Raw genomic sequence first — 144,179 nt, forward strand, 5'->3', positions numbered from 1 at the left:
TCCATAGATAACAGGTCGACCATATGGATGAACCTTTCGATAGACTAACGATAGAAGGAGTTCCCCTTCTGCTGCCTTGTTAATGGCTGCTATTACATAACTCCAGCAGTCTCCTAGAGGGGCTTTGATGACTTCCCACTCGTCCGGTAACGCTGCCTCAAGGCTTTGAACGTATTCAGTGACCACTTCAGGAAGTTTAAGTAGCTCTAGACCATACCACGGCGGTTGACTGTAGCGGATGTTATTGACAATCGAAAATCTTTAGCGCATTTTGACCATCAAGAGATAGTGGTCAGAATTGACGTTTGCGCCACGATAGGTTCGGACGTCGATAATATCCGAGAAGTTCCGTCAATAAAAAAGTGATCGATTTGTGATTTGGTCTGGTGTGGTGATCTATAGCCTGCCAGCTGGTCTCGAGGTACGATGGTAGCCTATTAGAATCGTAGCGCTAGCCTCTGTACACTTAACAGTTGGCTGCGGAGTCTGTGTAAAAACAAAAGGTCGAGTACCGATCTGGAATGTAGCACCAAGGCTTTGCTTTGCTTTGGTGATCTATAGGTGTATCGATATGGGAGGGTATACTGGAAGTAGGTACAACGTATGGTCATGTTCTTGGAGGCGGCGAAGTCAATGAGTCGGAGGCTGTTTTCATTCGTAAGCCGGTGTTCGCTGAACTTCCCGGAAACTAGATTCCTCTTCCTGGCCGATCTGAGCGTTGAGATATTCGATGACAATTTTGGCGTCATGCTTTGGTCAGCTATAGTATGCACGCTCCAACTAGGCGTGAAAGGCGTGGTTATCGTCCTCGTTTCTTCCTAGGTGGGGGTTGTGCACGTTAATGATGTCTACCTTAAAGAGACGACGTTTAACTCGAGCTTGCACATTCTGTTGTCGATTAAGCACCAAAATCATGCGCTTCTCATTTTGCCCATCACAATGAGAGCTCTGCCCGGCTCGTGTGTATTGCCGCAGATCTGGTAGATGGTGTAACCATTCTTTATATGTATGTACAAGAGATGGTCGGGTACGGGTATTTTTACCCAAAACCCGTACCCGACCCGTACCCGACGGGTTCGGGTCGGGTTTCGGGTAACGCCAAAAAATATTCTACGGGTTCGGGTCGGGTACGGGTAATTAAAAAACCAAGGCTTCGGGTTCGGGTCGGGTACGGGTTTGAAAAATTCTCAATTGGTCGGGTACGGGTCGGGTACGGGTAATTCAATTTTCGTGCATTGTGAGAATTCAATTTTTATCATTTCAAGCCTGGGTGTTTTCTTAATGTCGATAATCAGTAAGATCGAAGAGAATATCGCCCATCATCACTCAACGAGAGATCGCCCAATACCTATTCTGACAGTTGTCGGCAGTCTATGCACCAAGGGAATGATATCATGCTATCGCTTTCTAATGTTAGATTGAATAGTTCTTCCTGCAACGGTTTTGATTTAAATGGAGTTTTTGTCGGGCTTTTTTCATAACTGTCAGGAAAACCGCGGAGCATTGCACAGTGGGGCGACTTAATACAAATGCTTGCCAAGTAAAAAAAAAGTGTCGATCAATACGACAAAAATATGGTATATACTTAATTTTGGGTTGCTGAACACGAATCTCCATTCCACTTTTCATTTGGAGACGTTCATAAAGCACGTGACTTAATTTTTCATGATTTTTTAGCACTTCTCCCCTAACTTTTTTATTAAACAGAATTATATGATCTTCAACCACAAGCAACGCCACAGGGCGTCCTCTTTACAAAAACAGCTTACGTAGTTTTTGCACAACTCCTCAAATCAACCAAATTTCGCAAAAAAAAATTGTTTTTATAAAAATTAAAACAATATTTTATATTATAATAGGTAATAAAAACTAACTACAAATCAACTTTTTCTTCGAGGCCAAAAAAAATCAAGCTATCATTGAAGCTGCAGAGCGTTTCAAAGTAATGATATATTTTTTTTTAAATATGTCAAAAAACGTCAGCATGCCGAGTTTTGAAAAGTTATAAAAAAATCAAATTTTATGATATTGCACCCATATTTTGGACTTAAGCACTTAAATATTTATTTATTTATTTATTTTTTTTTATTTATTTATTTAATATCTGTTTTTCACTGATTTTTAGAATTCATCAATGACACCGAATCTATACTCAAAATTACAGGTTTTTGGCAAATGCAGTGAATTATCAAATTTTTCTAAAGTTATAAACTATATTAATTTTGACCTTTTAAAATTCGTTTGACCCTTTAATGTGTTTATAAAACTCGTCGTTTATTTTGAACTTTACCAGACATGCACCTTTCATAGTGGACCGATTACTTATAGTGGACCACCCGCCTGAAACTCTGGGTTCATTATCATTCGTTCACACGCACACTCGGTTCTAGCCTGGCTCCGGCCATCATCTCGAGAAACCACATATGACAATCAGTGCATAAAATGTACGAGGTACCCAGGCATGTTGAACAAAAAAAAAAAGAATACCAGGACGGGTCGGGTACCGGCAATTTCGGCGTTTTTTACTATCGGGTACGGGTCGGGTACGGGTAGTTAGAATAGATATTTTTCGGGTTCGGGTCGGGTACGGGTATTTTAAGCAAACCAGACTTCGGGTTCGGGTCGGGCACGGGTTTGAAAATTTTCGATGAGTCGGGTACGGGTAACAAATTTCCCATACCCGACCATCTCTAGTATGTACCGATGCTCCCTTCCAGTATACCTCCTGCAGTGCTACAATGTTGAACTTGCGGACCTTTAATAAGTCGGAAAGAATGCGAGTACTTCCCAAAAAATAACCAAGGGATTTGTAGTTGAATGATCCGAGTTCTAAACCGTTCGCCCGTTTTCGTTGCCTGGTTCTATGCCGAAAGCTTGTAAGGCCTGCAACAACAAACGTGACAGCACTGTTAAGAATCCCACGCTGGAACCAGGACGTTGATTAGCCGCCCCTAACATGAGCCGTTGCGGAAAAGAGTGGTCTACGGACCATTTTTTTCGAAAATGAGTTTTTTGCATAAACCGCATCTATTCAAGAAGCTTAGTTTTTTTTCTTCATATGGAAGCTTAAGTTGGAAGATAAAGAAAATTTCGGAAAATCGAATTTTAAAGCTGATTATTCCGTGTTGAAAATTCGTACGAAACAGAATGGCCGTTTTGTTTCGGAACAGAGTGGTCTATGTACATAAATCGATGTAATAATATCATGTAACACGTAACATGTAGCATATAACATGTGATAAGGAACATGCCACTTGTTTTGTACATGTCACACGTGATATGTAACATGTTACACGTAGTGTAACACGAAAAATGTAACATGTGAAATATTATGTAATATTTATTATCTTGTGTTACATTTAATGTAACACGTGACATCTTACATGTGACATGCTATATCTATACCTATGAAAATGCAGTCCGGTCTGTCTGTCTGTCTAATCCATATAGGCTCGGAAACTACTGAACCGATCGACGTGAAAATTTGTATGTAGGGGTTTGAGGGGCCGAGAAAGGTTCCTATGATGGTTTGAGACCCCTCCCTCTTCTGGAAGGGAGGGGTGCCATACAAATGAAACACAAATTCCTCCACATCTCGAGAACTAACCAAGGAAATAAAACCAAATTTGGTACGTGGATGTTTTTAGGGGTAAAAAATATATCCATAATGGTTTGATACCCCTCCCTCTTCTACAAGGGAGGGGTCCCATACAAATGAATATCTCTTCGGTGAGGGAGGGGTTCCATACAAATGAAACACAAATTTCTGCTTATCTCGAGAACTAACTAACTAAATGGAACCAAATTTGGCAGGTAAATGTTTTTAGGGGTAACAAATATAACCATAATGGTTTGACACCAATCCCTCTTCTATAAGGGAGGGATCCCATACAAATGAAACTCAAATTTCGCACAGTTCGAGAACCAATCAAGCAAATATAACCAAATTTGGCAAGTGAATGTTTTTAGGTGTAACAAACATGTCCATAATGTTTTGACACCCTTCCTTCTTCTGGCATATCTCCAAATACCATTTCGAAATCTAAAATGGCGACTTCCGGTTTCTGAAAAACAGCGGCAAATGACCAAATGCCACCCAATATGGGTATTTCCGGAATTGTTATGATGCACTGAAGCCACAAATCGACCTCAGACAACATTTTTAATTGTAAGATGGCGACTTCCAGTGTCTGGAAAACAGCCGAAAATGAGCAAATAATACCCAATATGGGTGTTTCTTCAACCAGAATGACGAACGGAGGCCAAAAATTGTCTCCGAATGCCATTTTGAAATCCAAGATGGCGACTTCCGGTTTCCGAAAAACCGATTTGTTATGATGCACTGAAGCCACAAATCGACCTCAGACAACTTTTTGAATTGTAAGATGGCGACTTCCGGTGTCTGGAAAACAGCCGAAAATGACCAAATACCACCCAATATGAGTGTTTCTTCGACCAGATTGACGCTCAGAGGCCAAAAATTGTCTTCTAATGCCATTTCATTTTGAAATTCTAGATGGTGTCTTCCGGTTTCTGAAAAACAGCGGCAAATTACCCAATACCGCCTAATATGAGTATTTCTGGGATTGTTATGATGCACTGAAGCAACAAATCGACTTCAGACAACATTTTGAATTATAAGATGGAGCTTCCGGTATCTGGAAAACAGCCAAAAATGACAAAATACCACCCAATATGAGTGTTTCTTCAACCAGAATGACGCTCAGGGGTCAGAAATTGTCTACAAATGCCATTTTAAAATCCAAGATGGCGACTTACGGTTTCTGAAAAACAGCTTGAAGTGACCAAATGCCACCCAATATGTGTATCACCGGATCCAGAATGATGCAAGGAGCTAAAAATCGACCTCAGATACCAGTTTGAATTGTAAAATGGCAACTTCTGGGAAACAGCCGAAAATGACCGAATACTACTACATATGGATATTTCCGTAATCAAAATAATGTATAGAAGCCAAGCATTGACCCTGGACACCATCTTGAATTTGAAGATGACCACTTTCAGTTTCTAAAAAACAACGAAAATAACTGAAATGCATTCAATATATTTCCAGAAAAGAGGTGATGTACACACTTAAAAAATTTCGCCGAATCTCGGCATTGTTTGTGCCGAGATTTGGACAGCCGAGTGCTCGGCAACCATCTCGGCTGAATCTCTTTTGCCGAGAATCTCGGAAAACCAATATTTGACAGATGTCATTTTATGCCGAGAATCGCGGTACACAGTTGACTGTGCTCTCGGCAAATCCAGCCGAGAAGCGGCAAACCAGTCTAACGACCTTTCGGTTATATAAGCTGAATGTTCGGCACAGTAAAGAGCCGTTTTTTCAGTGGAATCCAATCGCAGAAAATAGTGTTGCTGTGAATCAGGTAGTTTTCTTTCAAAAGATAAATTATAAGCTCGATGAGTTTTAGTAAGTAAAGAAATTTATTCATACTAAATCTTGAATACTAATCTTTATCTTGCTCGCCAGTAGGGCATTGAGCTTAACATCTAATCTAAAATTACGTCTAATGCCTATCCCTAAAACAAATAAAATATTGTATTCACACGATTTGAAACTACACTTTTTAAGTTCCAGCCACTTCCCCCCAAACTGTACTACATTTTTTTCTGCTACCGGATTGTAAACACTTGTAATTTGCACAAATTTCAGCCAAACTTGTATCCGATTCCTGTTTGCTCACCCGTAACACGCATAAATTTGCACTAAGAAAAATGGCGGCAACTCGTTCATGAGAATGACAGCTGTATTGCCTAAACACGGCAACGAGTAAAATTTGTGCCGAGATACCTGTAATGTTTTTGCTGACCTCGGCATCAACAGTGTTTAACGATAAATTCGGCAAAAAATAGAGACGAGATTCGTCAAGCTTAGTTTTTTGGACGATGTCTCAGCAAAATGATCTGACAACTGTCGGCAACCGGCATTTTTTTGCTGAAATACCGGTTGAATCCAAAGTTGCCGAGTGAACTCGGATGTTTTTTTGCCGAGCTCGAGATCCAGTTTTAAGTGTGTACAAAAGCCAAAAGTCGAGGATGTTGTCATTCCGATAAAACCAATCATTTCAAATGATATAAACAAATCGCAAGGAATCAATAAATTTGAAATGTTTAAAATTATTAAATTGAACACTAAAATAGGCGAGACGAAGTTTGCCGGGTCAGCTAGTGTATCATATAACATGTGACACCAGCCATTTTATACGATTTACCGTCATTTTCTTTGTCATTTACCAGGTTTGTAAACGTAGACCACTCTGTTCCGAAACGATTCGAGGATTCCAGTGAATATATATATGAAGTCAGAATGGTCTATGTACATTGATGAGATAAAATTACCGATTTCGCAAAGAAACTGTTAATTTTATGTATCCCAATGTTGAACTACTTCATAACCTTTATATTAGAACATTTTGTTTGAAAGAATCCGTTGAACAGAATTTTATTCAGAGATTTTTCGAAAATTACTTCTCCTGAACATTTTGCTCGATGGCACATAGACCACTCTGGTTCGCAACGGCCCACATGCAGAATAGACGCTGTTTTGAGCCGCTCCATCGCTCGGGCTGCCGAAGCATTTCCTCTACTATCAAAATATGGTGACCACACCTATGATCGCGTAAATATTACCTTGGCTGCGTCAGTAAAATCACTATACATCTTCAATAAGTACTTATAAAATGTTTATAGAGATTCATAGTGATTTGACCGAAGCCCGTCCAAAGGCGGGTTTGGGCACTACAGGGTTAAGTTTAACTAAACAAACCAAACGTAGAAATGGTACATTGGACCGGAAACTACGAGCGAAGGTCATCAGTCCCTGGGGTCTCCCTCTGTGATTTGGTGAAAATGTTCAATGCAGCACGAATCAATGCAGCAATCGTCGAATCTGTATGCGTGAAGGATCGTATCATGCCAGCAAACAACCCAAGAGGACGCTGGAACAGAACCTGGTTGCCAAAACCCGAGCAAAAGCTATACGAGCAAGTCCTAACAGAGTACAACGTTTGTGTTTTGATGAACGATGGAACATACCTCAAAATTGACTTTAGACAAATCCCGGGTCGGAAATTTTACCTTGTTAACCGTAAATGGAATGCTCCAGGTAGGTTCAGATTTGTTTTTGCGGATAAATTCGCCCGTAAGTTGATGATTAGGCAAGCCATCTGTGGCTGTGGAAAGAAGATCACTTGAGCAACCATGACCAAGTTTTCAAGGAGAAGTGTCTCCATGAGATAGTTCTAATTAATCAATTCACCAAACTACCCACAGTTTGGTCCCATCGAAAGGTATTGGGCAATCGTCAAGTGTAAATTTAAGAAGTATGGAAAATCAATCAAAAAATCATTTAATAGGGCGAAGTGGTGAAAAAAAAAACCGATACGGTTGAAGTTGAAATGGATGGGAGGTATTCGACGAAAAGTTCGAGAATTCATCAGAACAACAGTCAAATAATTTGTCTTGTATTTTTTTCATGAAGTCTGAAAAAAAGCCTGCGAAACCATATTTTTACCAATTTTGTACGCTATCTCCTCATGGAGAAATCGAAAATTGTATGCGGCCGATTTCTAAATGATACATACTAAATAACAGTAAATAATACGTTCTTTGAATTCAAAGGGTTCTTGATGAACAATCTTGTGCAGCAAGCAACATGTATCCTGATATTGTTTCTATCGAGAGTACTTTATTTCTTCCATAGTACTATGTATTGACTTTTAGTTACAATTTTGCTTCACTGTATAACACTTTGTGAACACTCACTATCAGATTTTATTTTGTATAAAGAATTTGAATGTATAAGTATATTTTCCAAGTGGCAGTTAAAATGGGAATTGGAGCTTTCCGGAATCGCGCTAGACAACAAAAAGACCATGGTCATATAAATGATTGCTCAACTGATACGTAACAAAAATGGATTCTAATTATAACATGACGTGGGAATAAAAAATAACTTCAAGTTGAATCAATAGACGTGATTCCACATATCTAGACAGGGTAATTACAACAAACAGAGCAGCCGATTCAACCAATGGCCAGTTAGCTATGTATGTCCGGCTAGGAAGGTAAACCATTAGCAACGCTTGACGATCAAGTAGAAATTGTTCATGTATGTCTGCACCTAATGACTAATTATCAATTAGCTACACATGGGAACTATTTATAGCCTACGTGATGACATATAGCGATACGTGTGTGTGTGCATTGCGATTTTGTTGTTTTAAGTTCCGAGTTAATAAAATTGCTCCATATTGTGATTAAATGTCGTGTCTTGTATCTAGTCATGCTGCTTGTTATTTTGTAAACTGTCTGTGATAGCTGGTATTAAGGAAAACATACAAGAGAATAAACATTGAAATAAATATTTTTCAAAAGCAATTAACACAATTACCTCGGGAAATTTCAGCTGTCAATAACTGGTAGTCTGCAGTTCTAATAATTTCTATGCTTACCAACATTCTAACATTGTTGCACGTTGCAAGACTTCACCGCAAGGCACGCTACCTGATTGAAAGTTGTGTCAAGCAGCTTGATCGGTATGTAGAGGTTTAGGCTGAAACAAATACCTGGAAAGGAATAATTTTATCATCTGGTTTGGTTCATGCGTGTATATCTGTAACGGCTAACGAATAGACAGAATCATGTGCCATTAAACGAAATTAATAAATTTGCACGCCGAGAACTATCAAGATCGCTTGGGATTAGCAATCAGCATTCTTTGGACCCATACGCACCACAAGAACTCCACCGGGTCATTGAGTTCGCATAGAGAGTTTTTGCTTCATATGGTGCGTGTAAGTTAAACTTGTAATACCGCTGACTGCCCGCAAGCACTTACCTTTACGCTCAGTATCGTTCTATAGCATCATAGTACAAATCGACAATATAGAAGGGAACGTCAGTTGGTCCAACAGTCAGGTGCTATGTTGCGGTCGATTTCATTTGAAATGTTTGTGTCATGGAAATTACTACCTCTGGGCTTCTTTCGATACTGGCTCGGTACTCTTAAATGCCGACTGAGGCGTTTAATGCTCGGAAAAGAACGATCAAATAATGCCCCCTTCTATCACTTAGTAGCCGGTCGACTGACGACCGTTGTTGACTGACTGACGCAGGTATGAGGTATAACGCATTAACCCAACACTGTGCGTGTCGGCAAGGTTCAAAGGAAAACGAACCTTTTCGACCGCATTGATTGCAGTATGCAGTGAGGTTGTCAGGTCAGACAAAGCAATTGCATGAGTATGCGCATATTAGACAACAAATAATAAAGTGCAAAGTGGAGATGTTGGCATTATAGTGTGTTTTAGAGAATAATCTCCTAAACAAATAAAAAAGGAGTTTTGTTTGTCTGATTCTTATAGACTTGGAAATTGTCGAACCAGCGTGAAAATTTTTTTACAGGGGGTTTTGGGGCCGGGAAAGGTTTTTATTATGCTCCCATACGGATGAAACAGATCAATAGAAACAAAACATATATTTCATCCAATTTATTTTTAATTGGGGATACCATCTGGTGAAAGTTAGAAATCAGGAGACCCTTTTTCGGCACAAATTTGATTTAAGCTATTTTTATTTTTCAAGTTAAAAATTAGTATAACATGTCGTATGTTAGGTTTTTAGCATGTAGTTTTTTCGAGGATGCGAAAAATGAACAAGGACTGAGGGTGTGATTTAGACTTAGAAAAAATTTCACTCGTCCAGACAAGACGTCATAGGTATGTGATTTGCACTTAAAAAAAAAAACATCAAAATACTTATTTACTAATTTATTATTTATATTTATTTAGCAACTTTGAATTATCAGGCAGATACTTAAATAATTCAGCACATGTAAACGGTTTCAAATTGCACTTAACAATTTCCAGATGTTTAACGGTTACAACGCTTGGATGATTTCTCTCGTCACTTCACTAAGTTTCAACTAAAGAATAAATTCGTTCGCAGTGATCGTTGTGTTCTGGAATTGAAAAAAATTACTGATTTTCAAAAATTCTGCAAGTTTTTTGCTACACTGCCAAATTGAGAATTAGGAAAAATGTTCAAATGTGAAAAATAAATCAGGACACTCAAATAAGATCTCATAATCAGGACATCTCCTGCTAAATCAGGACGGATGGTACAGGTCGGACCTGATTATCCGAAGACTCGATTATCCGGAAACTCGATTATCCGGAATTTTAGACTCGATTACCCGGATTTTTTTTTTTGGTGTTCGTTTTCAGTTTTTATTCCGAAATTTTGCCTTTACCATCCTTTCTGGCATATTTGTTACCATTTAAGTCACTTCCGGCATGTTTGGGACATGTTCGAATTAAGTGAAAATAATCAATGTCCAATTTATTTTTTTTGCTTCTTAAGATTTTACCCCCTTTCGCCTCAGAAGTAACTTCTGGTTACGCCACTGCATCATGCAAGTAAAATAAAGAAAAGAAATATTTATTTTATGTTCGTTAATCGCAAAATTTCAGTATTTTTTGTGTGATTCGATTATCCGGAAAATTCGATTATCCGGAATGAATTTTTGATTAACACCCTTAAAGTCAGAAAACACATTCCTTACACAAACATATTTTTTTCTATTTTTCATTTTATGTTTTATCTGATTTTTTTCTTGCCAATATTGATTTCAACTCCATGATATAATAAAAAACTCGAAAATAAGTCAATCACTATTACCAAAGATGAAATATTCAATATATTAGGTCATATATTAACATTCAAATATTAAGTTACATCACGTCCTTGCAAGTATCCTTTCCTTACATACACGGGAAATAATACATTGTTAAATTCTATAGTATTAAGAGTTTCGAAAAATTCACTAATTATTAGAATTTATCTCCATGTATCGTAAGTTGCAATAGTGCTCAAAATTATTGCGACAGAATGATAGCTTTGTCCAGCTTCCGAGATGCTAGCTAGTGTTTCCATTCGGCCGTTTATCTATCTCTTTTCTATTGTACCATTTGATTACACCGCTCATAGTGACTCACTAAGAATGTGCGAAATTTCGTGAAAATCCAATGTTCCCGAAACTGAACTATTTATATTAAAATAACAGAAAGGTTGTATACAAAGCTACGACCGCAAGGTTGACGTAGGATTACATAGGGTTGTTTGTTACATTACTTGCATTGTTGCATTCGAGTGTTCAGTAACAATAACTTTTCTCCAAAACTAATAAAATAACTATCTGGATATAATGTAATGAACCTGAAAAAAATCGAAATGGTATCTGGGTCGATTAACGATCATTTATAAATTCAAGTTGTTGACTTCCGGTCCTGGAAAATAGCCAAAGATGTCCAAATACCAGCTTAAATTAGTGTTGCCTGAACCGGGATGACAATCATAGGCTGTAAACCGACCCCAGTTGCCATATTGAATATTTGCAGAGCCACCGCACTATTTACAGATAGGTATTAGCATATGTTTTGATAAAAGTTATTAACATTGATACAAGATGCAAGTGTTGAATCTCGCAAGGTATTACAATATTAGTTGCATGATGTAAACATCATTTTCTTATTATTATGTTTAATTAAGACTTATTTCAGAGGGTTTTAAACAAGAAACCGGCGGGTACGGGTTGGGTTCGGGTTTCGGGTTTGAACCCGAGCGTCTTTACTTGTTAGGGATTCTAAAATGCAGTGTAATGAATTTTTAAAATTATATGCTAATAAGGAATTGTTGTGCTACCGAATTTTAATTTGTACATACAGATATTGCATCATTGAACAGGAATAGAAATAAATTTATACAGTCAGAGTGCATACAGATTAAGATAACAATTATTTTTTAATTATAGAGCAAAAAAAGAAAACTTTAAATACACAATCATTTATTTGTTGTCCTTATAAGCACAGTTATTATTCAATTTAATACCGGATATGAGGTTGATCGTATCTCTGTTCTACCCCGACAGTAGGGATTAAGGCACTCTGACAACACAGCGAAAAACTGTTTTCACACTAAAAACTAGACACGGCCATCAGATAATGATTGCCTGGATCCAAAAAGTTTGTGTTGTTGCTCTCTCCGGCGCCACTACTGCCTACTTACCCGCTACTAAACTAAATATATTGGACGCTTGCACCACATGTATCTAACTAATGATAGCAGTAATCATAAGCTCCTACGCTTGCACCATCCACTAGTTAAATGATTTGTTTGATCATATAGCCCAAAGAGGGCATTCTCGGTTAACCAGGTATAATATTCTGTCGACCGTGTTGTGCAAAGCGAGCATTAAGGTCGAAATCTGCGTTTCAACCAGGCTTGATTATTTTCCATAGTACAATACTTCGAAAATAGGTCAAGAAATCAAATCAAAATTTTCTGCATTTGGGCGGTTGTATTATGATTTTCCAATTGATTGTTGAAAGGAGGAAAAAATCCAGCAAAAACTAATCAACTCATGAGCATTTGAAATTGGATATTTACCCCTTCCCGCTTCTCCCTTTTCCGTTTGGTTTGGTTTAGAGATCGTTTGAAGAAGGTGGCCAAACTCGATGATGGGAGATGTCGTTTCTGCAGATTTGAAAACGAATCCTCTGGAGGACACCTACTCTGCGAATGTCGAGTATTTATGCAATACAGATTGTATTCTCGGTAAAGAAATCTTAAGCCCTCCCAACGTATGGGACGAAAATCCCTCGCAGTTATTAACCCTGGAAAGATAATCTATGTCAATTTGACTCCTAGCTTTCAGTAATATTGCCCATGTTTTTGCTAACAGTGTGTTGGTTTTTTCGTTTTATCTTAATCAATAAAGAAATAATAAGACCTGAATACTTGTGCCTGCTGTGCACCTCTTCGTCTTGTCCCTGACGGATAGGTTTCTTTACCCGGCTGTCGTTCGACATCCTTACGACATGCTCAGCCCACCGCAACCTGCCAATCTTAGCGGTGTGGACGATAGATGGCTCCCCAAGCAGCTCCTGCAGTCCACCGAAGATGGTACGCAACACCTTCTGCTCGAAGACCGCAAGGGTGCGTTGGTCCTACACAAGCATTGTCCATGTAGAGGACTACCGGTCTGATCAATCAATGCGGCGACGAATTCTACTCGTTCGGAGCGTCCTGCGGAGACCAAAGCATGCACGATTTCATGCCATAATGCGTCGAATGATTTTTTTGCTGGTATCGTTGTCGGCAGTTTTCAGTGAGCCCAGGTACACGAGCTCATCGACCACCTCGATTTCATCACCACCAACTTGAACTCGAGATGGGAGGTTAGCGCTGTCTTCTCGTGAACCCCTTCCTTTCATGTACTTCGTCTTCCATGCATTGATGACCAGTCCAATTCCTTTGGCTTCAGCCTTTAGTACGATGTACGTATTCGCCATCTTCACAAAAGTCCGAGCCACAATGTCGATATCGTCGGCGAAGCCAAACAGTTGAATCGACTTTTGGAATATCGTCCCACTCGTGTTTATTCTCACTCTTCTAATGCCACCTTCCGGGGCAATGTTAAACAGTAGGCACGAGAGACCATCACCTTGCCTTAAACCTCTTCGGGCTTCGAAGGGGCTTGATAGTGTCCCCGATACTCGAACTACACACATAACTCGTTCCATCGTCGCTTTGATCAACCGCGTTAGTTTGTCCGGAAATCCGTAGTCGTGCATAATTTGCTATAGCTGATCTCGATCGTTTATGTCGTATGCCTATTTAAAATCGATGAATAAGTGGTGTGTAGGTACGTTGCGGCATTTCAGCATAACCTGCCGAACCGCGAATATTTGATCCGTGGTGGCGCGGGCACCCATGAATCCCGCCCGGTAGTGCCCCACGAACTGCTTCGTAAAGGGTGACAGTCGATGACAGAGTATTAAGGAGAGTACCTTGTAGGCGGCGTTCAGTAGAGTGATTGCCCGGTAATTGCAGCACTCCAGCTTGTCGCCCATTTTGTAGATGGGACACACAATACTTTCCATCCACTCTCCGGTACTCGTTCTTCCTCCCAAATCTTGACAACGACCCAGTGCACGGCTCTAGCCAGTGTTTTTCTACGGTATTTCTGCAGCTCGCTGGTAAGTTAGTCCACAACAGCAGCTTTATTCTTTTTCAGCCGGCCAATCTCCTCCTCACCTCCTGGTAAGTTAGTCCACAACAGCAGCTTTATTCTTTTTCAGCCGGCCAATCTCCTCCTCACCTCCTGGAGATCGGGGGCTGGAATCCTGTTGTCTTCTGCCCGTGCACCAAGATCAGTTGCCATACCATTCTCGCGCTCTACTGCATAGCCGTTCAGATGCTCATCGAAGTGCTGCTTCCACCTACGACCATCACAAAATCTCACATGCCTCTTGGTTTTACAGACGACATTGGTATCATTGGTCTTGAAGTACAGGGCCTTCTACGGACTACCTAACCAGCTAAGGTCCCGAAGTTTGCAAACTCGCGAAAAACTAGCGCTGTATAGGACGCTGATACTCCCGGTGGCCCTTTACGGACATGAAGCATTGACGCTGAACGAAGCTTATCGACGAATGCTCGGAGTTTTTGAGTGTAAAGTTCTGCGGTCGATACTTGGCGGTAAATTAGAAAATGAAGTGTGAATTTTAGGGCGACCAAAAGTAGGTACCTACATCAAATAGATATTTAGAAAGTTTCAGTCAGGTTACAGCATGATTTAAGCCCAACCCATTTCGAATGGTATCATCGGACAACTTAACTGTGATTTCCCTCTAATAAATGCATAATTTTAAACCAATAATACAGTGCAACAAAAATTGAGTTTTTTTTTCTGCCTTGGTTTCTAAATATATTTTTTTGTGTATTTCGATGCGAAACCAAATTTCTCCGATTTTGAACATATTTCAACTTAAGGGGCAACAATGGCGCCATTTTGAATTTTCGAGAAATCGTAAATTTTCGATGTTTTTTCGACGCCATTTTGTTTGAAGGCCAAATATCAAAATTCTAAGAGTTTGTCCACATATTAACATTTTCTTACCAATCTTTTAAAAAAACAGATCTTAAATCGGACAAAAACTGAGCTTACTCAAAGATACAATATAAATTTGTCTTTACATGATTCTCCCGCTTTTGCGGGGAGGGGTTGTATTTTTGACCAGGACCGGTCAGAACAAAAAAATCTCGCTTCAGCTATGAGACAGAATCATTGCGTCTTCGATAAAGTTAAATGCGACCCCCTCCCTGCAGAGAGGGGATGAGCATATGAGGACAAATTAATATTGTATCTTTGAGTAACGCTTACACTCTTGATATTACATTAAACAGATTTCAAATAGGTTGATTTAAAGTCGAAATAATCCTATTTTAGTATTGTAGGGGAATTGGGGCTGACATTTTACGTGGATCAGACACCTACTTATCGATTCCTGAGCTTTTTCTACCTAATATAAGACATAATTTGACTACCACTCTTAGATATTAGCGCATTACCATTAATGTTCAAACATACTCGTTATTATTTTGCTTTGTGAAATATACTAAAACCATGCCAAAACCGTTTTCGTAGAATCACCGTTTTAAGCTCAGTTTTTGTCCGATTAAGAATCTGTTTTTTTTTCAAAAGATGGGTAAGAAGATGCTAAAATGTGGACAAACTTTTAAAATTTTAATATTTGGTCTTAAAACAAAATGGCGTCGAAAAAACATCGAAAATTTCCGATTTCTCGAAAATTCAAAATGGCGCCATTGTTGCCCCTTAAGTTGAAATAAGTTCAAACTCGGGGAAATTTTAATTTTGCATCAAACTTCATCAAAAAATAATACATAGAAGACAAGGCAAAAAAATTGTAGCACTGTGTAATCATTAAGAATCTATTGCATTCGTTTATGATTTATTTTATAATAATTTTGACACCTTGCGCAGCTCCCTATATTTTGTCTCATTATTTATTCGGCAAAGCGAATTCAGCGAATTATTCAGCAAAGCGAAACAAAGCAAGCGGAGCTGCACAAGGTATACAACATTTAACAATTGTCTCTAATTTTGTTGTGATTGTAAACCGGAAATTCTCAAAACCTTGCATGCTTCGACATGATGATGGTCAATATTTGCATACCGAATCAGCGCGCCGTCGGTTTGCTTTCGTTTCTGCAGTCGGTATTGTTTTGATGTGTGATTGAATTTCAAGTTCAGACAATTCAGCCGAATAAGGTCAGTGCAGATCGATAAAGTCAGCGACCGGTTCAAACGATATAAGGCGGAACCTCATGACTGCCAGAGATTTGGACTGATCGAAGCGTGACGGTTTCAAGTTCGCGTGAGTCACTAGAAAGGTGCGCTATAGTGTGAGCCTTTTGACCTGCTGTCATAGTCTTACAATGTAGATTTATTAAATGCTTAGTTAAATTCTTTTTTACCGTCCAAGCCCGTGAAAATTTTTATGAATTTTATGACCATTCTGCTGTGCAGATGACGATGCTTCTAACGAAGTGGATTTATTCATTTGTTGTTGATTTGAACGCTCACTAGGTGATGTATTATTTCCTAGACTTCCGATTCGAAGGTCTGGGTTCTGAGCAGTGTCGTCTGAATTTTGAGCTGCTTCTTCTTGATTTTTAGGAACTTCCTCTGGGATTTGATCAGCTTCCTCTGAGCTATGAGCAACGTCTTCTAAACAATCAAAATAGTCATTCTCGTGCTCAACGGGAAATGAATACACCGGAGCCCGATAAGACTCACTGGGGGTAGCAATTACGGCTAAGCAGATTAGTACTATGATCTGAAATTTCAGAAATTTGTTGTACCATTTGTTGGAATAACAAAAAAAATATCAGTTAGCTTACGTTGATCATTGCGATGAGTTGAGAAATGCTTCCTCAGCGATGAATGGTTTCCAAACTCGAACTAGGGAAGTTTTGTTGAGTTTGTTTACATTTATAGCGTCTCAAAAATAAAAACAGAATTCCACAAGCCGACTCAGCATTATACGCCAATTTTGCTTCTCATAGTGCAGCAGCTATGTGCATGTGTTCAATTGTGTTGTTTTGGTCGACCTTGATCATCATCTGGTATTTTTCCGCGCATGTTTTGGGCAACTCGATATAAGCGAATTTTTTTTTATATTTTTCGCTTGTCCGTTATGGATCATTGATTGTCGTGTCATGTTTTCGGTGCGTAATACCATTTATCTGTTCGTTAAATGTTTAGATTGGTGGCGTTTGTAGCAACTCACAAAAACTGTGAGAAACAAGCGATTACTACCAATTTAAATATCATGGGATGATTAATCGATAGCTTCAAGCATATTCGTGTAAAAGGATTGAATGGTGAGATTTTTTTTTATTAATATAATGCATTTAGTTGCTGCAGTACATAAAACAATTCTACCAAACAGAACAAAGACGTTCTATGATACATCGTGAATCGTTCCGGTACGATCATTTTCGATTTAGATGCAAGTTTGTACAGCTGTTTGGTTTAGATAGAGATGATATTTTATAATATTACTTAGTTTCACGATTGCTTTCCCAAAAACGGATGTTAAAAATGGCCTCAATGTTTAAAATTTTATAACGATAACTTTATTTTAAAATGCTGCATTCTATTCCTAAATTTTTAACATATCTGTTGATTGTTATTCTAATAAATTTTATAAGAAAAAGTTACAGAAACATGTCATAAACTTGTCGTACACTATTCGAAACTGAATCTTATTTCAACATAATCCTCCTAGCCCTTATTTATATAAGTTGTTCCAAGATACTTTGGTCCTATCATATGGAATTACAGTCAAAACTCGATAACAAATCCACGAATCACGTGGCTGGAAGCGGTATACTCTAACACAGCGGTTCTCAACCTGGGGTACGCGTACCCCTGGGGGTACTCGAAAGCCTTCAGGGGGTACGCGAAAGAAAAATCAGTAATGGCGGACAAAGCAATTATTCTCTATAATACTTCATTTGTTGGTCAATCTAGCCCCTAAAATATGACTGTAGCAATCAAACAAGCTACAGTTAAATTTGGAACCTTAACTAGACTACCACAACATGAATTACCATTACTCTCTCCCACTCTGCAAGAACATTCCAAGCCAGGGGGCACAATTGATATGAAAAATATCGCCAAGGGGTACGCAGACAAAAAAGGTTGAGAACCGCTGCTCTAACACACTTTATCCTGGGTAAACCAATCACGTGCGGAGCCCTTTAACCGTGCAATATCGCCGGGGTTTTTAAAATCCACTAACCCTGACATTCCGCATGCAAACCGAATGAGTTCTACAGACATGTGTGTCGCCCCATATACCACCCGTAAACTCACGACTTTCCGCTGGGTTCGTAGAACCATCAATCAAAATTTACAACCCCAAGCATGCGATTGAATTGAATCTAAAGTCACCTGACTCGCCAGCGACTTGCTCTTATTACATTTTTTCCACGATATCTTTGCGAATATCAAACACAATGCTTTCAATTATGTTTGTTAATCGACAAGTTTGGCTGGGAAAATAAATCATTGGGCTCGAAATTCTGCGATCGGTTTGGTGTCACCCTTGGAAGTTCTAGGTGGGTGCTGGCTGGCAGGTCTTGGTCAGACTGGACACAATTTTTTCGTCCTAACATGTCATAGAGCACCGTCTAGCCGGCGTTTCGTACAATGTTATGTTATGCTCAATATACACGATCCTAACCGGATTAGTGCTGACTCGTTTGCTCCAAATATATGACAAAAAACTTGACCTTGCAGCCGGTCGGATTCAGTTCAAGAGACAACGGCATCGGTTTCTCTTGGCTGCGGTTGCTGCTTCATCGTACTGTCGCGATCAAATGAAACGATCTTCTAAAGGCAAATAACTTGAGGCTTTGTTTTTGTAATTTTAGAAGTAGTAGAACCAATATTTCATGTTCAAACTTGCCCCACATTAATGCTTTTGTCACCTCAAAAAAAAAAAAAAAAAAAAAGAACAACAACCCTCTTGTGTAGCGATTGATGAAGAGATTTCTTTACTAAGAAGTTGCTGCAAGCAGGAATTTTTACCAATAATCCATGGCTCAACTGCAATTTACTGGAAATTTGTGACATTCACCAAAAACACTCACCATCGCACACTGTTTCCAAAGCCGCAAAAACGTGATCGAAATTGTTTTGACCCATAAAACTTGATTTTAGAGCCATAGTACCTTCAGCAATGTTGATCCATTAATTATTATCCATTTCATAGAAGTTGTAATTTTGTGATTAATCCACTAAACAGTGAGAAGTTAATTTTACTTTTTCCATTTTTGCATATAAAAATTCAATTTGTTCCGCAAAGATGTAGCACATTTTATAAGAAACAACTTTTTGAAAGACACTATCCTTCGATCTGCCTATTTGAATAAACTTTTGTGGAGTTTTCTACGGATTGCCACTAAAATCATTTTACAATATAACTTTAAGTGATGATTTTCTAAAATTTTTCAATGTTCTACAATGTTGTTTGTAATAATAAAACAAAGAATTTTATCGAAGAAAGTTTATTTTTATCTCACATATTTATTTGGTCATGAACGATTTTTGTAAATACAATGCATTATTTACTAGCAGATATCTTCGCAATCTGCAAATATCTGCAGACTAAACCATTTTTCTATTAAAGTATAAGTAAAACATCATTTAACCCAGATATAGGCATTTGTCTCTCGCTGTCTCCTGTGTATGTATCTGTAAGTAAATCAGTACATTATTTAGATAAAAATCTTTCATAATTGTATAAGTATAAGAGATAGAAATAAACTTTCCTCAGTAAACTCGTGTAGTTTATTATGGTGAACAATATTGTAGAATATTGAAAAATTTTAGAAAATCACAATAAAAAGTTATATTAGAAAAATCTATTCACTTCTGTTCGAGCGTCTTGATAGAAAATTTTCACTACACTTTACACTTTTTATTCACTTTCACTATTTATTTCTATCACTTTTATAGAAGAGATGATAGAATTAAATAGTTAAAGTGAAAAAAGGGTAAAGTGTAGTAAGAAAATTATTCCAAGCGATATTCTAAAGGAAACTTCACAGCAGTTCATTTGAATGGGCAGATAGAAGTATGGTGTTTTTGACAAAGTTGTTTCTTATAAAATGTGCTACGACTTTGCCGAGCAAAGTGAATTTTTATATGCGAACATGAGGAAAATAAAACTCGTTCCTCACTTTCAGGTAGATTAACTCAAATTTTCATAAAATGAAGAATAATTAACAAAACGACTTTGCTGAAGACATTATGGCACCAAAATCATTTTTTTGAGTAAAAAGTAATAACTGTAAATTAGAAATATATGAGATAAAAATAAACTTTCTTCGCAGAAATTGTTTGTTTCGTTATAGCAAACAATAGTTTAGAACATTGAGAAATTGTAGAACATCACTATAAAAAGTTAAAATAAAAACAATTGAATTTTAGGTGTGATCCACAAAAAAACTACACAAAAGTTTATTTAAATAAGTAGATAGAAGTATGATGTCTTCAACAAAGTTGTTTGTTATAAAATGTTCTATAACTTTGCCGAACAAAATGGATTTTTATATTCCAAAATGAGAAAATTAAAATTCATTTCTCACTGTCAAGAGGATTAATCACAAAACTACAACTTCTATAATAAGGAAAATAACTAATGGAACAAATTTACTGAAAACACTGTGGCTCTAAAATCAATTGTTTTGGGTCAAAATAATTTTGATCACGCTTTTGCAGCTTTAGAAACTGCGTGCATCATATGTATGTGTTTCAGAAGGAAACATTGAAAATATCCTTTACTTGGATCTTGCTATAATGGTCTTCAAAATACCGACTTTTACCCCGAGGCTCAAGGCATTATTTCATATACCATCGACTTAGCCTGATGCGGTCGAAATATGTCTGTGTGATTATTTTTGTATGAGTGTATATGTAACGAAAATAATTATGTATCGTTCCACGGCAACTAATGGACCTTTCAAACAAACACAATGGCAAATGAAAAGTATGCCGGTCCCATTAAACACTAGTGGCTTTTTTGGAATCGGATGTCTGGTTCCGAAAAAATGGTTGCAACACTTTTCGGTAGGTACCTACGTATGAATTTGAATCTGAAATACATACATATTATATCCATCACATGACACCATAAAATACCGAGGCTCTTAGAAACTAGATCAGAAGAAATTGAATCCAGTGATCAGAACCATATTGACTTCTTCCAGATATGTTTCGGAAATCCTGAAATTTGATTTTAAACCAGACCTGTCATACCCGTGTACTAAGAATTCTAAACTTGAGGGTATACGGGTAAACAACATGTTAGGGTTTATCAAACGCTTCTGTTACAATTTTCAAGACCCGTACACTATCAAAGCTTTGTATATTGCCTATGTGAGGTCAATACTGGAATACTGTAGCATTGTGTGGTCTCCTCGTCCTGGCGTACATGAAGAAAGAATAGAATCAGTACAAAAGCAATTTCTACTATATGCTCTTCGTAAGCTAGGTTGGACCGCACATCGTCTTCCGTCATATGAAGCACGTTGCATGTTGATTGACATTCAAACATTGAAAGAACGGCGAGAGTACGCGATGGTTTCATTTGTAAACGATATCGTTTCGCAGAACGTTGACTCAGCAGTACTACTTTCTAAATTGAACTTTTATGCACCCATTCGACTACTTCGACACCGTAGTTTATTTGCTCTTAACCATCATTGTACGGAATACGCTAAAAATGGACCTATAAATAGTATGATGAATTCTTATAATCAACACTGCGAAGCCATTGACTTTACGATGTCCCGGTATAAACTGAAACAGTATTTCAAGTCCTTGAGGCTGAGGACGCAAAATTAATTTGTTTTATGTTCGTGTATAGTTTAGAAATTAATGTAACCAGTCTACATATATGATTGACGAAATAAATAAATAAATAAATATATAAACAATCACACACATTCAAATTGCTCTAAATTTTGATCTGTTTGGCGAAATTAACAAATAAAATAAACTCGATTGCAATTAATCAATTTGATGGTCTGAAGCGGTAAATATCAATAATAATTCACTTTCAACTCCCTCTAATGCTAAGATTACGATAGACTTTCTTGTATCAATGTTTTGATGTCAGTAGCTTTTTCTTACTTACTTTTTTGGTTCACCGATCTAGGGCCGAACGAATTGGAGATGTCCACCTCCTTCTGTCTTGGGCAGCCGTTCTCCAGTCTTCCGTACACCAGCAGATCGTGCATCTGCTTCCACCGCGCACATCCACCGCGTGCGAGCCCTACCACGGAGTCGACGGCCTCTTCCTGGTTCTCTACTGAAGATAGTTTTGGCGGCTCTCTCGTCAGGCATCCTGGCTACGTGTCCAGCCCACTGAAGCCTGCCCCGCTGTATTACCTTCACTATATCAGCATACCTATACCTGGTACAACTCGTGATTCATGCGTCTGCGCCACACTCCACATTAGTTTCATAGGGAAACCGTGTTCCAGCATTATCTGCCACAGCTCGTTTCTTTTCACTGAGTCAAACAGATGGTGAGTCGATAAGTTGTACTCCCGGAACTTATCGAGGATCTGTCGCAGGGTGAAAATTTGATCCGTCGTGGAACGCCCTTGTCGAAAACCAGCCTGGTTTTCGCCAACAAAGGATTCCGTTAACGGTCTCAATTTGAAGAACAGGATACGGGAGAGCACTTTATATGCGGAGTTGAGCAACGCTATCCCTCGATAGTTGCCACAATCCAATCGATGGCCCTTCTTATAGATAAGGCATATGAGGCCTTCCAACCAGTCGTTCGGCATTTGTTCGTCCGCCCAGATTCTTAGTATTATCTGGTGGATCGCATAGTACAGCCGCTCGCTTTCCGCTTTTAGAAGTTCGGCCGGGATACCGTCCTTCCTAGCGGCCTTGCCGTTTTTCAGCTCACTAATCGCCTTTTTCACCTCCTTCTGTGTTGGTGGCTCCACAGCTTGTTCGTCACTCATAATCGTCATCCTGTTCCTGCTCTGCTCATCCGGTTCCTCACCGTTCAATAGCGCCTTAAAATACTCCTTCCACCTGGCTGCAACCGTCGGTTTATCAGTAAGCAGGTTGCCGTCTTTGTCATTACACATGACCGGCACAGGGAAACTCCTGCTTCTGACTCTGTTGACAGTTCTATAGAATCTCCGCACGTCGTTTTCAGCATAGCTGTCCTCTGCGCTGGCGAGCACCTGCTCCTCGTACTCGCGCTTCTTCCGACGGTGGGTTCTATTTTCGGCAGCTCTTGCCACCCTGTACCTCTCTCTGTACTGACGCGTAGCCGCAGTGAGCATGCGGCTCCTGGCACGATTCTTCTCATCTGTCGCTCTCTCGCACTTGGCACCGAACCAGCCGTTAGGCTGTCTTCCACGCGTCGTACCCACCACCTCTCTCGCAGTCGTTTCGATGGCGCCGTGAATACTGCTCCACAGCAACCGTGCGCGGATCTTACAAACAAGATAATGGTCAATGTCAATGTTTGGTCCCCGAAAAGACCTAACATCAGTAACATCCGAAAAGTGCCGACCGTCAATCAGTACGTGATCGATCTGGGAGCAGCCCTCTCCATTTGGGTGCCTCCAGGTGTGTTTCCGAATATTCAAACGTGGGAAATAGGAGCTACATATGGCCATTCCTCTGGCCGCGGCAAAGTTTATCAGCCTCAGGCCGTTTTCATTGGTTGACGAGTGGAGGCTATGCCTTCCAATGACCGGACGGAAGAATTCCTCCCTCCCAACCTGTGCGTTTGCGTCTCCGATGACGACTTTTACGTCGTGTTTTGGGCACTCGTCATAGATTCGCTCAAGCTTGTCATAGAACTCATCTTTGACTTTATCGGATTTGTCGTTTGTCGGTGCGTAGGTGTTGATTAAACTGTAGTTGAAGAATTTGCCCTTAATCCTCAACACGCATATACGGTCATCTACGGGCCTCCACCGGATGACTCCTGTTTTCTGATTTCCCAGCACTACGAAACCGACGCCCCGTTCCGCTGCTTTGCCGCCACTGTAGTAGATGTGGTACTTGAAAGAAGTGCGTGCAATAGGGTCTACTGCACGGAATATTCTTTCTCCGGAATTCGGCCACCGAACCTCCTGAATTGCTGCGATTTCGACTCCCTGCCGCTGTAGTTCTCGAGCAAGCAAGTCAGCCCGCGCCGGTTCATTAAGAGATCGGACGTTCCAAGTACCCAATTTCCAATCGTTCACCTTAATCTTTTTCCGTGTTCGTAGCCTAGGTCTTTGCCGATTGATGCGTTCCGTATTTCTAAATTCGTTGATCGTGGTTGATGAAAGGTTTCGGTATGCTACCTTACCAGGGTCGCGATACCTACATCCTGCTGATGGGGCTGCCATCTTAGGTGCAGCTGGCGGGATACAGCATTCCATAATTCAGCCGCCCGCTCCGGGTCAGACGCTGTTGTACGCCGCCCCTATGGGGATACAGCCGCGTACGACCCCCTTCCCAGTCAGCATACGACCATAGTTTCCACCGGGGTTGGTCACCCGATCTCCGCTAAGGTTACTCGTATTCCGGTCGGCACCACGTGGAGGTTGGGATAGTAGTTGCTGGACAGAGGTGAATGGCCACATTAGGGTCTCAAGTTACACGTGTCCAGCCATTTGCCAACCCAGTAGCTTTTACCCAACACTAATAAAATAACACTCGGAATATGAATTGGTAGTCCTTAAGAGATTCAAATGGTAACTGTCATTTTGAGCTATTTCCAGAAACCGGAAGTCACCATTTTGGACTCAAAATGGTGATTTTCTGGATCCGGCATTATCAATGTCAAGGAGTATTTGACCATTTTCGGATGTTTTCCAAAGACCGGAAGTTACCATCTTGAATTTGAAAAAGGGTATCCGGAGTATATTTCCGGCCTGAGGACATTATCTCGAATCCGGAAATATGCATATCAGGTGGCATTCGGCCATTTTAGGCCGTTTTCCAGAAACTAAATGTCACTATTTAGAACGTCAAAATGCCATCTGGAGTTGATTTCCGGACTCCGGACTTTGATTTTAAAAATACCTATATAAGGTGTATTTGATCATGTTATGCTGTTTTCCAGCAACTGGAATTTGCAACCATAAATTTTAAAACTGTGTCTATAGTCGGTTTCAGGTCTCTGGGTGCCATATCGTTTCCATAAGTACTCACACTTACATACTTTATTCGTGAAATAGCATTGTTGTCCGGCATTCTTACAATATGTCCTGCCCATTGTACCCTTCTAGCTATAGCGACTTTCTGGATACTGAGCTCGCCGTAGAGTTGCGACAGCTCGTGGTTTGCCTCCATACGCTTTCCTCACATACTCCGCCGGAGATATTCCGTCGTTCGAAGACGACTAGAGCATGCAAGTCCTCCTTGAGCATTATCCAAGCCTCGTGCCCGTAAAGGACTACCGGTCTCACGAGCGTCTTGTATATGGCGCTTGGTACGGGGGCGAAGTTTGCTAGACTTTAACGTCTTGTGGAATCTGTAGTAGGCACGACTTTCAGCTACAATACGTCTGCGGATTTCTCTGTTGCAGTTGTTGTCTGACGTTACCAATAATCCGAGGTACACAAATTCGTCAACCACCTTTCGTGCTCGGCTCCCTCCGCTAGCAGATACTTGGTCTTTGACGTATTCATCTTAAAACCAACGTTTTCTGCTTCACGTTTCAGTTTGGTGTACTGTTCAGCAACCGCCTGGAACGTCCTTCCGACAGTGAAGCAGTCGTCAGCGAAGCAGATGAACTGGCTAAATTTATTGAAGATCGTGCCCTGCATGTTAAAGGCCGCACATGTAACATCTTCAAGCGCAATGTTGAACAGGAGGCAGAAAAGACCGTCGCCTTGGCGAAGTCCCTTGTATGTTTAAAACGGGCTTCATACCGCAGTCTTGTTAGTTTCGCAGGGAAACCATTTTTGTTCATAACTTTCCATAGCTTTTTTAGTGTTCGCGACACATTTGAAGGATCGACCGCAGCGTAAAGATTTGGTCCGTTGATGATCGCCCATCCACAAAACCGGCTCGATAATTTCCCTTCCCACAAACCTTCCAGCTAGTGGCGAGAGACGGCGAAAGATGATCTGGGAGAGCACTTTGTATCCCTCGTTGAGAATCGTTCTCACATTCCGACTTGAAGCCCTTCTTGTATATTGGTCATATTACTCCTTCCTTCTACTCTTTCGGTAGCTGTTCTGTATATCAGATCCTGACTATCAGCTGATGCAGACAGGGGGTGGTATGTCTCGCTCATTCGTTCGTGCTTCTTCCACCTGTCGATGGCCTCACGTTTATCCGTCAAGATTCCTCCATATTTATTCCGACACATTTATGTCTTCGTTTCTGTTTGTGTCGACTCACGTTTCGACGTGTCCTTCGCCGCAGCATCAATGCCTGTGCAGCATTCTTCTCGTCTAGAATCGTTTGACATTTCTCGTCGAACCAGCCGTTACGTCGATTCCTTTCGACGAATTCAATAGCAGCTTCCGCTGATTTCTTAATGGCTGTTTTCACAGTACTCCAGCAGTCCTCCAGAGAGACTTTGGTAAGCTCTCCCTCATCCGGCAGGCAGCGTTGCTTCGATGACTTCGGGGAGTTTAAGCCGTTCCAGATCATATTGTGGCGGGCGACGGTAGCGGATGTTGTTGATAACCGAATGTCTTAGGCGTATTTTGAACATCAGGTTCGGACGTCGATAATATCCGAGAAGTAGCTTCCGTCAAATAAAACGTGATCGATTTGTGTTTTAATTTGCTGTGGTTATCTCCAGGCTTACATATATAGGAGGCTATGCAGGAAGTAGGTATTACGTATGGCCATGTTTTTGGAGGCTGCGAATTCTGCTGAATTTTCCAATAACCGGTCTGAGCATCTCAACGATAACGATTTTGACGTCATGTTTATACACAAGACCCGAGCAAAATCAAGAAACACTTGTCTAAAAAAAGCATGTACTGAAACACCTTGCAGTAGTTAAGGCATTTAAAGAAATCAAAAAAGCATGGGAAAATATGCAGAAAATAGTAGATTCCGAAATCGTGCAAAACCTCATGGCCGGGGCTTGTGCCAAAGTGCGGGCAATTGGGTATAACTGATAAACTAATAAATCAATGACGGAAAAACTAGCTTCTTTTTTTCACACCCTATAAATTTGATGACAATCGAATAAAAACTGGAGTTTCGGGAGTTGTTTTTTTGTGTGTGCGAATTTGAACCTTTTAGCTCAAAAATTGGATTTAGTTTAAATGGTCATTTTTTAATTTTTTTTTTTCAGATCTCTCCACTTTTCGTTGACCAACTTAAGCTTAACAACCGCCAAAAGAAAAGTATTATGGTCCCGGTTCCGGCTGAATTGAATCTAGACTAGTTGGGTTTATTATGAGGGGGTGTTGTGTGATATTCTTCAGTAAAATAACAAATACATTTCCGTTAAAATAGTATAACTTTCCAAATGCACTGTACTTAAATTCTATCTACAAGGTACTGCAATACTACGTACGTAACAATTATTTGCATAGCAATCACATTAGTAGGCTCCAGCAGTAGGATAATAAATAACCGCTTGAAAACCACCCTATAGGAAGTACACTCGAGACGTGCGTCTGCACGCGCTGATTGAATCTACGCGATAAACTAACAGCTTTATAGGTAATATTGCACATGAAGTCCATCGATAAGCGGGGACTATTTACGAACTACGGAAATTTGTTCGCATAAATGGGAATCCGTCGGTTTTGCTGTTGATGGACCATCGCCGCAACCATGTTTTTCGAAGCAATCATCTGTTCGGTTGCAGGAAACAGGACCGGACCGGTTCGTCCCTGTCGTTTGGCCGATCCTGTAGGTGGTCCAAAGTATGTGGAATATTCTGGCTTGGGTGGACCTCCGCGTGCCTTGAATTGGTACACTTTAGGTGTGGTAAAATGTTTCACATTCAGTGCAGCGGCAGGTTTCAGAAGGTTCTTCTTTGGGCTGCTCGATTGGCGAATCCCACTGAGTTTTGCTTTCTGAAGAGTGATGGGATGGGACACTTTGTTATTATACTGGGCGTATGGTTGATAAATCGAGTCCTGTGTATAGTACGGACTGAGCTCAGCTTCTCCAAGCTGGGAGAAGTCTACCGAAGGTGATATGGGTTTTAACTTGGATAGATCAGGTGCTTTCACCTCTTCTATCCGAATGGTTGGCTTGAAACTGTCTTTAGAGAAATCAAATTCTTTTGAGAAGAACGGTTCTTTTCCACTATTGTAAGGTGGGCGATATCCCTTGTACTCGGAGTCAAAGTTAACGTGTGGTTTTAGCTCCAGTAAGGACGGTGTCGGCCGCTTTTTGTCGCTGAGCTCCGCAATATCTTCCTCGTGATGAGGTACGTCAGAACTAAGAATAATGTGGTCCTGGTTTTTACTAAAGTGGTTTATTTTAGATTGTGAATGATGATCATCGTAACGGAAGTGCTCGTGTTCTTCATGTATGGGATGAGCATTCGGTCCATGAGTTTTGACTACCTGTGGAAAATGAATTTTTGTTTAGCTATGGAACGAATGCAGATTATCAATGGTATTTCTGCATACCGCATTGAATCCTGTTTTAGAATCCGCTGTGTAGTCGACTTCGCGAATTGACCCATCCGGTTCCACGACACTGTAGTGTCCTTTAACTATTCCATCGTCTCGTGTTTCCCACTGCGATTTCACATCACCGCTGTGCAGGTCCTTAACACCGTAGCTGAACGAATAAGATGGATGAGCCTAAAATAGATTAAAAGTTGTACATTTCATTTATCATCATGATGGTAAACAGTATTTGAAGTTAGAATGTTGGACAATCAAGTGTCAAGTTTGAATATAAATTATCAGGCTGCAATAAAAGTTAAAACCATTTCTGTGTTTAGTAATCTAACTTGAAAACATTACAAGTTCAAAATACCGGACACAGATGAAGGATTAATTAGCTCCAGGGTCAAACCACCTGGTAATAAAATCGCTCAAGTACTATATTTTAAGGAAAAATAACCGAATCACCAGCTGCACTTGACACTGGCATTCACTAGAGAGCCTGATTCTGTGATTAATAAATGCCAAGACGAGATCAACGAAAAAAATAAATCCGGACAGAATCTGCATTCCCATACTGTGCAGTGCAATGTTGCAGTGTAAACGCCATCGAAACACTCCCCAAAAAACTCCCCGCAAAGCATTTTAGCGACACACCAAGCGAGATGATAGAGCGCAACAGCTAAGCTTATTGCAGAGTTAGTCTGAGTGACGCGACCTGTGGTGCACGCAGGTACCGGATCCAAGCTAGGTGAGATCTAGTCTAGAATAAAATAAACACTTTATAAAAGCAGCTCGATGATGGTCATAAGAGCCATAAATTGCTAGAATCGTGAATGGTTGCATGTGAGAATCGATTTAACGCCTGTTACTTATACGCCTACTTTAGATATGGCAGTAAAACGCAATGGACGCAGGGAATGTAGAACTGTATGACCCTTGGGTTTCCAACGGTAATGGCGTAATGTTCGAAATGAAATTTACCTTTCCAAACTGGTGGAATGTAACCTAATAATACCCAAAAATATTCACTTTAAACTCGATTTCTTGAGTACTAAATAATTTTTTTGGCTCTAATTTCAAATATACTCGAACTGCAATTTGAGCGATAATAAATTTTTTTTGTTGCATTCTCAATTCAATGCTGCCTTAAGCAGAAAGAACCCTGCACTAGATTAGTTGCACCTTTTTAATTATAGCCGGTGTCGCTGAGTGTCCACTTGTATCAAACGCAACCAGCTTGGGAATGCAGTCAGCTGCACACATCACAGTCAAATCCGGGTGATCATTGAACATTCACTCAGTGCCCCATACGGGCCTCAGGCGAGAGCATAGCTACACCTGCATGGGTGAGCCAGTATATTAAAGCATTTTTTTATGCGTACGTTTCGAAGAATTTAAAGTAAAGTATAAGGTCGGGTAAAATTAATCATTTTGAATTAGAGTATTTGAAATTATGGTTGGAAAAAGTTTTAAATAGTGGTATAAATTATCAAGACAGGGACGCGATAAATTCTGGGAGTTCAAATTGTGGGCTCACTGTAAAATTTGTTGGTAGATATTCGGTCCGCGCATAAAGAAGTTGCCTTATTATTTTATACCTAGAAAGGGTCGAGTCAGTTAGAATTCGAAATTATTGTTCATGTTACAGCAGCGCTCTTAGTGGTCGTAACTGGAATCTTTCGACAGTAGTTTAATTTGAGAAGGTTACTTTCTCAAGAGTAAAAGATTTAATTTGTACTGAAAAAGATGCATTACATGGAAGCCGAGAAAACTAAATTGATTTTGGACATATGCATTGGGCAGATACAAAAATTACGAAAACATAGAGAATGACTAAATCGACCTTGTATGATGTACTGATGTACTGTAAAGGTAATGAGAACAATTAGGACCAATCCCAGAATCTCAGACCATCAAAACCACACTTTTATTCAAACTACCATTCGGAGAATTATAAATTCGCTAAGAAATTCTTGATCCGGTAAGGAATCGGACAGATATTCCAAATTTTGGTTACAAACAACATAGTGGACTCGAAAATGTACATGGGAGAGTGCCTGAAACAAAACGTATTCTTCCACTTCTTTTTTTTCTGTGTGGACTCATCACTGCGACCAGAGACATTTGATCTATTGTGATATTGCCCAGGTGTTTTCTGTACTCTGCGCTTCATATTATTGGTAGTAACACTATTGAAGTAAATGACACGCTTTTTCATTTATATCCGTGCTTGTGTGCGTTTACTCTTTCGTTTCAAGCTTACTATACCGAGCATCTTTCTATCCTACCAATATCGCCAAATTACAATTCCCTGGATTGAGATTACACCTAACGTTCCTCTTTGGCTAGGTTAATTCTGAGAGGGACTTTTGTCAAGAAAAAAGAGTCTTATCGAAACCTCCTTCCCCATGCCAATATCGCCAATTACAATTCCCTGGAGAGGATAAATATTCCTGAGATCAGTTTTATTATGGGAAGGACTTATTTTGTCAAAAGAAAGAAGTCTTATTGAAACCTCGTTAACCAACGGTGTATCCAAAACTATGATTGAGGACATCCGAAGTAAAAACTGTAACGGGACTTTTTTTGTTTTTTTTTTTCAAAATTCACAATATGTAACCTATATAGTTTAAAACTATTCGTAAGCTAAACTTATTCTGGGTTTCAGCTGGCTCATACTTCATGCACGCAGAAACATCCTCTGGGTTGAATCAATAAAATGGTTTATTGTTAATCAATTCAACGATTTGGTTTGTTTCAATCAAAAGAACGATTTATTCCAATACAAACATTTTTCTAGGCAGGGGCCTAGCGTTGTTGGTAACGTCTCCGCCAACCACGCTCGACGCCTGGGTTCGAATCTCAACGCCGACATAGGTGTCGATGGTTGTGGGCTGGCGTGATCCACTCACAACCAACCCAACTGGTCTAGATTCAATCCTAGCCGACACCGGGAGATTTTCTGAGGCGAAAAATCTCTGGGCTCACGCCTTTTATCGCATGAGGAAGTAAAGCCGTTGGCGCCGGACCGTTAATCAACGGGTCGTAAGTTAGGGTCCCGGGTGGAGTTGCCTCCCGGGCGTCGGTGATTGGCACAACAACAGTGGCGGCACTAGACCGACGGAAAATAGGCGAGAATAAAAATACTACAAGGTATACAGCCCTAGGGTTGTATGAAATGGTGACGTGAGACTAAACACTGTAATTAGGGGATTTTTTGTTGCAAAATATACAGAGTCTGCAGACAGAGTCGATGTACGACTCTCGAAAAAACATACAAGAATATCGTTTATATTTGGCGATATTATGCCTGTAGTATTTTTTTGTGTGCAAACAACATGCATTTGACAAGGCACAAGCATATCGTGCTTGTTGAAAAAGCATCAAGAATTTCTCGAAATGCGTCAAAGTCAGTAATGAATGGTTTTGTCTTATTTAACTCTGATTAAATCAAATCTATAATATGGATCTTACTTTCAAAATAATATGGAAGCCCTTACAAAGGTTCATTAATTGGCAAACATAAGAAGATATGTTAAACAAAATTATTAACAAGTTCTAGCAAAAAATCGTAGCAATCAACAATTCCATTTTTGTTTTTTGATTGACAATTTTTTTTATTTGCCTACAACTACATTCGCTGTATTACGAAGACAGCTAATATACATTTATTATGGTAAAGCTTAGAACAATAATATATCATCTAACAATTTTGAAATGTAAAAAAAGATTCTGAATCAATCTTAGTAAATAAACCAAAAGATTACAAGCATTCGCAGGCTCTCACTCTTCTATGAATGTGTATATTTGGGAATTTACTCTTTCGATTCTATCCGGTCACGATTATTTAGTGAATATCGAAGATAAAATAAAATAAATATTTGTTGCAAAAATTTACAATTCTTGTTGAATAATTTATGCTAATCATATTCATGAGATAAACTTTCAATCACCATCAGCAGCAGCATTGCAGTTTTTCCTCGATTGCACACGAATAGAAATGTACGAACAAAAGTGTACCACTGCAATACGAATAGTACCGCTGCAGTACGAATAGAAGTGTACTGCTGAAATGTATGAATAGAAGAGTACCGCTGCAATCATAGACGACGAGAGACCTGCGGCTCTTTTCTTCACTGGTACTGTTGCTTTTACTGGCGTATTTTCTTTCAAGACATCAGTTTTTATTAGGTTCTGCAGGTCGGTTTAGAAATTGTTCAAGAATGGGGATTGTTTCAAACTTTTCGGAAAACTTTTACCTTCGAGACATCATATTAGTCTAAGCTCATGGAAGCAAAAACAAATTGACCTATTGGGACGGGGAGACTCTGTCAATTTCTATTGATATTGATACAGAGAATATCACAGGGAACGGATGGTGTCCAATCACATCGTCTGTGCTAGGAATGCTCGCATGTTATTGGTTCATTATTCGCGTAAATTTGTTATTGAAACTTTTTATCAATTTTACCTCTTAGCAATGAAATTAGAGTGATACACACTTAAAACTGGATCTCGAGCTCGGCAAAAAAACATCCGAGTTCACTCGGCAACTTTGGATTCAACCGGTATTTCAGCAAAAAAATGCCGGTTGCCGACAGTTGTCAGATCATTTTGCTGAGACATCGTCCAAAAAACTAAGCTTGACGAATCTCGTCTCTATTTTTTGCCGAATTTATCGTTAAACACTGTTGATGCCGAGGTCAGCAAAAACATTACAGGTATCTCGGCACAAATTTTACTCGTTGCCGTGTTTAGGCAATACAGCTGTCATTCTCATGAACGAGTTGCCGCCATTTTTCTTAGTGCAAATTTATGCGTGTTACGGGTGAGCAAACAGGAATCGGATACAAGTTTGGCTGAAATTTGTGCAAATTACAAGTGTTTACAATCCGGTAGCAGAAAAAAATGTAGTACAGTTTGGGGGGAAGTGGCTGGAACTTAAAAAGTGTAGTTTCAAATCGCGTGAATACAATATTTTATTTGTTTTAGGGATAGGCATTAGACGTAATTTTAGATAAGATGTTTAGCTCAATGCCCTACTGGCGAGCAAGATAAAGATAAGTATTCAAGATTTAGTATGAATAAATTTCTTTACTTACTAAAACTCATCGAGCTTATAATTTATCTTTTGAAAGAAAACTACCTGATTCACAGCAACACTATTTTCTGCGATTGGGTTCCACTGAAAAAACGGCTCTTTACTGTGCCGAACATTCAGCTTATATAACCGAAAGGTCGTTAGACTGGTTTGCCGCTTCTCGGCTGGATTTGCCGAGAGCACAGTCAACTGTGTACCGCGATTCTCGGCATAAAATGACATCTGTCAAATATTGGTTTTCCGAGATTCTCGGCAAAAGAGATTCAGCCGAGATGGTTGCCGAGCACTCGGCTGTCCAAATCTCGGCACAAACAATGCCGAGATTCGGCGAAATTTTTTAAGTGTGTAACTAGCATATTACAAAATTGTTAGGGCATCTTCAGCGGTGGTCTATTTTTGAAACAACTTTATACTAGATTTACAACAGCGAAACCTGAATGTAACTAGCTAATATAGACCAATTTTTCGTTCTACGCACCGGTGTTGTATATCTTGTTATTTTAAACCGCTGACATCTGTCACACTGTCAACAATTCAATACCATATGCTATCAGTTTATGAGACTTGTTATGATAAAAAGCACTAAATTTTTAACAAACGGAAATTCGATAATTTTTACGCACATTAAACGAATACTTTGGCAAGACACTTTATATCCACGAGACTTCATGGATTTGACGGTTTGACCCGAGCGTCAGTGACATTTCTCAGAATGGATCGGTATGATCGAAAAATTTCTGCTACAAGTAGGGCTTCGGAGGATAGCGAAAAATATTTGATCGCGTAGATGTTCATCTTTCGTTTTTGTCTCAACAATCTTTCAGAATTTTGCAGTTCTTCAAACTTGCTTTCGGTTTTGAGGATATTGAAACAAGCCTGCATTTTGAACGTTTTCAGTTCAGCGTCCTCGAGGAACATTTTTCTGCCCTCTCAAGGTCTTGTCTAGTCCCACTACAATTAAGGTGATTAACAAATAGCAAACATATTTGCCATCCTGGTGGCTGATGGTTGCAAACTAAGTAGTTGAACCTAGGGTTATGGTCTTCCAGAATTCGCTCTTTTGCTGGTCAGTTTCCTTGAAGCCAAAAACAACAAACCTGTTCATTTTATTCTTCAGAAAAGCCACAAAAATGAATTGTGAATTGTCATAAAAAATCTTTGTTTTATTTATTCCTCAACACTCGCAAAACGCTGATATGGAAATAGCTAAAAATGAGGTATTCAATTAAAATATGACATTTCACCCACCTATTGGTAGCGTACAAAGGATTTTAGAACGATCTATTTCTTGTTCCAAAAAGTGACAAAAATAGACCAAAACGTATACCAGTTTCAAATTTTTTCAATTTAGATCTGCTATAAAAAGAAATTTACACCACCGGTTCACCAGTGGATTTGAGTTTGTTCCGAAAAAATTGATTGAAACAACGATTTGGGCCACCGCTGTAGATGCCCTTATACATTTTATCTATCCAACAACATATTGGTTATTGTTATCCATCATGTGGTTATGCTTTTATTGACGTTTGGAATCTGACGCAACATTTGCCAGTTTCATTTCCAATTTTACAGAATGCATCCCAGTATAGTAAACAAAGACGTAGTCCCACGTCAAAACCATTTTTTTTAAATAAACCAACGACATACAGGGTGAGAGAAAATTATCCGTGTTCAATGTTTTAGTCATAACTTTATTCTTTCAATATTAAACAACAACATACAAATACATTAGCATGGTTTGTAATAGTTACATTACGGACTCGAAATGTCCATCCGTGGCTTCAACGCACGCCTTCAATCGTTTAGGGAAATTATCGACGATGGACGATAGTTCTTCCACAGATATGGCATCCCAGGCTTTGGTTAGACTAGCTTTCAAATGATCCAGTGATTTGTGTGGTTTAGAACAGGCTCTGGATTCAAGAATAGACCAAACGGAATAGTCCATTGGATTTAAATAAGGAGAGTTTGAAGGCCATTCATCTTTAGTTGAATATCTCGAAAAAAGTCTGCCACAGAGTTCCAGTGTTTCTTTCGCTCCATGCGATGGAGCCTAATCTTGTTGTAATGTCTATTATTAAAATAATATATTCTATATTACCGGAATGTACACGTGCCCAAGGTGCCACTGTGTCGGTGAAAAGCTTTAGTGAACAAATTGATTGATTTTTACACCCTTTTCAATGAATATTAGGAAGGATTCACCGGTAGACGTAATTTCCGCCCAAACCATCACCGAAACTGGATGATGTGATAGAGCTACGTTCATACGCTAAGAAGAGCCTGTAGGTCATCACTGACGGTCATTTTGGTGGTTATAAAATTGCTCCACAGTGAAAATTTTCTCATCGGTGAATGAATTTGTGCGATGGCGTCCATCGATAAATCCATTTAACAGAATCTTCGATTTTCGGTACCGATTTTCTTCCTTCCTGTCATTTAGGTAATGATTTTTTGAAAATTTGTAACAACGTAATCCTAAATCCTTGTAAAGAATAGTTCGTACAGATTTCGGGTCAACTTTAAATGTTTTTTTCTAGAATCACGGTTAATCCGGTGACGAATAGTTATCCGGTTCCCAGGGGTCCTAGCGGTTCTTTTTCTGCCTCTTCCTGAACGGTCCTCTAAATTTCCCAGCTCATTATATCGTTTTATAGCGTCTCTAATGGTTTGTATAGTCATTTTTAACATACTAGCGATACTTACTGGACGCTTTCCTTGTTTATACAACTCGATCACCGCACTGCGTAATGGACTTGACTTCATTATGACACTTAATGCACACTGTTTCAAAAGAGATTTCGTGGTTTTGTTTACACATAGCCAATGTTAAAAATTGCATAGGTAAGCTCATTTCAACATCTGTCAAACCTTAGTTATACACTGAAACAAAAAACACGGATAATTACTTCTCACCCTGTAGTTTGAAATAACTCCGAAACGCTACATTTGTTTTAATCAAAATGGTTTCGTTTGTTTCCATCGTGTTTTTTATCGAAACAATTACCAATTTTACTGTTTCTGTTAATCATTCTTAAGCGTGCACTATCTGAACAGTTCTGTCCTGTCAACCTCCATTGATCATCTCGAAGTGATTGCTGGAATTTCAGCATTACATTCTGGAATTTTTCCACGTTGCGCAGAATCATTACGGTTTAGTGTATCCGAGTTTGCAAACACTTAAATCGATGATTTCTCGCGAATATGAGATCAATTTCGAAAATCATTACAATAACCAGAAGGAAACTGAGCGTCTTTTTGGCTATTGTAATGACTTGTTTTTAGGTTGAGCTTAGGTTTTTGATCCTGAAATTCATTATCTTCTTGAAAACAATGAAAAAGATATTTGATTGAACGAAAGGTTTGGTTTGATCAAACAGACGTGCCTGTTCAATTTAACCCGTAAAGACCCGGGACGAAACTTGTTTTTTTGAAAATGCTCGTTCTCAGCACTGAAACGGCAGATTTGGGAAAACTTGGAGTTTTATTCAAGGGGAATAGTTGCTCTAAGTTTTGGTGAAGGTGCCACCCCTCTGGACCCCTCTCCTTTTTCGTGAGACGCAAATATGTCTGTGTTTTTTCCTAATTTTTCAAACAGATTGAGCAAACACTGGGAATTTTCATACGTATCTATTGCTCCATGTATCAAATCATGTCAGGTAGATGAAATATGGTATGTAAGTGTGAATTTTGAAGTTTTTTTTACTCTTAACTTAACTTCACCTGATATCAGTATTGTTCAAATCGGTTGTGTAGTTTCTGAAATAATGAAGTTTCGTGATTTTCACATTTTGATACATTACAGACGAAGTTACAGTCCGATTACAGTAAAATTCAATTAGGTGTTTTGAGGCAACTAGACCTTTCATTTGCAACTAATTTTGTGGAAATCGGTTCAGCCATCTCTGAGAGAAGAGAGTGAGTTTAAGTAGTCTTCGAAATATGTTTCTTTTAATAGCTGGATTTCACAATTTAAAACATAACAGGCAACGTAATAGTCCGATTGCAAAAAAAAAAAATCAATTGGGTCTTATCGGGCAACTAGACCTTCCATATGACACTGGTTTTATGAAAACCGGTCCAGCCATCTCTGAGAAACTTGAGTGAGATTAAACAGTCTCCAGAACACGTTTCTTCTCTTAACTCTCTTAACTGTCCAATATTTATAAAATTTGGAAGTTAAGAGTGTTTAGGTAGCCCGTTCATTTAAAAACAATTTTGTTACAATCGAGTGTGTAGTTTCTGAGATAATGAACCTTCGTGATTTTCACATTTTGGTAAATAACATACAAACTAAAAATCCTATTACAATATAAAATAAATTGAATAGGTTTTTTTGGGGCAACTAGATCTTTCATTTGATTAATTTTATAAAAATCGGTCCAGCCATCTCTGAGAAAATCGAGTGAAATTGAAAAGTTGCACATACACACACATACACACACGTACAGAAAATGCTCAGCTCGTCGAACCGAGTCGAATGATATATGCCATTCAGCCCTTTGGAGCACTTTGATACCTTCGATTTTGCCAGTGATTTCTATACCTTTCTAGGAGAAAGGCAAAAATATGATAAATGATTGCATAACGCATTTCACAGTTCATTATTATTGAAAACGTAATCAGCAGTTAGGTTTAGAAATAACAGTTTATCAAATGCTGCTCGTTCCAAACGATTTTGGGTACTTTTGTACAGTACACTTCTAAAAAGCACAACCAAAAATACAAAAATTAGGAACTAATTTTTGGTTTAATTTTTGCTTTATTTACATTTTAGCCGCAGATTTCGATAGACATGTATTTCTTGACAAAACATCTTATATATGTTGCTATCAGTATCAGAGCATGTTATGTCTAATTATTTTCGACTAATACATCCTTAATTTTCTCAGGTAATTGCTGCAAAGTGTACATATTTGTAAAATCAATATAGCGTTAGCTCGTAATATGGTAATCGATTGCATGGTACAACAATGTTGCCCTCGGCTCGTGCCGATGAATGCTGATAGCTGCGTTCGCTGTTGCAGTAACAGCTTGCTGACCGTGCTTTGATAGGAGATTTTCTTTTTTTCACAGTGTGACTAAGTGGATGGTTCTTGGTCGGTACGGTGGGGCGCTCTCAAATGAAGGCGCATGATTAATGTGTCTCAATCGCCAGTCATTATACTGTTGCCGACGACGTTCGACACGTTTCACGGAAAACGCTAGGGATAACTTGTTTTGCTTTCCGCGCCAAGGAAAGGCTATAATTTCGCACCAAAAGTGGGCTGTTTAATTGAGGCTTTAGATGTTGCGTTGCAAAAATTGAGCAAAGTTGTGTATGCGTGTTTTTGTCCTGTATCGGTTTTGCCCGTAATAGTTGGGTGGTATACGACTATTTTTTTTGGAAGAATTTGTTGAAATATTTTTTTATCCGGCACAGAATCCGAGATGGCATGTGCTGCTTTGGTTTTACTAATATTTCTTAATTGTATTTTATGGATGTTTGGCTCCCAAATGTATGCATGTCAATTTCTTTTAAAAACATTAAATAGTTCAAATTCTTGGTAAATCTTTACCAATTTGAATGTTCTATTGTGGTCATCCACAATGGTCGCATCTTGCTAATTACTGTGGCGTCTCTAGTGGCGGTTTGTTTACATAAAAAAATGTAACTAACAAAAGTTAAGTACAAAAAACTAACTTTTAGGTAACTTTTATATAAAATACTCTGTAACTCTGTACCCAATGAAGATAGAAATTTTGTTTGATTAGCAAAGTTCCATATTTTTGCATGTTCTAAAACTTTGCCAAATAAAACATTCCTCTATCTATTAACACAAAAAAGTTATATTTTTAACATATGAAAACCTGCTGTAACATATGCTCGCCGTAATCTAATACGGGTGGATTGGGACAAATGGAACCTACAAAAATATATAGTACTTCAGCTTAACTTCAAGGAAAAGTATTGGCATCATGATTCCACTTACCCTTTTTTATTCTATACGTTCTTGAAATTATCGAAAAAATAAGCTAAAATATAATATTACTTTGAATGGTTTTTGACAAAAATGTGTATTTTGTGCGCCCTAACAATTTCTTCGAACAACACATTCGTGTGAAATGCAATCAACAAAAGTTAAGTACAAAAAACTAAATTTTAAGTAAGTTTCATATAATAATTATCTGTTTTATTGGCTCTTATCGGTGAAAGTTAAATGAAACAGCTTAATTTTGCGTAACGCGTTTCGGTCTACTATTCTTCGACCATCATCAGACGCCTGAAAATATTTATTATTCTCTATTACAATTTTTCTTTTTTAAAACAATTACACATTTAACACTTACAAATGGCTGTGTGCAACCTATCGGTCTTGTCTGACTAAACTATACTAACATAAATTTTCCTGCTCAACTCCCTATGTCGCCCACTTCGTCATCGGTAGCAATCGTTCACGTTCGCGTTTTCGGCTCTCTCCTTAAGCGAGCCAATAGTCCGTTGTAGGTGGTGTTGAAATTTCCACACTCACGCTGTAGGTTACCCGTTCGCATTTCGCCTTCCTTTTTGATGTGGAATACCTCTGCATTCATCCTGGTTGCCGGGTCATCTATGCGTTCTAGAATTGTGGTGTTGTCGAAATGGAACACATGTCCTTCCTCTATTGTGTGTGTGGCTAGTACAGATTTCGGGTTTTTATTCCTACAGTCGTTCTTGTGTTCAGTTATCCTCACCTCCAGCATGCGTTTTGTCTGAACGATGTACGTTTTACCGTCGTTCGTTCCACATGGTATGGAGTACATCACATTCTTCTGTTTGCCTGGTGGTATTTGATCTTTCATTTTGCTAAAGATTTTATGTTTGATCTTGTTTTGCGGTCGTGAGGCTAGAGTCATATCATGACGTAGCAATATTTTCCTAATGTTCTCACTTAGACACGGTATGTAGGGGGCTGATATGTATTTTGGTGGCTGTGTTGTACTGTTTTGTGTTTCCAATGTGTTATAGTGTTTGTGTATTCTGTCCTTTTTTACTCTATCGGTAAACCATGATGGATAGTCACTTTTCCTCAAAATCTCACTTGCATGATTGAGAGCCTCCCTTCGTTTTCCCCCACAAGACAATTTTATAGCCCGATCAAAAAGTGCTATCGCCGTGTTATGTTTGTGTTGGAAGGGGCTCTTGGATGTATAATCTAGATACCGTCCAATTTGCTGTTTGGGTAGCCATGCTGTCATGATTCGATTGTTTTCGCGCTCTAGTGTCATGTCTAGGAATTTAATTTTACCCCCCACCTCCATTTCCACCGTGAACTGCAAACGATCGTGAAAACTGTTGAACGTGTCTACGATCATCTGAATGTGTTCAACACCTGCCACACACATGCAATCGTCTACGTACCGCTTGTACAATTTCATTTGTATTTGATTGGCCTCCAGTTTCCTTATGCACTCCTGTTCTAGTTTTTCCATGACTACGTTGGCAATCACTGGTGATAACGGCGAGCCCATGGGTACACCGTAGGTCTGTCCATACATGGTTCCCTGATACACGAAGAAGGTTGACTCAAGCACTATTTTCACTGCTTCGACGAAGCTCTCCTTGTCGATCTTCGTATGGTGTTCCACTTCTCCCTATCTTTCCTCCAAGCATCCAATCGTGGACACCACCGGCCGGAGGGGTCGGTTGTCCTTATGTATTTTCGGTAATTCGTAAATGCGTGGTGGATTGCAACTGGATTCCTTCATGCTATTTTGTGTCCGAAAGTCGGTGTAACCTTTGTTGTGCCATCCGTCGATGAAGCTGTTGATTTTTTTGATGATTTTGTTGGTTGGATTTTTTGTAAGTTTTCTATACGTGTTTTCGTCCGCGAGCAGGTTAACCATTTTTTCGTGGTACTCATCAGCCTCCATAATTACTGTTTTGCTACCTTTGTCAGCTTTCGTGATGACCAGGTTCGGGTTTGCCTTTATAAACTTCTTACTTTTGATAACCTCTTTTTCGATCCATTCTCCCGGAGGGTGGTGGGGTTGGTGGCGGTAATTGATGTGATTGATCATAGCGTTGGAAACTTCCGACCTGATCTCGTCTGCATTTTCTCCGCAATCTCCGTTTTCGTTGTGTTCTCTATCCATTCCGCTTCTGTGTTCATCTCCATGATACTTGTTGTCTTCAACCTGGCCAACTTTCTCACCTCTCTTTCACCTTGTTGTATACTACCAGTGCTTTCTCCTCCGCCATTTTCCGTACTCTCTGTGCATCACTTTGTTCGAACTTTTCCTCTAATTTTTGGTTCACGTTTTGTTTGACTTTTTTGAGGTTCGCAATCGTTCTTTTGGTGTCTGCTATCATTATGCTATACTTTATAACTATGTACAGAATGAAGATAGGGTTTTCATTTGTTCAACAAAGTTTTATATATTTTGAACCTCTACAACTTTTCTGAACAAACCATTCTTCTATTTCTTACCACAAAAATGTTAGTTTATTTTTATTTTTAGTACAGACTTTTCATAATTTTTGACAATTTGCGATTATGCGGGTCATTCATACCAATAATTGTTTCGAAGACACTATTAAGCTAGGATTAAGGCATCAAGAAGACTGGGAACTCTGCTCGAGATTGGGCGACAGTTTTGACAGCGCAGTCTCTCAAGTAAAGGTGGAACTGACGCATGCTAGTGTGTGTGCTGGCGATGTGAATGCAAACCGACCGCACAAGCTGGACTACCACATATGCACATTCTGTCTTCGCAGCGATGTAATTACCAGCACTTGCATAGCAAACTTCCACCTTTAATAGATGGAGTGTGCTGTTTGATTTGACGCTTGTCATTTGTATAGGATCGATCCAGAGATGCCAGTCTTCTTGATATGACGGTTTTAGTTAAGGTGAAAAGCGCTATGGAATTGAGTTCCACTTTTGGACCACTGTGCATTGGTTCGAAAATACTGACAAATTTCATGGCAAGAATCCTTTTTTTTGTAATAATCGATAAGATTATTTAAATCAAGTTTTTAGTGAAGGGCGACAGAACAGTTTATCCAAAACAAAAGATACTTTGGAACTAGGCCCTTTTCATTGTTATGAAGCAACAGACTTATTTGCGAAATATTTCATACACAGTGAAAGGATAGGGTGGATCAACATTGTTTTTGAAGCGCATTTAAAGAGGCGCAACTGAAGAAAAAATAAAAACAAGGCGAAAGAGAGGTGGGCGAGTCTCGTTGTCAGAATTCTTTAAGGCTAATTTCAAGAGGGTTAAAAGAAAAGCGCTAATTTTAGATATAAATGCACAAATTTGATGTAGTATGTTGGGAACCATAAAACAGATTTATTCTACGTCGATTTTTGGTATTAATGTTAATGTTATTCACTTTCATTGAAATTACGATTTAAAAATGTACTTGGAAATTTTCAAACTGATATTCCCCAATGTTTATCTTTTGCTAGTTGCGCTTTAATCACAAATCACTGCGGAATTCTTCCGAAGACAGCTAGAATGAAGGTGAAAGGCGCTATGGAGTTAAGGTCCACTTTTTGCCTTACTGGACCACTGTGCACTGTGCAGAAAATGATGAGCGGTATAAAACGAAAAGTGCGTGAATTCATCCGAAACTCAGACGAATATTTTTCCTGTATTTTTCCATTGAAGGTCAATGAATTGTTGCAAAATCAAAAATTGCATCGAAAATCGATATTTGGTTCTGTAACTGAGAACATCCCTGTTCCAGGGTATAGGGTGAGCGCTCCATTGTTCATCTCAACAGCTTGATGCACCTATATTCATCTCATTTATCTCATTTGTCCAATTTAGCGTCAAATTTCTACAAATTTTGAAAGTAAATCTATTTGCTTCTCGACCATGTCAAGTGGATGAAAGTTGAAAGGAAGCAAGTTTATTGAAAATATGTTAAATTTGACGATAAATTGATCAAAAAGGCGTGACGAGATGAATATAGGTACTAAGATGAATATAGGAGCGATTACCCTATGTATGATCGATTTGTGTCGTTATTTAGTAACAAGAAGTCGCCTTATTTAATTGAAAAATGACATTGAATATTATGTTGTGGCCTCTGAAAACCATTTTCCGGTCTGCAGACATGACCAAGGGCCTGAAGATACCCATACTGATCAATTTCTCCCAATAATTTTTCATAATGAACAAACATAAACTCCCTCATTGTTTAGGCCTCATTGAGTGTTTTTTTTTTTCATATCTTTGACCTCTCTGTATAAATAATACGTACGCCATGTTTTTTTCTGTATCTTTTATAACCGTTCGTAAAAGGAGATGTTCGTAGCCGCAAGGTTACAGAGTCCGCTTTGATTAGCGAGTGGTCGTGGGTTCGAATCTTAGTAGAATCAGGCCATTTGGTTGTCAAAGGACTTTAACATGGGTTGATTCTCACGCTCTCTACTACATACCCTCCCTTCAAGCTGAATTCTATAGTACCCTTGCTGACTTTCATCCTAACAAAAAAGTCCCTCTTATAATAAAACTGTTCTGAGTAACGTATAATAGTTCTCTTCAGGGAATTGTAATTATGACGCGGTCTTGGCTGGAAGAACGAGGTTTCGATAAGACTTCTTCCTCTTGACAAAAATATGAGTGCCTCTTCAGGGAATTGTGATTCTGACGCGGTGCTGGTAGGAGGAACGAGGTTCGATAATACTCCTTCCTCTTGACAAAATAAGTCCTTCTTATAATAAAACTGATTTCAGAAATATTTACCCTCTACAGGAAATTGTAATTGGCGGTATTGACACGAGGAACGAGGTTTCGATAAAACTCCTTCCTCTTGACATAATAAGTCCCTCTTAGAATAAACCTGGCCAGAGAGAAACCTTAGGTGTAGCCTCAGTTCAGGGAATTGTAATTTGGCGATATTGGTAGGATAGAAAAGAGGCTCGGCGGTATAGTGAGGCAGTAAGCTTGAAATGAAAGGGTAAACTCTTACACACAAGCACGGATATAAATAAAAAAAGCGTGTCATTCACTTCAATAATGATACTGCCAATAATATGGAGTGCGGAATACAGAAAACACCTGGGCAATATCACAGTAGATCAAGATGTCTCTGGTCGCAGTGATTAGTCCACACAGAGGAAAAAAACCGTTCGTAAAAACTATTGTTTCTCATAATGCACGAACGTAGACTCCCTCATCAAGTTACGACTCATTCCTTTTTAAAAAGTTGTTCCTCCTGTTTTTCTTTCATTTCTGTGACCTCTTTGTATAATCAACATGTACGCCAAATTCTTCTTATTCTGTATCTTGTTTGCAATAATGATATTTATATTATGACTATTACAATCATTTAAATTGCTGAAGCTACCTTTTATACTACTGTTACTATAAGCAATTAGGAACATTCAAAATCTTGTCATTGACAGTCGTATTTCTTTGTAGTTTTGATTTTACACACGCACCTGCACTGCTGTTCTACTATATTTGCCTCATGTTCAAAATTAACCGTGAGAAATGTTTTCAATTAATGCTTTATTTTTTATTAAACTTCCCTTTTGATAAAAAATGTACTTTTGATCTTGTTTGTAGGGCAGTGTAATCAGAAGCAACATAAGAAAAAAAATCTTTACCATTAGGTGGATCAAGATTGTTTTCTAGGTAACGTGTAATAAGCTACAATGAAAGTGGCACAGACTGCGGTTAGTTGCACTGGTTGAGCATCTGCGGTTATCGAAGGTGTAACATTTCTTGGCATAACTTGCATAACTTACTGAATAAACTGATTCCTTCGCCACCTAGAATCTCTGAATGCTGGAAAATTGATACTAAAGCTGTTTAAGAAGAATGTTTCACTTCTTAGAACTTCCATGAACAACATAAAATCTAAACTGAAAATTAAAAGAGATATCGCCACTTCCCATAGAAATTTTCACGTCTCGATCTAATTATTTAATAAACTTTTTGCTACCTTCTAAATAAACGCTTTGCTAGAAATTCGAATAGTAAAATCAGTGTAATTACTTGATATACATAGATATATAACCTTGACACTATAGTTCACCAATGTAATGTTTACTAATTTATTTGCTAGTTTTTTCACATGATAGCGAAAAATATAAATTTCAAATCATACTTTTTGTATCTGACATACGACTGTCATCAAGAGATGGTAGACCTTCAGAAACCCATAACATATTGCTCACGTGCAGCATAGGCGTCCACAGCCTGACCGGATAATTACGACGGCGATTTTATTACTTTATGCTCACGTGCAACTCGACTAAAAACTTGCTTAAATGCGACTTTTTTGTTCAATTGGCTTAGAAAAAAAAGTGGTGGCGAGGCAAGCCAAAATAGAATAAAAAAACAACATGTTATTGAAGCTTTTACAGTGCCATTTATCAATCACATTGTCAATGCCAAAATCCGGACCAGTGCAATGCTATGCCGGCTGGGGCTGGCAGGTCGTTAGTTAGGCGTATGCAAGTGTTAATATCAGCTAAGATTTAAAATTGCGTAACCAAGTGCGACTCTAGAAGGTAACTCTGAATCTCGATCTTGATTTTATTCGTCACCCGGGGGTGACTGGCGCCAGACATTGCCGTACCGAATCTAAATAAATCCCGCGTCGATCGCAATCGCTATCGCCAGCCAGATTTATCTGGCCCATTACAGTTGCAATGGTTGCAAATTAATCTACAAATACCTTCAATCGACGATTTACGATAATGCGCTTTTAAAAGGTTTGTACTAATCGATCGACTGTGTAATACATTTCAAGTGTAAAATTGGTTGTTACACCGTGTTTAGGAGAGCACATCTGGTTTAATTTAGCGGTGGAATTTTATTCATACTACTGTGTTGCCATGATGCTTATTTCTAACCAAAACGGTGTGATAACGCCATTTAAAAAGCATCAATTTCAAGGTGGCATGGATTACGTATCTAAACGTAAATGTTTTACTTTTCAAATTGTTATGTATTATTTTAATTAAAATCATATATAGTAGAATCAGAGCTAGTGTATAATTTGAAAAACTATCTTCAGAGTGACGATTTTTTTTTAAATTTTTAAAATTTTTTAAAGACAATCTTCTACCTGCTCTCGAGGTACGATGCTGGTCTAACCAGCCAGGCATCGTAGGTTCGAGTCTCGGCTCGGAAGAGACTGTTAGTGTCAGTTGGATCGTAGCGCTAGCCCCGTAAATGTCCTGTACACTTTAAGGTGAAACCTCATTGAATCCAAAAATGGCCGACTTCGAGTCACCACTTCGAATTTTCGAAAGCACAAGGCTCGGAAATAGTCAATGCGTTCGCTGTGAAAATGCTATTTTATGTTTGCTGTGGTGAAGCATACATAAAATAGAATTTTCATAGGGAACGCAATGAGTATTTCTGAGTCTTGTGCTTTTGAAAATTCGAGGTGATGACTCGAAGTCGGCCATTTTTGGATTCAATGAGGTTTCACCCTAAAAATTGGCTGCGAAGTCTGTGTATAAGAAACAGACGGTTGAGTTCCGAATCGGAATGTAGAACCATAGCATTGCTTTTTTCATAATACTAAGCGTGTTGTTTTTCATTGAAAAAATATTTCAGTTTTTTTTTAATTTTACTGAGTTTTCGACTGTTAGGATGTTGTGTACTCATGTAATACTTCCGGCTAAGCAGTCACAAAAATTAGAACAACTTATTTTATACTATCCGACGTTTCGTCACTGTTCAGTGACATCTTCAGGGGAAAAAATCATCTTGTGCTATAAAAAAACATACGAATATCCTTCGTTCAATTGTCAGACAATAATCTGCCCCTCTACTGCTCATCTTATAATTCTTATCATATTTTGCCTATTGCGATTCTCATTAAGTTTATCTTGAAAAGCTAGGAAAATTCTTTGACCAGCGATTCCGCAAGTCTCAACCGAATTTAATCCACCCTTTCTTAAGAGACCACAAATTTATTATTGTTTTTGAAACAGTAGAGGACATTTCGAAATCTTTCGTAGTTCCGGATTTGTTAAAGGGAACCGTGGGGTAAGTACCCTTCAAGGGACACAAGTTAGTTGAAAAATGGTACCGAGACCTTGCTTGCGACATATCAAACTTTAAGTTTTGTGAACTTAGGGGCGGTTCAAACAGCGATTGATCAGATCCGGACGACTGAACAATGCATATGAAATGCGGTGTCGTGCCAGCTACATCCAAGATGGCAGCTCCGTCACGAGACATCCTGCTATGAACAACTCAAAAATTAATCGAAACAATCGCTATCGACCGAAAAGGGAATCAGAGGTGTTCTCGAACCAGTCGCGAGGTAATCTAAAGAGAACTGCGCAAAGTGAAGATGGAAGTCGCAGCCATTCAGGAAGTAAGGTGGCCGAGAACGGGTTTCACGTGAATCTCGAGCGAAAAATCTTATCACGAGAACGGCTTTCAAATACCACATCTACTACAGTGGCGGTGACAGAGATCAAAGAGTTGTCGGTTTCGTAATACAACGAAAACAGGGGTGGCATTGTGCAGCTCGATTCGAACGATTTTCACTGTTTTCGAGTACTAGTAGTTTTGTTTTAAGCTCAAAAGGAACTATCGTTGTTATTTATCCTTCGGCTCATCTAACTCGCAAAGTCGAAAAAAAAAATACGAAAAACGATAACGCCCATCAGCGATCATTTAGTTGTGTTCGAAGAAATCGAAACGATTATTGTGCCGTGTCAAATAAATGTTGTGAAAAAAAAAAATCGAAACGAAAAGCGCAATGTCACCTCAGATCAAACATGTTACTAGGTGGAGGCCCATCAGTGATTGTTTGTGCGTGTCGAGAGTCAGAGGCAATGAATGCCTACGCATTGTAAAACGATAAACTTGATGATGTAAAGTAGGAGTTCTGTGAGCTCCTTGATAGATCATGGAGGATGCCCAAATTTTGATATAAAAATCGTTATCAGGGTGGTAAACGCACAGGTTGGACGGGAGCAGTTCTTCTGTCTTATTATTGGTTGACACAGCCTCCATGTTATCAGTAATGAAAATGGTCTGATGTCTGTGAACTTCGCCGCAGCCAGAGGTATGGCAAGTAGCACATACTTTGCACGAAAAGATATTCTAAACACACCTGGCATATTTTGGTTGACGGTCGGCATTTCTTAGACGTCATCCATGTGCGGTTCTTCCAAGGCCCAAGCATCAACTCAGATCAGTATCTCGTGGTAGAACATCCGTGATACGGTCAGCAATACAGCGCGAGAGGTGGTGGGCACGACCACAGGAACATCAAGTAACATGTCAAGAGGTGACGGAAGAGAAAATCCTAGCTCCTGCATGCATGATGTTGGCAGCAAATCATGTGACACACCAGATGAGGGACAGTTGTCGAGAGACTAGAGCATCTGAAAATAGACTCCACCAACGCAAGAAACGCGAACACTGCGCACGACGAGAAGTTTTCCTAAAGTGGTAAATGGAATGAGGAACCGGAATGTGGCAATCTCTGCCACATGCAAAGACAGGAATGGCAACCATATAACCGATTGGACACTGGTGGCCATGCGTTGGATATAATATTTCGAGGTGTAGTTGAACGGCGAAGAGGATAGAGCCCCTCGACCAAAACAGGAGATAACTTGAGGAGGATGGACGAACTGGGGATCCTCCAAGCTTCAACGAGGTCAAGGAAGCTAAAAACAAAAAATAGCGAGATGGCGAGGGGTAAAGTAAAGCAAAGAGTAAAGTAAAGTAAAGTAAAGTAAAGTAAAGTACAGTAAAGTAAAGTAAAGTAAAGTAAAGTAAAGTAAGGTAAAGTAAAGTAAAGTAAAGTAAAGTAAAGTAAAGTAAAGTAAAGTAAAGTAAAGTAAAGTAAAGTAAAGTAAAGTAAAGTAAAGTAAAGTAAAGTAAAGTAAAGTAAAGTGAAGTAAAGTAAAGTAAAGTAAAGTAAAGCAAAGTAAAATAAAGTAAAGTAAAGTAAAGTAAAATAAAGTAAAGTAAAGTAAAGTAAAGTAAAGTAAAGTGAAGTAAAGTAAAGTAAAGTAAAGTAAAGTAAAGTAAAGTAAAGTAAAGTAAAATAAAGTGAAGTAAAGTAAAGTAAAGTAAAGTAAAGTGAAGTAAAGTAAAGTAAAGTAAAGTAAAGTAAAGTAAAGTAAAGTAAAGTAAAGTAAAGTAAAGTAAAGTAAAGTAAAGTAAAGTAAAGTAAAGTAAAGTAAAGTAAAGTAAAGTAAAGTAAAGTAAAGTAAAGTAAAGTAAAGTAAAGTAAAGTAAAGTAAAGTAAAGTAAAGTAAAGTAAAGTAAAGTAAAGTAAAGTAAAGTAAAGTAAAGTATAGTAAAGTAAAGTAAAGTAAAGTAAAGTAAAGTAAAGTAAAGGTTGGTTGTACTAGCTGGAGCAGATGTTTCGGTATAATTATTTTGCTTGAACAATATTTTGCCGATCAGGAAGCAATGCCCAATCAAAACACGAAATTCACGGCTTTCCATGATGAACAAAACAACATTAGCAGCGTTTATTCGAGAACATTAACTAGAGAATGAGTTAGTAACTTGTCATAATTACAGTATTCTAGTTAAGGTTTGCATTTTTGATTTGCAGCACCATTACTGTGTTAGATCAAAGACTTTTCTGGCAGGTTAAAAGCTGCATGTTTGCATAAATATTGCTTTGTTTTTACTCACTCATGTCATATTATAACAGTATGTACTGCTTCGTTCGACCTGTGTAGCAATCGGTATAGATAATTTTCTGCGATGTTAAACTACGATCGTAACACCTGTATGCTGTGTGAAACTAAACTTGTGTATCAAGCAAAGAAATTACCGAAAATTACGGCACCGCACACCACCAAAAGTAGTGGTAAAATTACTGATTGTGTCATAATTCCGTGCTGGTAGAATTGCTATTCAAATTGCGAGGTGTTGATTGGAAAAACCAATTAATACCATTAAATGTAACAATGTGTGGAACAGATGGGTCCAAAATCACACAGGTGCGCGCGCTTTCGTGTTCGGCTTAAGAGCACTCGGCACTGATGCTAAATATAATCAATGACGTTGAACAATGAATCGGTTGGGCCAGCTGGCTCCAATCTCAACTGGGCCAGACAGCTTAATCTCAACATGATTTGATACTGATCACTATAAATTAATAATGACATTACAAGGTACTTAATTGAACGTTGACACCTTTGTTCTAAATATATTCACACGCAAACTTTCGGACCTAAGCCAGATTAGAGCGAATGAATATGCGTGGGTAAATTGTGATTCTGGAGACGCCCAGCAGTGTGACATGGAGCGATTTCGTGCTGTTGTTTGATGTTTTTTTTTGCGCTTGGGTAAAATATTAATAATATCAAATTATCTAGAAACCTTTTTATAGACGTGTAGTACGATCGCAAAACACGTCCGTAAAGTACCAGAATGTTCTTCAAGTGTCATTTTCTTAAGCTGAAGCTACTCCAAGTACGTGTAAAATAGATAAAAAGTAAAAGTCAATAAGGTTGAGAGATAAAGATTTCCTATAGGTAAAGTAAGTGTAGAGGAAAAGTATCGGAAAGGTAAAGTATAAAACAAGGAAAGCAAATGAATAAAGTAAGTAATGGATAAAGTAAGAGTACAATAATCGTACAATGAAGTAATGTAAGAAAAACAAATATGAATATAAAGTGTACTAAAGTGAAGGATAAAGTAAGAATAATGAATGAGTAAAGTAAGAAAAACAAAAGAGAATGAGAAAGGTAAGAAAAATGTATAAGTAACGGAATTAAAAGTAGTGAAAGTGATGTTTAGCAGAGCGAAGCTAACTTATATACGGAAAAGTAATACAATGCAACATAAAAACAAGTACGCAAAACGAACAAATAGTAATTGACAGCGCTGATAAAGATAAATGCCTAACACAGTATGTTTGATTTAAAAATAATAATATCTGTTTACTGCTTATCAGCAGTTATATGTCTAGGTAATATCAAACTCTAACTACTCAACGTTATGCAAGGTTTGAATACCAACGCCGACAGTCATTCGCTGGAAATCGCATAAGTGATTGCGCAATTCTTACTTACATATTCCGGTGCATAGGCGTATAATGCATCCTTAATGGCTAGCACTGCTGGCGGTCCGAGTGTTGACAGATATGCAAGAAATAGTGCCTACAAGTAGATGGAGAACAGTGGAAAAATTAATCAGATTTATCAGCAAATGTTAGTTAGGCTGCCGTAGAGACGGTTAACAATCTTAAACCGGATATATGAATCGAGCGATAAATATCGACTACAGACTGCACAAGTACGACTGTTTCAGATGACAATCAGGAGCAATTTTCCTAATGAAAATGTGCAATTATCTCACAGAGTCGATAATGTATGTGATTTTTCATAACGACTTGCTAATTACCGATTCAATCGCTCATTATGCTTTAGAACTGTTGCAATGGAGTATTTTGTACAGCGGCACAAGCCTTATAATTATTATCGAATGGTGGACCAAAATGACTTTCGGCGAAACGCTCAATCAGCTTATCTTACTATAATACGGTGCGTGTCCAAAAAAGTACCTTCCAGCTAATTAAGTTAGTTTTCTGAAGGTGCAGTTGATTTATAGCAACATGTTGGGATCGCTACAGCGGGGGGCAAAAATCGACAAGATTAGATTCTATGTGACTTGTTTTGGAATTAGCCCTGCAGGAATTCATTTGCTGATTTATAGGTGTCCACGGTGCAATTATTCAAATAAAAAGAATGCACGTTGTTGATTGAACAGCGGCACTCAGCTTGTGGTCTACGCCACGATCTGGCCAAGTTTATTGATTTACTACTGAAAAAGAGCATATGATTCGAAGGCTTTTTTATCGTTCTCTGCGCACAACTGGGCTTCTTGTGCGTTAATTGCTAATAATCTAGCAATTTATAATAAAAGTCTGATTAAGATCACCTGGTATGCTTAATCCACTGTAATCTAAGATCAAGGCATTTTACTTGATCCTCACTTGATTGGGGTGAAGGGAATAGTGAAGTATTATTGTTGTGAACATCGAAAAACATGACCTCATCGAAGCTGTATGGCACATCCGTTTGAAACACGGAGAGCACTGCCAGGCTACACTGCCAGGCTACGTATTGTAGTAAAGTCAATCCATCTTAATGCACTTTGGAATGCATGGCGCTCTAGTCAACACGCACACGATGCTCAAACTTACCTATCGGGAGACAATGATCGGGCTGAAATGGGTTCACATGTTTTGAGGCCAGATAAAATTTGTTGACTGATTCTGCAATGCACTCCCACTTTGGTCATGTAAATGAAAGTGCTGCATGAACTAGAGCCTGATGTAGTTTCTGCACCGGGCGGACTTGAACTATAAACTGAATGCAATAAATATGGATTGAAATGGCCGGGGAACTGGTCGTGTAATATGCATTTATGGCTGTCATAACCGTAATGCGCAACCAAATGGTTATAGATCTGCTGTGCGTGAGAGAAATGTACGCAGTACGATGGGATTTACGATAGTGTTTATCTCTATTTATTAACCTAGAGGTCCGAGTGTTTTGCGAAAGTTTTATGGCTAGAGATAATTGTAGCCACAGCTTTGAAACATGGTTAGGTGCAACTATTTAAATTTGCGAAACTTTAGTTTGTCGTTTTGTTCAGGGGCAGGGTTGTTAGCGGTTTATAATGGTTTTGATAATTAATTGCTTATATAGTAGATCTAGGAAGATTTAACATAAATATTAGAATATGTTTTTTTATGCTTAAGTTAAAAGATTTATTTTTCAAAATTTTGGTATTGAACTATATAGATTCATAAGCATTTATTAACCTCTTCCATAGACTGGACTTGGCAATCACTAATTAAATGGTTGAAAGCTATGAGCACAAATGAGCATATATTTGCTCCACTATGTTGTGCTGTGCGTGTATCAAAAACAGTCAAAAATATGTTCTAGGCTATATGAGATTTGTTTTCTGGCTGTAACGCAGCTCTTTACATGTATTATAATCAATATAATGATTGGAAATGACATGAGAGATTTTCTTTTGTTCTACTGCAGTCTTTCTACAGGGTCCGGCAATTGAAGTGCTACATCGGAACAAACAGATAAATTTATCAAAACAAAAATATTTTATTTTGAAATCATTTGGTTTCACTTGAAAATTTGTCACTATTTGAAGCAAATTCAACTTGTTTATCCGTGAGTTTGACCTCTCGCCGCAGGCGATCGAAGAACGTATCGCGTAAGGCCCATGAGTATTTTATTCCCGACTGCCGCCAGATTTCGCTTCAGGACTTCCGCACCTTGCCTCACTAAATTTTCTGTAACTTATTTCAACCGACTTGTTATTAAAAATTTGTCATAAGAAAGGATAAACTTTTTCACTCGGATTCCGGAACTTACGCGGTTTTTTTAGCCAGTACTTTTTTCTTACGCGGATTCCTTAATTTGTTCACTAGGATTCTGGAATTTACGCGGTGTTTTTACGCGGATTCCGGAATTTACGCGATTTTTTCCGGAATTCACACGGTTTTTTTACGCGGTTTCTTTTTACGCGGACGTATCCCCCGCGTAAAAAGCGACTATAGTGTGTGTTGAATACATCCTACGTAATTCAAGATTACGAAATTACTTTCGAATCGAAAGTGATTTATGTTCGTCATGTCTAAAGTGAAGAGAAAGTTGGCGGTCCGCATTCATTGCTTCGGCCATTTTGCAAATCGTCAACATAACAGATGAAGAAAACCTTCTAAATTGACTAATTGACTAAGCTGCGCGCTAAATTAGGAACAGTTGACTCCATGACCAGCCGAGCAGGAGAAAATATCATTACAATATCACAACCAGATATTACGTGGTTCATTAAAGGTAGTTTTACTCTAATCTGCATTAGAATCAAGAGAAACATTTTTGAATTCCAATTTATTTCAAGAGAATAAACAGTGTTTCGACAGGGTGGTCCCCTGCAAGAAGTGGTCCATCCAAGGTAGTTATACCCTACCAAAAGCTGCGCAGTTTATGCTTAAAGACGTTTTTTATTGAAGGTGAATGTACCTAAAATGTTTTTCCATAGGATCATAGTTTGAGTCCCCCAGCTTCAAAATATGATATCCCGGAAATATTTCATCGGTGAAAATTTATTTTATTTTTGGATTTTTTATACTACAAAATTATACCTTTTGATTTCTTAAAAAATATAGAAACAAGATATCCAAAATCTGAAAAAAGCATTTTTTCCCGCTTAAAATTACGGAAATTTTTGTATGAAAATATCTTTTGTACGTTGAACCAGTCTAGAATGACACTAAAAATACTGCATTCGATTATGTTTATTTCTCATCTTTTTCTGCATAATATTGGTACCTATTTGATAATTTTTTGATACGCGTAACCGTTATTTGGTGTGCGTAGCAGTTGTCATGGTTATAAAACGATTTAAAGATTTTTCATCATAAAAGTTAACGTGTATTTGTATTATTATATTTTAATATCTGAGACAGAAAAAGAGTCATAATATGTGACTACTGTTGTACGCTACAACAGCCGCACACATTTTGGATTTGTAGTTCAAATGATTTTCTAGCATTTTGTGATTTTGACAGATATTATCGAAGTCCTTGTGCAAAGCTTCGGTCGTTTGCTCGGAATATTTCGCAAGGCATTCATGTGATCGTTCGCAGATCTCCGGCACATGAAATTCCAGAATGTGAAATTTTGGTGTCGAAGGTAATTCTGCGATGATCCACCCATTACAAAAAGTCTCGATGGTTTCTGAATAATAGCTCAATAGAGCTACACCAAAGCATGAATCATCGACACGTTGTAGGCTGTCCAGTAACTGAAAATATTTATCTGCTGGTCCTCTTGCCAGAATATTTCTTTTATCAAGCAGATTCCGGCAGTGACGTCCAGCAAAACCGAATTGGGAATGGCGAGTTGCGTTGGCCGATGATGCCCAAGCTTCTGATTCCATCTGATAATCTTTCGCAACAGCAATGAAGATCCGTTTTATAATCCCTAGGAAAATGTGCAGCACTGGCGGGGGGCATTTGCTCAGTATTGTGTACTACTCTTCTCGAGCAGAGGGTCGTGTTCAAGTTTAATTTTTTTTTGCATTTTTCCTGATACCTCCATTTCGAGTCCAGAGGTCAGCGTTTCTCCTTATCGAACCAATTGTGCGTAACAGCCCCTTCTTTTCACCCTAGTCAGATTTGCTTGAGGTGTAATAAGCACACGGATATGTTAAGCTATTCGCCATAACCCCAGCCAAAATATTGATGATTTTAAGATCACCTGTAATAAAATTAGATAAATGCAATGGGTTTATCTAACATTACCGTGTTTTGCCACACCTGTTACAAAAGCTTCCAGAGTTTGTAGTTTCAGTAGGTTCCAAATTTTTGAAACATTAGAATAATTTTTAGAAACGTTGGGGGCGAGTGCAAGAACTAGTGATCGCCGGACACCCGAGTCTTTGACCACGTTGCGTTCATCTGAGCTTTCTTCTACGTTTGAACATATCTTCAATGATCCCTGCTCACCGTCTATGCCGATTTTAATTCGACAACTGTCTACATTTCGCCTGGCTTTCACGTGATCAACCAACCCGTTTACCGTTTTGCACACAACAATTGGAGACGACTTCGCTGATCCTGAGGCTAGATCGGCGTCCATTGTTACCCCCCAAAAAAAATCGTCCAATTAATGAACCATACTATGGAGCGCAGGCTGTAGTCCTGGCTGGATTGCTGAGCGTTTTCCCTTACGGATGCTCTTTGCTAATTGTATTGTCTAAAATGAATAAATTTAATTTTCTCATCCATTATAATAGATTAATATTAAGCATGCATACCTTGGTAATGTTCAGGTTTAAATTTGCTTTCATATGCAGCATATCTTGATGCGTGAATTGATCCTTCGTAGAAGATGGCTGATTTACCGTAAGACGCGTTCTTTTCCCATGAACGTTGGGTAACTTAATTTGATTATTAGAAGCAGAATATTTTTCGCGAATAGCTTGAGCAATAAATTTCTCTCGAACATCTCCCAAAACATTGAAAGGTTTTGAAATGTTACCTGCTTTGAACAGGTATGCCTGTTACCTGGAGCGGTTTGCGTTAGACATGATGAACAAATATTCAAAACTTTCTTCGTTTGTTCAAGCTTCTTATTTTGTGACTTGAAATTCTGAACGAGTTCAACGTCTCTCTGGCCACCTGACAGAGGGTACAGGTGTTATGGTTTGAATCGTTACGGGTTCTAACGACATGATTTGTTGAATAGTCGTGAACCGGAATTTGCTTGAAGAACAAACCTTTTTTTTTCCGTGTTGGGTATTTTCGTCACTGCGACCAATTTTTTGATATTCTGTGACATATTCCCCCTTTTTAATTTTGCTTGGTCAGGATAACGTATCACTATTGGAAGTGGTCGTTATAGTCTGGCCAATAGCATTAGTCCAGTCCGGTATTATACTTCGTATGAAGCGCACAACCGTACTGGGATTTGTTCTCCAGATTTCAGAGGGTTCCAGAAGACCTCTCTCGAAGAACTTATATATTTTGATAAAAATTGCCGGACATCGACATAACAGATGTTCCGAGTCTTCTTTTTCCATGCCACATACTCGACATGTATCATCTTGAAGTTTTTTCATAACCTTCAAATGATAACGGCTCGGACAATGCCCTGTTATTAAACCAGTATACGTGCTTAGATCTTTTTTTGAAAGATCCAGTATTTTACGAGTCATGGAAACGTTCGGAGTGATGAACCGTTTCGACTGCCTACCGATGAAGGTGTTTGTCCAGTTGGATTCCACTTTCAGAGTTTCCCATGCTTTTAGTTCCATTCTAAGGGAACAAGCGGATAGACCACACTGGTCCTATGAACTGATGTGCATGTCGCAGACTTTAAAGCCTTCAACGCTGCTTGGCTGTCGGACATCATGCAAATGTTTGAGTGTCTGTATTTCCTGCGTAGGCATATTTCAGAACATTCTAGTATTGCTTGGACTTCAGCTTGGAAGACAGTTGGCCATTGGCCCATTGGAACTGACAGGTCTATTTCTGGGCCAGTTACTCCTGCTCCCACTCGATTGTTCATTTTTGAACCATCTTTGTAGAAAATGATTGATCCTGGGCGGAGATCAGGACCACCGCGTTCCCAAACATCACGCTCAGGTTCAAACATTCGAAATCGTCTTTCAAAATTGTATCTTTTCTCCATCCGGTCTTCATTGTTTATCACTAGGGGATTGATACGAATAGTTTTTAGAATACCTAGATGACCCGTTAAATCACCCTCAAAGAGCCTTAATGATCTTTTGATCCGTTAGGCACTCTTTTCGGCTTCTATTTGTATGAATTGATGTAGTGGAAGCATAAACAGTAGAGCTTCCAATGCCTTGGTGGGTGTGCTTCTTATTGCACCCGGTATTGAGAGAGTGGCTAGCCGTTGAAGTTTTTCCAACTTATCTTGAGCACCTTTCTCCCTTGTTTTTATCCACCAGACTAGTGAAGCATAGGTAATTCTGGGTCTCACTATAGCCGAATATATCCAATGGATCATTTTCGGTTTGAGTCCCCATTGTTTACCAAAAGTTTTATTACATATCCATAGAGTATTTGTAGCTTTTTTTATTGCCTGCTCTAGATGTGTATTCCAGTTAAGTTTTTTGTCAAGAGTTACTCCAAGGTATTTGACGTTATCTGAGAGTTTAAGAAGCTCACCTTTTAGCATAATATCATTAAGCCTAGTCTTTTTTCTACGTGTAAAAGGGACGATAGTGGTTTTTGAAGGATTTACATTTAAGCCTTCCCTATCGCACCACGATGAAATAATGTTTAAGGCAGTTTGCATTCGATCTGTGATGATATCATCATACTTGCCACGAACAATAATGACAATATCATCAGCAAATCCTACTACTTCAAAGCCTTCTTCCATCAATTTTTTTAGAAGATCATCAACTATTAATGACCACAGCAGAGGAGACATCACCCCTCCTTGTGGGCACCCTTTTATAGCTGTTACACTTATATTAGAGCTAGCAAGGCTTGCTGCTATTTCTCTTTTTGATAACATCTCGCTTATCCAATGAATAATGCAATTGTCAAAACCACGTTTCTCCATTGCAGCAGCCATTGAGTCATGAGACGAGTTATCAAATGCCCCTTCAATATCAAGGAACGCCGTAAGGGAAATTTCTTTTGCAGCAAAAGATTTTTCTAGTTTTGTAACTATAGTATGGAGTGCAGTTACCGACGATTTCCCCTCCTGGTAAGCAAATTGATATTTACTAAGAGGAGTTTTAGAAAGATATGATGATTTGATGTGCTCACCGATTATTTTTTCCATTGTTTTGAGAACGACTGACGATAAGCTAATTGGCCTAGAACAAACCTTACAAAAAATATATTGAAAAAAAAAAAAAAATCAAGACTGTTATACACCATAACGTTACCTTTAGAACACCTGTACACTAGGGTGGGACAAAAAATGAATGTTAGCTCCCATTCACTTTTCGTGTTCCTTATAGGTCTTATAACAACTGTGTAACTTTTCAGATCGATCGGTGAAACGCTCGATTTGCGCCCGATTTTTCAAAGTTTCCATACGATTTTATATGTGAAAATCCACATTTTCAATACTTATTCTCTAGAGATGTCAAGTTGGCTCTTAAAAAAATATCAATACATGATATTTGTAGGAAATTTTCCTGCGAAAACTCTTCTGAAGACCGTAAGGCGCTACGATGCTTGTAGAAACAGATATTCACTCCAAACTGATTGAATGTCTGACGGACGGTTCACCATTGAAATTTTCCAGCAACACTGCTACAGCATGCTGCTATTGCAAACTTGCTTAAGTATGAGAAATAATTTCGCGTTGAATTAATTTTCAAAGTGTGATTTTTGCCCCTAGTATCTTCCTCCAAGATAAATTTAAGCGATATCATTTCTCATCACATGGTTGAATTTGCAACAGCAGCATGCTGCAGCGGTATTGCTAGTAAAATTCAATGGTGAGCGGTTCGTCAGATATTCAATCAGTCTGGGGTGAATATCTTTTTCCACAAGCAAGGTAGCGCCTTGCGGTCTTCAGAAGAGTTTTTGGCAGGGAAATTTCCTGCAAATATCATGTATTGATATATTTTTAGGAGCCAACTGGACATCTCTATAGAAAAAGTTTTGAAAAAGTGGTTTTTCTCTTATAAAATCGTATGGAAGCTTTAAAAATCGGGCGCGAATCGGGCGTTTCACCGATCGATCTGAAAAGTTACACAGTTGTTATAGGACCCATAAGGAACACGAAAAGTGCATGGGAGCGAAAAAATAACACCATCGCTTTTTTCCCATACAACCGTGACCCAGTCTACTGTACACCGCAATGTAGCAACTACCACAAAGCACTTTAGGGTATAAATCATTATTTTCGGTATAATTTGTTAAAAAATTTCTTACGATAACCTGCCTCTAGACTTTGATGAACACGTCTCGGATGTTTTGCCTTTTCAAAGCACAAGACAATTGCTATTCAACTGAGACAAAAGTCTACTATGATGACACGGATACTTATAATGAAGAATCTTGATCTTTTTATTACCATGACAATTGCTACGAACACCAAATAACGGGTACGGGTATCGAAAGACTTGGTATTCAACATTATGCAGAAAAAGATGAGGAATAAACATAATCGAATGCAGTATTTTTAGTCTCATTTTAGACTGGTTCAACGTACAAAAGATATTTTTATACGAAAATTTGCGTAATTTTAAGCGGGGAAAAATGCTGTGGATATCTTGTTTCTATATTTGAAAAAAAAAATCAAAAGGTATAATTTTGTAGTATAAAAAATCAAAAATCGAGGATAAAATAAATTTTCACCGATGAAATGTTTCCGGAATATCATATTTTGAAGCTGGGGGACTCAAACTATGATCCTACGGAGAAACATTTTAGGTACATTCACCTTCAATAAAAAATGTCTTTAAACATAGCGTGCTGCGTTATAACTCCAATTTAAAAAAAAAAATCTAAAAAAACTAATCTAAAAAAATTGAGTGCTAATTTTTAATTATTTTAGTGAAAAAATTGTTTTTGCGGTGTTGGGTAAATCAACCTGAGATGGACCCCTTTCTTTTCTGAATCTATACTGGACCGCCAGTCAGATTAACTCAATTTTTCTTCACATAAGTCGGAATTTATAAATGTTTTTGATGCAGACTGGCGGGACAAGATGTTTTCCAATGGAAGTTTGCTGAAAATACAACCAACGGTTTCCGAGCTACAGTTCTTCGAATTGATCCTGAGCCCACCCTTCTGGAAAAATACTTTTGAGTCTAAAATATTTCCCCATCTGTAAAAAAAAAACAAATCAGTTTGCTATTAGCATAGCAATAATAGGGTAAATTAACCTATAGTAGAACCCTTACCTATAGTGGACCCCTTCAAGGTTTTTTAGAGATAGTAAACCTCTCTCCTATACTGGACCACTCATCAGTTTACCTCAATTTTTGCGTCAATTTGAGGGATTTTCAAAAAGCTGCTATCGGAAACAACTAATTCAGTCAATATGCATCAGAATCACGAGAAACCTTTATAAATTCCAACTTTTGTTAAGAGAAATTGAATTAATCTGACGAGTGGTAAACTATAGAAAAGTTAACTATTGGTTAATTTACTCTAAATTGTTAGAGAAATTGTGTTAATATTGTGTAAATTAACTTGAATAATATTAGGGTAAATTAAACCAGAAGAGACCCTTTTTTTGTGGTGCATCACTCAAAAACTCGAGGGATTTTCAGAACACTTCCAACGAGAAACATCTTATCCAGCCAATCTGCATTAGAATAACGGAAAACTTTTATATCTCACGTTCAAAACTCGCTTTTATTGATGGACATGATAAAGCTGGCTTTCACAGAAACGATAGCACTTTTTTTTTAATTAAAAATTGCAGGGAACTTTCTATAATTGGAAAATAAAAAATTGACCAATTTTTCTGCTTTGACTTTATCGTTATTCCTTGACATTCCTTGACATCAGTAAGTTTTGTTTGTAAGATAGAAACAGGTTGGATACAATTGAGAACATCAACAATTCTCCAATCGCCCAGCTACAAAAAAGCAGATTCTGTGGTATTCTACTACCTGTCTATCCAAAATATCGCATCGATGAAGTCAAGTGCTCCTGCCATCGGTATTTTTCAGAACGATAAAATTATGTTGAGGCTTTCAAAACTTGTCCATTGGCAAAGCTTTCTGAGCTAACGTAAACATAAACAATTTCGCCAACTGGAACATAAACAAAAACAACGGTGGTTTTTCCATTATCGATGTTGTTTTGGTTTACTTTCAAACAATTCTATAGTTTCACTTTGCGTTATATTTTATAATTTTCGAAACCTAAAAACAATTTATTTCGCAGAACAACCCTAGAATACATAAAATAAACATCGAATGAAAAAACATGAACATTCTTAATGCATTCATAAGTCATGCTTTACTTCTGTGCTCACTCAGTTATCTTTCAATGATTTTAATTTCCTCCTTTATCCCTGTTAAGGAAATCGATTGCAGTGATAAAGGTTGCGCAAAAATTGGTTTGTTCAGCTATATTAGTTTTTTATGTCATCTGAAAAAGCTGGATTTTCTAAGCAAAACGTGATTTTCAAAAAATTTCTATCGTTGTCAATGTCATTCAGTTTTTAAATTACGAATTGAAACTACTCGAAATCGCTTCAATGACAGTTCGCCCATATACCAACTTTCATTGCAGCGATTTGAAGATTTTTTTTTTCATTTAAAAATCTGAGGACAATGATATAAAATTTTAAGAAAATCACGTTTTGCTCAGAAAATTACACTCTTTTACCTGATACATAAAAAGCAGAAATTCGTGAGTAACTAAACAACCCAATTAGCATCACTCACTTTAAAAAGGGCCTGACAGTTCTATTCGTTAAAAAACAAACGTTAGAGGAGCTCGCATTTGTTATACACTTGAACCTCTCGCCACAAAACCTTATGACTTTACACCACAAACTAACAGACCTAACACTCCGAATAAATTTTCAATAAAATCATTATTTGGATGATACCAGTACTTTTCGATAGTAACACTAGTACCATCTACTGCCGTGTTCGCACTGCATCATGAATTTCGACACCAGTGCTAGCGTACGTGCTTGTGTCACAACTACAAAATATGTATGAGATTGCGTTTCCGCGATTCCGCGTTTTTATTCCCAAGAAACATACTGGTAGGAAGCCAGGAGTGATTTTTATTTTTCATTTAAAAATCTAAGGACAGCGATATAAAATTAGAAAAAAAATCATGTTTTGCTCAGAAAATTACACTCTTACCTGATACCTTTATAAAAACAGAAATCCGTGAGTAACTAAACAACCCAACTAGCATGTTATTCGTTAAAACAATTATGTGTTATTCGTTAAAAAAAGAGCTAGCATTTGTTATACACTGGAACCTCTCGCCACAAAACCCTATGATTTTACATCGCAGACTAACAGACCTAACACACGGAAGAAATTTTCAATAAAATCATCGTTTGGATGATACCAGTACTTTACGATAGTAACACTCGCATAATCTGCTGCCGTGTTCGCGCTGCGTCTCTATTTCGACATCAGCGCTAGCGTACTTGTATGTGTTACATTGGCAACTACAAAATATGTATGAGATTGCATGACAGCGCATGACAGTGTTATCGCGCGATGACTGTTATTTGATTGGGAATTTGAAATGATGTTTTTTTTTTGTGGCAATGGAGCTAGGTTCCAGTGTTACGTCTGTTAGTCTGTGTTTACACCATATCGGCCAATAATCAATCGTTTCTCGAGACTAACCGCGAATCGCTGACTTATATTTTATCAAATTTAATATATTAGGGTGGAATAAACTGAGCAGGATTAAATAAAGAAAAACTTCAAAGAGATAGCCTAGTTGTAACCGTGACCGAATGTTTTCAATAAACTATCAGAAAATCAGAAGCTTGCGTACCAAAGTCGCCTAAGTTGCATTTGATGTTTTTTCTGGCAAATCATTACACTAACATAACTGTAGTACTGATAAAGGATACAGAATGCCAGGTAATAAATCATTTTTACAAGTTTGTAGTTCCAGCTTAGTATGCATGCATTTATTACAAAAAATGAAAGTGTTCCATCTAATGCATTCGCACGAATGCACTTTTTTCAATTGAACTGCAAGCCACGTCCAGCTCAATCGTCCACAGATAAAAATACGTGTTACTTCCCACCAGTTTCGTTAGTACAATTTTGTGCTGAAACCATATTGTCGCACTATTGGCTAACGCTTATGCAGGCACTTGTAAAAGTCTAACAGTCAATAGTTGAACCACTTCATAAACCTCGTTTCACCCTGGAACATCTCATTTCCGATTCAAACCAGTTGCTTTATTATACAATTTCTTGCAACCAGGCGGTGAATTGATGAGCGGCAGCAGGTTCTTTGCATAGGCAGATAAATGAACCGATGTGGGTGAATCATATGCAAACTGGCACACTTTTCGTGGCGATGCGAATCAGGAAGAGAGTTTACTTCACTAAGTAAGACGCTTGCATGGTATTACGTAGTATTGACGGCCGTATACGCACGAGGGAAGAGGGAAACCTATTGCAGTCTTCACAGGTGTTGCAAAGGCCAGTAAGATTTTTTTTACGGAAGGTGAAAGAGAAAACGTGAGAAAGACGCATGAGATGTGTTTAACATTACATACGGCGGCTCGAAAGAAAATTTGTTTTCAAAATACACGTAGTTCTCGAATGTTATAATTATTACATGTGATCAACTTGAAGTGCATGACGTCTCTTCGATAACTAATTGTTAACTACCTAGTAAACATTCAATTGTCTGCAATTATAATTGGTTCCCAGCCAAGACAGTTTTTTGGATAAAAAACCGTTCTCCGGAATATGAAAAACGTATGCACATACTTTCGTATTCGGCAATCGTGCGGGTCTATAATTTTATGCTAATACGATCGATTATCTAATATTTTCCAACTGACTTTTAATTTTATTTCATGCGGCTTTGTACACTATGGAAGTAGCCGTCAGCAGCGCTGGTAGTTATAGCAGAAAATGCCGGTGCTCAATATCTTGTCGGTTGGTAGCTACTTAAGGCGAAAAGCGGTGCAACACATGATATGACATGCACCTTTTCCTTGTTGTCCGAGCTTTTAATAGTACTAGTCGTTGTTTCAAATTATGATCAGAACCAAAAAGTTTGGAGTAAAAATAAATTCTAGAGCGAATATTCAAATATAAACTGTTTTTACACATTCCACAGGATAAAAATTTAGTTATGAAACTTTGGTTAGCTTTTAGTGTGTAGCAGAAATCAGTAAAAGAGCTCGAACTGGAACGCCGCCGCTACTGAACGAACTTATCAGAGCCTTCGATAGCCATGGTATCTGCGACATTCCATCGGACACCTCGTGGAGAGTGAGTCATCACAATTCATGGCGCGCTTGAAGACAGCTGGCAATAAAAGCGTCTACTTGCAACGTTGGGGCCTTTGAAGTCCCTTCCAAGAACATTACGCTCAGTCAGGTTCAGTAGGCTGTCACAAATAGTAATTAATTGATATGTTGAATAACGCGCCAAGTGCCACTGCTACTGGGTTTGCGGATCTTGCTCTAGTTCTACGACTAGAATTGTGAATTAAGAGCAGAAACCATACTGATACTAAAAACCTCGCATGTGTTGCAAATTGTTGCTTGCTACAGAATAATAAATAGTACAATTAAAATGTACCGCTAAGTTAATGCTAATCGATTACATCAATAGCATTGGATCTTATTCATTTCTGCTGCATTTCTAGAAACAGGTTTCAAAGCGTGAGAAAAGGTAGCCAACCAAAATGAATAAAAATAAAAGGACTGGTTTCAAACAAAAGCGGAAGCAATAATATCTGCGATAGTGGATATTATACATTCGAAAGACCTTGTTTATTGGCACCAGTTTTACTCACTTTATTATTTTGCCTCTATTAATATTTTTTACATCAACTTGCCTTTTAAAAGCTGACAACAAAGTATTCACTGAGTCTGTTTAAATTGATTCATATATAAAAATTACATAATATTTGAACGCGTTATTTAATCACTGTCTTTGAAATATTCGTAACGATCGATCTGAAAAAAGTTCAGCGAAATATTTAAGAGAGATAGTGTTTATGATGTACTTTGATATTGTACCTTTTAATACAACGGAGTGATTCTCTTTGGCGTGTGAAAATCGCCATTTCGTATGTACTGAATTAAACAGAGCTTGATAGCTTGGGTTTACCTCAGGTACCCAACCAGTGGAAATAGTCTCAGCGAGATTCAACGTATAAGGTGTTCCTAATCAGCTCACCATCAATTCGAAGTTGTTCTGAACACATTTTCACGCACCATCCGTTCTCCTGTCAGCATACATAACATATTTATGACAGTTGGTATAAATAACGTATCGAGTGTCGCTTGGTTGATCTTAAGCTTCTGTCTTCAATGTGGGTTTCACTTGACTGGACGGACTTGCGTCTGCTCATGTAAGTTTTATCTTGCTAGAAGCGTCTCGCCGCAGCGTTTGGTTGTTGCAATTCATGCGTAAGTTTGCGTAAAGACATGCGAAACGTTGAATCCGGCGCTGGCGCACACCTGCCTTGGGCGGAGCGCGGTGCTGGAAACTAATTGCAAATCTTGGTAAACCGTGGCTGCGTGATTGGGCGTGGCAAATGGAATGAACAATATTCGCTGTAGTGTTCATATTCATTATACTCTGGATCAAATGCAAAGGAGCAGTTCCACAAAAATGTCCCAGTTTTTATATTTTTTTTTAATTCGACATTTTTGATTTGGCTGAAAGTTTGCATAGACGTTTCTATAGGAAGATGATGCCATTTTGTGCTATTGGTTTAATCTTTTAGAACACGACTCATTTTTGAGAAGCTATTGAAAAATGCTATTTTGGGAATTGATGATTACAAATAATTACAGAGTCAAAATGGTTTGTTTGATCGGTGTTACAACAAGTTTATCTTCCCGAGAAAATATACACTAAAAAAACTATTTTTTGAAAAAAAAGTTAAAAGAAAAATAAAAAAATAATTATCTTAACGATTTTTGAAAAAAACTGATATTTTTCATAAAATCATGGAGAAATCAGAAAAAAAGTTATGATTTTTGAACATTTTTTCATAGAGTACATATTTTATGGAAGGACAAAGTTATTATCTACAACTTCGCCGAAGGGACTATGCCAATCAAACAAATCGATATTTTTAATTTCCCATAGAGGGTTCTATTGGAAATTACAAATATTTCTACAGCCAAAACGGTTTCAACGATTGGCATAGTGTCTTTGGGAAAGTAGTAGGTAGATAACAATTTTGTCTTTCAAAAAAATGTGCCCCTCGAAAAAAAAATTGAATTATTTTTAAATCATAACTTTGTTTTTATTTTTACATGATCGGACCTGAACAATGCATCAGGTAATTTTTTGTAGTTTCTATAAAAAATTAGATTTTGAAAAAAATTATATTTTTTAGATAATTATTTTTTAATTTTCCTTTTAATTTTTTTTTCAAACAAAAATATATTTTTAAGTGTATATTTTTTGAGAAAGACAAAAATATTATCATACAACTTTGCCGAAGAAATCACACTGATCGAACCGGTTTAGCCCTAAACATATTTGTAATTATCAATTCCTAAAATACAATTTTTCAATAGCTTCTCAAAAATGAGTCGTGTTCCAAAAAATTAAACCAATACCACAAAATGGCATCTTTTGCCTCTAGAAACGACTATGCAAAGTTTCAGCCAAATCAAAAATGGTCGATTATATTGGCTGCCCGTTTTTTGTGGCATGCTCAAAGGTTAAAAAGTTTTTTAATATCGTTTTTAGAAATCTAATATATGATCAATCGCGGCCTAAAACGAAAAACGTGATTGGAATGAGGTCGATATCTTGTACCGTTTATGAGTAATAGAGGAAAGCAACCCGCGTAAAAAAATCACACACTGCTAATAAACACACCATAAATTTGAAATGCTTCATGCTGCGATATCGCAACAAAACCTCCGTGGGAGGCGAATGTTGGTTTCTTTCGAACCTCTTCCTTCCATATACATACTTGGTTTTCGACGCATTTATTCCTAGTCCAACTCTTCTAGCTTCCACTTTTAGTCTGGCGGAGATTACCTCCGCCGTCGCTGAGTTTCTCGTAATAATGTCCAGGTCGTCTGAAGATCGTGCCTCTCGTTTCGATGCCCGCTCGTCGGATTACACCCTGAAGGGCAATGTTGAACAACGTGCAGTCCATCTCCTTGTCTCAACCCTTTGCGCTTCGAAGGGATTTGAGAGTGTCCCCGGCACGCACACGTAACTCATCACTCGGTCTGAAGTAGCTTTGATAAGTCGTGTTAGTTTACCCGGAAAACCGTAGTCGGGCATTATTAGCCATAGCTGGTCTCGATCGACTGGTTCATACGCTGCCTTTAAGCCCACGAAAATATTATGTGTGGGGACGTTGTACTTCCGTTATTTCTGAAGGATCTGCCGGAGAGTGAAAGTTTGATCCGTAGTAGCAGCGGCTTGTGTGAAGCCCGCTTGACACTGCCCTACGAATTTTTTCGCTAGACGTTGCTGCATTGTAGCCGATCGTATTCCTCCGGCAGTCTCTCTCCCTCCCATATCCTAGTGATTACCCAGTAGAGTGCCGTTGCCAGTGCCTCTTTTCCATGTTTTAAAGCTTTGTCGGTAGTCTCCTTGCCGGCGGTTTATTTTTATTTTTGAGTAACCCAATTTCCCGTTTGATCTCCAGAATATCGGGAACTGGGACACTACTGTCGTTTGTAGGCACTCCAAGGATAACTTAAATTCCGCCTCCTCCCGTTGCTCCGCTATTGAGGTGCTCATCGGAGAACTGCTGCCACTTGTCAAGCATCTCACGCTCACTTGTGGTGATCAGGTTTCCACATATGCCTCCAACTGCGCGTAAAACGATTCCTGTTCGTCGTCAGGTCTACTTTCGTGCGGGTAGTGCACGTTGATGATATTGTAGTTAAAGAAACGACCTTTAATCCTCAACAGACACATCCTCTGGTTGATCGCCTTCCAATTGATCACGCGATCCTGCATTCCGCCATAACACAAAGACTCGTTCCCAACTCACTCTGGTAGAACTGGACCTTGCCTCCACAGACTTTCCACACTTTCTCACCTTTGCGACAGATCTCCTGTAGAGCCACAATGCCGAAATTGCGGGGTTCTATCTGCTTAAGCAGCCCGCTGTTTCCGCCCAAAAAATTTAGCGACTTGCAGTTCCAGGTACCGAGTTTCCACTCGTGGTCCGTTTTTCCATGCCGCATGTTCCGAGTTCAATTTTCTTGAATGTTCGTAGTGTAATGATGTAATACTGGGTAAGAAGTGAGCGGTAAATATTTACTCTGCTTTTTCCTCATATTGAGGAGAATAGTAAGTAGGGTAAATATTCTCCGGAAAGCTACTGACAATGCGCTTTTTTTATAGTACGACAGCTCAGGATTGAAAAATTAGCGTTTGAAATTACCTTCATCATTTGGAAACAAATGTTTGTGCAAGACCAATTGCCTCTAGTGAATTTTTTGTACTTGTACGTCAGAATACGATCATCAGTTGGCAAAATTCTTGGACCAGAGGGTAACTGGGAAGGTGGTTACATTTAATTATACCCAAGGTGTCGACGAACGCATAGTTTAAGGGGTTGGATGTAGGCCGAGATTTCATTTGCATGATGTCTCGGCTTATATTCAATCACTACAGATTTGACGCGCATCTCCGTCGTGCTGGGCTCGGAGAAGGTGGTATCTGTGGCTTTGGTGAAGGTTATCACTACACAGAGCATGTTGTTTGGTCATACCTTGTACACCGTGACGCCAGGTTTAAATTAATAGCTTCCCTTCAGGCCGAAGATAGGCAGCCGACTGTTCCTGTTCGTGATGTCTTGGCGAGCCGTAACCTATCCCACATGTCCCTTATATACGTTTTCCTAAAATCCAACCATGCCCCAGTCTAGTCCCCTCCGCTCACACCTAACAAAACGACAAGAACACGTTTGAGCCTCAAGCACAGAACCTGCAACTAGACCCAGCAAAATACCTCCAGAGCCCGAGGATTACAAGCCCCTGTCCCAGCTCATGACATCGTGGCTCAGCCGAACATACTATACATACTGTATATTCATGGCCATTCGAAGATCATCAGACACCCATTTAACAACAAAAAACTGATTGAAAATCCATGTTAGTTTTGAGTTAGACTTAATTTCAGCTCGTAGTCGGCAGCTAGGATAAAAATCTGCTTTTAGTTTTTAAGTCATCAGATATGATTGGTGCCGTTGAACATTAATTTGTATTTGTGCCGTGTCAAATAAATGATATGTGAAAAAAAGTGCAAGTCAATCTGGGGTTTCAGTTATCGTACAAGCCACAGGAGCATTTCAAAGAACAAGCTCAAGGTAATCAAGAATAAATTTATGGCATACCCAAAACTTCTGTAAATTGTAATGCGCTTGAAAATATAGCAACTTCGATTTTACTTTTTCGATTCAGATAATAGTTAAGTTTAGGAGATCGCAGTAAGCTACGAAAACGAACGGACGCGAAAAATTTTCGTGTCACAATTTTTAAAGTTTCGATTGTGCTTTTTGTGAAGATATACAGATATTTGGACGACTGGAACTAGTTTATTGGTTAACTTAATCCTGTTTTTGCTGGCTTGGGTCCAATCAACCTGCGCTCAAGGTCTTTTGTTGCTGTTCATCGCTGACAGTTGCCGCACCGATTCGACGTTGGAGTGCTGTGCGTTACAGAGGACCGGCTCCGGTGGATACTCACTACAACGAGGTTGAAGAGGTCGAAAGTGTAGAAGAATCATCGGTCGGCGTGCACTGCTTGCTGGAAGGTGTTGTGTTGTGCATAGGCCTGCAATTACTATTATATTTTGAATTGTTGCCTATCTTTACTGTCCGGAAAGCGGAGCGCACTATGCGTAGCTCACAAACCACTTCCAAAGTCAAGGTCTTGGTGAAACCGACAGTTAGGTCGTGAAGCAGGATCATCGCTCTGGATGTGCTGCTTCCCCGGTGAAATTCTGTTGGGCGATGTGAGTCTAGGGGCTATCTACAGATAAGTACACAGTTTTTTTTTGTTTCTCTATAAAGGTGCTAGTATTAGTAATGAACTAAGCGTGTAACATTATTCAATTCACCCGATTACCACGGTTATGCGCGGCCTAGTTCGCAGGCTTTCATTGACAAGCATATTTTTCGTCTAGAAAATGTTAGTGTAGTTTGTGGGAGTTTGGAATATGCGTTTTACCATAATCATATGCTTTGATTTTTTGATTTAACTAGCTTTTGAGCAGTTGTTTTATGTAATTTTTCATATATTCTATTTATGGCTTTGTCAACAAATTTAAGACTATGTTCTGTATAATATGTATATCTGCTTTTTTTAAATTTTTGAGGCTTTGGATGCATGGAACATTGCCAATTTTCATATTTAATAGGCGATTCGTACGTCGAGTAGAGAAAATCGACATCAACGCCGGGTTCCTGCACGTCTGTGTCGGCCAGAAAGATTGAAGCGTTCGTTACGTTTCGTTGAAAACGCGTATTCAACCCGGATGAGTTTTGCTGATATATGGATTTTTGGAGTGTAACGATTTCGCAAAATGAACCCAGATATTTGATAATATCTGTCTCATCATCACCGTTTAGCCGGAATCTGCTCGCGCAAACTATATTAATACATCGCGAATCGAAGTAGATTTCGTTCAGTCGATAAATATCGTGTTTAATCGAATGACTACGCGATATATGCCTTTCAAAGAACCGCGTTTGCTTTCTCGGGGATATTCTGGATTAGTAATAGACAAATATTTGAATTCTTGGTCGGCCTAGCACATTTTGTGAATCGGAGCCCGCATTTTGTACGCCGTATATCAACAAAAACGTTGACAATAAAAAAAAAACTAGTAGGGCTTCAGGATTTGAGTGGAAGGAATGGAGAAAATAGCTCGTATGCTACGCAAGATAAGTAACCTTTTTTATGGAAAAATAACTGCGCGCGGATTCATCGTTTTAATTCTACATTATACCGCTTCGTATGGGTTTTTATATATACAATTCAAATAGTATTTTTGCTTCGTTTCCTTAAAATCACCTATGAAAATAGTATGTTGGTGAAGCAGTTGATAATTTTCCTATATGATGATTTTCAGGTGCGGGAGGTGGTTCACATGCTTTGTGCCACCTGCGACATATCAATGGTTGTCGTTGACACTAGGACTTTAGCGGTGTTATCGATGGGAGGCGGTTGTCGATGTTAAAGATGGGTACCAATAACTTTTCTATAATGTAATGGAAAATATGGGAAAGATCACGAAAGATCTTTATTCTTGTACGAAAATAGACCTGGAACTGAAATTTAAAAAGCAGGGTTTTCTATAAACTGCACACTATTTACCAATGTCATTGTCGGACTATGGTGCAGTAATGATAGCCAAAATCTTATGCTTCACTTTTTCGATTTTTATAGCTTTTGGGCAGATGTTTTATATAATACGTTCCAATTATGACTGGTTCGGCATTTTGTTAATAAACTTGAGACTATATATTGGTCAATATGGACAACTTCGTTTTTAAATTATTAAGGCTTTGTATGCATGAAACTTTGCCAATTTTTCTATTAAATAGGTATTAAATAGGCCGTATTATCTTCAGATAGATCAACAACGCGCAATAGCTTTCGGTATAAAGAGGATCACCTTACGAGGAGATATCCGATCATTTGAAGTTGTCTCGATTCGGTCAAAGATCCAGTATCCTTGCGTACGATTTATTGTTGCGGTGTTACATTTTCAAACTGAATAAGTTCGAATCGCATTATGAATATCGCGGCGGATGTAATGAACTCAATGGCGCGACACTTGTTGTAAAGAACCCGACGCTCGAAATCAGCGCATCGTTCACCAAAACGAACCCTGCTGTATACCTTGCCCTTTCTCCAACATCCCAGTGATTTCTCGTGGAAGTGCAGAGGTGTTCTCGGCTTCCATGAAGCGAGTATCACGTCAACATTTTCCTATACAAACTCCTTCTTTGACCTGCATTCGGATGCGGCCGGCGCTGGTATTGCCTGATAAACAGATTAAGATCACCAGTTTTTACACATTAAGGATGCATGTTGGTCCCAAGCATCATCTATTGGTTCTCTGTGTAATTACTGCTGATCTGGCAATAACGGAGTAGCAACCGCGGGCGGTCAATCATGCTCATGCTCATGCTCAGATAATAGTTAAGTTTAATTATTGTTTAGAGCCGCCGAAAGCAGCACATCAACTGCTATTTATATGTCGTGAATTAGTTTAATATAAGTTCATCTATTTTAACGTACGTTAAAAATTTGAATATTTCAACTATGGAAGGCAGCCAACTGAGATCCTCTTTACATGCCTACTTCTTGTTGTATTTCATAATTCAATTTCCATTAATCTCACATTATATGTAGGGGGAGTGGGGGCAAGACGGACATGTTAAGGAAACAGTTGATTTTTATGTATGAAACGACATAATTTTTGGGACCTTAACCCCTCACAATAAAGGTTGACACGAGCTCTTTGATGCGTAGTATTCTGTTTTGAAAATCGTTTTTACTGTTTTTTGAAACAATAAAAAGTTGATAGCAAAATTCGTTTTTTTTGAGTGTGCGGGTGAAACGGACAGGTGGTGTGGGTAAGACGGACATGTTAAGGAAATTAGCAATAAACGACGAGTTCAGCTTTGTTAATGTTATGAATTAACAAAACGTGAAACGCAAACACACATGAAGGATATTTTGAGGGTTTTCGATGATTCTGGTCACACTCAGGAAACAGGGTTCCGAAGGGTCATCTTGTATCAGTTTTTCAGAGGTAGTTTCCATATTATCAAACTGAATAGTTTCATGAAACAACAATAGTTATTTATCATGCAGTGGATTAAATCTTGAACCATTAATTTCAGACAGAAGTTTTAAATAAAAAAGAAAAAAAAATCAGTTTAAGCAATCCGCCACTTCAAAGTGGTCCTAGGGATGCCGTATTTTACCGTGGTAGCACGAACCGACATTTCGCCGTCCACTTCGTGTCTTACAGCGGCCAGTTGACTTTCGGTGCAGTTTCGGTTTCGATGGTTCGAAAATTATCAACTAACTCGGTGAAAAAGTTGCCGGTTTTTGCAAAAAAAAAAACAAAATCGCTAAGCGTTAGAGAAAGTCACATGTCCGTCTTACTCTTATCCCCCCTGCATGCTCATATATTCAATTATCCAATTAAATCATCATCTTATCACTTATCAAAGTGAATCCTGATCAAAACCCCACCCCACTAACACAAAACTCCCTTGCGTGGTCTTTGTAGGGATGCAGAGGTATACTCGGTCTCTAACAAAGCAAAGACTTCATTCTAACATTTCTTCCTTATTGTGGGTTTTGTGCGGCACTGGCACAACTCGAAATTCATAGTTCCAAGAGAAACGGGATTGAAAAATTAGCGTTTAAAATTACCTTTATCATTTGGAAACAAGTCATTGTGAAAAAAAAAAAAAAAAACCTAACCGTATTTGGCATCGTTTGACATCAAAACTACAAAATTGAAAAAAAGTTGAGTTGTGCTGGTGTTGCACAAAACTGACGATATCCCAAGTAACAATTTAAGTCGTATTGCATTCTTCTAGCGGTTTTCATGACCAATTTTGCAAAATTGCTGTTAAAACTAAAAATACTATCAGAACCTCCTGATAACCGCTATAAGTTTGCTTTACAGCCAGGTGGCCCACCCTTGCTAAGCTTATTGAATCAATTATAAGAATGGCAATAAAACTGCTTTAAAACCACATGGAAAGAGTACCGCATACTGTAAGCAACTGGCATTACCTCTTTAAGAGCGCAATAAGTTTGGTTGCATTATTGCGCTCTGCTACTTGCCACAATAAGTCCAAATCAACTTTTCATTGCTTGACAGCAACCGTAATAAGTTGATTTGTTGTGCCGTTCCTGCACACACACCAGAACATCACGCCACTTTTTTTAATAAGGAAATCTCTCGTCGCGGGAGAAATGTTTCACCTGTGTTGGTTATCATCGTGCAATCGATTTTATTTGATGGTGATATTGTAGAAAGATAAGGAATAAGGAGGGGTTTTTGGTAGGTTTTGTAGCTCTCAAGCATATGCGCATGAAATTTTGTCGTGCATTTTGAGATCATAGGCGCTTAAAATTTATGCGCCATCAAAATAGTACGGGCTTACAAAAATGATCTCATTGTTAGCAAAAATGAATTGGATTGTTTCAGCTCAGTTTTTCAGAAAAAAATCTAGCCGTGTTCAATACAATACAGAGATAGATCAAAATCAACTTTGGATATTCAATTTATTTGTTAGTCAGACGACGATTCGATTTTCGTTTCAAGATTATAAAAAGTTTCAAAAATATCAATATGGCGCGGTTGGTAATTAGTTGGCATTAATCGTAGCCGCAATAAGCCTAGTTCAATGATATATATGTTGTAAGGTGCGGCAAAGGTTGGATGCCTGCATTATTAGAGAAAAATATGGTAAATCCCCGAGGCCTAGACAACTTTATTTTTATGAAAAATCTGACATCACACCGACGATAATGAGGAATCGACAAATTTTGATATAAATAGAAAGGTGCACGAAAAATGCAACGATACATACTTAGTTTAATTGAATATTGAATATATTTCGAAATATATCAATAGTGTTTTGCCCCTACCTTATTTTTAAGGACGCATAATTTAACGACATAGGAAATTATTTTCAACCAAAACAAGACAAACTGGCGATAAAATTTAAAAAATACTACCCAAAAGTACTAAGTTTGCTGTGTTACTTTATTAGATTTTTGGAGTTCTACGTCATCAATGTTCACAAATGCGCTGCAAGATGCTCTAAAGCATTTTACACACATCTTACGGAGACTGCGACAGAATTCTGCATCACACTAAACCAACTCAGCTGCTTTTGTCTCACCTGTATGTATATCATTGCCTGCATATATTTGTTTACAAGTTTGACAGGTTAAAACTGGGCATTTGAATGACCGCAATAAAACTGGTTTCTATGTTATATGACAGCAAGCTGGAGTGGTTTTAAGGGGCGATAGATAGTAATAATAAAACCAATAATAAAGCAAAATCGCATTGACTCTTGCCGGTTTTATTGGAAGTTTTATTAGAGTTTTATTGACAGCTATCAGTGTTCATTACGACTTGCTATTTTTGGCAGCGGGTTTAACCGCCATAAATCCGTTGGTTATATTCATTGCTGTGATAAAACCGTTAGAAAACCAAGTAGCTATAGAATTGTTACTTGGGATCCCCACCTGACTGTAAGGACGTGGCCGGCACCGTTATTGGTCTATAAAAAGTCGGGTTATTGAATGATGCACAGTGAGAAGGAATTACCACTCCCAGTCGTTCTTTCAATTGATTCATTGTGTGGCTCGGACCCATCACGGAGTAGCAACCATTGATATGTACAGTCAGAACTAAGCTAAGCTAAGATAACACAGTGCAACAATTTTTTTGCCTTGGCTTCTATGTATGATTTTTTGATGAAGTTTGATGCGAAAATAAATTCCCTCGAGTTTGACCATATTTCAACTTAAGGGGCAACAATGGCGCCATTTTGAATTTTCGAGAAATCGGAAATTTTCGATTATTTTCGACGCCATTTTGTTTTAAGACCAAATATCGAAATTATAGGAATTTGCCACGTATTAGCATCTTCTAACCCATCTTCAAAAAAAAAAGATCTTAAATCGGACAAAAAATAAGGTCAAAACGGTGATTCTAGGAAATCGGTTTTGGCATGGTTTTAGTATGTTTCACAAAGCAAAATAATATTTGAACATTAATTGTAATGCGCTAATACATTTGTTTGAACATTAATGGTAATGCGCTAATTTCTGAAATAAGTAGTCAATTTATATCTTATATTAGGTAAAAAAGTCTCAGAAATTGATTGGTAGGTATCTGATCCACGTAAAATGTCAACAACATGTCGATTTTGTCCCAATTCCTTACAATACTAAAATAGGTTTATCTCGACGTTAAATTGCCTTTTTTGAAATCTGTTTAACGTAATATCAAGGGTGTAAGCGATACTTAAAGATACAATAACAAATTGTCTTCACATAATTAACGTAATAATAAGTTAGCAGTTAGCGATCAGCGAATGTTCCGCTAAAATGGGTTAAGCGTTTGGCAATTATCGAGCCAAATTTTTCAGTTGGCGGATTAGCGATTAGCGTCGCTGAATTCTCACCACTCGTTATATGTACAAGAAAAAGGTGATTTCGCATGAAATGACTGCAATAACAATTTGTGTTCGTTGTCGAACATTCACCATTTGTGTTGTGTTCACCGATATTGTACGATATGTGTACAGAGTCTTAGTCCCAGTTATTCTCAACTTTAAAAGAACAAAATTACTTTCAAATAGCACATTGAAAGTATAAAAGCAAAGTCCATTAAACGTATGAGATATTTATATTTTCAACAATAATAGACAATAAACATAAAACATGGTTAATTTAGCAGTAAAATTATGCAAACGCATCATAAAATTATTCGTTCGTACAGTGACTATCGTACACTTTAGCCATGCTTTCACCGGTCCCTATCTGGCGTAATTTGTTAGAATACAGCAGAAATGAAGAAACAAATTGTCTGGTTATATAATGAAAATTAAGTTTAACGATACTTAAATTCGTCGGACAACACCTATAATGAACATGTTTATTATCGAGATAATGGGAATAGTATGAAGATTGATTGTGATGGTTATTAAGATGTAACACATTTAGATTTTTCCGTTTTTATCGATGAAACATGTAGCCGTTTACCCACACTACTTGATATTATCATAACATTGACAATTATAATTTAGTTTGGCACACACGAGTCGCAATTACAATGGTAATATTCAAGTGATATTCCGTTCGATCACAGTTAACTTGAAAAGCAAACCGACATAATGCGTAAAATAAAAGTGATAATTTTCATTCTAGCTTACACACAGATCTGAAATATAAAATCAACTTCTCTTACTTTAAAGTAATAGTAATAGTAAAGTAATAGAATCGTTGTATTGGAAAGTCGTGAAGTCTCAGAACCATCAATACCACCAAACCAACGAATGGCGAAATTTTCGACAGCAGGTTACGTAACTAAATTGACAGCAGGAACAGGCTTTTCCACCGGAGTATTCCGTTGAAATTTTGAAACTAATCAGTTAGCCTTTTGATAGAACTCACCTTTAGTAGCATTTTCTTGCAGGATATTTTAAGCTGAGCAAATGACTTCAATTATTTTTCATGAATACCGTATCACTAAGATCGTTCGTCAATCACTGAACACAGTCCTTTAGATTTATACACACTAATTTATATTATTTTCCTTATTTTCTTTTGATATTCACTTCGATTTTCACTTTCATGCGCTCCTGGTTACGACTACTTTAAAGTTCTTCGCGCTACGAAGGTCTTCACGCCTTTCAAGCGGTGTTCATCTTCATTTCACGCTTTTATACCGATTCCAGTGGCTCGTGTCTGTCTATGCTCGCATGTCCGCACCGCCAAGATCAAGATTACGATTTCCACCAAGCCAGCCCCCAAACTTGAAAGGCGACCATGGGCGAGTGGCGCCCGGTTCGGGCCCAAAGTGAGTGTCTTTCACTCTCTTTCCTCGTTGTACGGGTGGTATCTTAACGCACTGACGACAGAGCTCCAAGCCGTCTGTCGGACTGCACCGACACTCACCTTGATCTTCACCACGAGCAGCAGCCTTGGCATAGGCTGTGTCGAGATCAGTGGCGTGAACGTTTCGTGATGGTCGCAATGAACCCGCAATGAGTCCCCCGGTAGGTAGCTTCTCTCGTCAGTAACAGAAACAAGCTTTTCCGAAGCAATTCCTCCGCAATCGGCGTTGGGCGAGAGTGTGGACTTTGCGGATTTGAACTGCTCACGGCGAAAATGGTCCGGTGTTATGGAAAAGGAAAGTGAAAAACCGGTTGAATTATCCCCGGCTAACTGGAAGTAGCTGCAAACCTCGCGAGCTTCGTGCTTGTGGCAGAAAAGGTTACCGTGCATCGGTTATGTCGATTCACAGGATGGATTTCCCTTTCGTTAAGTATCGTTTTGTAAGCAGTAAATTTCTTTTTCTGTCGGTACAAAGATGTTAAAGATGTTAGGTAGTAGATGGCATATCTGCATGAAATCTTCGAATGTGGTTACTATCGTTTTGGAATTTTCTGTGTAGGTAAATTTAACTAGCGACGCATTTCATGTTCAATGATAGTGGAGATTTAAAAAAAAAATGTATTCTTTTCCTGTGGCAAGATATATTTCTCATCTCTTTTCTACTACTTTGAGTAGCTTCTCGTCATTTTGTTAGGCGAAATGAAAATTTGAAAATAAATAATACTTTGTATACATTAAATTTAATAAGGAGAGTTGAATAAATTATATTATGAATTTTATACTTAAAAATGCAGCAAACATTTTTTAGGAATAAAGAATAAATTTTGTTTGATGATAAAATTGAAAAAAAAAATATATATATTACTATTTTCAAAAAGACATAGCTTGTAGTCTTTGAACGGTCAAATTAAAAGAAAGATGATAAAAATCATCTTGTTCAGTTATACCTCATCAAAATCAGAATTAACGACTATTTTAGGCACGAATGCGTTAAAATAAAACAAGATACTGTTGAACTCTTTCAAAATAAATCTAAATATTTTCAGTGGTAGAAAGAGAAGCACCTTTTAATAATAATTAAAATTACAAGTAGAAAATATTCAGATATAACATACTGCAATAGTATGGACTCGAGGTACGATGCTGACTTAACAAGTCAGTTGTCGTAGGTTCGAGTCTCGACTCGGGAGAGACTGTAAGTGTCAGTAGGATCGTAGCGCTAGCCCCGCAATTGTCCTGTACACTAAACAGTTGGCTGCGAAGTCTGTGTATTACAAACAGAAGGTCAAGTTCCGAATCGAAATGAAGCACCAAGGATTTGCTTTTATACTGCAATATTTCTCCATGTTTGTAACATTAGTGCAATCGAAGCTTTGAAACTTGAATGAAAAATTTTTATTTTTAATTTTTTTTGCAATTTTTAAGCAAAAATTGTTTTACATAAAAAAGGTTTTTAATAATTACGTTAACATTTTTGTTAAAGCGTTTTTCTGTTAGAATTGATAATCTTTGTAAGAAAGTGGGCGAATTTCGCCGAATTAGTTTTTAGTAGGGGGATTAATGAGCATACGGGGCGAAATGGGCACCCCTCTTTTATGCGAAACTACGCATTTCTTAATACAATATGGTATGTGGAACTCTACCGTTGTCACTGTAGTATCTCTTTATGTAGAACAAAAGTGGTTTGTCTGTTTAAAATATGAAAATATATTGAAAAAATCAACTTGGTTCCCGGATGTTGGAAAAATTATTATTATTGCGCACTACAAAATAAGCTTCTACGGTCGTTTCAATGGCTCAATCAAGTATGTAGACACATCAATATGACGTATGGGTCGTACCCCAAATTTCACCATCATTGAAGTTTTGATTTTAAGCTAAAATTAGTGTTAAAATCTCATATTAACTTGAGCTAATTCGATAGGGGCGAAATGGTCACCTTTAGGTGGGGTGAAATGAGCACACCTTGTCACATAAACTTACCTGAAATTCATCTCAGTAGACTTGTGAGTTTGTCTGTTTCCATTGTCAGTGTTTGTTTACAGTGATGGTGCGAACATATATTAGAAAATCTTTGAGACCGAATCGGTCAGAAAAAGGGACTGCAGGCAGAATTGGCCAATAAGGCGCGACGAAACAAGCCGCCAAGTAACACGGCAACTCGCGACAAACGTTGGCCCATTAGTTGTACTTCTACACACTTTCTAGATATGTTCTATAAGAGTGCTCATTATACCCCTTGGGTGCTCATTATGCCCCAGTGGGGTGCTCATTGTGCCCCACACATCGACTGATTGCTAGTTTTTGATGCATGAATCTAATTTGTGTTTTTCACCATTATACGATAAACTTTCCAATTTGTGAATATTGTACCTTTAATTATAGATAGTTAATTCAAGTTTTGCACTGAAGACAGTTCAAAATTTTTGTCGTTTTCCATGCTTAAATCAGCAACCAAGTTAGAATGCTCATTATGCTCCTATTCCCCCTAGGTATCTGTATATGCTACATAAACTGAAAAGAATCTGGCCTACTAATAAAAAAACACGAATCAATCCACATAGTGGTGTGATCTGTCCTTTTCGTACGAAATCGCGTTTATTTTCCACAAAAAAAGTTAATTTTTTTCTGAGTTTTGTCCTCAGAACATATTTTTAAAGAATATTTGTTTTGCTGAAAATAGTATTTTATATGTATCTTATTTTATATAAACAAGAACTTACGTAGGTAATGCAGTTGATCTTTTTGATTTACTTTCGTTCGTTGCTTGGGTGAATTCGATTGCAACGTATTGTACGATAGAACATTGGTATTTTTAGAACTTGAATAATGACACCATTTTGAAATCCAAAACGGCAAGCACCGGTTTCTCGAATACATCCTAAAATGACTAAATATAGACTGTCCCGAAAATTATAAATACACTTTTATTAATAAATAATACAAAATATATGGGAGTTTTTTGATCAATGTATTCTCCAGTATGCTTTATAATAATGTTTCTTTTTCTAATTTTCCACAGCAATGGCAGGAAGTAAGATCGGGCCAAAAGATTGTACGATTGTTATGTTTTTTTTTAAACAAGGATAATAACTTCTCACGAAGATTCTATTATTAATTGTGTCAGTTGTACTGATTGGACATTCGCAAGTGGCTTGCAACTTCATAACCTTCTTGCCGAATCTTTAGGTGTAAATTGCTTTCACTGATTTAGAGACATCTATATTCTTCGATGCGGTATAAAGCCAAACATTAAAAAATGACAACATCTGTCTCATTCATATTTATTTGTATTTATGATTATCGAAACAATCTAAACCATACAGCTTCGTAGCCGCAAGTCCGCTTTGACAAGCGGGTGATCGTGGTTTCGAATCTTTGTAGAATCAGGGCCGTTTGATGTCAACGGGCTTTTAAGCATGAGTTTATTCTCAGGCTCCCCTTAAGCCCTTTCATCACGTTGAATTCTACAAAATCTCGACAAATACAGAAGTGCGCGGGTACGTCCAATCGCGGTAATGTCTTCCACAAAAAGTGCGGAAGTTGGATTTGCGCACTTTTTGTAGAAGACACCAACATGATCGGTTATAACCGCGCACTACTACGGCGAAAATATTGCTAGAAGTGCGGAATACAGCAAGCACACGGGCGATATCACAAAAGATCAATGTTTCAGGTCGCAGCGATGAGTCCACACAGGAAAAAACCCAAATTAATCCACCTAGTGGTCAATCCCAGCCTTTCTCTTTCAAACTTATTATTTGTTAAAGTAGATTTACATGAACACTGCAATCCAATAAAGGTATATTCACTCTTTGGGCTCAAAAATTTTGATGTTGTTTCTTAAGTAATATTTGAAGTAAAAAATATGAAATTTTACATAATGTTAGTGCTTAAAAAATAGCGGAATAAAAGAAAGGATTCTTAATTTTGATAACTTTAATCACGAGCAATACCGGGAACGTTCAAATTATTGTACTATTATTTTCCATATTTAAATTTGGTTGAGGCCACATGTTTTGATCAAAGCAGGTATAGTTTTAAATAGACTTTGAATTTCTTCTCTTTTCACAACTTTGAACCACATATCAAATTGTTATGAAGTTTGTTACTTGTAAATATGAGAGATAACTCGTTCGCATGATCCTAGCTATGTTCAAATAAGTCGTGTAATATTTAAGATTATAGACTTTCGTTGTTTTTACAATTTAATAAATAACGGTTGAAATATAAGTCCGATTGTAATCAAATGAAATGGGAACCTATAGGGCAGCCAAACTTTGGAGCCACGTGTTCAATCATTATAGTTCATCAGTTAACCCTTAAATAGCCCGTTCATCTGATATCAATATTGTTCAAATCGGTGGTGTAGTTTCTGAGATAATGAAGTTCGTGATTTTCACATTTTGATACATTACAGACGAAGTTACAGTTCGATTACAATGAAATTTCATACGGTGTTATGAGCCAACTAGACTTTTCATTTGACACTAATTTTGTGGAAATCGGGTCAGCCATCTCTGAGAAAAGTGAGTGAGTTCAAGTAGTCTTCGGAATATGTTTCTTTTCATAGCTGGATTTCACATTTTTAAACATAACAGGCAAAGTTAAAGTCCATTTGTTAAAAAAAAATCAATAGAGTTCTATGGGGCAACTAGACCTTCCATATGACACTGATTTTATGAAAATCGGTTCAGCCATCTCTGAGAAATATGAGTGAGATTAAATAGTCTCCAGAACACGTTTCTTTGCATAACCTTTAAACCACGTGTTTAATCTTTATAAAATTTAAAAATTAAGGGTTTTTTAGGTAGCCCGTTAATTTGAAATTAATTTTGTTCAAATCGGTTGTGTAGTTTCTGAGATATTGATGTTTCGTGATTTTTACATTTTGATACATAACCTCTAAACTAGAAATCAGGTTACAATAAATTTCAATAGGGTTTTATGGGGCAACTGGACCTTTCATTTGCAATTAATTTCATTGAAATCGGTCCAACCATCTCTGATAAAATCGAGTGAGATCGGAAGAGCGTTATACACACTCATACACACACATATACAGAAAATGCTCAGCTCGTCGAACTGAGTCGAGTGATATATGACATTCGGCCCTTTGGAGCACTTTCATACCTTTAGTTTTGTCAGTGATTGCTATACCTTTCTAGGAGAAAGGGAAAAACATACAATATGGATATTTGCGGGATCGGGATGGTGCCGAGAGGTCGGAAATCGGTTTCAGATGCCATTTTGAGGATGATTACGTTGGGTTTCTGGTGGTAATTTCCAGAGAGCGGAAATTAACCTCAGACACCATTTTGAATTGGTATATGGCAACTTTAGGTTTTTGAAAAACAGCCTGAATAGCCAAATATTTCCAGAAACAAAACGATGCTCAGAGATCAGAATCCGAATTTTTACGTCGTTTTCAAATTCTAGATGGTAGCTTCCGGGTCCTATGAAACAGCTTGAAATAGCGAAACACCATCCAAGCAACCCCATAAAATAACAGGTAATGATTTTTGTTTAGTTTCTATGAGCGAAATTCGCATTTTTGTTCTTTTTTTTTGATTCACGACTCTTTTTTGTGAAGCTATGTAAAAAGCCATGTAAAAGTGGTATTGATTAATACAAATATTTTTAGAACCAGAACGGTTGGTTTGATTGTTGGTATAACACCTTCTGAAAAGCTATAGGCAGTATTTTTGTCCTTCCGGAAAAACTACACATTGTGAGATATAAGATTTTTGTTTAGAAAAAAAAAACATAAAAATATAATTATAAATTAAATGTCTCAAAAAACTCACATTTTTAATGGGATTTTTCTACAAAACTACACATTATAAGTTAACTAATAATAAAGTTATCTGTATTTGGAGAAAAAAAAACAAAAACAAATAACATTTACCAAAATAATAGAAAAAATTCATTTTTTTTACAGTGTATATATTTTTGAAAGGACAAAATCATTATCTTCAACTTTGTCGAAGACACTATACCGATCAAGCAAACCGTTCAGCTGCTAGAAATATTTTTGATCATAAATTGACACTCGGTGCGGGAGATAATCCCAAAACTTGAAGACTCGGCCCGAAAAAAATTTATGATGTATTTTGTGGTGAGAACAGTAAATGGACTATATTTTTTATTGTAACTATAAAAACAGGGTATATTTACTGTTGGCTTGCGAACGTTTCTTGTTATTACCATGTTTTCACAATGTTTTTTGTTGGTAGATGGTTACGATACACAACAACCCCCCTTTTTCATGGTAGAAAGGCAAAAACAATGTTTTTTATTGTTCTGGACAATGATTTTTAATGTAAAAATGATGTATTTGCAATGAAAAGCATAGTTGAATTATGGTAAATCTATGTACAATTACAGCATCTTTTAAGTTTTTTTTGATGTTATTTTTTTTCGGACTGGTGAAAATTTGTTCTCAAGCTTAAATTACTCTCGACAGAAACGTCCAATTTTTATAATTTGCAACTATTTGGAAAGGTTTTTCAGTACGGAAGCCAGACCGTATCGTAGTTTCTTATAGGTCGTATCGCGAAATAGCAGAGCGTTGTTTTGGAGAGAAAGTCTATTTTCTGTCCATGTGCGATCTTTTTGCTTTGATTTTAACGCCTTATCGATCTAATAATGTATAGGTAATAATATTGTTCATTGATTGTTTTACTATGTTCAAGGTACTCAAATGAATATCAAAAGCTTGCGAATTCCATTGAAATACTGGTCAATACTCCGTCGAAAATTTGAGACGTTGGTCCTACCTGACCAATTGTTAAGAAACGCGGCAATTATTGCGCAAACAGATGCGGCAATTATTGCGGCCATTTAGAACGATTACATGATTTGTTTTGGATATTTTTCAGTGTGACTGCCTCATTTGACCTTCTAGAGCGTGGTGCATTGGTTGTGAAAACACGGCCTCGACGAAATTGAGTAATCCAGTACTTTACGGTTAAATTAGCTAGAGTAGACGTTCCGTAACAATTATTAACCATTACTTCGCTTGAATAGTATTTTTTCCATTTGAAAGCAATACTGAATCGCAACACGAAATTTTACCAATGGAATCCAAAATAACAGATCCATAATTTGGGAACGAGTTATTAACATATCATGGAATTATGATAGCATTCTAGTTAGGGTTGGTGGTTACAACGTTATCTCTGTGACAGGTAAAAAACATTTCAGTTCCTATGAAAAACACGTAGACATAACAGGAGAAAACTGAAATTTTGGAGTTCTTTGTGGCTCTCATACTTTTTTTTTTTGTAAGATTTGGACCACTGCGACCATTATTTTGATCTTTTGTGGTAACTCTCATACTCTCATACTTAACAACAAACATGCTCAGAGGAAATGTATATGTAAGCACTCTTTCTTTTTTATTCTAGTTTTTGAAGTAGAATACTTCTCTCAGGAAGTTCGGCTACATAGGGATGTGAAATGAAAATCTAAAACTGAAAAAAAAGAGAAATATGTCCAATTTCAAATGCTAATAAATCGGTTAGTTTTCGATGGATTTCCTTCGTTTTTGCAGCAATCGATTAGAAAATCTTCTAAGATTCCTACCAAATGCATGAAATTGCAATTTTATTATTCGAACTATTGTACTATTGAAAATTCTTAAGCCTTGTCAAAACACAAAATTCGACCTCTGATTGGTCGTTATACCGCGCTTTCCCAAGCACGGTCGGCAGAGTTATGGACCTAGTATATTGGGAATGCATCATTTGGCCTATATAAGAGCTTCATCAGATAATAAACAGACATTTCATCGGATTTTAAATTGAACAACTGAAATTTGAAGAACACAAATGAATATTTGAAGAGTTAATATTTTCTCGTTTTGCGCTATAATCCAAATTTTATTATCTTCATCTGCATGCATACTCTGACTATTATTATGTGTTTGCGTCGCTTAGTGTTTGGCTACGATCATGTAGAACGCAAATAACGGCGCGATGCGATTCGGCAAGACGAAATGTGTCGAAATGTATAGCTCTATTTCGCCTTAAAAAGAGCTGTACATTTCACCACGGGAAGGCGAATCGCATCGCGCCGGCATTTGCATTCTGCATAACCGTAGCCTTTGTTCCGTTCCCGTTTAATGATGTCGTATTAAATGTGCATATGACAATTTGGCAGCACTTCAACTTCTCATTTGCACAAAATTTAAAAATATTCAATGAGCTTCATTCAAAATATCGAACAAATAGAAATTACAATACTGCTAATGAACGGTCAACGTTTATTTACTAAAAAAAATGACTGACACGCTAGCAGCCGGGTTATTTTTCTTGTAAAAGTATTCTACTTCAACCTTGCGGTCGTGGCTTTGCATACAACCTTCCTGTGATTTTTTTTTGTTTGGTTATGCATGCTCAGTTTTGTTCAAAATGGCAATGGTTGTGCAAGCGCATTGTACAAAATTGAATTGCACAAAAATCTTGGCGACGGTAAAGCATTTTAATTGCGGAAATTCTCCGGTTTCGACCCATGTTATGAACAAAACAGGAATTCGTCCCTCTTATCTAAACCATAGTGTAAGCCCAGTGAGCCGACCAAGGTAGCAGAACTACAAACAATTTTTTTGACGTAGGACTACGTCTTTGTTTTCTATACTAGTTAACATTTTGTGAAATTGAAAATGAAACTGGCAAATGTTGCGTCAGATTTCAAACGATTATAGTGAGCGAACGACTTAATGCATCTTAGTCATTTATATGTCGGTGGATAGATAAAATGTGTAACAATTGTTTGATATAATGTTTAACATTGTTGCTTTACTGCTCAAAAAAGGTGAAAAATTCCAAGGACAAGCTTTTCCATACATTTCCCTCGCTATTGGCTTGCTTCCCGAGCACGGATAACAATAACATGGATGGAATAAATTCCACTGCCAACATGTTTTGACTCAATAAAGTGTTTTGGTTTGTTTGTATTTCTCTAAGCTGCGTGGCCACGCCATAATGGCAAAAATCTACTCTGAACTCGATACAAAAGACTGCGTGTAGAAAATTCAGCTTCAGTCTAGTTTGTCACACAAAAGCGAGTGGAGTATAGCTGTTAGAGGTACGCGACATTGAGAAACGAGAGCTGCATACGAGCCAACTTCCAGGCACCGCAGGGTATGTTACCTTTATTTTGCACACGGCAGCATCAGTTACCATCGTACACTGCAGGATATTTGGCTGGCACAGCTACTGGAGGGCACAGGGGAGAGCAAACTTTATTATGCGCGGTCAAGCAAAATATTCAATGCTACCGATGATGCGATCATCAGCGTTCTGTAGCACGAATTTCTAACTGAAGATTATGGAATCGGTTCTTTTCAGAACTATAGATGCTTGAAGATAAGAGGTATGAGAATTTTCGCAACTACGACTAGTGTAAAATTTTATGTATTAATGCATCGCTAGTTTTACAATAACGATCATCAAATATAAACGGTAGTGTTGCCTATGAACAGCTTATCGCAGCATATAATATATACATTTCGTCCTAGGTCACCATTTCATACAACCTAGGGCTATATACCTTGTAGTATTTTTTATAATTTATTTATTTCACATATATGAATATATGTCTTAATAAAAATTAAATAATTTGGAAAATTAAATTTGAATAAAATTAGCTCAATATCGGTCGCTGGTGTTTTCAATTTTTAAAGTATGTATGTAACCATACATTTTTCAAGTTTGTGTAATTCAGTGTCCAATGAATGTCATAATTATAATTTGATAAAGGGTATAGATCTTTCGGGTATTTATCAATGCTCAGTGCTCTAAGATCGGTTTTAAATTTCGCGCTATTTACGCGGTTCCCTATACAATAGAAAACACTCCATTGTCACTTACCCGCATGATTGCTCTTGACGCCTATGTACCTAGATGTGATAATTAAATCAATCGCCTTATCGTACACAGCTGCTAAACCAGTTAATCAGCAGTGAAGTCACTTGTTGGTCAAACGGTCAATCAAAGCCCCTTTTTCCGCTAGGAATGTCACCAACGTTTCTATCCTTTTGTGACTAACAGGCTCGTGCCAGCGAGATTTTTATCATAAGCCAATAATTACAGCGGCTCAGCTAGGCTAGTGGACTGCCCTTGGTGATAGACGGGGCAGATTTTTCTTGAATGAAAGTGAAAAACTGCTGTGAAATGGTAAATAAAATATCTCTTTCGTACGTCTGCTGGCAGAAAAAAGTTCGCTTGACGAACGCAGCGACGGAAAAGATCATTTTCCAAAGCCGGTTGGCTTACCTGCAGCGAGAACTTGTTTTCCCATTTGAGGCAAAGTCGCGCAATAAAACTGGGTTCAATGATTTAAGGGCAGTGATGTGAAATAATTCAAGTAATTAGATAAGAAACATGCTGTGGTTTCTGTATTCATTTACCATTCGATTGGTTGAGTCATTGAACTGGTATATATATGCGGTCCCGAAAACATACATCAATCTGTCAATTAGGCATAGCAAATTGCCAGGTTGTGATCGAAAAAAAATACGAAACCGATTGTGAGACAACAACATCTCGAACGGTAGTTTATGGGACAGTTCGCAGCGAGTCACGCGATCAGCTACACAGCAATAATTGCGTAAGAGATGCCAGTTCGCACGAGATGCTGCACTACCCGCGTGACTGTGACGGAAGTGCGCACCAAACACATGCTGGCGGTCCAAAGGAAACCGGTAGCGTTCATTGTGAGTTAATGGATCAATAAGGTTTGAGGAATGCAGTTTTTTGTAAGTCTACAATCAATTGATACATAGACATCGATAGCGATCAATTGATTTTTTTTCTTCATATACCGATCAATTGATATAGTATGTGATATTTAAATACATATGAACAGCATTGAATTCAAATTATTTAAACAGTTCATCGGAAGGTATTTGAACAATTCCACTCTTGAAATCGACTGTATAAGTTTTCTGAATTTCTTTAGCTATTTAGCCAAAGTGAAATGCCAAAATAAAATAGTTGATCTTGTTGTATCAGATTAATTTTGGTAATGTTTCAGTTTTAGCTAACAACTTATCGTAAAAACACAGTTCAATTCATCCATGATTTGGAATTTAAGTACTTTTCTCGAGCTTGTACTGTTCAGAATACACGTCACATCTATTTCTTTTCGTATATGTAGGCAAATTCGTATATAGCCTTTAATTCGAAGTTTTTTTCAATCCAGCCAAGCACTGAAAAAGGCTCTAAGTAGAAGCCGAAGTACGCATCTGCAAGTGAAAAGTGATAGAATTGAAAATGAAGTGAGAATTAAAGTGAAGTGTTTCGCAGTTTGAAATTATTGTCTGCTCTATTGCGAAGTAGACTAAGCATTAATTTTCGATCTCGAGTTAATGAATGGAGCTGACATAATTAACTATAATTAACTGATCGTGCTTTTTCGAAACTGCTCGATGCAAGGATAAATGGTGGAGCGGTTTTTCATTACCAAAAGCCCTAGGAGGCAGTCAGTACCAAGGTTTAACTTTTCTACATTGTAGTTCACATTAACCTTCTGTGGCCGTTGAAATTTTCGGAAGCTTGTAGCATTTGTGTGCTCAATTTTTTTGTTGACAGTATGTCGCTCATTATTTTAACGGCTTCAAACAGCTGTTTGGCTCAGTGACGATTAACATGCTTTTTTATAAATTCAAATCAGGAAAGTTGCGGATGTGATTTTTCAGACATCTGCAGATGCGGATGCAGGTATGTGATTACGGATGCAGATGTTAATAAGGATATCGATTTTAATGCGGCTGTTCCGCATTTACGGATTCGGATATCCGAAACATCCCTAGTGCAAATGCATAGGGAAACATTGTCATCTAGGGTGAAACTGTGTTGAAGCCACAAATGACCAACTTCGAGCCACCTCTTCGAATTTTCAAAGGCGCAAAACTCGGTCGTTTCTATTGGGTCGTTATCCAGAACCATTTTGACTGGGCTTTCGTTCTACATCCTTGCGACATGCCCAGCCCTCCATAGTCTACCGATTTTAGCCGTTTCTTCCAACTGCATCCCAACGTAGATCGTACTGCACCTTCCGTTTGAAAACCCCTAGGGCATTCTGGTCCTCCGCGAGCAAGGTTTATATTTCGAGAGCCCAGATACACAAATACACTAACGGTCTAAAAAGTGTCTTGTAAATGATCAACTTGTGAAGCAACGAATTTTGTTCGATCAAAGCGTTTTCCGAAGTCCAAAGTAGGAGCGATTTTTGGCTATAATGCGTCGTTTTATCTCTCTGTTAGTGTCATTATCGGCGGTCACTAATGAGCCCAAATACACTTGGTTGGAGGCTAACAGAGTCTGCCCTCGAGCTTCTACGTTTCATGTTTTACCTTTGTTATACTAAATAAAGGTTATAAAATCGGTCGAAAAACGCAAAATAGATCCATGATCCGGAGGGCCGAATCGTATATACCATTCGACTCAGCTCGACGAACTGAGCAATGTCTGTTCGTGTGTATGTGTGTGTGTATGTGTGTGTGTGTATGTATGTTGTCTGTATATATGTGCCGCAAAATACTAACGCACCTTTCTTACAGAACGCAATATCCGATTGTAATGATCTTAAACGCAAACGAAAGCTACTGTGCTCCCCCAGAATGCTACCGAGTGGATTTTTGATTAGTGGCTTGGATTTTGAAATATTGATCAAAGAGTATTTTTTATATAAAACATTTAACTTTTAAGGCAAAATTAATGGCACGGAGAGCCATGTGTTGTATACCAATGTACTCAGATCGACGAATTTAACAATTTATGTATGTTTGTGTATGTGTGCCTTAAAGTATGTATGTGTAAATATGTTGTTTATATGTGTAGTATATCAAAATCGACCCAAAAAAGAAAAATAACAAAAAAAAACTCTCTTTTCAAAACGCTTATTTCGATTTTGATGTTCGCATGCTCAAATGAAAGCCCCAGAGATCTTTGAAAATCATACTGAGTGCGATCTTTTATTGGTTGCTTGAACTGTAGAGTTTTGACCAAAGTATAGTTTTGACCAAAGTATAGTTTTGACATGGGATATTTTACTTTCTGGATAGTTTTTCTCTCTCATTGCTCTTTCCTCTTCTCTATCCCTCTTTTTTCGTATCGCTATTTATTTCTCAAAGGAAGTCAACAATCATCGACAACTTTTCATAATCTTTACACTCTTCGTAGTGCGTCTTACAGGTGTAAATAAATTACCCTTAAGCTTTGTCTTGGAAATTTGAACCAGATTTTAGAAGAAACTGCAATGCTTACTTAGCTCCTTTTCTTCCGAAGCTCCCGTCCTCACTTCTTATAAAATATAGACTAAATTATACGTTGAACCTAGGTTTGCGAATAGTAAGAAACATTTACAGCTTTCCGGAGCCAAGCATTGTAGTAAAATCTAATCCCACAGTTTGCACATGTAACACATTTAGCAATGCAGATATTTTGAAAAGCTTTACCAGAGATGTATAGACCTATTTACGTACGAATGTGTTTGTGCCACCCGTTGAGATAAAAACACAAATAAATCGCTGTTTTGTTTGAAATGCTACGTTTTGAACAGCTGGAAAATTTTTCAGTTGAATACTTATTTTATGTAATAAATTTGTGACCAGGAATCTAAAGTAGCTGGTGAACGTAATCGGCAAAATTAGGAAGAAGTGTTGAAGCAACTCCACATAGCTATACACGTTTACTAGTGTGCGCAGGTGAAAAGTCACTTATCTCTATGAATGATACAATATGCTCATGTAAGATATAAATATTGCTTTCTAATTTAAGACTAAGTGCAAACAGAGTATTCATGTTTTTCCACTTCCTCGTTATCGCAGCAAGATTTAAAAAGTCTTTATTTCGGATTTTGAAGTAGAATACTTCTCTCAGGAAGTTCGGCTACATAGGGATGTGAAATGAAAATCTAAAACTGAAAAAAGTGAGAAATATGTCCAATTTCAAATGCTAATAAATCGGTTAGTTTTCGATGGATTTCCTTCGTTTTTGCAGCAATCGATTAGAAAATCTTCTAAGATTCCTACCAAATGCATGAAATTGCAATTTTATCATTCGAACTATTGTACTATTGAAAATTCTTAAGCCTTGTCAAACACAAAATTCGACCTCTGATTGGTCGTTATACCGCGCTTTCCCAAGCACGGTCGGCAGAGTTATGGACCTAGTATATTGGGAATGCATCATTTGGCCTATATAAGAGCTTAATCAGATAATAAACAGACATTTCATCGGATTTTAAATTGAACAACTGAAATTGGAAGAACACAAATGAATATTTGAAGAGTTAATATTTTCTCGTTTTGCGCTATAATCCAAATTTAATTATCTTCATCTGCATGCATACTCTGACTATTATTATGTGTTTGCGTCGCTTAGTGTTTGGCTACGATCATGTAGAACGCAAATAACGGCGCGATGCGATTAGGCAAGACGAAATGTGTCGAAATGTATAGCTCTATTTCGCCTTAAAAAGAGCTGTACATTTCACCACGGTAAGGCGAATCGCATCGCGCCGGCATTCGCGTTCTGCATAACCGTAGCCTTTGTTCCGTTCCCGTTTAATGATGTCGTATTAAATGTGCATATGACAATTTGGCAGCACTTCAACTTATCATTTGCACAAAATTTAAAAATATTCAATGAGCTTCATTCAAAATATCGAACAAAAAGAAATTACAATACTGCTAATGAACGGTCAACGTTTATTTACTAGAAAAAATTACTGACACGCTAGCAGCCGGGTTATTTTTCATGTAAAAGTATTCTACTTCAACCTTGCGGTCGTGGCTTTGCATACAACCTTCCTATGATTTTTTTCATACAGCCTAGGCCTTCGAAAAGAATAATGTTCTTGCCTACACTCTGAAAATCTAAAATTCTCAAAGATCGTGGAGAACCTTCATTTTCAGATAATGTATTTGAGATAGAATTAAATTGACAACTTTCATCAATAGCTATATTTTTTTCCTGTATAATTCTAAACTATATTTCGAGAGCAGGTTTGTAGAAGTTTGCTTCAATTTGTAAAAAAAATCACAGGAGGGTGCAAAGCCACGACCGCAAGGATGAAGTAGAATACTTTTACAAGAAAGATAACCCGGCTGCTTACGTGTCAGTCATTTTTCTAGTGAATAAACTTTGACTAATCAGATCAATCGAATTTTGCGCTTCAACAAGGATTGACCATTTTGAATAATATAGTAAGTTGCTTGTCATGGTTGGGGCTTGACCGCTTGACCATTTTTAAATTTTGAGATGAAATTTTTTTTGAGATGAAAATTTTTTCGGATGTCTTGCTCATGACTGAAGGAAAAGATAATTCAGTACGTTTTGAGACACGGAGATGAAGTAAAATTTATTACTTTTACAAATTTAAAAATGTGAAAAGCTGATTTAACACTCCAAACTAGACGGCGCACGTGTTGTCAAAATGAGTCAACTTTTCATTGAATGTATTTACTAATGCCCACTATCACACAGAGACTTCATTTCACTAAAGTACCTCACTGCAACTAGTTCGCTATCCACAGCCATGCCACAATTGTGGCCGCTATACGCTACCATTGGTATCCACTGTCCCTGCATCAGCTGGCCCAGCTGCTATCGTTGCTGGAATCCGCTCGCTACCCATTGCTACGCCACAGCTATGGCCGCTTTCCGCCATCGCTGGTATCCACTGCACTGTTGTCGCTGTCAAGAACTATTATGAGCGGCTTCGGCTGAAACAGGCTCTTATATAGGCCAAATAGCATGTTTCAAATTGCAAGGTATATGATTCCGTCGACCGTGCTTGAGAAGCAATCATATAACGACCAATCAGAGGTCGAATTTTTCGTTTTGACAAGGCTTGACTATTTTCAATAGTACAATAGTGTGAATAATAAAATTACAATTATCTTCTTTTGGGAAGAATCTTAGAAGATTTTCCAATCTATTGCTGCAAGAACGAAGGAAATCCATCGAATACTAACCGATTTATTAGCATTTGAAATTGGACATATTTTTCACTTTTTTCGGTTTTAGATTTTCATTCACATCCCTATGTAGCCGAACTTCCTGAGAGAAGTATTCTACTTCAAAAACTTGATGCTGATTCATAAATCTAGGTCCTACGATTTCTGAAAATAAAGCGAATAAGTAGAACCGCATTAAACTAACATACATGTTTGCTGTTCTAGTGTAAAATCAGCATCATTGTCTTCTTGCCAGCATTTAAAAATTGGTTTGTGATCGAAAAAATGAGACTCATGTACTCCAGTGATAACATTCATACTATTTGCGAAAACCACGTCAAGCTTTAACTCAATGATCTTCTTTGGTTAACTTTCTGAAAACTATCTTTTAAATTCATTTCATTCATTATTGAAATTGGACTTACGTTGGTATACGATTTGTAATTGACTGGCCTAATATGTATAAAGTAATAGTGAGTATAACAAAGGTTTCTGCACCACTAGGTGGATTAATTCAGGTTTTTGTCTTTGACGTGTTTATGGGTAGTCCGACTCAATTCTCAGCCTTAAGTTTGCTGTACGTTTCTTTCAAATCTTAAGCCAAGTAACAGGCCAGATTTCCTGAAGATGATACCACTCGTGTTTATCCACGCTCTACTATTATCACCTTCCATGGTAATGTTAAAAAGCAGACATGAAACCTCATCACCCTGCCGCAGCCCTCTTCGAGATTCGAAAGGACTTGAGGGCGTCCCCTAAACTCGCACTGACCAATCGTGTAATTTTGTCCAGGAACCATAACTGTCGAAGTCTGAAGTCGATAAATAGGTGGTGCGTGGTTGTACTCGCGGCATTTCTGGTGTACTTATCGCAGTGCAAAGATCTGGTCCGAGGTGACGCCCCCCTGGTATTGCCTCACGAATTCCTTTGTGTGATAGGCGGCGGCATAGAAGCTGGGAGTGTACCTTGTACGCAGCGCTTAGCAGCGTGATTGCACGACAGTTGCTACTATCCGGTGACAAACCTCTTTTGTAGACGAGACAAATGATTCCTTCCGTCCTTTTCCCGGTAGCTTCTCACCCTGCTAGATCCTGACAGTGTGACCCTCCCACCTCGATGGTGGTGATGAAATCGAGATGGTCGATGAGTTCGAGTTCCTGGGCTCACTAGTAACTGCCGAAAACGATATCAGCAGAGCTATTCATTGGCGCATTAGAATCGTACATACTTTAGTTTCCAGAGGACGTTTCGATCGAGTAGATATCACCGCCGCACCAAATTAATCATCTACAAGACGCTGATCAGACCGGTAGTCCTCTACGGGCATGAGATATGTACTATGCTTGTGGAGGACCAACACGCCCTTGCGGTCTTCGAGCAAAAGATGTAGCGTACCATCCTCGGTGGACTGCAGGTGGAGAACGGAACGTAGAGAAGGCGAATGAACCACGAACTGCAGGAGCTGCTTGGGGAGCCATCTATCGTCCTCACCACCAAGATTGGCAGGTTGCGGTGGGCTGGGCATGGTATAAGGATTTCAGACCACAGCCCGATAGAGATGGTTCTTGAAACCAATCCGTCAGGAAAGAGACGGAAAGATGGAGCTATTTTCCAAAAAAAAAAAAATATATCAAAGTTCGGAACACAGACTAAAGCAGGTATTAGACGGAGCAAACATTTGCTATTTTTTGTACGAATTTTATTTGCACAAAATAAAATCCGTACCAAAAATAGCAAATATTTGCTTCGTCTAATACCTGCTTACCAACATAACATTTTGAGCAAAGTTTCATTCAAATCAACGTTAAGGTGAATCGGGACGTGGTCGCGATCAACTCGAATTTTGCAATCTAACTTTTTCTTGATTCATAAAGACTACGTACATGAAACTTTGATCAATTGTTTTCACAACTGTTGCATGCCTGGTGTAGCAATTTGAGTGCTGTTTATTTAGTGGAAGCCGATTTTTTTACGATCAAAATACAGAAGTAAAAAGAACTCTAACCTCAAAATTGTATTGGAAAAGGTCACAATCCCGTTTCACCTTAAGATGATACCAGTTCTTTACGATAGCAACGCTAGCACCATCTACTGCCGTGTTCGCACTGCATCACTGCACACCAGTGCTAGCGTACGTGCATGTGTCGAATTGGGAACCACAAAATATATGTGAGATTGCATGGCAGCGCCCCAGACGGTGTTGTCCCGCGATGACTGTTTAGGTTTAAAATTATTTATTTTCTAGCTCATATGCGGTAGCTTAACGGAGCAGTGTTTACAATGTATTGGCTTTTAAATTTAAAAAGAAGCGAATTTTGTTAGAAGGAGTGATCGTTACGCCCGATTTACTGGGGTTAGTATGGCATTGCCGTTTTCTGGTTGGGAATTTTAAGGTTGGGAGTTGCAATTGTTTTAAAGAGGTGATTTACATAAAAAATGAAACTGACTTATCTCTAATAATTGATAACTATTCGCTTATATCTAATATCTAATAAATTACTTAATTTTTCGATTTTTTTCGCACTGCTTAAGTTAAAAGTATGTATCGTGGCAAAGTCTCGCTAAGAGTGCCGCGTTGTTTCCGCTTTGTGTAAGCTTTCTGTAGCTTTCTGGTGAATATAAAAAAGTCTTTTTTTTTCAAACGTTAATGTTGGCATTTTTTGATCAACAAGTATAGTTCTGAAATATACTGGTAATCAGCGCTTCCCAGAATATCTCCAACGGGAACGTTCGGTTGTCTTCCTCGGGCCCGAAGGGAATCTGTTAGCTTGGACCTAGCACCAAAGAATTCGGTACACGACCAAACAACATGCTCGATGTCATGGTAGCCATCGCCACAAACGCAGTGATTACTGTCTACAAGCCCTATACGAAAGAGATGCGTGTTTAACGTGGAGTGATTGGACATAAGTCTTGACATCACGCGAATGAAGTCCCGACCTACATCCAACCCCTTGAACCATGCTTTCGTCGATACCTTAGGAGCAATGGAGTGTAGCCACCGTCCCAGTTCATCTGAATTCCATGATAATTTCCAACTGTTGAGTGTTCTCTGACGCAAAATGCTATAAAATTCATCATAAGCAATTGGTCTTACATAAATATCGCCATCAATAGCACCCACCTTAGCTAAAGCGTCAGCCTTTTCGTTGCCCGGAATGGAACATAAGAAGGGACCCACGCTTAGGTAACCCGGTATTTTTTATCTGTTAAAGCACCTAAAAACCGCCGTATTTTCCCCAGGAAATACGGGGTGTGCTTCACAGGCTTCATCGATCGCAGAGCCTCAATGGAACTGAGACTGTCTGTGAAAATGCAGTAGTGGTCTATGGGTAGGGTTTCGATGATCCCAAGGGAGTACTGAATAGCAGCAAGTTCTAGCATTATTAGAAGTATCTAAAAATGCGACATTGGAGGAATCGTATGAAGAAGGATTAATATCTTGAGCCATGTAGTCAAAATATAAAGCCATAAATTTGGATTGAGATTGAAGGTCGACCAACCTCTCGAAATTTTCAATTACTAATGGGTTCATAACTGTGCATCGAATTAGCAACCGGTAAGAGAGATTCCAAAAACGATGTTTCAACGGAAGAATACCCGCTAGCACTTCAAGACTCATCGTATGGGTTGACTCATGCAGCCCAAGGCAATACGCAAACAACGATATTGTATTCTCTCTAATTTTATAATGTGCGTGTTCGCGGCAGAGCGAAAGCAGAAACAACCGTATTCAAGAACTGACAATATCGTTGTTTGGTATAACCTTAGAAGGTCTCCTGTACCTGGTGAGCACCCCACCAAGTTCCGGTAATCGTACGAGGAAAATTAGTCCTCTGTTGGCATTTTTGTGTCAGATACCTAATATGACAAACCCAGGTGCATTTAGAGTCGAGCGATGACTGTTGTCAGATTGGAAATTTTAAAAGATAATTTTTTTGTGGCGATGTTGCTAGGTTCCAGTATTACGTCCGTTAGTCTGTAATTGAAGTATTGACAGTGTAGTTAGTGGTATTGTTGAATGATATTTGTGAAAAGTGGTTCGCATTGGCTCGAAAAATTTTGATCGATTGTTGGTGGAATCACTTAGCAACCGTATCACTGAGAACAGACGTTCATCTTATTTTCAAAGGATGTGTTAAAACTTGCAACTGTCATTTAATCTACGATTGAGTGGAAAGAGTTTTTGGATTAATATTAAACAATTTAAATTTGTAAACATTCGAATATGTAGAGAACCTTATTAAAATGTCATTTTTCAATTTTAAAACAACGATAGTTTATTTTCAACAAGCACTGGAAACTAATCATTGACATCGAAATAAGCGCTCTTTCATGCCCCAAAAGTCACTCGAACGAATTTTCCGAATAAAAACCAAGTTGGAATAACTAGATGGTTTTGAATGATGGATTAGCAAATTTTTATGTGAAAATTTTTATGTGAAACTTTTAAATGCATTTTAAGCTTAAAGGGCACAAAAGTTGACAATTCTTACAACATGGATTTTGAAGGTGAAACTATGTACTTTCATCCTAAATGTGTTGTTGTTGCATACATGGGCAAACAAGGGAGTAGGGTGCCTCCAAAAAGTGTCATCTTAGAACAAAAAAATACCTGTAACTTTTTTCTCTGAATAGTTAGCAATTATCTATTTGTGTCAAAATATGCAGTTTTTTATGGCCTAAAAGTCACTCGAACATCGCTTTGAAATCCGAATAAAGCTGGAAAAACTAGAGCAATAATAGTGTTTTTTTTTCGAACCACCCCGAATGAATTTAGAAAATTGCCATAAAACAGTGAAAAAAACAAGATAGAGAAATATTTTTTTAAAAAAGTTTCATAAAATTAAATTACCTATAACTTTGTGGAAGACAATATTGCTCTATGTCGTAAGATAAAAAAGTTACAATTTTTATTTTGAGTACAATTGAACCACCCTAGTAACCAGTCATACCAAACGATAAATTTCGCTTAGTAGAAGAACTTTCTAGAAGACAAGAAATTTCTAGCGTCTATGGTTTCCGAATTACAGATTTTTGTCGTGAAATTTCACGATTCTGACCATAGTGCGCCCCGGCATAAAACCGTGCTGGTCAGTAGAGATTTAGTTCTTTACACGAGATAAAACAAACGTACTCACGATTATTTCGAAAAGTTTAGAGGTAGCCGAAAGGCTTGTTATACCTCGATAGTTCCTCACGTTCCGACGATCTCCACTTTTGAATACCGGAAACGTGAAGAATTGTTTCCAAATTTCAGGAAATTGGCCCTGTTCGAAAGATTTGTTGAAAATGCAACACAGAGGTTCAGCCAAGAATGATACACATCGACCAAATATCACCGACGGGATACCGTCAAGTCCAGCAGAGAACGAACGTTTTATTTTCTTCGCAGCACCCAAAACCACATCGATAGTGATGTCGAACGTACTCAAATCCACTAAGTTAGCCGGAACAGGAACTGCAGCTTCAACAGCTTCAAGTGCAGATACAGTGTTACTCGCGAAATCTGAAGCAAAAAAACTCGCAAATATTTCACAACACTCTGAGATCTGTATTAAAAATCTGTATCGAGCAAACTCAGAATCTTGGATGGAAAAAATTTACTTTCAGAACGTATTTGAACAAATTCATTCTTCTCTACGTGATGTTCATACAGGTTTTTGTTTTATTTATTTTTTAAAGTTTTCGTTAATTTAATATTAGAGTCTCCTCCTTGGTCTGCAACGTAGCTTTCAGCTTTCAAAATTGAGATCATTAGCTTAGGGGCCATGCAATTTCTGGTTTCAATTATATATTGAAAGTATGCGTTCTAAACAAGCCGAAGAGTGTAGATTTATATAAAAAATTCTCACAAATGATCTGTAATAAAAAACTTGAAATTACCATCCTGCCTAATGATGCTCAACAGCTCAGGCCAAGTTAAATCATTTGTTTCAATGAATCTTCCGGTCAAAAAGTTTTTTTCAAGCGTGCGAAATTCGTTAGACAACCCTTGTCAGTCAGTTATTGTTACGAATTTGGGGAATTGTTGCATCATTTAAATTTTCCAATTTCACGAACGATTTAAGATTACTTAAAGCTGCCATTTTTATAACAGGATCGGTGAAATCGCACCTCTTTGCAATTTCTTTTACGGATTTTGAATAGAAATCCTGACAAATATTTCGAAACGTTCGTTTTCGGGCTTCGTTCAAGTCACATTCCATTTCTTCTTCATCGATACCTAGATAATCCTGATGTTGTTTTTTTACAAAACTTTGAAAATCGAATCGAATTCTACCTTTGAAATTGATTTTAGTTCGTTGGTATAGCAAAAAAAATCTGTAAAGTCTATATTTTTGGCAATATTCTGTAATTCTGTAATACAGATTCTGTATTGCTTTTTCAGTCCAAAAATCTGTAAAATACAGAAAAATCTGTATATGTTGCTACACCCAACGCAAACGGGGAACATTTTATTACCTTAGGGCAATTTTTTATTGCTTTTTGTGTTTTATGACTGCGCATTATACACAAAAAGTAATAAACAAAAAGTAATCAAAATTATGACGGCCACACGTTTGTATGTGTTTCTGCAGGAGAACATACAGCCAAGCACCGCAATGCATGTGTTAGCAAACTTCACTCGCTGCATTTGTATTGAAGCAACGATCTGGTTCATTTTTTCCCCTTCATCCACACATAATCAGAATCTCAACCGTCAACACTTTCGTTTCGTCCCCCAGTGTTTACTTGAAATGGAAATATGTATTACTGTCTGACCAGAGAGGCCTAACATGTGCAACATATGCGATTGTGTGTGATTTTTTTTTTAACTGGAGACGGAAAGGGAGCATTTCTCGACAGAAAAAATTTTGCATGTGGTTGAAACGACCATTATCAGATAGTCGTACTCCCGTAACATGTGCTAAATATATGACAGTATGTGTTGTTACTTGACTGGGGAAGAATTTTATTGCCTTTTCAGTAAAGGATTTGTTACCAAAATGGCAATTTTGCGCTATTGCTTCTAAAGTAATAAAGAAAAGTTTTGCGTGTAGTTGATTTTTTAAGTGATTGGACAAAATATGTGAGGGTACTTTTGAAATGTACCCGCATATTTTGTCCCATATTGTGTTTTTTTTTTCAAGTTATGTAGCGTAAAACCAATTGCACCTATGGTTTTTTGTTTTCAACGTTAAACTTGTGGTGCCATGAAACTGTTCTGGTTATTATTTTTGAATGTAATTGCTTAAAATAGCTGAAAATGAGAAAATTTCCGGATAATATTAAATCGCCGTTTTCTCAACATGTTGTTTTTCATTATGGGACAGTTATCCGGGTACCGTCAGAATACCACTAAATACTTCAATCACAGACTAACAGACATTACACTGGAACCAAGCTCCATCGTCTCAAAAACGATTATTTCAAATTTTCAATCGCATAACAGTCGTCACGCGACAAGACCCCGTCTGGGGCGGTGTCATGCAATCTGATGAATATTTTGTGGTTCCCAATTTGACACATGCACCTACGCTAGCACTGCTGTCGAAATACAAGACACAGTACGAACAGGGCAGCAGCAGATGGAGCTAGTGTTACGTAAAGTACTGATATAAGCCGAGCGATGATTTTATTGGAAATTTATTCCCAGTGTTATGTCTGTAAGTCTGTGCTACTTTTCTCTTTCGGAATTGAAAATCCCCGGGAATGATCGATATTATTCTAACTATCGATAATTCAAATTTAAAGTAAAAATTCAAGTGTTCATTAATTTTTTTTCGTTTATAATGAATGTATCTTCATAAAAAAGAAATCGATTTTTTACCTCTTTTGACAGCAGCAGGAAAAATCCAAGTTTTTAGCTGTCACCATTAGATTCCCACAAAAAAAGTTACAGATATGAAAATCTTACGGGCCAAGAATTACATTTGCTTAACTCAGTTAATTGCTTTAATGGTGACTATTTAATTTTACGTAGAGCTAATTGGTTTCAAATAATTTCTTCACTTCAAGTAGAACCGCAAGCGAATTTTCGCAGTTTTTTTTTCAAAGGTGAACCGACTTTCAGTATCTTTTGTAGTTGTTTGTATGTTATTTATATAACTAAATATAAACGCAAAGTAGACACTGCCACAACTCTGATATATAAATTAAGTTTGTGTTTATATGAAGTTTTTACTGTGGCTGTATGCTTTGGTTGGTTATCCATAAAATCATTTCATGAACTGATATAAAAAGATTTCTTCGCCATTTCGCATAAGCGAACAAATCACCTTAACAGAATTTGCTGCTGCCAATATTTGAACACTCAAAATTTGATTTTTTACGGTAAAAGTGTGACGCGTTACCGCTGCAACATTCGGAATTTCACACACAACGAACGATATGTTAGTAAAGCTGACTGGAGTGAAGAGATGCGACCTGCAAGTAATTCGAGCAAATGATCTCAAGGTGGGGATGATTGGTTGTATTTCGAGTAGTTGTACATGTTGTATATACATTCAGGCTTAAACTGTACACTTTTTTCAAGCAACCTTAATCGCACAGCGGTAGCATAATCTCAGGTATAACATAAACTTTGCAGTTCATTCAGTCTGCGTTGGTAGCTTAAAAGCTTCAGTGGACGTTATTGTAGCTGTAGCTATCGTCGTGCTGTCCGTCGTAGCCACCTCCGGAAATACCATCGGCTGTTCCATACAATTGCGGATGATGAGCGTGTCCTATTTTCTTAACAACAGCATTAAAACCGTTGTGCTTATCGGAAGTGTACTCAACAACTCGCTTGGTGCCATCGGGCTCATAAACGGTGTATCCTCCCTTCACAACATCTCCATCACGGATTTCCCACTGGCTCTTGTGATCGCCAGTATGCGAATCCTGTACCCCGTAATTGAACTTGTATTTTGGGTAAGCGTAATAATCTTTGTGATCATAATCATCATAGTTATCATATTTTCCTATTTTCTTGTATCCCACGTTTCCATTTCCACCATAGCCTAAGTTTCCACTATATCCGAGGTTTCCATTGCCGCCGTAACCAGTCGCTCCGTAACCTGAACTTCCAAAATTTTCTCCACTACCGTAGTATTGATTGGAATGTTTCGTTGCAATATTATATCCATTTCCAACAATGTATGCAGCGGTCGTTGCCACCACGGCTGCAGTGAAGAGTGCAACCTAGCAAAGATTTTAAAGGTTTAAACTAAATTGCTTCTGCCGAATAACTTTCGCACTACACAACATTATTACCTTCAACATTCTTCGAAAAAATTTCACTTAAGCTGACAAGTAAATCACCTAAAGAACACTACTAAACTGATACTATTCTCAGAGATCTCTCGAGTTTATATACCGTTCTGTATCCATTGTGGGATCGTGAGTTGACCCACGGTTGAGACGGTATCTGCCAGCGGAAACAAAAAACTGACGACGGGGTTCATGAGAACTATACCCTAACCACAGCTCATCAGCATATCTTCGAAACATGAACCGCGAGTAGCATTAGCATGAAAAATTGTTGCTCTTTCGGAACGCCAAGCGCCCAGTTTGCTGTTAGCGCGTATACTTTGCTGATTGTTTTGCTGTGATCAAAACAAAGGTAAACAGTGCAAAACGAAACAGCGCATAGTCACAAGAATCGTTCCGAAATCGAGTGGACCCCACGGCAGTGCACTAATTATTATGCTAAACCATAGGTTCGAAGCTTGTTGTTGCCGGATAGGCGCCGGAAACAATGTCTATGTTCCCGCACAGACCATGCGAACTAAGTGATAAGCAATGCAGAGCACAATTGGCTAAACTGCGAAAAAGTCAGTTGTTTAAGAATTGCGTGCATTTTTATCTCCTTTCCTATAGTGGTTTTAGGAAAAGGAAGAAAAAACACCTTTAACAATAAATAAATCGTTTGTGAGTTCAAATTCAGTTTGCACTCCGGCTGGTATTGGTCCATCGGGTACTTAATTTTAACTCAAGATTAACGGAAAAATCGTGACCGTAACATAACCTTTCATTTGATTTTAAGAGCAGGGGCCTTTTGGAATCATAATTGAAATTGATCAAGTTCACTTTATTGTTGGGTTGTTACGGGTATACATTTTTTTTTGCTTTTCGACCCTATCGGCGTGTCATGAACTTTGACTCAAAGTAATAATGAGGTTTTAATCTAATCATTCAAGACCGTTTTACCGTTTTTTCCATATTTTATTTCCATGCACTGTCATAACACAAATACTCGTTAGCGGTGACAATGACATCATTTATCAAACATACTTTAGCTAACAGCAAATATGAGCAATTTTATGTTCTATTAAAAAAAAATGTGTTTCTTCATAATTTGAGTTAATGTGTAATAAACTTATTCGTGTTTACTCATATTATTATGACATTGATTGGATAGTTGTAATGGGCAATGTCTGCAATAAAACTAAATTTTGATTTGAAGAAAAACAAGTTTTTATTACTTGTCTAAACTATGTATCAATACTAATTGACCACCAATTTGGCACGTACAATATGATGGTGTCATTTAGTAATTAACACTTTATAGCATGCCCCTTAATTGGCGTTACAACTGATGATTTTGATGACGCACGTGCAACGCATGTATGACATTTTTCTTGCCGGGCTTCTACAGCAGCTAGTTTTTCAAAATTTTGAGCCAGATTTTGTTTTGTGCAATCATATACGACTGTTTTATGGGGTCGTAGCATTCGATGTCTAATTATGTCTTCGTGCCTCTAGACGGCTGCCCTTTACTTCCTTCTGTTTACTATTGCGTCGGCAATGCGAGCGGATGGGCTTCACTAGGTTAGGGAGCTTGAGAAACGGTATGATGTTTGAATGGTGAACAAAAAACTATTTTGCTTGGGCAAAATTGCAGAAAATTACTTCATTCAAAGAACTGGGGCTGGCGGATCATAATTGGATTGAAAGATCACCCCCGCGCTTGTTTTTTTGTTATTGTTGTTTTTGTTCACCCCCTCGCGATTCGCATAATGGAAACCAGTAAGTTTTTACGCATTAATCAGCTTAGCGATCAGCGCCGATTGGTTAAGGTATGAAAAAGCGCAGCTTGCGGATTCGGAATGATTCCCAGATCTAGCTTAAGTGAAAATGTTATGTACGCACGCTTGTAATCGGTTATTAAAATAGTATATCTCATACTGGAATGGAAAGTCACAAATCGAAAAAGTTATCAGCAGAAACATCATTTCATTCATTCTAGGACACTGTTGCATGGATGCCAGCATGGAATCGGAAAATTATTTCTAATGTCCCAAAGTTTTTATCCCTATAACAAACAAAATTCTAATGAACTACCAATTGGGTCCTAAAGCTATACCAGTTTTCATATATCATTTGAAAAAGATGCATTTTTGAACAAAATGCGTTGTTTTAAATGTTTATCGTTGTTCTTCGATTTTTAAATAAAGAATGAGAAACTGCTCGAAGTACCGCCTTAAATTATATATTCTTATTCAAATTATTCACATTCTTTAAGTATTTTTGGCAATATAATCAAAAGAACCAGAAAATGTTACCGAAACTGAGAAATTTTATGTGGGTTACTGACAATCATGTATATGATACTTTTCTAAGTAAAAATACTTAGAAAAGTGAATAGGGTAATCGCCCCATTATTCATCTCAACAGACAGGTGCACCTATATTCATCTTATTTCTCTCATTTTTCCAATTTACCGTCAAATTTCTACAAATCTCGAAAGTAAATCGATTTGATTCTCGATTTTGTCAAGTGATTGAAAGTTTTACGCTGAAAATATGGTATAATTTGACGATAAATTGATCAAAAAAGCGTGATGAGATGAATACAGGTGCTGTGATGAATATAGGAGCGATTACCCTACCTTTCATGAAATAATTAAATTATGAATCAAGGTATAGACATTTGTTGAAAAATGCAATTTAATATCTCTGGCAACATTGCCGCTTAAATTTAATATTTCTTTGGATTCCTTGACTAATTTTCTTTTAAAATAATGTATCAGTTCATTCACAGACATTTTGTATTTGTAGCCAGATTAAAACAAGGGTTTTTGGCGACGAATGGCACTTTTATCAAAAAATTGGGGGATCTCACAGTGCGGGAATAATGTCAATAACAGTGATCCAATCGGCACAAAAGGTAAGTTTTTTTTAACTATTCGTCAAAGTTTGAGCCAAATCTGAGAAGTTCATTGACACGTTTGAATTTTTTTTTGCACACTCGTGATGAAATGTCCCATATGTTAAATCAAAAATTTATTTCTCGTTAAACCTTCACATTATTCCACATTATTCTAAAAAATTGCCGAATACTTCACATCGATAAAATAAACTGTGTTGGCTTCAAAAATGTGTGCATTCATAAATACCATGAATACCTTCTTAATTAATAATGATTTCTAAAGATTCACTCACTTCGACCAGAAACATTGATCTTTTGTGCCTTCTATTATTGGCAATATCACAATTGAGGGTAAGTGTGATGTCTTTTCATCCTTGCTTTTTACGCTTACTATTATGAGCCTTGTTGTCTCCTGCTGATGTCAACATTATCGCCAATGAAAATTCCCTGGAGCGGTTTCAAATAAATGTTTCGCTGGCTAAGGATGGATAAATCGCATCAGATTGCGTTGGATTCGAATTTTGTATCATCTCTCGAAATGAGAACTGATGTGACCAATGAATTGTCGAAAACATACAGCCAAGTGCATCGTAAACTTCGTAGCCTACACCGAAAAAATCACACGCTCATATCAAATGCTTTTACCACATGAATATCATGAAACCAACTCAATCATTTTAACATGTCGACCCATATCGGGTTTTAATGAAGTCCACGGTATTTTGACGTGTTTTGGTATTCGACGTCTTTGAGCATTGAAATGAGTGTTAAAAGTTTGATTGTGTTATGCATGACATGGCAAACGGAAGTGATTATGAAATGTTTCTTTTATTAGCACAGAAGTGAGTGGAATCCACTTAGCAATAACGTGTCGATTTTTTATAGTACATAGACTATCGCAGGGTGACGTCACGCATCTGAGTTTGACAGATACTGGTAACTTTGTTTCCTTCCGGGCGATGCGGTTTTGTTTTCGATTCCAGCAGGTCATTTCAATTGTGCCAAAAATGGTCTTAAAATTCTGGTACCAGTACACTAAAACAATTTTAAATTGAGCAGCATTTCCAATGTGCACACGATTGCTCCATCCGAAAAAAGCACAAAGTTAAAAATGTAAACAAAGTTACCTAATTACTTACAATTACTTTCGAGGCGACAGATCGTTGAGATCCTATGTCGAATCTAGAATACGCCACTACAAAACTATCTGTCAAAAAACTGAGGATAAAGAGATTTCGTGCGATGGTCTATTAACTGTATGCGAGTTTGTCGCTGCTTGTTTATACGCTGTTTTGATTATCTCACCGACCCCAATCGTTAGTTCTATATCTCGCTAAACATGTGAAAAGGGCCCATGTGCCATTTTTAAACAAGCCAAATTTTCTCATTTTGTGATTATTACAAGCGCAATTAATCCCTACCAATAAGATTTGTTGATAAAAGAAGTTTTTTTTTAATCAACAAATTTTATTTGTATGGGCAGATTAACCCTCTAGTGCCCAAATTAATTTCTAAACGGACTTCGATAAAATCATTATAAACCATTATAAACACTTTTTAAGTATTTATTAAAGCTTTTCGGAACTTCGACTGAAGCCCGCCAAATGGCGGCATTGGGCACTAGAGGGTTAAGCTTGTATTCGTCAAAAAACGTGAAATTGTGGCTTGTTTACGTATGACACATGGGCACTTTTCACATGTTTGGCGAGATATTGCGTTTTGATCCGAGTGAGCGGAGCGACAAATTTTTTGGATTGAATTGTCATCGATTCGCACTTTTTCGATTCTCCTTTTTCATAGGCCGGTGGAATACCGTTTTATATGTGTTTCCATTGTTGATATCATTCCCCACGTAAGAAGAAACGTGCTTCGCACCATCTCACTTTTATTCTTTCATCGGCTTTACTGTCGTGAATCATAATCACCTGACATCCCGCTCGGATTCGTGCCGAAGGATGTCGAAGATTAAAGGCTGTCATTTGCGACAGCTTGGAAGGACCAACAGACATAAGGAGATGAAAAATGACAGCCCGTTTGGCATTGCATGTGTGTGCTGTCGTCAGTTACTGTCGAATTATGTACCGAATGTACGGGGAGCAGGGAGAGCTGTGTAATGCAATGACAGCCGAATTAGTTGAAAACTTGCTGTCATGGATATGCAGTCTTTTTCAGAAGCTTGGCGTGGACTCTACTGAGTCTCGTCTCAGGTTTTTCGATGAGAATAGTTGAGAAAAATCCATCAGAAATTGGAATATGTTGGAAGCAGAGGGCGTATCAAATCTAGGCAAATGTAAGACTGAATCATACTTCCCTCCATTAGATTTTTAGAAGACCCCTTCTACACACCCATACGGAGGTATGGAACGAATGCTGGCCGCTGCCTGGAATGACACGACTGTGGAGGGGGATGCTTTCATATTATTAATCTTGTTGCGTCCCAGTTGCTGGAAGACAGGAAGGATGATGTTTTGTAAAGAGTTTTTTTTAATAGGGGGGGGGGGGGATGTTTGTAATGATTTCTTTATGTACTAATATCTATTCAGAATTAATATTGTGTGTTCTGCCACAAATGGCGACATATCAACACTTTTATATATATTTGTACGCTTTTTTATATTATTGAATGTTATTAGCTTTCGCAGTTAAGTTACTGTAATTGTAGGAAAATTATTAAACCTACTCGTCAAGGAAAAAAACCTAAATTAATCCACCTAGCGGTCAGACACAGCCTTTCTCATTAAAACTTATTATTTGTAAAAATAGACTTACATGAACGCTGCAATCCAATAAATGTGTATTCACTTTTTGGGTTCTAAAATAATGATTTGTAATTGAAGTATATGAATAAATGATATTTATATATGAAATTTGACGTAATGAAAATGCTCAAGAAATAGCGAAATAAAAGAAATGACTTTTAATTTCGAACAATTCAATCACGAGCGATACCGGGAACATTCAAATGGTAAGATACCACATTTAAATTATATTGAGGCCACATATATTAATCAAAGCAGGTATAGTTTTAAATAGCCTTTAAATTTCTTTTCTTTCCATAACTTTTGAAACACATATCAAATTGTTATGAAGTTTGTTATTTGTAAGTCTGAGAGACGACTCGTTCGTATGACACTAGTTATGTTCAAATAAGTCGTGTAATCTTTGAGATAATAGAATTTCGTTGTTTTATTAAAAATTTTATACATAACGGTTGCTTAGTTCGATTATAATCAAATGAAATGGGAACGTATAGGGCAGCCAAACTTTGAAACCACGTGTTAAATCATAATTCATCAGTTAACCCTTAACTAGCCCGTTCATCTGATAATACTATTGATCAAATCGGTTGTGTACTTTCTGAGATAATGAAGTTTCGTGATTTTCACAATTTCTTTTCATAACTTTTGAACCATGTGTTCAATCTATATGAAATTCAAAAGTTAAGGGTTTTTAAGATAGCCCGTTCATTTGATACCAATTTTATTGAAATTGGTTGTGTGGTTTCTGAGATATTGATGTTTCGTGATTTTTACATTTTTAAACATAACCTCTTAAATAAAAATCCAATTACAATGAAATTTAATAGGATCTTATGGGGCAACTAGAACTTTCATTTACATATAATTTCATTAAAATCGGTCCAGCCATATCTGAGAAAAGTGAGTGAAAATAAAAATCTGCACATACACACACACACATACAGAAAATGATCAGCTCGTCGAACTGAGTCGAGTGCTATATGCCATTCGGCCCTTTGGAGCACTTTCATATCTTCGGTTTTGCAAGTGATTGCAATACTTCTCTAGGAGGAAGGCAAAAAGTTAAAAAAATTATTAATTAGGAGTAAAATATTCGTGCTGAAGAAATAGCGAAATAAAAGAAATGACTTTGAATTTCGTACACTTCAATCACGAGCAATACCGGGAACGTACGAATAGCACAATACTAAATTTAAATTATGTTGAGGCCATATGTTTTGATCAAAGCAGTTACAGTTTTAAATAGTCTTTGAATTTCGTTTTTTGTTTTTCATAACTTTTGAACCACATATCAAATTGCTATGAAATTGCTTACTTGTGAGTTTGAGAGACAACCAGTTCAAATGACACCAGATATGTTCAAATAAGTCGTGGGATCATTGGGATAACAGACTTTCGTTGTTTTTTTAATTTAACACATAACGGTTGGAATAAAAATACGATTATAGTCAAATAAAATGGGAATCTATAGGAAAGCCAAACTTTTCATTTGACACTAAGATTGTTGAATTTAGTCCAGCCATTTTTGGGAAAACGAGTGAATTTGAAAAATCACCGGAACATGTTTTTTTTTCACAATTTTTGAACCACGTGTTTAATCACTATAAAATTAATCAATTAACCTTTAACTAGTCCGTTCATTTGATACCAATATTGTTCAAATCGGTTGTGTACTATCTGAGTTTTTTTTTGTTAGGGAATTAGAATTACGTTGTCCATTGATGTGAACTTTTGTAATATATCCCAGTCAATTGCTATACGTGTCCCTTTGCAAAATACAATGACCACTATTGTTGAGTGATCAGGTACCTGCACCGACACGCTCCCAGTCAGGTGAAATATGGTTTATGAAGCCAATCACCTTCCCAGGATTCAAAGACCAAATCTCTTCGGGCTGTAAACAGCCACTGCCAAAAAACCTTGATCTGCGTTTAAATAATGCACCACAACTGCACAGCAGATGTTCCGATGTCTCGCTTTCCATATTACAAAAGCGACAGATATCATCCTGAACCCGGCCAATGTTCTTTAAATGATATCTATTCGGACAGTGTCCCGTTACTAGGCCGACGTATGTACAAAGAGCTCTTTTGTTGAGCTCTAGGAGCTTTTTCGAATGATTCTCGTTTGGTGTGATACTATCTGAGATAATGAAGTTTCGTGATATTCATATTTTGATACATTACAGACAAAGTAACAGACCGATTGCATTGAAATTCAATAGAGTGTTATGAGGCAGCCTTTCATTTGACACTAATTTCGTGGAAATCGGTTCAGCCATCTCTTAGAAAAGTGAGTGAGTTTAAGTAGTCTTCGGAATATGTTCCTTTTCATAGCTGGATTTCACATTTTTAAATATAACAGGCAAAGTAATAGTCCGATTACAAAAAAAAATCAATAGAGTCTTATGGGGTAATTAGACCTTCCAAATGACACTGATTTTGTGGAAATCGGTTCAGCCATCTCTGAGAAACATGAGTGAGATTAAACACTCTCCAGAACACGTTTCTTTAAATAACTTCTGAACCATACGTTCAATCTTCATGAAACTCAAAAGTTAAGGGTTTTCTAAGTAGCTTGTTAATGTAAAACCAATTTTGTTAAAATCGGTTGTGTAATTTTTGAGATAATGATGTTTCTTGATTTTCACATTTTTAAACATAACCTCTAAACTAAAGATCCGGTTGCAATGAAATTCAATAGGGTCTTATGGGGCAACTAGACCTTTCATTTGCAATTAATTTCATGAAGACCGGTCCAGCCATCTCTGAGAAAATCGAGTGAGATTGGAAGAGCGTTACATACACACACACATACACACACACATACAGAAAATGCTCAGCTCGTCAAACTAAGTCGATTGATATACGAGTTTCGACCCTTTGGAGCACTTTTATACCTTTGGTTTTTCCAGTGATTGCTATACCTTTCTAGGAGAAAGGCAAAAGAAATAAAACAAAACTTAAAACTATCTTACTGACTATAAAGTGAGCTAATCGTTGCAATTGAGGATTGCAACGATTTTTGTCGGAATTTGTTGATAATTTGGCTTGACATATTTTTCAATGTTTGTACATTAGTGAGCCTATGTAGCTCGTTCGTGCTAAACCAGGGAGGACGCTTCAAAATCATTTTCAAAAGTTTATTCTGAATCCTTTGAAGTGTCTTCTTCCTGGTTGCACAACAACTTGTCCAGATGGGAACTGTATATAACATTGCTGGCCTAAAAATTTGTTTGTAAATTAACAGTTTATTCTTGAGGCAAAGTCTAGAATTCCTGTTGATAAGAGGATATAAACATTTGATATACTTATTGCACTTTGACTGGATATTTTCAATGTGCTCTTTGAAAGTAAGATTCTTATCATAAATTTACCCTAAGTATTTAACTTGATCAGACCAATTTAAGACCACACCGTTCATCTTAATAACGTGGTTATTGGTGGATTTGAGAAATGAAACTCTTGGCTTATGAGGAAAAATAATTAACTGTGTTTTGGAAGCATTAGGGGAAATCTTCCATTTCTGCAAGTATGAAGAAGATATATCTAAACTTTTTTGTAGCCGACTGCATATAACACGAAGGCTTTTTCCTTTTGCGGAAATGCTTGTATCGTCACAAAACAGAGATTTTTCACAACCTGGTGGTAAATCAGGAAGATCAGAAGTAAAAATGCTATATAAGATTGGGCCCAAGATACTCCCCTGAGGCACACCAGCTCTAACAGGCAATCTATTGGATTTACCATTTAGATAGTTAACCTGAGAGCGCGGTCAGTTGAATAACTTTGTATCATTTTTGTGAGGTAAAGCGGAAAACTGAAATTTGACATTTTAGCTATTAAACCTTTATGCCAAACACTGTCGAATGCCTTTTCTATATCTAGAAGAACAGCTCCAGTCGAATAACCTTTAGATTTATTAGTTCGAATCATATTTGTTACTCTAAGTAACTGATGAGTAGTGGAATGTCCATGGAGAAAACCAAACTGCTCTTTTGCAAAAATTGAGTTCTCATTATTATGTGTTTTTATTCTATTAAGAATTATTCTTTCAAAAGGTTTGCTAATAGAGGAAAGTAAACTAATTGGTCGATAACTTGATGTCTCAGCTGAATTCTTTTCGGGTTTCAAAATTGGAGTGACTTTGGCATTTTTCCATTTCGTAGGAAAATGTGCTAGTGCAAAGCATCTGTTAAAAATTTTTACCAAGAAATTTAAAGAGTTTTCGGTAAGTCTTTTAATAAGGATATAGAAAATCCCATCATCTCCTGGTGCTTTCATGTTTTTGATTTTTTTGAGAATAGTTCGCACCTCATTCAAGTTCGTTTCCAATACCTCTTCAGAAAGAAATTCTTGGGTGGTGATCTGATCATACTTTTGGTTCACTTCATTCTCAATTGGACTTACTACAATCAAATTGGAGTTATGAACACTCTCAAACTGCTGAGCAAGTTTTTGAGATTTTTGTTCATTTGTTAGAAAAATGCAATCACCATCTTTAAGGACTGGAATGGGCTTCGAAGGTTTCTTAAGAACCTTCGAAAGCTTCCAGAAAGGTTTTGCATAAGGTTTTAGTTGTTCAACTTCTCTCATGAAATTCTCATTTCGCAAGAGAGTGAATCTATGTTTAATTTCCTTTTGTAATTCTTGAAAAATAATTTTCAAAGCAGGGTCACGAGATCTTTGGTATTGTCGTCTCCGTATGTTCTTCAAACGTATAAGAAGTTGAAGTTCACTGTCAATAATTGGTGCATTAAATTGTAAGGTGCTATTTTGTAAAATAATATCATCATTCAAATTTTCTCCGATCGTAGAACGATATCTATCCCAATTAGTCTTGTGATAATTTAACACAGATCTAGTGGGATTTGAAATAGTTTCGTGGGAAATAGAAAATGTTACGGGAAGATGATCATAATCAAAGTCAGCATGAGTTAATAAATCACTGCATGAATGACTTTGATTTGTAATACCAAATCAATTGTAGATGGATTCCTAATAGAAAAACAACATGTAGGACCATTTGGAAATAAAACTGAATAAAATCCAGCCGAGCAATCATTAAACAATATTTTTCCATTGGAATTGCTTTGAGCATTATTTCAGGATCGATGTTTCGCATTAAAATCAACGATGATTAAAAATTTAGATTTATTTCTTGTGAGTTTTTGCAAATCTCCCTTGCAAGTACACTGCGGCTATGAATAAAATGCCAATACTTGTTTCAATTTCAAGATGTTTCAAGTTTGGTTTCAAGATGGGGTAAAACACTATGTTTTATTCGACGGTGGATAACTATTGCTACTCTACCACTGGCAACATCAATTCTATCAAACCGATGAACTATATAATTTGAGTTTTTTTTAGTTTAATATTTGGCTTTAATAGCGTTTCAGTCACAACTGCAATATGCACATAGTGGACTGTTAAAAAATTGAAAATTTCATCTTATTTTGCTTTTAAAGAGCGAGCATTACAATTTAGAAAATTTACAGCATTATTTAGAATCATTGCTGAATTTCAATTTCATAACAATATTAGTTGTAAATTTCATACCTACTTGAACAGCCTCATACATCGAGTTACAGTTCAACAAAGCGGATATTACCTGCAGCATGGATTGTTGTAGGTAAGCAATCTTTTCGGGTGTTGGAATACCTAAATCAATACTGGCTGGCTTTTCAGCACCAACCACGAATGATTTGTTACTGTTTGAATTTGAAATATTACCTGAAAGGACACTGGCATATGAACAGCCTGGTGTTGCCTGAACAGGATTATTTGTCTGAAATTTGATATCTGACATACCTGCTATCAGACCGATCAGACAAACCTGCTAATGAAAGTGCTGGTGATCCAAAGCCTTAGAAGCTCTTTTATATCTTCTACCCTTACATCAGTATGTACAACTTGAAGCCGAAAAAGGTGCTGTTAGGCTAAAACGTGTTAAATTCTTTCAGGAAGGAGATCTACAGGGACATTTACGAATCTTCAAAAATTTCCAACTGAACACCTTAGTAACCATGAATGAAGATCGAATGGACTCTAATACTAACTTCAGTGTTCCTTTCAAAGTGATTGAATCCAATCGCACCGAATGGGATGAAGGAGGTCCTAAGGTTCGTCCAGGATCAGTCATTTTTTATACAGATGGCTCTAAAATGAAGCGAGTCTACGGGCGCTGGGGTCACTGGACCAGGAATCAATATATCAATTCCAATGGGGCAGTGGCCCACAGTTTTTCCTGCGGAAATAAATGCTATTCTAACATGCACAAGTATTTGCTTGGCTAGGAAATATAGGTATGCCAATATCTGCATTTTCTCAGATAGTCAAGCAGCCCTCAATGCATTAAAAGCATAGACATGTCAGTCGAAGTTGGTATGGGATTGTATTCAATCCCTACGACAACTAACTGTAACAAACGTTGTCAATCTATACTGGGTGCCTGGTCACTGTGGTATAGAAGGAAATGAAAAAGCCGATCTCTTAGCGAGAATTGGTTCTTCAACTGCTTTCGTCGGGCCGGAGCCATTCTGTGGGGTATCTTCATCCTGTTTGAAATCTGAGCTAAGAGGCTGGGAATCAATGATGATGGATGCCAACTGGAAGGCTTATTCCAAAGCAAGACAATCTAAACTATTCATTACATCATGTAAAAGAATCACACGGAACCTACTCAGTATGAATAAAGCTGATCTGAGTACGTTAACTGGCCTACTTACTGGGCACTGTCCGAGTAAGTATCACCTTAAAAAATAGGTAAACTGACAGATGACTTATGTCGTTTCTGTAATTCTGAAGTAGAAACCTCGGAACACTTACTGTGCCAATGCAGCGCATTAATTCAGCAAAGACTGCGTATTCTTGGAAAAGGTATCCTCACGCCTAACGAGATATGGTCTGCTGAAAAAATGAAGGTAAGGAACTTCATCAAAGAAGTCATACCTTCTTGGGGTGAAATGCAAAGTCTGGGTGCGACTATCACTGATACCCATAGTGATGGAACGAACTGACAGTGCATAAAAATTAACGCGGAGTATACCACAATATATCTAACTAATGGTAGCAGTGGTCATAGGCTCCTACAGGAAAAAAAAAAAGTGCTGGTGATGCCTGAACAGTATTGAAAGTCTTTTGGATACCCACATTCACAACAGGTTGTTTAGAATTCCTATGTTGTCTGGAAGCAATAATTTTTTACCTTACAGGACAATTAAAGAAATTAGATTTGTGATTTCCGCCACAATTTACACATTTGAAACTATTAGAGGTCTCTTTCACGGGGCAGATATCTTTCGTGTGACTAGTGTCACCACAAATCATACATTTTGCTGCCATATGGCAGTTTCGAGTTCCATGACCATAGGCTTGACAATTCCGACATTGCGTAAGATTATGGATTCCTCCGTGTCTCTTGAAATTTTCCCACTTTATTCGCACGTTAAACAAAACACGTGCTTTTTCCAAACATTTCAAATTATTTACTTTGGTACGATCAAAATGTACTAAGTAATTTTCCTGGTGTATTCCAGTTTGATTAATTTTGGAATTTGCCTTTCGTTTCATCAAAATTACTTGGTTGGGGGCAAAACCAAGTGATTCTGACAAACAATCTTTAATTTCGTCAATAGTTTGATCATTTGAAAGACATTTCAAAACAGCCTTAAACGGTCTCTCGTTTATGGCATCAAAAGAATAAAATTTATACATCTTTTCAGTCAAATACTGCAAAAGATGTTTATGGTCATCAAAAGACTCGGCCAAAATACGAATTTCGCTATAGCGGCCAATTTGAAAATTAACTTTCACATCCGACAGAAATGATGTCAGTTCTGATCGAAATGCTTTAAAATTTGCTACAAATACCACAATAGGTGGAACTTTAACCTTCTTCATAACGGCTTTATGCTCAGTATGAGAAGTTTGGAATTCTTGATCCCCAACGGAAGAAAGAATATCATACCTGTTAGTCGGAATTTCAGTGTCACTTGGAGGAGATGCCTCACGTTTCGTTGAAGCCTCATCAAAGCGAGCTTTTCTATATCTTCCAGGCATAACTGGAAATCTTCACTTCACTTTCACTTCACTATAGAATTTAAGTAGAAATATCTCAAACCAAATTTACTCACTGATTTTGTAAAGAGTTTATGCCGACATTAGTTCTTCGTCGTGGGGTCTTTGGGAATTGGTCCATGTTAGATCTGCAATCGGGAACGTTTAAGGATCTGCATTTGGTAATTGAAGTGGCTTCCAAAATTTGCAACATCATTGTTGTCTCTGAATTCGCGAAAAAGCATTTCTCTTGCTTGACCACGTTGAAGTTGAAAGCGTCTTCGATTTTAAGTCAGCATTTATGCCAACTTTTAATGATATGGATTTGATATCCTTCCCCTTAACCACCAACCCAACAGCTTCAATGTCTTTAGTGCCGAATCTCTGCTTAGCCAGCTCACAGATTTTGTCAGCTGTTACGTCTCGTGAGATTCGGGACAAAAAGATCCATAATTTCTGACTGCGAGGTGTTACTCTGAATGTTCCAGCAGAACAGCAGCGGGTTTCCAGTTCCACACATTAAGTCAGGCTGACGACGTTCCACAATTGCGCGGCTTCGTATGAATCACACCGGATTGATCGGTTTGGCCGATGATTTTGATGTGTGTGAGCTAGAGTTTATCAAGGCGGTGATGTTTGAACGAATTTCAATTTGCAGCCCAACTGTGATCCATCATAATACGTCAATAAACAAAGCTTCGATGAATATAAAACCGACGGACAATAGTACATTATGTTACGTTATAACATTCTGTAAAACGATGGAAATCCATTTCACTGTTAACACTTGCGACTCAGAAAGAATGCATAATAATTTGTTCAAGTGATCGCAATCGATTATCTCTTCCGATAATTATCATCTCGTGATTCTTCTCTCTTATTCAGACTTCGCTTCTATTCGCGAAGAGTGAGTCACTGATTTGCAGAGCTATTGTAAATTCAATTTCTGAGAGAGAATCAATTATCTCAGCAACTCTCTCCTGCAACATTTTATTACCCTGCAACATTTTTCCCACCCGCTAGATTTGCATCAGAAACTGGAAATACTATTGCTTTCAAATTATTCATTTTACTCTCTTTAGACATCCGGAAGGTGTACACGAGCATATCAAATCTGTAAGCTGCTTTGCTAATTCCATAACAACTCTCAATTTGGACATGCGGCCTTAATACTCAAGCATTTAATATTTATTTCTGTCGCTTTCTATAAATTGTATTTCCGCGTAGTTTGTTATACCGTTATATAAACACTTTTTCCCGTCCCTCAACGTGTGTACTATATCAGGGATTTTTCAATTACAATCACTTAGCAAGAACAATTCGAAATATCGAAATGTACATTACCTACATCAAAGTTTGCCTGTATATCAAAATGAAATTTTAATAACATGTTATCAATTTGATAGCTAGATTGAAATGTTTAATATTTAAAAAATAAAAAAGTTTTAAAAAGGGTCTTTATAGTTGGAAGTTTGGTAAATTACTCTTGAGCTGACAAAAAAGAATAATTGAGCATTCAAATTTTTTCAATATCGTATTTACCGGATAAGATGTGAGTTCTTTGTTATTGGATTGTTATTGTTATTGGATTACAGGCTTTACCTAGTTAGTAATTCTAGTGTTAAAATACCGTTGGTTAGAAATTTCCAAAAAAAAAAATTAATGGAGCTAGTCAATATTTCAAAAAAAAAATTAATGGAGTTTTTGTGAAATGCATTGTCAAAAACCGGTAGCAGTGAAATAACTACCAACAAATGATAAAACAAATAATTTAAATTTTTATAGAAAATATATTTTATAATAGAATAATATAAACTTAACAATGTCTTACGTTCTATCAAGTCTTTTGATGAGTAAATAAAAACTTTACTTCCGCCCGGCACTACTCGTGATGTGTGTGCTCGTGCTCGAGGTGGTGATGGTGGGCATGGTGCTTCACTTCCGGTTCGTGATGCAATAGCGGTTCATGCTGAATCTTTTTCACGACAGCATTAAACCCGTGCAACGGATCGGCGGTGTACTCTACGATGCGAGTGCTCCCGTCGGAGTCGAAAATTGTGTAAGCACCTCTCACGACATCTCCATCCCGTTCCTCCCAGTGTGTCTTGTGGTCACCGGTGTGTGGATCCTGGACACCGTAGTCAAACTTGTACTTGGCGTGGGCAAAATAATCGTGCGGCACTTCGTATCCATGCTCCTCGTGATGGTGCTCCACTTTATGGTGGCTCTCCAGTTCTGGATGATGTTGTTGCTCTTCGTGCTGTTGATGGTGCACCCGGTAAGCCGTAACAGCTGCAACCGCACACGTAATGACGCAAATAAACTAGCGGGTAAAATAGAATATGTGGTCCAATTAGCATATATCGGTCACACAGAAACGTACTTGCTATTCCACTCACTTTCAGCATGTCTGAACAGCTAGTCTGTTTTAGCTCCAAAAATAAAACTATGCTACACGCTACGCGAACGTTTTGTTGTCCAGTGTTTGATGACTCTCGATCGAATGATATAATTAAGGCACTTCAACTAGTTTTTATAGCAAAAAAACAATAGAAGCCACCGGGCGACGTTGGTCTGGGAGAAATGGTGCGATTTGAAGTTTTTTCGAACCGATTTTGCTTCGGCGATGCCGTCGGCCCACAGAGGAGACTGCTGGCTGCTTCTGACAGTGCTGGTTGTAAATGTAGCCGCGGAGATTATATAAAACAAAAAATAATTGAAAGAAAAATCGCTCACGGATTAGTCGGCGGTTTGCGGTGGCGGGTCTGAGCCATCGATTGTCAAACTCTAATGAATTCACATTAATTTAATTAGCTCTAGTTTACAATCAATTTATGTGCAGGGCTTTCGCATCATCGCTGAGGATGAAGGCAAAAAGGAGATCAAAAATGACTAAGTACAATATTTTGGTTCATTTGTTGGCAAGCGCCGAGTCTACGGCAAGGGCAAAAAAGACATAATGTTTAGTACCTAAGCTGAACTACCTAGGGGAAGTGAACCAGTTGTGGTACTAATTATGATAAAATGGGTTTCCTGATAATAATACCCCCAAAAGTAGTTGTTTGTATCAGATAGGCGCACTTACCACATCTATTGTTTGTACCACTAATCTAATTGATAAATCTTTTGCAAAACGAACGTTTTCTCGGAGGTAGCCAAAATGACCATAAAATCAGTAGTGTATCTCAATGGAGATAGGTCGGGTAAGAAAACAAAACTATCAAATAAAAGCAAAGCAAAGCCTCGGTGCTACATTCCGCTATCGAAACTTGACCTTATGTTTATTATTCAAAGACTTCGCGGCCAACATGGCCTGTAGTGTTCAGGATAACTGCGGGGTTAGTACTCCGATGTTATTGACACTAAGCCGCACCGAGTTGGGTTTCGAACATACGACGAATGGCTTGTTAGACCAGCATTGTACTTCTGGACTAGCTGAGATGCTAATAAACTATCACATTATCTCATTCTAAAAGTCATGAAAAGCTAGAGAAATATGAGTAGAAGTTATTTTTGAGACTCACAAAAAAGTTCAAAATACCCATGTGATTGATATTCAAATTCATATCATCATAAATCGGAAAAGGCAGATTGTAGAGACAACCTAATTTACATTTTTACGCTCGAAATGGCATACAAACCATAGACTCACGACATCAACCTCAAAAGACTATTGAACAAAGTCATGGTATAATCGTATAATTCTGCAGGTTAAAAGCAATAATATCAAGCCGCTGTTAGGCATAAATTTTTCAGGCGAGGTTATGTTATGTCGGTTGCAATACACCTTAATAAATGCCACTTTTTTCCTAAACAGTGTTGTAACTTATTCATATCTACTAGAAAATGTATTTTTGCCATTTGTAGGGGAAGGGGTGATAAAACGGACACCCTAAGCTATTTCCATATTCCCTCTACAGTTTAACAATACAACTATGAGTCGATAGTGCACATTAACTGAGCCACTAACGGTTGATACAAAAAATAAGAAGAAGTACTCAAATATAGTATTTTTCGTAGTTTTCATGAGCATTTTCGAAAGCAGTTTTTTGGGGGTAAAATGGACTCGTCTGGGTGAAATAAACATAGGGAGGTGGTAATATGAACACCTTGGGCTTGAACATTAGTTATCCCTTCACAGATAGTAAAATATTGTTCCATAGCACGTGACACACTTATGCATTCACCAACAGTTCAATTTTCACCGTTTGTCGTAGACAATGGCCTAATCCGCAAGAAACTGAGAAATGGCGGAAGTTTTTTCACGGACATTCCGCATTCAACGGTACGTTTAGCCGCGGTCATATGTTCATCGGTCCGTGTTCACCTTTGCGTTTTTTTCTGATTTAAACACGAAGCATCTAGATTTTTCAATGGAAATTAATACAATTTTTCCCCATCATCATGGGGATCTGTCCATTTTAACCGCACATACATATTATTGAAAATACCTAAATATATCAAGAAAATCATTTAAACAATTATTAACTTTTGATGATTTCTTCTGGTTAAAAGTCTGAGTTAATTTGTAGAGAAATCGTTATAAAATACTGTTTAACACTAGAAAAAACCTTATTTTTCGTAGGCCAAAACTAACATCACTAGAGGTGTGCGAAACTGGCTTTTCTGGTGTCGAAACGAAACGAAACGAAATTAACCCTTAATTTCGGTTTCGCCAAATTAGTCGAAACGGAATCAAGGTGGATTTCGAGTTCTCGAGACGAAACGAAATTGGTCTCTAAATTTCGCGAAATTTCGAAAAATAAAATAAATGTTTCTGAAACATAGCATTACAATGATTTGTAACGTTGGAACGTACGCCAACGAAGTACCCTTCAGCAGCTGATCGCAAGGTGCTAACCTGGTCGACGGAGAGTAACGTAGGTATTCAGATATCGATAAAACGACAATGACGAGAAAATCGAAAATGTTAAAAACTAAAATCTTGATGCATTCATTTATACAGATTATATTGCAGGTAATAGTAGCGCGATAGATACAAATGATACAAAGGTCAAACTCGAAATGTCTTTGTAAATAATAATTTAATAAACTTCTGAACTGATTCTTTTGGTTTGAATGCAACTATGTTTAAAATAGTAATCCTTCTTTCATAGCACTTTCATCATTCAAAATCCAAGTTTTGTCCTAGAGCTCGAACTGGAAAACATGAGAGATGGTAGGTAGGTTTTCAACCATTCCTGTGAGTTTTGGTGTCCCTAACTTTTCCAAAGAGTTTTTCCCTATGCAAACGTAAAAGCGACGAATCCGAAAAGCAATTCCTCCGCGGCCTTCTGATGCATTCCTGCATTCTCTAAAAGCAGCAAAATTCACAGGAATGGTTAAAAAGCAGTAAAACCTTTGGGGGGCAACCATTTTGAGCTTTAGGGCAACTTTTTTTTCGCTTTTGTCGACCAGTGTTATTGAATTTTTTTTAACACCGTTTAGTCAGACTAGACTAAGTGACATCTTCATCAATTCGAGGAAAACAAAATTTAAGTTAACTATTCTGTAAACTTTGAAGTTTTGAATATGTTTGCACATTTTTTAATATAATTTAAAATTACTTTTTAACTGAGCAGTTCCACAAAAAATGTCCCAGTTTCGCTCATTTCAAGATGGCTTGACAAAGTATTTTTTTTTTAATTCTTTTAACACCAATATTTAGTGGTTAATTTGTCGTTTCTAAATCCAATTTGTGGTAATTTGTGGTTGAGTAATTTCTGAGAAATTTTCAGAAAATTGAGTCAAGCCATCTCTGAAAATGATTTCGCTTCAAATGAATCGGACAACGAGGATATATACATCAATCGAAAGCTCTTAATTTGTGTTCACGAAAATGTAGTTTTTGTAGGCATACTTCATATTAAAATAATTAAAAAACTATTATTTAAATTTTTGAACATTGTTTACCTCTTGTTGTCAACACCGACCGTACGCGGCGTTGGATGAGCATAGTACTGGCACCTGCCGATGTTAGTGCTAGTGGGTTATTTAGAACATATCGACAGTCGTTCATATATACGACATACAGTTGTCACTGCCGTTGAAAGTTTTTTTGTTTTATTATTCAGGGGGTAGTTGTAGTAGCATATTCCTGAGACGAGAAAATATCGAATTTTAATTCTAGTCAGGGACACACCTTTGGGCATTTACCATGCGTTTCAACCGTTCCCTACAGTTCTAAGGCCCATTCCCGACCTTCAGGCATCATTCCGGTTTCTAAAATGCCCAACAGTCGAATACAGTTGCGTAGTTGGTTACCAAAATATTATTATATCTATCGAAACAAAAAATTGTTCTTTATTATTATCAGGCTGTAATGTATTCCAAGAGTTAAAACGTATGTGCTAATAGATTTTAACATATAATAGATTTTGTATGAAAAAGACCAGATCACACCCCTAGGTGTAATAATTTAGGTTTTTTTTTTCAAACAATCGGTAAACGGCAAAACCACATTTCCGGAAATGATTCGACCGAAGATCGAGAAAATTACGCTCGCATTTCTACGTAAAACTTCACTTATTTTGAGGAAATTTACGTAAAACACACGGAGGCTTGTCAACTACAAATATCTGCTAATTGATCAACATTTGCATTTCGCAGTAAATCTGCACATATAGTATCCCTGCTGTTTACATACTGTTTCACCTAGAAATACTCAGAGGACATTCGATTCGCGGTGAAAAAATCGCCAATTCGGCAACTGGGTTTCATATGTCAGAGGTGCCAGATCTCTTCTCAAAGCGCAATGTTGACTAACATTCGACTTGTATAATCGGTGGTGACAGTGAAAGTCCTTAAGAATAGTGAAGTGCTTCGCAAAAACTGTTAAGGTTTTATGTTTAATTTTATACACCTTCACATATTTTGTTACCAATACACTAGGTTTGTTGAACTCCGAGTAAAAATCACTCACAGCATTCTTAATTCATTCATTAGCAATAGAACAAAAAATCGTATAGAAATAAACACGTTCTTTTTCGTACCTGATTGCAATACCTCTCAATGTGGTGTTACCTTTCTTATTCGTTTGGCTCCAATTTTGACAGTTTGTTTGGCTCACCGCATATCTCTCCCTCTGAGTATCTCTAGTTTCACCATACTCATCGCTACACGAAAGCTTTCTGAGAAAAAATCATCTGTTTTACGTTACTCGAACAATACGCACTACACGAAAATGACGAATTGGAAAACGTAACGTGCAGATGGCGCAGGTAGATGATAGAATTCAAACAAAGATTTACCGGTTTTCGATATCAGGGCTAGTAGCGAACTTGGAGTAAAATAATAGTGACTTTAGTGACTTTTTTCATTAAAATAATGACCGAATAGAGACTAAATAGTGACCAAATAGTGACCAAAAATATACAAAAGAGGGTTTTGAAATTTATTGTTGAACCATAAATGAATTAAATTTTATCTGAAATTTTTGTCTTTAGAACATAGGATGTGCAATGATTTGTTCTCGTAGAAAAAAAGTCGATCTAAAATCCGTATCATAATTTCACGTTGAAATGGTTGCAATATATTCGAATACAAGTTTTCGAGTTATAAGTGTTAATGAAAGTACGTGAACGAATGTATGCACTCTCGAATACGCATTGGTGTTTTGGTGGTCTGTCAGTTGTATTTAGTTCTTGATGTGCGATGTAACAAATCCGGAAAGTCGTAGTAAAACGATTTTTGGTCAGTGACTGCCCTTGCACAATATTCAAACATCTCAAATCGTGTGAAGCTAGGCGAGATTTCGTTTATTAAACCATCGAGAAACACAAGGAGACATTCTCTTTGGGGGATCGTTGAATATTCTGTCGGCCAAGATCTGCAAGGATGCCGCAATATCTATTTATATCTATTGAATCGGTCCACAATATTTTGGCCGATTCTTTTAGAGAAAGAGGCTCGATAGAGTGAAAATGATACTTTCACAACTCGCTGTTCGCGAGTTCATTGTTTCTGATGAGAAACTATTTTTCCTGGAGTGTGACTGGTTACACAAAACAATCGAATCGAATTTCAGAGTTCTAAAGGAGTGTTCCTCGATTGCAGAGTACAGCTTTAGCGATGGTCTCGGGAGCAATTTGCAAGCGAGTAAACTTCCTCTGATTTTCATTTACAAAGACGCCGAATTTAATGCTGTTCATTATAAAACGGTGGTTTTGGAAAAAAACGTTACCCCGTGTCTTCGAAAACTCTTCAGAGCTAATTACTATATGTTCCAGCAAGACGGTGCATCAGCACATACTGCGAACTTGACTCAAGGTTGGTATAGGGACAATTCGAGGGACTTTTTGAATAGAATTAAACTGCCGTTAAGTTCACCTGATCTCAACTCAATAAATTTTTTTTTACAAAATCTCCAACTTGTATAGCGGTCAAAGCGGTTATCCAGAAAATCTGGGATGAAATCTGGGAATCCGTGCCGCCTGTGACAGCTTCGAAAAGCGTTTGGAGTTGGTTAAGCTAACTAAGGGAGGGGTTTTTCAAAATATATTAAAAATAGCATTGTTCGCTCCGAAAATCTGCAAAAACAATACTAAGACTGTTTGTCCCATCAATGATTTTCCTCGCATATTTTACCCACCTGACATTTTCTAATCAAATTCGTCCCACTAAACACTCGTTTGCTTGATCTGGAGCATGGGACAAATATGCGTAGAACGGGTTATCATTATGGAATTTCGAAATGGTATCTGGTAAACACCGGTGGGTTCGGACGATTGAAAGCAAAATCCTACGAATTGAGACCTAAACACGACTATGCACAATATAAGCTCGAAATTTTTGAATCCACTTCAACCAAGAGGAACAGTTGATTTGAGACAAGCAAATCAAACTACAAACGTAATTTCACGCACAACACTGATTAGAGACGCGAGTAGCTTGTAGAATAAACCTTTACATTTCTTTGCAGCTCTTAGACAATTCGTTCGTAACTATTCTGCAATGTGTACTTCGATGAGAAATTTGAAAGCATTGCCTGGCATGAAACTTCTATGAAGGATAAGTAAACAAAAATGCCTTACAAACCGAACTGTCCAAATATCTGCAAATGAGAAGCAAGCTTTCTAAAGTACACTAGGGTCGGTTTTTACGCGGGTTTTTTACGCGGACCACGGAATTTACGCGGATTCCGGAATTTACGCGGTTTTTTTACGCGGATTCCGGAATTTACGCAGCTTTTTTTACGCGGCACGTATCCCCCGCGTAAAAAGCGACTTTAGTGTATGTTGCAATACAACAATAGTTGATTTATACATTTAAAGCTAAAAAAGTGACTTTATTGACCATTTTGTCGTAAATTAGTAACTTTAGTGACTTTTTAGCGTAAATAGTGACTTTTTAGTGACTAAGCTCAAAATAGTGATAAAGTCACTAAAAAGTGACTCGCTACTAGCCCTGCGATATGCTCTAGATCTCTTAGCTCTTGATGGTCTACCAGCGCCGCGTACGGTCGGTGTTGACAACAAGAGGCAAACAATGTTCAAAAATTTAAATAATAGTTTTTCAATTATTTTATTATGAAGTATGCCTGCAAAAACTACATTTTCGTGAACCACAAATTAAGAGCTTTCGATTGATGTATATATCATCGTTGTCCGATTCATTTGAAGCGAAATCATTTTCAGAGATGGCTTGACTCAGTTTTTTGAAAATTTCTCAGAAATTACTCAACCACAAATTACCACAAATTGGATTTCGAAACCACAAATTAACCACTAAATATTGGTGCTAAAGGAATTAAAAAAAAATACTTTGTCAAGCCATCTTGAAACGAGCCCCAGTTTCAATATTTTTTGTCATTTTAGATTTGGTTTAAACTTTGCATAAACGTTTCTATAGGCTGAGAAGCTATTTAAAATGCTATTTTAGGAGGATTATTGTGATTATAAATAATTTCAGAGCCAAAAGTTTTTTGATCAGCGTGACGTCTCTGGAAAAGTTTTAGATAGTAATTTTATGTTTCCGATAAAAATAAATCGAGAATTTCATTTTTTTTTTATGTAAAAGAAACATTAAAATTTATATAAAAAAGCTTATTTCCAAAAATCTTTTTTTTTGTATAAAAATTACAAAAAAATTACCGAAGCGATGTCTTCAATCAAAAAAAAAGTTATATTTAAAAAAAAAAAAAAATTACAACATGTTTATTTTTGGAGGGACAATATTTTTATCTACAACTTTGCCAAAGGCACTATGCCAATCAAACCAACTGTTTCGATTATAAAAATATTTTAACTACCCACAGAGTGCCCAATTGGAGATTAAATTATTTTTTCAGCTAAACGGTTTGTTTGACTGGCATAACTAGTGTCTCCGGCGAGGTTGTAGAAAATAATTTTGTCCTAAAAAATATGCCCTGTGAGTTTCTGCGACACCAAAAAATAATAAAATGCATTTGGGACCATTCCTAAACTACGTGGTCATATTTTGATCCCTTTTCTACCCTCCTACTCCCCCGTGGTCTTTCATGGTCTTTTGTTTTGTGATCTTATTCTGCAAATACATGTACAATAAAGTATGAAAAATTTATAAAAAAAATGAAGGTTTAAGAAAACGGATTATTAGTTATTGCGCAAATTGTAAATAGAATTTTCAGTAATATCATTTTATCAAAACCAAAATAACAAATAGATAATGGTTGTTTAATTTTTAATAATATTTAATTGTCTTAAACAAATATAACAATTTCCTTACCTGAAAGTAATTTAGTATTGAGTATATTCAAAATGATTTTTAATTTGTTGTTGAGTATCAAAATAAATAAAATTTGTTTAAGCAGTTTGATCTTAACTTAGTTTTTTTTAATAAATTACAAAGTTTTTGAATGTCGAACAATATATAAACATCTTTCTTTCTTCCTTCAGTTCACGAACATCCAGGTCTTATATATTGTTTTGAGAACAAAAACGTTGATTATTTTTACCGGTCGTTGAGTATTGAAATATACTTTCAGGAAAAATGTCATAAATCCCGACGCATTGCAAAATAGAACTATTATTCTAAAGAAGTAAATGCCAAATAAGACAAAGCCTGTTAAAAAAAAAATTTCTTCGTTCGGATAAATTTGAAATATGTTTCAAAAATTTGATTACAGTTAATTGCTGACAATTCTCAAACTTTCCGTGACACTTATTAATTATCAAGTCGTGTCAAATAAATTTATTAATTAAAAAATTGCGAAAGCTTCGTCTTGACTGAGTGGCAATAATAAATTTTAAGTCAGAAAAAAGACTACGTGGTCTATTCGTTAACCCCCACACCCCCGCGTGATTTTTCGTGGTATTTTGATACCCCCCCCCCGTCTTCCTGTATATGGCTACGTGGTTTGGGAACGGCCCCTTTGAAACAAACCAAAAATTATTTTTCTTTCAACCAATCAACTGTTAGAATGGAATGTATTCGTAATCATCCTCGTTCTCTTATTTCTCGTTCTTTCTAACCTTTCTTTTCTTCTACCTTGTAAATTCGTCAAGTGCAAAGTCAGAATCACTTTTATGCTATAATCTGAACTTGTTTTTGACATTGTAAAATTTTTTGTCCCCTAAAACAAGAGTAACATTTCTCAGTTATGTGTTCAATGAGAGCGAACCATGTACTTTTTATTCATTCATTGATAAAGTATACTTTAATAAGGGACCTGGCAATTTTGAAACCTATGCTGACTTTGAAGTCGGAGTGTTTCGAAACAATACTAAAAATTCAGGCAATTACAACTTTTTCTGCTTGACACATCGATCATCTGCACACATCTGTCTGCACACTATAAGGCATGATATCTGGTCAGCCTAGTGATAGCAATGAACTATGTGAAAAAACACATTTAAATACACTACGGTGTGCGAAGAGGAGTCCTCTAACACAGAGAAATCTGAAAAAACGCTTGAAAATTTTGACAAGTCGAGTAGCATAGAACATTTGGCCTGTAAGATAGAGCTTCAGAGCTTTAGTTTTGACAGAAATTGCTATGCCCTCCTAAACGAAAGACAAAAAGTGACCTCTTTAACCTTGTGGGCTGCAGATATAACCACATTTTGATGTACGTAAAAGATGCGTAAAATTTATTATACAAACAAATTACTAGATACCTTGTAGCGCATTTGGACGGCTTCATATTCCTCGAATATGACTTCAATGATGACATGAATTTTATGCTCTGCGTGAATAAAAAATACCTCCCGCATGATGTTACGGTTTTGTCTTTAAAAACAAAAATTACCAGCTGAGAGTTTATTCTTCTATGTCTGACTTAGTATACCAGATATCTGTTGAGATATATTCAATTTAATTTATAGTCGCAATAGCACAAACCAAAATAATGTGATAATGTGCATCGGAAATTTGGTCCGAAATTTCGCGTAATTTCGTAATCGTCGAAATTGGAAGTTTAATTTCGCGAAATTTTAGGCGGAATTTAGCGAAATTCAACGAAATTTTTCGGCAATTTCGCGAAACCGAAATTTCGCGAAATTTCGGGAAATTCCGAGTTTTGCGAAATTATACGAAATCATTCGAAATCTCGCACAGCCTTAAACATCACCACCACGAGTGTACACGTGTTTTTTGTTTTTGTTTATTATTTTGACTGTTTGACTGTATCATGTCGCATACTTTGTCTCAAATAGCTTCTAGTGCCTCTAAGATAAGGTGCCAAAGAAGTTTGTATTATTTTTCAACGGAATAGTCGAGATTTAAACGGGTGTCCATTAACCACCCCTGTTCGTTTTATCCACAATTCCCTTACTATTTCCAAAAAAATCTGCGTCATTGAAACAAGTTAATTGGTTCATTAAATGTTAAGAAAAATAAATTCAGCGATAGTTGTATTTCATGTTTATTTATTGGGCTAAAACTTATTATAATATTGATCGATAAATTAAATTTCGAGATCGACTTAGTTACGATAAAATTAGCATTTCGCTGCTCAAACAAACTTTTTATCGTTGCAATAAACTTAACCTTTCAAATTACAGGTATACCTGTTTATAATGCATTTTTTTTGACACGTTACGTTATATCGAATCGTGTTTATTTTTTGTTAAATTTACCAGAAAAGTTACCTTTGTTGATGATTAGAACATAACTAACAATTTTAGAGTATCGTTCTGCTCATTATTTGGTTTTATTGTTTCAAATAATTATGTATTTATCACAATAGAAATTATACCATAAAAGATAAAAAGCAAGTGATAACAGATTGTTTGAAAAACAAAATAACGAAAGGTGACAAATGACAGCTTAATGTTTGGTATACTATTGAATTAGATCAAATTAGATTAGAACAGATTACATATATTAAATTATATTAGACTAGAGCCTCCCAGCTGGTCTCGAGGTACGATGCTGGCCTAACAAGCCAGTCGTTGTATGTTCGAGTCCCGGCTCGGGAGAGACTGTTAGTGTCAGTAGGATCGTAGCGCTAGCCCTGCAATTGTCTTGTACACTTAACAGTTGGCTGCGAAGTCTGTGTATAATAAATTAAAGCTCGAATTCCGAATCAGAATGTATCACCAAGGCTTTGCTTTTTATTAGACCAGATTGACTTAGCATAGATAAAATTGGCTAACATCAGATCACATTAAATCAGCTCAAATTAGATCATATCAAATTAGAGTAGATTGGATCTGATTTCATTAGATTAGATTAGATCAGATGAAATAGGAATAGAATTAGACGAAATCAGATAAATTTAGATCAGATTAAATGAGAGTAGATTAAATTAGAAGAAAATGGATTAGACTATATCACATGAATAAAATAAAATTAGATAAGATTGGGTAAGAAAAAATGATATAAAATAAGTTTCAATTAGATGAATTTAGTTCAAATAAAATTAGATGAGATTAGATCAGATGAAAATAGATAAAATAAGATTATATCAGATTAGATTAGATTAGATTAGGTTAGATTAGATTAGATTAGATTAGATTAGATTACATTAGATTAGATTAGATTAGATTAGATTAGATTAGATTAGATTAGATTAGATTAGATTAGATAAGATTAGATTAGATTGAATTAGATTAGATGAGATTAGATTAGATTAGATTAAATTAGTTTAGATTAGATAAGATTATATTAGATTATATTAGATTAGATTATATTATAATAGACTAGATTAGATTAGATTTGATTAGATTAGAAAAGATTAGATTAGATTAGATTAGTTCAGATCAGATTAGATAAGATTAGATTAGATTAGAATAGAATAGATTAGATTAGATTAGATTAGATTAGATTAGATTACATTAGATTAGATTAGATAAGATTATATTAAATTAGATTATATTAGAATAGATTAGATCAGATTTGATTAGATTAGATTAGATTAGATTAGATTAGATTAGTTTAGATTAGATTAGATAAGATTAGATTAGATTAGATTAGATTAGTTTAGATTAGATTAGATTAGATTAGATTAGATTAGATTAGATTATATTAGAATAGATTATATTAGATTAGATTAGATTAGATTAGATTAGATTAGATTAGATTAGATAAGATAAGATAAGATTAGATCAGATAAGATTAGATTAGATTAGATTAGATGAGATTAGATTAGATTAGATTAGATTAGATTAGATCAGATTAGATTAGATTAGATAAGATTAGATTAGATTAGATAAGATAAGATTATATTGGATTAGATTCGATTAGATGAGATTAGATTAGATTAGATAAGATTAGATTAGATTAGATTAGATAAGATAAGATAAGATTAGATTAGATCAGATTAGATTAGATTATATTATATTAGATTATATTAGATTAGATTAGATTAGATAAGATTAGATTAGAGTAGATTAGATTAGATTAGATTAGATAAGATTAGATTAGATTAGATTAGATAAGATAAGATTATATTGGATTAGATTAGATTAGATTAGATTAGATTAGATTAGATTAGATAAGATTAGATTAGATTAGATTAGATAAGATAAGATAAGATAAGATTAGATTAGATCAGATTAGATTAGATTATATTAGATTAGATTAGATTAGATTAGATTATATTAGATTAGATTAGATTAGATTAGATTAGATCAGATTAGATTAGATTAGATTAGATTAGATTAGATTAGATTAGATTGGATTAGATTAGATTAGCTTAGATTAGATTAGATTAGATTAGATCAGATTAGATTAGATTAGATTAGATTAGATTAGATTAGATTAGATTAGATTAGATTAGGTTAGATAAGATTGGATTAGATTAGATTAGATTAGATTAGATAAGATTAGATTAGATTAGATAAGATAAGATTATATTGGATTAGATTCGATTAGATGAGATTAGATTAGATTAGATTAGATTAGATTAGATTAGATTAGATAAGATTAGATTAGATTAGATTAGATAAGATAAGATAAGATTAGATTAGATCAAATTAGATTAGATATTAGATTAGATTATATTAGATTAGATTAGATTAGATAAGATTAGATTAGAGTAGATTAGATTAGATTAGATTAGATAAGATAAGATTAGATTAGATTAGATTAGATAAGATTATATTGGATTAGATTAGATTAGATTAGATAAGATTAGATTAGATAAGATTAGATTAGATTAGATAAGATAAGATTATATTGGATTAGATTAGATTAGATTAGATTAGATTAGATTAGATTAGATAAGATAAGATAATATAAGATAAGATTAGATTAGATTAGATTAGATTATATTAGATTAGATTAGATTAGATTATATTAGATTAGATTAGATTAGATTAGATTAGATTAGATAAGATTAGATTGGAATTGATTTGATTTGATTTGATTTGATTTGATTTGATATGATATGATTTGATTTGATTTGATTTGATTTGATTTGATTTGATTTGATTCGATTTGATTTGATTTGATTTGATTTGTTCTGATTTGATTTGATTTGATTTGATTTGATTTGATTTGATTTGATTAGATTTGATTTGATTTGATTTGATTTGATTTGATTTGATTTGATTTGATTTGATTTGATTTGATTTGATTTGATTAGAAGATAGAGATTGAGTAGAGTAGAGTAGAGTAGAATAGAGTAGAGTAGAGTAGAGTAGAGTAGAGTAGAGTAGAGTAGAGTAGAGTAGAGTAGAGTAGAGTAGAGTAGAGTAGAGTAGAGTAGAGTAGAGTAGAGTAGAGTAGAGTAGAGTAGAGTAGAGTAGAGTAGAGTAGAGTAGAGTAGAGTAGAGTAGAGTAGAGTAGAGTAGAGTAGAGTAGAGTAGAGTAGAGTAGAGTAGAGTAGAGTAGATTAGAGTAGAGTAGAGTAGAGTAGAGTAGAGTAGAGTAGAGTAGAGTAGAGTAGAGTGGAGTAGAGTAGAGTAGAGTAGAGTAGAGTAGAGTAATACTTCAAAAGATGCATCAAAACGTAAAAATGCAAAGCTTGCTATGTTTTCTCCAACAAAGATCCGCTATTGATCACCATGACATAAATGAACTCACGTTATAGTTGTTTTTTCCATGATTTTATAAGTTTCTGCAAATTTTTGCAAGAAATTTTAACTGCCGTGTGTGTAGAACTTATGGACAATTCAATTGGTGGTAATCTTGCCGTGGGATGTGTTGGGAAACGGCAGAAAATCGAAAATTACTAGTCAAAAGTAAATTTTTTGGCAGTAAAAATTGATAGAAACCTACCCAGGTAACAATATTGGTTTTATCACAGTTTTATAGCGCCTAATACAGCCAAAACAGCGCTTTAAAACTTTGATAAAACCAGTTTTGTTACCTGGGTGATTATCATAAAATAAATTCTGCTGTAACATATAAAAAATAAAGGTCTGATGTTGTTTTGAAAGTTCAGTGAAAATATCAGGGGTATAGTAGATTAAAATATGAATTTGATCGGCAAAACATTTTTTTTAAACATCATTGAACTGATTATGTTGATAGCTCAGATGTGATAGCTCAGTAAGATTGAGAAATAGCTACCTAGTGTCTTCAGCAAAGTTTTTTGTTATGTTATTTTAGAAATTTTTGCCAAAGACGGCTATGAAAAAATGTTGATTTTTAGAGAAATTATTCTTTTTATCTCACTTGTAGGGGGATTAATCACGGATCTGTTAATGTCCAAAGAAGGATCTTTTTTTATTCTAAAACTTTCCCGAATTGCTCTAAAATGTTTACGAGAAAATGACTTTTGACCACCTTTTTTTCATTTCTGGACCACAGTGCTCGGATGCGGCTATATTGAGATAAATTTATCTTGTCTTTTGGGGATATGTTTCTTGAAAAACAATTAGTGATTTTTATTCAGGAAGTAAAATTTATGGTTAAAAAGAATGAATTCAAATGAACCACATCAATTTGCGAAAAAAATTCTTCTTCTGATTTCAAAGAATTCATAGGAATGTCTAAATATATAACTGTTCAATCTTATTACTGTTCACATCAATTTAATATTTTTTTTTTAAATTGATTATGTATGATTTATTGTATTTGAGTATGACTAAGTGTAATAGATCTTGTTTTACATATTTGAGTTTCTTAAAAGCTTTGGAATATTTTGTTGATATATTGTATTTATTTCAAGGAGATATAAAATGACAAATACTATTTTTTAGTAACCATGAAAATCAACAATACCAATGAGAAACAGCAACCGAAGAGAAATAACGAATGTGGTTACCTTGCTTACACGATGACCAGCAAATCCAAACTGATGCCAGTGAACAAACTTTGCAAGAATATATACATGCAAAGGGTGAAATCGGAACTCAATTGTCACTGTTTGGAAAGAACATACCTGCACCAAACTATTCACTGATTTACGTTGTTCACCGTTACGATTTCCTCTATGATTTTGCATGCTTGTCGTTGAAAATTGAAACATGTCATGCGCAAACGATGGCTTTCATGTTGTAAAATAAACCCTTCAATAGTGGTTGGTTTTCCATTACAAAACTGATCGTGATCAGTACTAATAGCAATAAAGTTAGCCACAATGACTCAATATTTTCGAAGGTTAATCGATCCGCGTCAGACTCGGTTGGTTTTTGGACATTGGGCTGTGGATTGTGACCTTGGAATTTCCATCTTTGTGGTCTTGTTTGGTGTGCGAAAAATGGGAAAGAATGATGGAAAACCTCAACGATTTTGACATTGAAAATTTATGTAGCTTAAAGTGGAAAAAAACACACTTTTTATGCTTATTGGCTTTCAATCGTCGATGCACTATTCATTTAACCAGCGTGAAAGCAAATCACCTGCGCACCGAAAACTCGCGACGGAGATGTTGTTAAAGGTGGATGGCATCAAACGGTTGGTTGAATACACGTTGAATTTAGATAATTTAGATTTAGTTGAATTTAGATAATTTAGAAACAGTTTGTCATACACATTACTAGCCGAAAATGATCTGAGATATTTGGCTAAATCGGCCGAATGGTTGTTTAAAAATAATAAAATATTGTTCCATTATTAAACTTGGCAATTTATGAGGCAAATAAAACTGGCTGTAGTACTTTAGCAGTAAACAAGTTGTTGCGAACTAGTTTCTGACAAAACACGATCAGCCCAATTATGTTTCGTGAAACCCATATAAACGACTTAACTTGCACCGCGGTAGCTCATTACAATTAATTTTAACTCATTACGCTATGAAACCAGAAAATATATATGCTAACTTATTCTATCGCTAATATTGCAAAGGCTCATTTTGAGCCTTGTCGGGCAACTATGAATTCAATACACTAATGTTCAGCTGAGTGCTAATGAAAATCGACTTTTCGAAGCGATGGAGCATAAAAGTTTCGTTTTCTCGAAAAAAGTCCTCATGCAATACTTCAACTCAAATGGACTTCGGGGAGTGGTGCCTCAAAGCGAGCAGAGTCCTTTTTTGACCGATGAAAAAAAGCAAGTGGTGCATAAAATTGTCGAAAACGGATTTTTTTTGCCAAATTTCTATCATTTAGTAAGGGTCATTTGATTAGCCAATATAAAATAAAACAATTCTTGCATATGCCCAAATTGAAATACTTTTTTTTTGTTTTTTTTTTAAGTAGTACTTAATATGAAAATATTAGGTATACAAAATTCAATTCCAATACTTTTTTGACTGAGTATGCAAAATTACAAGCCGCAATTTTGCGGGCTACAGCACCTTCCCCGCATTCGATGTGTGAAGGCTTTACTACCCTAAGTAACTCTAAATATATTTTTTAAACTTTATCTGTTAAGCGACATCAATAAGTTACGTAACGCAAAAAACCTAATTTTTAGACCCGCACCCCCCATATGTAAAGAAAAGTAACGCCAACGCCAACACCCCCATAAAAATTATGTAACGCTGTAAAAGAATTTGTTTAACAAAAATGCTCGCTTTTGAACAGTCTCTTCAGAGTTTTTTTGTTACGAAACGCTGATCTTACCCCCCCCCCTATGTAACAAATAGTAACGCACAAGGAAACCTTCCCTGCCCCCATTGAGCGTTACGTAATTTATGGATGTCGCTTTATCACGTTTGAAGACGGCTGAAGTTTTTTCTACAGATCGATATATCTGAGTAATGAGAAGAGATAGAGAAAAGTTGTAAAGGGATGTCATTTTTTTGGTCATTGTAATGTCGTTTGGAGAACTCTAACCCTTCCCCTGACGCTAAACACAAAAAAAAAACAGATCTGAAACACAGTTGAATGAATAAACACCAGGCAATTAAAGTTTTCGATACTTGGCAGGAGTACCTGACTTGGCTCGGTAGAGAAGAGCAGTAGAGTTAACCCAAATATAATAAAATTATTATTAACAGCATGGCGTAAAATTGTTTCACCACTGTTTCCAGCATTCTAGCTGATTTGTTGATTTCACTTACAACACTGCGAGTTTATTTGCCATCAATCAAAGCTTCCGATCAATCGGTGCCTCTTAGTGTTGAGAATGTTAAACATGTGAAGCATTTCTACACGATTTTAATGGATTGTTTTATTACTGTATCGCTTAAAAACATTGGTGCCGGTAGCCGGTGAACAATAATTAGAAATAGGTGGAAAAACGATAGAACAACATCAGGTTCTTTTTCATTCTGTGCCGAACACGCATCAGTACTGGACGTGTTTGGTGATCGGTCCGATAGAGTATAAAACAAAAGACGTGTGAACAAGTGTTGGCATTGTTTGCCTGGTCGAGTGAAATAAATCCGGGTTCAAGGTCGTTCCTTTGTGCAACTGTTTCGCATCGTGACTGCCGATTTGGCTGCTGGCTGGATTGTGCTACAGCAGTGGACGAGACACAAACGAGGAAAAAGAAGAAGCCATCAGTGTCAGCGAGTCGTATCGCTGTGTGGAGTGATCTCACACCTGGCTCGCTGCTGGTGGCTGTTTGGTGCTGCTGTATTGGTGCTGCTGGCTGTAACGGCTGCTACTTCGAACGATCGGACAACCAACCTTACTGGAAGGGAGAAATAAAAAGGTACGTGTTCTTGTCAGCGCTAGTGCGCTAAACATAGCGCGATGGATGTAGATCCCTCGCCTCCCGCGCCACCATCCCCGAACCCCTCTGACCCTGACCCTTCTGTTACCCCCTCCCCTGTTCATTCTTCAGTCCCCCCTCGCCCCAGGCTTTACCCAGACGGAGCCCAGGGCAGCTATACTGTTTATTTTCGGCCAAAGGCAGGACCGAAATCGAAAAAGTTGAACCTCTTGCAGATTTCTAAAGACCTGACGAAGGAGTACAAGGGCGTGACCGAAATTTCCAAGGTCCGGCCTAACAAGCTCCGTGTCGTGGTCGGTAACCTGAAAGAGGCCAACGATATAGCTTGCTCTGAGCTCTTCACACGCGAGTATCGCGTTTACATACCCGCACGAGACGTGGAGATCGACGGTGTCATAACCGATTCGAGTCTGTCCGTCGAGTGTATACTGCAAAGTGCCAAAGGGTGCTTTAAGAACAAAACGTGTCCCGAAGTAAAGGTGCTCGACTGCAAGCAATTGCGGTCAGCATCGATCATCGGTGGCAAAACAGTATACACTCCGTCAGACTCGTTTCGAGTTACGTTCGCCGGGTCTGCACTACCAAGCCACGTCTCGATCCACCGGGTTCGTCTCCCTGTGAGGCTCTACGTGCCCCGCGTCATGAACTGCCTGAATTGCAAGCAGTTAGGCCATACAGCCGCCTACTGCTGCAATAAGGCACGTTGTGGCAAGTGTGGGGAGTCTCATGCGGAAGATTCTTGCAGTGTTAACGCTGAAAAGTGTATTCACTGCGGAGAAAATCTGCATGAGCTCTCGACATGTGCGGTGTACATGCAGCGCAGGGATAAAATAAAACGGTCTCTCAAAGAGCGTTCAAAGCGTTCCTACGCTGACATGCTGAAGAAGACCGTTACCACTTCTCCCGTTACTTCGAACCCCTTCGATCTGTTGCCCTCTGAGGAAACCGATTCTGACGATTCACCAGCGGGAGCATCTTACGCCAATCCTGGGGAGTCTAGAAAGAGGAAAAGTGTTTCCTCTCCTAAACTTCCCAGAAAAGGTCCTAAGATTTCTCAAAGTGAAATGAAGGTTACAAACAAACCAAACAGTGCTGCGGAAAAACCGAAGCAAACTCCTCCTGGGCTGGCAAATTTAAAGTCCCAGAAGGAGTTCCCAGCACTGCCAGGAACATCTAAAACCCCAGTTGCTCCTTTTACACTCCCAGTTGATGAAACAAACTCTGGATTAGTGAAATTTTCTGACATTGTGGACTGGATTTTTGAAACTTTCAATGTACCCGATCCAATTAAAATTTTTCTTACAGCATTCCTCCCAACAGTTAGATCATTTTTGAAGCAGTTGACTGCCCAATGGCCTCTCCTTGCAGCGATTGTATCCTTCGATGCCTAATTCAACTGCGTATATGAAGGATTCTATCTCTGTCTTACAGTGGAATTGTAGAAGTATTTTACCAAAAATTGATTCGTTTAAAGTTTTGATAAATAAAAACAAATGCGATGCATTTTCCCTTTGTGAAACTTGGCTTACTTCAAATATTGATCTCAACTTCCATGATTTTAATATTATTCGCCTTGATCGAGACACCCCATATGGAGGAGTACTTTTAGGGATTAAAAAGTGCTATTCTTTCTATCGTATTAACCTCCCCTCGATTCCAGGCATCGAAGTTGTCGCATGTCAAATGACAATACAAGGTAAAGAGCTTTGTATTGCCTCAATATATATTCCCCCCAGAGCACAGGTTGGGCAACGGCTGCTCTTTGATTTAATAGAACTTCTTCCCTCGCCACGTTTGATTTTGGGAGACTTCAACTCTCATGGCGTGGCTTGGGGTTCCCCATACAATGATAACCGCTCCTCTTTAATCTATAACCTTTGCGATGACTTCGACATGACTATTTTAAACAACGGTGAAATGACACGTATCCCGAAACCTCCAGCGCGCCCAAGCGCTTTGGATCTATCCTTATGTTCGACGTCGCTACGGTTGGATTGCACATGGAAGGTAATCCTCGATCCTCACGGTAGCGACCATCTGCCTATTCTTATTTCAATTACTAACGGGTCAACTCGCATGCGACCAATTGACATTCCGTATGACCTCACACGAAATGTCGATTGGAAGTTATACGAGGAAATGATTTCAAAAGCGGTCGAGTCGATTCAACATCATTCACCACTTGAAGAATACAACCTCCTCGCGGGCTTGATTCTCGACGCCGCGTTGCAAGCCCAAACGAAGAAATATCCCGGCGTAACGATCAAAGAACGGCCTCCCACTCCGTGGTGGGACCAAGAGTGCTCCGATGTCTACACGCAAAGATCCGACGCGTTTAAGGCCTACCAGACGGGAGGTATACCTGGCGACTATTTACGGTATTCGGAGCTTGATGGATATTGGCGGATATTGGCGGATATTGGCGTCGGTTCGTGAACGAGACGTCGAGGGAGACATCGATGAGCACTCTTTGGAACACAGCCCGAAGAATGCGGAATCGCGTAACGGTCAACGAAAGCGAGGAGTCTTCAAGTAGGTGGATATTTGATTTTGCCAGGAAAGTATGTCCGGACTCTGTTCCTGAGCAAAATATTGTTCGCGATGCGTCTCCGGGCCACGACGCGATAGAATCACCTTTTACGATGGCAGAACTTTCAGTTGCCCTCCTGTCCTGTAACAATAACGCGCCTGGATTAGATAGAATCAAATTCAACTTGTTGAAGAATCTACCCGGCAATGCCAAGAGGCGCTTGTTGAACTTGTTCAATAAGTTCCTGGAGCAAAACATTGTACCGCAGGATTGGAGGCAAGTGAAGGTGATCGCCATCCAAAAACCAGGGAAACCAGCTTCTAATCACAACTCTTATAGGCCGATTGCAATGCTATCCTGTATCCGGAAATTGATGGAAAAAATGATACTCCGTCGTTTAGACCACTGGGTCGAATCAAATGGTCTACTATCAGAAACTCAATTTGGCTTCCGCCGTGCCAAAGGGACGAATGATTGTCTTGCGTTGCTTTCAACAGATATTCAGCTGGCGTATGCTCGTAAAGAACAAATGGCGTCTGCGTTCTTGGACATTAAGGGGGCTTTTGATTCCGTTTCTATTGACATTCTTTCGGGTAAACTTCACCGACAAGGATTTTCTCCAATTTTGAACAATTTTTTGCACAACTTGTTGTCCGAAAAGCACATGCATTTTACGCATGGCGATTTGGCAACTTTTCGCATTAGCTACATGGGTCTTCCCCAGGGCTCATGTTTAAGCCCCCTTCTTTACAACTTTTATGTAAATGACATCGACGAATGTCTGGCAAATTCATGCACGATAAGACAACTTGCAGACGACAGTGTAATCTCTGTTACAGGAGCCAAAGCTGCCGATTTGCAAGGACCATTGCAAGATACCTTGGACAATTTGTCTGCTTGGGCTTTACAGCTAGGTATCGAATTCTCTCCGGAGAAGACTGAGATAGTAGTTTTTTCTAGGAAGCATGAACCTGCTCAGCTTCAAACACAATTAATGGGTAAAACGATTTCTCAGGTTTTGGTACACAAATATCTTGGTGTCTGGTTCGACTCTAAAGGCACCTGGGGTTGTCACGTGAGGTATCTGATGAAAAAATGTCAACAAAGAGTGAATTTTCTTCGTACAATAACCGGACAATGGTGGGGAGCCCATCCAGGAGACCTTATAAGGCTTTACCAAACAACGATATTGTCTGTTATTGAATACGGGTGTTTCTGCTTCCGCTCCGCAGCAAACACACATTTGATCAAACTGGAGCGAATACAATATCGTTGTTTGCGTATCGCCTTAGGTTGCATGCAGTCGACCCATACGATGAGTTTGGAGGTTTTAGCTGGAGTACTACCATTGAAAAACCGCTTCTGGAGCCTGTCTTCTCGTATTCTAATCAAATGTGAGGTCTTGAACCGTCCCGTGATTGAAAATTTTGAAAGGTTAATCGAACTTAATTCTCAAACCCGTTTTATGACATTGTATTTCAATCACATGTCCCAAAATATTAACCCTTCTTCGAATATTCCAAATCGTGTCGACTTATCAAATACTTCTGATTCTACTGTGTTTTTCGATACATCCATGATAGAAGAAACTCGTGGAATCCCGGATCATTTACGCGTGCAGCAGATCCCTAAAATTTTTTCCAATAAATATCGAAACATCAACTGCGACAATATGTACTACACTGACGGATCACTTCTTGATGGGTCCACTGGCTTCGGTATCTTCAATAACAATTTAACCGTCTCCCATAAGCTCGATAATCCTGCTTCTGTTTACGTCGCAGAATTAGCTGCAATTCAGTACACCCTAGGGATTATCGAAAAAATGCCCACGGACCATTATTTCATCTTTACGGACAGTCTCAGTTCCATTGAGGCTCTCCGATCGATGAAAGATGTTAAGCACTCTCCGTATTTTCTGGGGAAAATACGGGAACATCTGAGTGCTTTATCCGAAAAATCTACTCAGATTACCTTAGCGTGGGTCCCTTCTCACTGCTCGATACCGGGTAATGAGAAAGCGGACTCTTTGGCTAAGGTGGGCGCAACAAACGGTGATATTTATGAAAGACCAATTGCCTTTAATGAATTTTTCGCACTTGTACGTCAGAATACGATCATCAGTTGGCAAAATGCTTGGACCAGAGGGGAATTGGGAAGGTGGTTACATTCCATAATCTCCAAAGTATCGACGAACCCGTGGTTCAAGGGGTTGGATGTAGGTCGGGATTTCATTTGCGTGATGTCCCGGCTTATGTCCAATCACTATAGATTTGACGCGCTCCTCCGTCGTGTTGGGCTCGGGGAAAGTGGTATCTGTGCCTGTGGTGAAGGTTATCACGACATAGAGCATGTGGTTTGGTCATGCCCTGTACACCGTGACGCCAGGTCTAAATTAATAGCTTCCCTGCAGGCCGAGGGTAGACAGCCGGCTGTTCCTGTTCGTGATGTCTTGGCGAGCCGTGACCTATCCTACATGTCCCTTATATACGTTTTCCTGAAATCCATCCACGCCCCAGTCTAGTCCCGTTCCCCTCCGTCTACACCCAACAAAACGACAAGAACACGTTTGAACCTTAAGCACAAAACCAGCAACCAGACCCCGCACAACAGAACCAGGACCCAAGGACTACGAGCCTCTGTCCCAACTCACGACATCGTGGCTCAGCAGAACGAATCCATACATGCCATTCGACGATTATCAGACGACCATTGAACAACAAAACACTGATTGGAAACCCCATGCTAGTTTTAAGTTAGACTTAATTTCAGCTCGTAGTCGGCAGCGAGGATAAAAACTTTGCTTTAGTTTTTAAGTCATCAGATATAATTGGCGCCGTTAAACATTAAATTGTATTTGTGCCGTGTCAAATAAATGTTATGTGAAGAAAAAAAAAAAAATCAGGTTCTTTTTAGTTTCCCCGGCAGAGCAACTTATTTTATTCACTAGTGTTAGCTTCGGCTGCTCAATGTGCACGGATGGGTGCCTAATTGTAGTCGTTACCGTTACCATTAGGCTAACCAGCGAGCAAGTATCGTGCATAGGATAAAATAAGTGCCTCAAGTCTGCAGATACCAATTTCATCCTTCGTTTTGTCCACCCACGCGGTCCGACCACAGTAACTCCCTCAGAGAAAACCACAAACGATTCAACTCTACTGACAGTAGGTCATTATGAATTATTTTCGCTGTTTTCCATTCGTTTTCACATGTAGCTGTTTTGCCGGTTGAGCGATTTTTACATATTTCAATTATGAATGTCGAAAAGTTGACAAATGATCGACTAATGTAATACGATTAGTCTACGGCGGGTGGCATTGGTTGTGTAAACCAATGCTGCTATGCATATTCCTATGTCCAAGCACAGCGCAAGGCGTAAATTTTTGGAAAATTGTTTTTTTTCTCTACTCGTGAAGGGTTGGGCGATCATTCTCTACCTTAAGTGACAGGTTGTAGGAGACTGCAGGGTACAACTTTGAAGCAGAATTTCACGGTAGCAGCTTCCTACTCGGAGGCCGCACACTTGATTGGTGAAAGCTGAATGAACGCAGTAATTTCGAAACTACACGATCAACATAAGTCCGCCGGCATAACAAACCTGGTCTCAGTGACTAAAGGACAGTAAAAAGACTAGACTGAGTTTTGTATAAATTAGCGCTCAGCAGAACAGTTGGGTATCAGTTCTCAGCGAGTGCTTCGATCAAACAGATCTGCTAAGTTTTTTAAAATGTTTAGAGTAATTTATTTTATTTTAAGTTTTATTCGAATATCAAAACAGTTGTCTTGTTTAGTTTGTTCTAGTCCTAGTTGCTTTGGCAGTGGTGGCTGTTTCCGCCCAATGGGAAGGAGGTTACGGCGGCCATGAACACAAAGATTACTACGCCTACCCGAAGTACAAGTTTGAATAC

The 144,179-nt window shown here is 37.5% G+C and overlaps 5 protein-coding genes across 5 annotated transcripts in view; 1 reads left to right on the forward strand and 4 right to left on the reverse strand.

Annotated features, from left to right (window-relative positions):
• Positions 1-16,040: 16,040 nt before the first annotated feature.
• On the reverse strand, positions 16,041-16,841 carry LOC129724797 (uncharacterized). Its single transcript, XM_055679967.1, has 2 exons — positions 16,792-16,841; positions 16,041-16,727 (listed from the first exon to the last, which is right to left on the reverse strand). Exons 1-2 carry the CDS (start codon positions 16,798-16,800, stop codon positions 16,362-16,364), a joined length of 375 nt encoding a protein of 124 aa, XP_055535942.1. The 5' UTR covers positions 16,801-16,841; the 3' UTR covers positions 16,041-16,361.
• Positions 16,842-27,403: 10,562 nt separating this feature from the next.
• Positions 27,404-78,221, reverse strand: LOC129721315 (uncharacterized). Its single transcript, XM_055673754.1, has 4 exons — positions 77,968-78,221; positions 51,640-51,726; positions 28,552-28,728; positions 27,404-28,485 (listed from the first exon to the last, which is right to left on the reverse strand). The coding sequence occupies exons 1-4, from the start codon at positions 77,977-77,979 to the stop codon at positions 27,676-27,678; spliced, it is 1,086 nt and encodes a 361-aa protein (XP_055529729.1). The 5' UTR covers positions 77,980-78,221; the 3' UTR covers positions 27,404-27,675.
• Positions 78,222-102,830: 24,609 nt separating this feature from the next.
• On the reverse strand, positions 102,831-103,689 carry LOC129721316 (adult-specific cuticular protein ACP-20-like). Its single transcript, XM_055673755.1, has 2 exons — positions 103,619-103,689; positions 102,831-103,546 (listed from the first exon to the last, which is right to left on the reverse strand). Exons 1-2 carry the CDS (start codon positions 103,625-103,627, stop codon positions 102,986-102,988), a joined length of 570 nt encoding a protein of 189 aa, XP_055529730.1. The 5' UTR covers positions 103,628-103,689; the 3' UTR covers positions 102,831-102,985.
• A 15,454-nt stretch (positions 103,690-119,143) lies between these two features.
• Positions 119,144-119,801, reverse strand: LOC129721319 (larval cuticle protein A2B-like). The gene is made up of 2 exons (XM_055673757.1): positions 119,711-119,801; positions 119,144-119,634 (listed from the first exon to the last, which is right to left on the reverse strand). Exons 1-2 carry the CDS (start codon positions 119,717-119,719, stop codon positions 119,194-119,196), a joined length of 450 nt encoding a protein of 149 aa, XP_055529732.1. The 5' UTR covers positions 119,720-119,801; the 3' UTR covers positions 119,144-119,193.
• A 24,161-nt stretch (positions 119,802-143,962) lies between these two features.
• Positions 143,963-144,179, forward strand: part of LOC129721320 (adult-specific cuticular protein ACP-20-like) — a 603-nt gene continuing 386 nt past the window's right edge. Inside the window, exons 1-2 of the mRNA XM_055673758.1 lie at positions 143,963-144,007; positions 144,063-144,179. The exon at positions 144,063-144,179 is cut by the window's right edge and continues 386 nt beyond it. Of these exons, the coding sequence (XP_055529733.1) occupies positions 143,999-144,007; positions 144,063-144,179 (126 nt within the window). The 5' untranslated portion in view covers positions 143,963-143,998. The remainder of the gene's footprint in view (positions 144,008-144,062) is intronic.

Source organism: Wyeomyia smithii, chromosome 2 (assembly GCF_029784165.1).
Source record: "Wyeomyia smithii strain HCP4-BCI-WySm-NY-G18 chromosome 2, ASM2978416v1, whole genome shotgun sequence".
NCBI classification, from domain to species: Eukaryota; Metazoa; Arthropoda; class Insecta; order Diptera; family Culicidae; genus Wyeomyia; species Wyeomyia smithii.

What these genes read in the sequence shown, in the direction of transcription:
- LOC129721315 (XM_055673754.1), bottom strand. An exon ending in ACGCCTATGCACCGGAATAT is followed by an intron (nt 28,729 to 51,639) that starts GTAAGTAAGAAT and finishes AATCTATTTTAG; the next exon opens with GCTCATCCATCTTATTCGTT. An exon ending in CTAAAACAGGATTCAATGCG is followed by an intron (nt 28,486 to 28,551) that starts GTATGCAGAAAT and finishes CATTTTCCACAG; the next exon opens with GTAGTCAAAACTCATGGACC.